This window comes from Podarcis vaucheri (genome assembly GCF_965113315.1).
Source record: "Podarcis vaucheri genome assembly, chromosome: 6".
Lineage (NCBI taxonomy): Eukaryota > Metazoa > Chordata > Lepidosauria > Squamata > Lacertidae > Podarcis > Podarcis vaucheri.
The window spans coordinates 37,145,484-37,289,662 of NC_138764.1; positions in this window are offsets into that span (position 1 = coordinate 37,145,484).

Consider the following 144,179-nt stretch of genomic DNA (forward strand, 5'->3'; position numbering starts at 1 on the left):
TGTCCTTCTTGAACTGTGGTGCCCAGAACTGGACACAGTACTCCAGGTGTGGTCTGACCAGAGCAGAATACAGTGGCACATACTTTGGCCTAGTTCAAGACTGAGTGTGAGCTGTGGCTTAGACTTAGCATATGTTCTACATTGCTGGAATGAGGTGAAAGAGCAAAGAAAAAGTGCTCAGCCAGGTGAGGAGATGATATGTGGCTATGCTTTCCCCCTGTCAGGGCACAGTGGGAGTGTCTCTCAGAGTTCTCTCTAGCAAACCTACAGGAAAACTCTTTGAGCTTCAGCTCCCATCCATCATGAGCCTATCTAGCAAACATGCATTGTTGGTTTGACTGCATTGTAAAAATCACACAGCAAGATTCGTGCCAAAACCTTGGAGAGCCTCTGCCAGTCGAAGCAGACAGTATTGAGCAAGAGGGACCATGACTCTGACTGACTGCAAGACATCTTCCTGTGTTCCTGTGCCATGGAAGCTTACAGACTTTCCATTTTGGTCTAATGGGAGGGCATTCCTATGCTCCCTGCTGCAGGCCTCGCAGCCAGCTGTGCAACAGCCCAGTGACAGGCAGATGTTTTTGCAGTGATGAAAGCAAACTCAGATGTTTTGCCAGGAACGATGCAAACTCCATGAAGTCACCTGGTTCATGCACAATTTACCACTGTAATAATGCTGCTTTGTTCACACCAGTTATTTTAAGTGATTTATATGTCATGTTTTATCTGACTAGCTTTGCCATTCCAACCAATGTGGAGAGTTTGCAGAAAACCACACAACCGACCCACTGCATGTAGCACTTGGCTCAGTAGTTGTCACAGCGAGGCTAGAAGCCTTGCACCTGACTTTCTGCCAGCAAAATATCCATGTAGATAAGGCTGCCACCCGCAGAGTAGAAATGGGAAGCTGCCTATTGTCTTACCCTCTTAACATCTATGATAGTGCTTTTAATATGTGGGACTTGTTTTTTTTTAGTTCTGTGTGCACCACCAACACCCTAGGTCCAGTCTATGTCTTTATCCCACCATACATTTTAGTCACCGGGGTGGATCTACTCTCCTGGTTTTTAATACTTAAAAAGAGTAAAGGAATGATTCTATCATATATGTTCTTGTTATGCATTATTAAAATGTGACACCAGCTACCCGAAACCAGGTAGATGGTATGGAAACAAAGCGAAAGAGAAACCAAAGAGGATTTTCCTGGTCCTGATGTTTTAGAACGCTGTTTCTAATATCATTCCAACAACGTTCAAAAAGTAGGTGTAGATCCAGCCCAGGTTAAAAGACTATGTACTAGTAAACTGACAAGAGCTGGGAGGCTCTGGCTGAGCTCTAAGCTCTTGAAAATTATAATAATCCTCATAATCAGCAAAATGAGCAGGAAGACCACAGCATGCAGCAAGCAAGGCTGTCTTATCAACTTTTTTTGGAGTAAGTGAAGCAATATACCATCTAATACATCTGTTAACCCCATGGCCGAAAATTACTTTTGTGTATGCCCCCTCTCCTCATTTAAATCTTACTTTATTTTATTTATTTGAAAATGTGTATTTAAATCTAGATTTTCAAGATAGCTTTACCAAAGAGAACCGTAAAGCAAATAGGCAACAGATCAAAAACATTAGAAATAAAAGCAATTATTGTAGTGACAGTAAAAAACAACAACTAAAAGCAGTAGATATAAAATCCTCACTTAAATCTGACCCCTCATAAAATGTGCTTTTTCTGAACCAACATAGCCTCACCATGTCTGCAAGTTCTGTGGGCACACACCCCCTTCCTTTGCTACATGGTCAAGCTCACATATTTTGTAGCCCTGCAAGTTTTCCCCCCAAGCCTTCTTTCTTTACAGATTCCTCTAAGAAGATACATCTCAGTGGTGTTTTGAATGGTGGAGGGGAACAGAAAGGGAGCTTTGAAACAAGTATGAATCTAGGCGACCACACATCCAAACTAAGCACATTCAAGTACTGTTGGAGTGGTTACAGTTAGTGGCTGCTGTCACTGACTGCTGACGGAGCAGGAGAGAAGAGCAACTCATGAACACTGAGGCTCAGTGTTAGAGAACATGCTTCGCTTGGGAAAATTCCTATGTTTGATCCCTGGTGTCAGGAACGTGGCCCCCCAGAGTTAGACTCAGAAATAGAACTAAATGAACGAGGGACTGACTCTGCAGATGAGAGTTGGCTGCAGATGAGAGTCAAGAAAGTGCAGTTCAACCCCCCTTCCCGGGGAAGACTCTGTTAGCTCGCAAGAAGAAGAAGAGTTGGAAGACAGCCAGAGCATTGCTAGGCAATCAGCAGATAAGCAGAGGTCTGAGTCTGTGTCGAGTAACAGTGGGGAGGGGACAGGCCATCCTCTCAATCCCTGTGCTAGGCGTCTGGATAAGATCAGATGGCAACGGAAGGGCAAGAGGGGAAAGACAGGAGTTTGGCGTCCTTCTTGCTGCGGGAGGGGCAAAAATTCAGACTGACCAACTATCGTCAATGCGAGCAGGTGAGAAGCTGTGCTCTGGATGTGCCTTTTTGTAAATAAACATACATAAAACTGCTGGTGAGTCATTACTGCTTGATTGCCTGCCAAAGATCATTACACCTGGGGTGTCAACCTAAAAGGCTCTCAAGTAACAGGGGGGAAGCATGTTCTGGAGACCTTAGGGAGCTAGATATCCATCTAGCTGGACCAATGATCTGCTGATGTACAGTGGTACCTCGGGTTAAGTACTTAATTCGTTCCGGAGGTCCGTTCTTAACCTGAAACTGTTCTTAACTTGAAGCAGCACTTTAGCTAATGGGGCCTCCCACTGCCGCTGCGCCGCCGGAGCACAATTTCTGTTCTCATCCTGAAGCAAAGTTCTTAACCTGAAGCACGATTTCTGGGTTAGCGGGGTTATTTCTGAAGCGTATGTAACCTGAAGCGTATGTAATCTGAGGTACCACTGTACTGCATCTCTACCAGGCCGGTAGTTTAGGTCTTTGGCTGCAGTTCATGTAAGAGTTTGTTACAGTCTATGTACATTTTCGAACAGAGTCAGCTGCAACCATGTGGATGAAGATGCATTCTGGCTGCCAGCTAGCACTTTGCTTCATTGTTCTAAGGAAATTGGCCCACCAATTTCCCGCCCCCATATCTCCCTCATTAACCACACAAAATTTTTAATATCCAGGTACCAGATATGACAACTGAGTTGTATTTCCCCAAAGCCACATTCCTTCCAGAGTCTTGCAAACTGAGCAGACATTGGGAACAAATACACTTGTTGTGGCTTCTTTGTCCCCCCTAACACAAACAGAACCTAAAACTTTGGGTAATAGGGAAGATGAACGCGCCGTTTCTCCTGGACCCTCATTTCTGCCAGGCAGCGCAAGCCTGAACTTTGTGCTTCTTTAGAGCTGTACAAAATGTTTCTAAATACTCCGTAGACGTTCAAGGTGGTAAATACTTTTGCAGGCTGTTGAACAGGCCATTTCCAGTGGCTGGCTCAGAGGTATCGGGACATGCATTTTTGATACGGAGGTAGGAAATGAGTCATAAAACAGGTAATGGAATCTTAAAACAACAGTCAGCAGTGCAATTGTGAAGAGCGCAGCATATAGACAACAGCCAGAGGGGCATTTTCTTTGGGGAGTGGGGAATTTCTGTTAAGTAGATACGGCGTCCTTTGCATTGCTTTGCTCGCACATTTCCTTTCACAAAGGGAGTGATTCTGTCTTTCAACGGGCTAACGGCGAGAGAAGAGTGCGAGTGCGAGAGTGTACAAATTCTCCCACACTTCACTGGTCTGGTGAATTTGTAATGTTAGGCAAGTCCTTGTGGAGAGATGCGTCGCTCTCTGGTATTTCCTGAGGAGGGTTACTGAAAAGTAATAACTGTCATCGCAAGCCGTCTCTTTTCACAGTAAATAATGCACCCTTCCCTTGCGCATTGCTGTACTTAATCACTCAGAAATACTTATGAGATTATAAACATCAGGCTGCCTCTGTGGTAGAAGATTGAGCACCTCTGGTCACGGAGGTACCAGATGAGCAGGAGTCCAGCATTGTTCTCACCTTTCCAGAGGGATGAAACTCTGAATGATTTCCTGCTGCTTCCTCTTTTGCCCCGAGCCTGGTGCATCTTATGGTTCCATGCATGAGACATAAAGAGGGTGTTGGAAGAATTTCTGTCTGGGTGGCAAATACACAGGCGAGGTTTTGAATCAGGGCCAAATCATGTTACGTTCGAGGGATGGTTGCCGTTGCAAAGCCACTCTCGCTAGTCTTCTTAAGATTCCCTTGGTTTCCCTTGAAATCACTTGGGTGTTTCTGCTCCAGCAGGAATCTCTGAATTTGCCAAGGATTTTTCTTTCTTTCTTTAGGTAGAATTTGTTGGCTAATTAGGGATGTGCAAACTGGGAACTTTCGCTAGTCTTTGCATTACAAGATGCACCTCTTTCAATTCCCTCTTCTACACAACTATTAAAGGTGCTGGAGCCCTATTTCCTATTGCATCTGGCCATACTAGTGGTAAACAGGTTGCCAACTTTTTGAACCAGGCCCTGATCTTGTGCCTTCAAGAATAGCATGGCTTGCAGACATTAGTAGGTACTTCCATTTAGTTAATTCAATTATTGCATTTATAGCCCACCTTCCCCACAAGGAGCTTAAGGTGGCATGCATGGTTATCCCCTTCCTCATTTAATCCCCACAACCAGTGGTTTTTCCCAGCCAGAGTGCAGTTCTGGCACCTCTCAGGTGGGCGCCATTGCGAGCCAGCACTCCCGCCACACCTGCTTCTTGCCTTAACGTACTTACGAGAAGCCCAAAACAAACATTTCAAGTCAAAATGGAAACTGGGCAGTGTGTGCAAGTCTATATTTCTTTTTAGATCCAAGACTCCACCTAGCTCCTTAGCCACTCTTAGTTGTGATTGGTTAAGCAAAGAGGCAGGGCCAATTTGTATTTCCTTTTCTTCAATCCATCTCCTGTGTAGTGGCAAGGGGCTTTACGCTTTCCAGCTAGGCCTCTACCGTTGCTTGTGTGTGTGTTTGCGTGAGGGCCCTTCTGAGCTGCCCTAGCCATTTGCCTGAAGAGAACAAGGAAGGCGGAGGCACATTTATTTGACATGCACCAGAATCAGGGGGCAACCCCTCAAACAAGCTAGGGAGAAAGCATGCCATAGCTTTTAGCACCTCCACAGGCGGTGAACACAGCTGTTGTCAAACCGACATCTGCTCAGGGCTGCTCCGAGTTGCCTGGAAACCTACTGCCACAACTCCATGGTGAATTCTGGCACCTATTTTTCTTGGGGGGTGCGTGGGGGGAAAGTAGTGCCCACAACGACTCTGTGAGGTAGGTTAGTCTGAGAGGCAGTGACTGGCCCAAGGCTACCCAGTGAGCTTCATGGCTGAGAGGGAATTTGAACCCTGCTCTCCCCAGTCCTAGTCTGACACTCTAGCCACTCCATGCTTTGAAATGCTTCACCTCTCGGTTCTGTCTACCTTGTGGTCCGCTGGCAGTCCTTGTGGAAGAAGATGGAGCTGTTTCGTCTCCCAATTCAGTAGCAAATTTAAAAGTATTGGGGTTGTGACCCAACAAAGCTTGATGACCACATAGTCAAAGCTCCCCATTTTACAATTCTCACTGCACTTGGCATACACTGAACATAGCTTAGCGGTTTGTTTGTTTTTTTAATTTTTAAACAGTCAGCATTAAAATAATAATAAAAACCCCCTCTGCCTGCCACTAATAAAGTTTTCCTTATTGTTAACTACTAGCAAACACAAATGTCTGGGGAATCTCCAGCTGGCTGAAGTGCTCTCATCATTAAGCGGCAAGAACATTTTTGATAGGTTTTCAACAGCTCCAGAGTTTCTGTCAACATCACTGTGTGCCTTTTAAAAAGTATCCCCCCCCCCTCTTTAATAGGTCCCAGAACCCAAGAATACATTCAGGTCAGTTGTTTAGAATCTGAATCCTTCCAAGTAATTAGCAGGTAGAATTACCTGGTAGCAGTCAGTACTCTTGCCTGCAATCCGTCTGTAGGATCTGCAGCTGGGGTAATTGCCATCTCAGGCGAGCCTGAAAAACATGTCTAATTTAAAGTGTCAATTGGGATTTTCTCTCTGTTTCTTCAATCCCTCTGCCAGGTTGCGAGTTTTCCTCTCACAAACCAGGCTCAAAAGGCAAGACAGATATATTGAACGTATGGGTTTCTGAGAAAATGAAAGATTTCTCTCCCTCTACTCAGCTGCCCCACCATCCTGGTGACTGAAAATGTGCAAAAGCAGTCAGAGTGGCGTCTTTCTCTGGTGCCCGTGTGAGCAGAAAGCAGAAGTGAAGTTCCACATACCCACATGCAAAGCAAAAGCAGATCAATGCCAAACGGTCCTCAATCTTCTTCACCAAACCTGCAAGGCATCACGTTTACTCATTCACAATTGTGTTTCTCAAAAGCCGAGCTTGGGAAAAGTATGCTACCATCAAGACGCTGGCTGCTCCCCCCCCCTTTGCTATTCTCAAGTCATGAATCAACAGATGTGCCCAAACAGAGCAAGGGTGTATGCTGACATTTGCAGGAGACCATGGAACAGATTTTTCTCCCCACTCTCCATCACTAGGGCCTATACCTTGGCAGGCTGGGTTATTAGTTCTGCAACTACTTTTTGGAACCAGCTCTGGGTCAGCGGTGTTGCGGGGTCTGCCTGCTTGCCTTCTTTGATCTGTGTCTGTGACTGTGAAAAATTGCATTCAAGAACAAGGCCCAGTTCTTTCTATCATAAAATCCATATGCAGGGGTAGTTTCCTTTTATTTTCTTTTTTAATGATAAGGAGTAATTCCTGGTGGACTCATATATCCGCTGCACAATTCATACACGTCCCCTTAGAGAGCCTGTGGACTGACTTCTAACAAGGCATATTATATGAGCGTAATGTTCAGGAATCACTTGGGCATCAAAATTCTTTGAGGGCTCTCGCCTGAGCTAGAAAGCTGAAATTTGGTATACATACACACACAGAGTCCAAAACAATCTGACCACCAGAAAATCTGGACACTTGTGGAGAACTCCCTCAAAGTATTATGTACCCCCAAATCATTAGATTTTCACTAGATGCTAGAGAGTTGGGACTTCATAATAATTTAGATCATGATAATGGTGCAGGGTGTTGACTAACTGAGATGGACTCAAGAAGTTCGGGAGAAAGGCTTGTAGTGACAGCCAAGAAAATACCCTCAACCCTACCATGCCTTTCAAGCTGATTTGAGTCTAGTGGGCAAGGCGCAGGCCTCCATTACGAGAAAGTCAAAATGGGATGGAATGTTGTGTCCGCCATTTTCTAAGGGTTCATCCAGACTTCCTGGAGAGCCAATGCCAGTCAGCATAGGGCATAGACAACATTGAGTTAGATGGGCCATTAACTGACCAATAAGGCAGCTTCCTATGTTTCTATGATCTCACAATCTGAAGGCTGAGCTTCAGGACAAAAGAAAAAACTGAGCTGAAGATACTGACTCTGTTGCATTTGTGCTAGCTCCTAGGGGCCAAGGCTGTTTTGCCCCCTTCCCCAATGCTTTTTATGAGGGGCCCCCTCAATATTCAGAGGGTGTTTGGCTCCACACCCTGGCTCCTTGTTATGTTACCCACACAACATCAGAATGCTGCGTTAAGTCCCCTCAATCAGATTGAGAAGATGGTACCTCTGATCTGTTGACATTCACGTTGGCCAACCCAACCTCTGCCAGTGATGGCTTGCAAGTGGATATGTAGTCGTGGTGACATGAGATATGCCTTCCTGCTAACCCTTGAACCTTGGAATTTTTGAGGTGGCTCATAGGATACATTTGTATAAGCTGTATAATGTCTAACTGGAATTGGGGAAAGAGGGTCATGGAATATTAGGCGACCTTCAGTTCAAACTTGGGTGATTAGTTGAATCCATCGAAAGCTTGGTTATATAGGTGTATTTTCTGAGCCATGAAATCTAAAATATGACTGTGGTGACATTGATATACCGCACACATAGAAAGCTAGCATACTATGGAGGAGTCCATCTAGAGCCCTGTAGTTTAGTTTTCTGCACCAAAGGCATGTTTTGTATGGAGAAACTGCCTGCCGTGTGACCCCCCCCCAATCCACTGTCTGAAGTGCAATAGCTCAGAAACAATTTTACTGCCTTGGTGAGAACTAGCTCTAAGAGGGACTAGAGACAAGTTGATGGAGAGCGTAAGAAAAAAGTGGAACATGTCATGTGTTAGCAATTCCTCTTAAACTTGAATCCTGCTTGCGGGTTTCCCACAGGCATTTGATGGGCCACTGGGCCAGCCATTGGCCCAATCCAACACACTGCTCTTATGGGTAACTTCCACTCCCCAAATCAACCCAATATTGGAGCAGAAGTTGGGAAAGAAAACCAGGAAAGAGAGTGTGGTAACATGTATGCAACGATACTGCAGAAGGTGAAAAGTTAGAAAGGACCAAGTGTCTTCCAGAGGCAGAATGGAGATAAGACTTCCTCTTCATCATCTTTCTGAGTTAGAGGTTCTAGGCCTCACTTGTCTTATACTAAAACAAACAATTAACTTCTGTTAATTGTTGACTGCAAGCCCAAGAACCCTCTCTAATTCAAGAGAGAGTGAATTCACTCATTGAGCCTCTTACAACTTATACTGTTCTGGGGAAAGGCATTCCTGGCACTTTGAACAGGAAAACCAATAGAAATAGGGCCCTAGTAAAGATAAAGGTAAGGTATAGGACCCCTGAATGGTTAAGTCCAGTCAAAGGCAACTATGGGGCTCATCTTGCTTCTCAGGCCAAGGGAGCAGGCGTTTGTCCACAGACAGCTTTCTGGGTCATGTGGCCAGCATGACCAAGCCGCTTCTGGTGCAACGGGACACGGTGATGGAAGCCAGAGTGCATGGAAACGTCATTTACCTTCCTGCCACAGCAATACCTATTTATCTACTTGCACTGGCGTGTTTTCGAACTGCTAGGTTGGCAGGAGCTGGGATAGAGCAATGGGAGCTCACCTTGTTGTGCGGATTTGAATTGCCGACCTTCTGATCGGCAAGCCCAAGAAGCTCAGTAGAGGGAAGAGGTTCACCCTAGAACGAGATGCAGAACCTGTGGCCTTCCAGATCATCAGCCCCTGCTGGCATGGCCAACGATCAGGGATAATGATCAGGGATAGGGGAGTTTTAACTCAACAGCATATGAAGCACAACAGGTTTCTGATGCCTGTTTTAGAGGGTGAGGATATACTGCAACATTTGGTTGTGGGTCCTGCTTGCACAACCTTTTCAGGAAGAGGTTGTCCTTTCTCTCCAAGATAGATGATCATTACAGAGCCGAGAATGTAATTTGAAAAACAAAACGACACTCTAAAAGGCTTCCTTGCGTTATGATACTGTAAGCAAACATTAAGTTCATCTTGAGTCTTGGCATTTTCTCATGTTCCCTGAAATCTGTATGACACAGTTACTATTCCAGACAAACCCCCCATTAACTCATTACATGTGATGTCTTAAAAAAACCCAACAACAACCACGCATGTGGAACTCACTTAAAGTGGTCCTTCTCTAAGGATAATCATCCTTCCTTTAAATAAAAACAGCCACCAAGCCAATCCTTTTCTTTGCTTTAAACAGCAGGTGGCAAATCCACAGGTAATCCCTACAACTAGTCATACAAAATAATATGATAAAGAATGGAAAATATGTTGCTGGCATATCAGCAATATAACTAAGCTTCATTGCATAACTTGAGCCATGATGGAGATTTTGACATAGTCAGTGGCAACCTGACAGATGTGTCATGGTGCCTAATCCCCTTAAGCTCGCAAAGCTCTTTGGAAATGGATGTTTAAAAATACTAGATTGGAAAATATGCTGTTCCTTTATTGGGCTCCCCGCCCGCCCCTTTCTACTCCACTGTTCCTGCCAATGTTTCTCCTTCTCCCACTCACCCACCCCAAGTTTGCTCTCGCCTACTGTTGAGATTGTTGCCAGATGTATACAAAGCAAATTTGTGCAGAGGTGGGTGCCAGTACCAGTGGTAATGGAAACTGAAAGAGTTTTCTGTGGCACAAGGAAACGAAATTGACATCTTCTATGACTGCTCTGGGAGAGTAATTAAAATTCCACCTGATTGTAAGGGATGTTTTTTTTTCTTGCGGTGGGCAGGGAGGAAGAGCCAAATTCAGATATCCTCAGCTGTACCTTTAAGGAAGATAGCACTTCTGGATCAAGTAAATCCCAGTGTAGAGTTGTGCCAGTTTGGGAGAGTCTGGAGGGAGGTTTTTCTGCAACTCCGTGTCACATCTTCTGAATCATGCATAACGCCTTCTTGGTGATTTGGACCCCATCCACCATCAGTAAAAGCAAGAAATGGGGCCAGTTTGCGTTCTGTTACAGACCAGTCTCCTGGATGACAGGATTATTTCCAATGAAAGTGTCATGGATTACTCCCTGCTGTGAGCTAATAGGGTGCTAATTAGCATATTTAATTTATTTACTTAACAGGCATAAAAACCATTCGGCGCAGGTCCCGCTTACAATGGTTTCCTGGGGAAGCCTCAAACTGCTCTAAGTGTTTACAGTGCTATGTTAAAACAGATACAGGCTCACATAAATACAGCCCAGAGACGGAAAACAAATTACCGCTGCTGTCTAATTGTATTGCACCTTGTCGATAGCTTAAAACATTAACTAACATTATTTCCGTCTGTCCGTGCGTTAGAGCGGTGTTTCCCAAACTCCAGCTCTTTTGGACTACATTTCCCATCGTTCCTGACCACTGGTCCTGCCAGCTAGGGATGATGGGAGTTGTAGTCCAAAAACAGCTGGAGACCCAAGTTTGGGAAACAGTGCATTAGAGTTAATGGTCTTAGTCTTTGGAAGCAGCAGCCATGCCACCTCAGGAACTGACACATTAAAATGCACATGGGGGGATTTAGACATGAGGGATCTCCTTGGTGAATGGTAGCTTCCTTAGAGTGGTATCTAGCTAAAAGATTCAGAAAGCCTTGAAGTGACGCTACCAGAGTGTTGTAATGTAACCCAGTAACCAGTTTGCAAAGCCTTCAGGTGAAGTTTAGCAAATCCTTTAATCAATTCTACTCCCTGACAACTATTATACTTTGCCTTGAGACTCCAGCTAGAGTTATACCTCTCAGCAAGCACCACTGCTACCAACAACACCGTAATATGGGCAGTATTCAACTACCGCAACCCTTTAGAGCAAGGATGGCTCAGTTGGTAGAACATGAGACTCTTAATTTCAGGGCTGTGGGTTTGAGCCCCATGTTGGGCAAAAGATTCCTGCATTGCAAGGGATTGGATGAGATGATCCTTGTGGTTCCTTCTATGATTCCATTTGCACAATGAGACTCCCCAGCTCCCATGTGTTGGGAGAACCCCTAGATTTAGGGGACATGGTGGGGGAGGAGAAGGGGAACATGTTCAGATGCCCAAGCAGAAAACCTTGTGGTGATGGAACAAGAAACCAAGTGTGGATTCCACCCTATGAGCCAAGGTGGCTTTTGAGGATGAGAGATGCTGCCCACTTCCCTCTAGTAGCCTTTTAGAAGACTGAGTTAGACTGTTGGCTCATTTGGTACGGAACTAGCCACTCTTAACTGGCACTGGCACTCCAAGATCCCGGGTAGAGAGTTGTCAGTGGTTCAGAACATACTTTGCACGCAAAAGGTTTCAGGTTCAGTTCCTGCCATCTCCAGCTATGGCTGGAAATCGCCCCTTTCTGAAAACCCAGAGAGCCTTTGCCAGTTAGTGTCACATGATACTGCTGAAGATGGATTAATAATTTGGCTTGATATAAGACCAAGGCACTAGGGCCTCAAACTAAGAGAAATCAGCTTTTCAAACAGCTTTACTCCCCCAAGTTTACACATGGTTACTGGCTTCACAATGTCTCCATATCCTGTCAATACATTCATCATTGCAATACACCGCCCTGCCCTTGTACTATTCACCTTTTTTTGCCACTGAGTAAAAATTAAGGCAGTTGTCATTTCTAAAAGATGGCTGTTTTCTTTTGTGTGTGTGCATGTGCGTGCAAACTTTAAATAACACCCCCCCTATTATTCTAGGGGAAAATGTTCTCCCTCTCTCTCTTCTCTCTCTCCGAACATTCTTGTAAATCAAAAGATTCAGGGTGTAATGCTGCCTGTATTTTACAGAAGAAGTTACAGTTATAGGGCAATATTGGTCCCTCTGCATATTCTGTGGGTGTGAAGCAGATTTAATGCAATCCGAGGATAACAATTTATAAACCAATTAAAGTAAATAGAGATCTGAGCATTGAGAGACACTGCACCTTATTTCAGCCTAATAAGACTTGCTCCCCAGGAGACACATTTTTTTTGGTGTGTTCTTTGTGTTAAAGTAATCACACATCTAAGAAAAGCTGCTTTTCCTCTAGAATAAACTCTATTTAATACTTGTGCTTTCCTTGGTTCACTGGGGAGAGAAAAAAAAATCCAGCCATTTGAAAGTCATATAAGCTTTTTTATTTTTTTCAGAAAGAAAGAAATGGAACAGATTTTGAGGATCTGTTACCCCGCAATAGAAAGAAATATATTTTGCTGATACTACCTAGGAGCTTTGCCTACTTCCCATGTATTGAAGTGAGCCAAACTTCATGTGCACTGCCTCTCTCTCCTTCCCTGCGCTCCTGGTGCCTCCTTCTCCTAGGGCCAAAGTGCATATTGCATACAACTGCATGTAGCCCAATGCTCCACTGTTTTTTAGTTTACAAATTCACTGCAAGAGGGGGCCATTGACAGAACACTGAAGCAGAGGGAGGAGAGCTTAATTCCCTCTCAATCTGCAGTTCCCCTGCAATGGCTGGCTTATGTCCCCCATAAGGGATGCAGGTGGTCTAAACCACCGAGCCTCTTGGGCTTGCCGATCAGAAGGTTGGCGGTTCAAATCCCCACGACGGGGTGAGCTCCTGTTGCTCTGTCCCAGCTTCTGCCAACCTAGCATTTCGAAAGCATACCAGTGCAAGTAGATAAATAGGTACCGCAGTGGCGGGAAGGTAAACGACGTTTCCGTGCACTCCGGCAATCATCACGGTGTTCCGTTGCACCCTCGGCCTGAAAGCGAGATGAGCGCCGCAACCCAAGAGACGCTTTTGACTGGACTTAACTGTCAAGGAGTCCTTTCCCTTTTCCCTTTTTTAATGTCCCCATAGGGTTTCAATCAAAGGCATGTTTCTTACAAGCATGGATTTGATGCACAGCCAAGGGCAAGGTAGTGGCTCGGGCCCCTCTGTCTAGGCCCATTCTTACTTTCTCCATCGCCTCCTTCCTCCGAAGCACCTTTTCATGCTAAAAAAAAAAAAAAAGAGGAACGGAAAAAGCCATTGTGCTACAATTACACCCATTTGCATGCAATGTGTAATTTGGCTTGATACCACCATACCTCCCCCCCAATGATTGCTTCAGCAATAGCACACATGGGTGCTCCTTGTATCGAAAACGACTTCTGCGCAGCTATTATGCCTGGGGCAGTGCCACATTACAGTGCTGCGGCTGCTTGGAATATATGGTGCATGGACGCTAATTCTTTTCAAAATAGTGGAAGAGGGAGATGATGTTTGTAGCACATCAAAACTGGTGACCTTAAGAAGGGGTGGTGGTGGAGAAGTTTGGTGAAAGGTGTCTGTGGTGCTCTGCCACTGAGTTATGGGTTTAGTGATCCAGACACTTAGTAGCCTCATGCCTAGACCACTGTAATGCACACTTTCTTTCTTTTTTAATTATATTTTATGAAGTTTCAACATTTCTAACATATGCAATCCAGTACACATTAAACCCCCCACTCTTATTTTTTTCGACTTCCCACCCCTTTTCCCATGCAGTTGTAGCTTCTCCCCTTCCACTGCAGCCTATCTTCTATCTGTTAAATCGTATCCGCAATACTACAATCTATTCTGTTCGTCATAACTCAAATACCGCTCGCGAGTTTGTCATACCATAATATTTCTTTTAAATAGTCTGAAAAATGCATCCGTTCTTCCATAAAACAGTTGCCATTAGATTGTCCCAATCTTGCTGTTAATTTTGCCAGTTCTGTATAGTCCATTGTCTTGCTTTTCCTTTCATCTTCGGTGGGAACGTCTTCCTTCCACATCCGCGCATAAAGAATCCTAGCAGTTGTTGTTACACACATAAAAAACTTTTTTTTTTTGGGGGGGACTTCTTTCCCTATAATCCCTAAGAGAAACACTTCAGGTTTTTTTATTATAAAAAACCAACATCTTTTTTATCTTGTCGTGCATCATTTCCCAAAATACCTTTGTTTTCTTACAAGTCCACCACACATGAAAAAACGATCCACCTGACACTTTCTTTGCCTACCTTTGAAGATGCTCTGGAAAACCAGCTAGTGCAGAACACAGCCACCAGTGTGCCCACAGGTGCATGTGTGCAGAGACCTAAGTGGGATCTGTCGCTGGATGCCAATACAGAACCATTCATGCCTTGGCTTAATGTGGTTTGTGAGCGCCTTGTGCCTCCATTTATTCCTCCTTGTCCATGCAGCATTCTCCTTTGACAATCCGAATAGGAGAGCCACATTGAGTGCATTGTAAATCTCTGGATTTTGGGACAGCAGTAGTTGGATGAGAATACCAGCAGTGCTTGCTTGTTTGAAAGGGGCGGTGGCTAGAGAATAAGATGCAGTGGCTGCTGCAGTGGCAGCCATGGGGAAATGGTGGCGCCCAGATCTGCCACCCCTTGTGGATCCTGCCACCTGAGGCAGTCACTTCACCTCGCCTCATGGGTGGGCCAGCTCTGGTCTTAGTGCTGCTGCTATATCTGTAGCGTGTGATGATATTTAATATTTAGAAAACTTTTGATTGCTGCGTTATTGCTTTCCTTTATAAGTTTTTAACCTGTGTTTTATTGTTGTGATACAGTAATCTTATTTTATTCATTGCATTGTAAACCACCCTGGGATCTATCTTATTTGGGGACGGATCTATTAAAAATGGTTAAATAAATAAATGAGAAGGGGGATAGAGGTGTGCAAGGTCATTCCTCAACTCAATTTCCATTCTCAGATCAAAATCTTATGATGTCTGAATTGGCTGCCATGCAATACCAGTCCAAGTTAAGATATAAGCCATTGGGAAGGAAGTCTTGGTCTAGACAAGCTCTCCAACCCTGTTCTGATTTGCTTCAGATCCTGCCAACCTACACGTCAGTTAATAAACAAGGCTATCCTGATTGCTATCCATAGATATCCAATTGTCAAGGGTGCGGCATATTGTATTGTTGCCTGTTGCAAACTTTCAAATATGCTATGGTTTTGCTTTTTAGTTTGGCTTCTTGTTGTATTGTCCATTTATATTGTGGTTTGTTTGTTTTTAAAATGTTTAACATTGTCAGTATTTTGTTGTAATTATCATTTCCATACTGCCCTGGGATTCAGAATGAAGTATAACGTAAAGTGTTGTCATAAATAAGCAAACAAATATCCTATTTTGCACCAATCAAAGTTCAGAAAGCACAGGAATGTAAAAAGCTGCCTCCTACCAAGTCATATCATTGGTCAATTTAGTTCATCACTGCATCCAATGATCTCTCCAGGGGTTCAGATGGGATTCTGTCCTCTCCTCTCAAATCAGAGCTGAGATCCACAACCATGAATCTCTGTCAACTGTTGATATCTATCAATCATTGATATGTTTGGGATTCTTATATACAGCTGTGAATATGTGACTTTCACTCTTGGAAATGAAAACCACTTATATTTACCATATCTGTATTTTTTTAATTTTTAAATGAACAACCCCCCCCCCTTTTTACCATTTGTGGAAGCCTCTGAGCTTGCTGAAGGAATCATCTCCCTCTGTTTGAAACAGAATATTCTACACTTTTCAGACCATTACACAATTAACATCTTGTAAGCCTTCTTGAAAGAAAAAAAAGTAAGTAAATCAACTTACACCCAAGAATTACTTCATTGAAAGAACTCCCCATTCAATTTCCGAAAGCTATTTTGATTCCATCAGGCATCAGAAATCATGCCCATGGTCCTTTGTAATTTTAGCATGTACCATATAAGAGAACTCATCATCAGTGAATGAACCAATCTTTCAGTAATCTTTGTCACAGCAGGTAAAACAGAAATCGGCCTGTAATTTGTAATCACCATGTCTTTGCTTGAGATTAATCCTCGGTCGCCCATGGAGAAAAAGAGATATCTTTTGACCCAGGAAAGGGCGATTCATCATTCAGCAGGGCAGTGGGGCTTTTGCTTCCCAATGCACGCTTTGTCTGACCATCCTCCCCTTTTTAGCGATGGATCAGTTTTTGTCTTCTTGCTACCTTTTTCTGCATCAAAAAGTGCAAGCCTACATACCCTAGGCCTTTTTTGCACGCATAATTTCCTTTCATTTGCCTGTGTTGCTTGACCTAAAAGGAAACAGAGAGGGAGAACTTTATATGGAGAAAATGCTTGAGTTTCCCTCCGATTCGTTTTTCAAACATCATATGCAGGAGAGGGAAAGCAGAGGCCTGGAGATACTTCAGACTGGCCTCAATTACATATAAATTGGACTTCTAATTATTATGCATCTATGCAAGGCAATCGTATTTGGTAACATGATTACTTTGTGCAAGCTAATAAATGAAGATTTGCAAAGCATGAAATGCAAAACATTCAGGGCAGGACTAAACACCGAAAGGAACTGCTATGTACTGAGTTTGGATCCTAGAACAATAGGCAGGTAGGATCCTAGAAGGCAGCAACCTGATTGGTCTGCAGGAGCCGCCCAATCCAGCTCCAGGAGGAAGTGAATCAGCAACATGATTGGCCTGCAGGAATAGTCCAATCAGGCTCCAGGAGGGGAGTTGGATCAGCCAATCACACGGGACCCATTGTGCAAATAAAGCCAGAGGTTTTAGGGGAAAGCACTCACTCACTGTTTACCATGAGCTGAAATAAAGAGCATGAAATCAACACTCAACTATGAGTGTATTTCAGGAACATAGGGAGAAAGGAGCCAGAAAGGATTCTCCTCTCTAGTTGCACGCCTTGACGCCCATTTGCGAATTGTCCCATGTCATGGTGCCACTATGTAGCATCTTTTCCCATCATTACCTGTTACTGGTAGGAGTGGGAGAGGCCATAGGGATGGACACATTTCAGTTTCTCATTTTTCCAGACCTGATTTCAGTTCTCCACATCAGTTTGCCTTCAAAAGAAAAGTCCCATTGAAAATTCACCAACATTTTAACACACATTTCTCCCAATAGACATGCTCCCATGCAATTTCCCTAATACAGTGGTACCTCGGTTTACAAACTTAATCCGTTCTGGAAGTCCATTCTTAAATCGAAGCGTTCTTAAACCAAGGTGTGCTTTCCCATAGCAGCGGGGGACTCAATTTTCAAATGGAACACACTCAACAGGAAGCAAAACATGCTCTGCTTCCAAGGCAAAGTTCACAAACCAAAACACCTACTTTCGGGTTTGCAGCATTCTTAATCCAAGTTGTTCATAAACTAAGCTGTTCTTAAACCAAGGTACCACTGTATACATGTTTTGCAACACAACTTTCCCTAAAATAAAATGTTTTGCATGTTATTTTTACAAATATATTAATTTTTAATGAAAATTTAATTAGTACATGCATTGTTGTACACTTTACTTGGCTGTAGAACTGCGTTGCAAAATTTTTGGAACATGCAAATTTTGAAGAATGGCTGTGCTTCTGTTCATGTATTATTTTGCAAAGTGTGAAATGGGTAACTCCACCTTTAAATGCAAACTGAATTCAGTTTCTCCCTGTCCCTATTATGGAGAAATGATATCCAAACATGGGCTAAGTTGTACAAGGTGCTACAGAGAGGGAGGATGGAATGGGATACAGCGGGTGCCATTTTGGGTGGCAGTCCTGTCCACACCGACATATTTCCAGTTACTGCCTGATGTCTGATGGCCATATGTTTACATCAAAGTAGAAAACACCATTACAGTGGTACCTCGGGTTAAGAACCTGTGGCCTGTTTTTTAGGAAATGCCTGTACATCAAATGCCTGAATTGGGCTTTTGTATGTTTGTGTGTGAAGCAAATGAGTTGCTTGGGGGTAGAACCACCTAACAGCCAGCACATCTGAGGAACAATCCCATGGTCCCTCAAATGCTCTTTAAACATGTTCCTGGGAAGCAGGGAGATTATAGGAACAGAGACGCAAAACATATATTCAAGGTTCAAAGTTAGTTGATATTCTACTATCCACAGAGGTGCAGCTGAATGGTCTGCTTTAGGTCTCCTCTCCAGACATTATTTTGATTGTGCAGCTATTTGCTCATGATGTAAAGGTAAAAGTAAAGGACCCCTAGACGGTTCAGTCCAGTCAAAAGTGACTATGGGGTTGTGGTGCACAGAAATACCGTTTTACCTTCCTGCCACAGTGGTACCTATTTATCTACTTGTGTAAGGTATTTCTTCTGAAAGCTCCTTAGAACAGAATCTCCAGATAGATAGATACGTAGATAGATAGATAGGAGTGATCATTTAATTGGAACAGCAGAATGACTCAAATCTGTGTATCTGAAGAAGTGTGCATGCACACGAAAACTTATACCCAGAACAAATTTATTTGGTCTCTAAGGTGTTACTGGACAATTTCTTAATTTCTTAAATTATTTTGACTACGTCTTGGCTACCTCCCTGAATCTCGAATCTGACTTGTTACTTCTAGGAACTATCAATAAAATTGTGAAATAGGCTTGGGGCAGGTGAGAGGGCAAGGATGATTGTTTTGGAACTGTTTCATTTTTCCCCATTCAGAATTTAATAAAAACATTTTTTTTAAAAAAAAAAACCCCAAATGGACAATATAGTTTGGAAAAGAATTTGGGGTGTTAGGGGAGAAGAACTGCCAGAGTTAATTTAATGATGCTTTAGTGACAATACTGAAATGTGATTTTGTTCCTATTGACAGCAGCATCCTGGCTGCAGCCTTGACTGTGTAGCTCCAGGTACTTCACATGACAGAAACCTTTCTGGCACTCCAAATCCTCATTCAGTCCCCCCCCCCCCCTGTTGTTTGCTCAAGAGCTAAATGCTTTCCATGGCCCTGTTAATGGGGATTGAAGTTCTTGTTCTTGTTCTACATTAATTCAATAAATGACCCTGACTTTCATGGTACTGCGAGCTGACATTACCATGATTTTGAAATGCAGCGATTTCTATTGCTTCAGGGTGTTGGGTTTTTTTAATATAAATCCCCCCTTCATAATAGTCTTTTCTTCATATACTGATAGACATAAAGATCTCTAAAACAAGACCCCTGTTGCCCCATACTCTGAATCAAAAACATCACCTCCTCACGTCTTCTGTGTAAATAGGTGAATTTAGGAGGTAGTCAGAGCCATGAGGAAAATAAGAGACTCAAACTTGAATATTTGGCTTGGGAAAGGAGAAGTTCAAACTGTATTAGAGCTGCGTGCTGATGAAAATCATTTGCACCGATAAATGCTTGACCATGGCTTACTAAATAGCCTTCCAGCTCCAGAGCTTCTCTAAGAAACGTGGCAAAATGCAGTTTCTGGATGATGTGCTTCCTTTCCTTGCTATTCACATGGAAGTTGTATCAGTATAGAAAAATAGCACAACAACCTATTTTAACTAAAAAATGAAACTGCGTCCTTTTAATAGATGCGAGAATGAAATCTGCTTCTCCCCCACCAACGTTAGTTTTCTCTCTTTTTAAACATAAAAGATAGTCAGCTCTGTGAGCAAATACTATCTGAGGGCACAGCAACACCATTTGCAACTAACATTCTGCAACAAACACATTCATTGTGTGGATTCTTAATACTCCCTCTGCATCCCACCCCAGAAAAGGGCTGCTTTGCAGTGCTATATTTCCCCCTCTTTTTAAAGATGCATAGGCAAAGTAGAAGCTAAGATGCAAAGATTGTACCGAAAAGGAAAGGAAGCAAATCTTGAAGAAGCATATCTCTTCGCTGGCACTGTTGCAGAAGCTCCCTTAAAATGTTCACCAGGATAGTCTCGATCGCTGAGTAAATGACATAGAGGATTCTGGTATGCTTTTGTATTTTTCAAATTTTCCATAAATCAAATTGTGCAAGATGATAATCCCACTCTCTAAGGAATGTACAATTAATGGCAGCTGACGATGCTCTTGATTGATGAGCGTTTAGCCTCATTGATGGGCATATATATATATATATATATATATATATATATATATATAGTATTTTTTTGCTCTATAACATGCACCCAACCATAACATGCACGTAGTTTTTAGAGGAGGAAAATCCATAGGCATGCCACCCGTAGGCATCCCCTCCATAACACGCACAGACATTTCCCCTTACTTTCTAGGAGGAAAAAAGTGAGTGTTATGGTGCAAAAAATACGGTATATATATATGAATTTTCCAACCTTCCTTGTCTGATTGAATGCTTAGCATTAGAACAAAATTCCGTAGCTCAGACTGAAAGGAATCCAAACTAGAGGCAGGCTGCTGAGGCACATAGCTGCAGTTGCTGCTTCTGCATTGCAAACTTGGGTTTTTGAAAAAGAAAGCGTCTCCCTCCAACATCCATCTCCATGCTAGAGTGATTTATTTTGTTTTTTGTTTCAGTTGTTCAGGTTACTTTGTACGCTTAATGATTTATAATGTTTGAAAACACAGTTTGACTATATGTGCGTGACTGTCTCAATGTTACTGGCAGTTATTTCTGCTTAAGCCCCATTGATTTCAATGAGATTTACTCACATAACAATGGGTAAGACTGGAGTCTTAGATGTTAAAAAGCAACTCATTAGGCACTATATGTGGATTTGAAATGCACATATGTATTTGTAGGGTGGGGAAGGATCCATTTTAATAGCGGTTCCGAGAGAGCCTGATTTATAATTGGAGAATTGATAGCTAAGCCTCTATTTAGATATTCTACTTCATTAATTTCCCAGGTTAATAAACATCTGTTTATATGAAGATATTTGAGGATACAGATATTTGGAGCCATTGGATTGCTTTTGACAACGGCACAAGGAATCTATTCAAAGCTGATTTCTCTCCTTTTTTTTGTTCATTGAGACCTGCAGAATCTAAGATAAAAATTGGCAGTTGTCCTGGGGGCACCTCAAGGCATGTCATTAAAACTGGAATTTGATCCTCTTTTTCATGGTTCACTCGGACAATCAAGCACAGGAAACCTGAAAACTCATCAGTTTTTTGTTTTTTTTTAAATAAAATAAAAATTGACATGCCCTTGACTTTGTCAGTTTGAATTCAGCATGCTAGGCTTGAAGATTTTAAAATCCCTTTAGATGTCACTGTGTCTTCAAGAATACAGGCATTAGGCCTTGTGTTGAGATGCAAGGAATCGGTTTCTTCTAAATATGTCTGCAAGATTTTATATCCTGCTTCTCTGCCTGCCTGCCTGCCACCTTTATAGGATAGGCAAGGAGGTAAAATACTTAAAAATTCAGACTGTCATTTTTGAAGGCATTTAGATAAGCTCATTGATAATTGTAATAAACATGAATCCGCAAAGTAATTCCAGCATAAAATTTGAAGTGATGGTTTATTTTATTGCAGCTTCATCTGTTTTAATGAAAACCAAATCTGGTTGTTTCAGATTTAATTCCAAATCTATCTGCGGTGTTTCAATCTTATGCTTATGTCCTGGGTGCTTAGCAGTTTCTACATATGCGGGGAAATTATATTATTATTAATAATACTCAATCTGATTTTTTTAAAGGCATCATCTACAACCCTCTTTCCACTCGCAAATGATATGATGACTAGGCAAACTGAACAAAAAAACCCCGTGTTTCTAAGTAACTGGCTGTGTGCAGACTGCCATTTTGAAATCAGCAGAGCTCTTTGAGTTCGGTAAGTAGATTTTACTCTTGAAAGATTGGCTGGCCTCTGGCAATCACAGCAGTGGGAGGATGGCTATGGATTCGGAACACATCTGTGTGGAAAGCTTATTGCAAATTTAAAACAGCATCTTCTATTGTTCTCCCAAAGTATAATAAAACTAAAAACGGCATTAGAGAATTTGCAGGGTGTATGGATCTCCTGAGCACAGTTTCAGTAACCCTGCTAGGAACTGTGCCTTGCCCTGGAACTGATCTTTGCCCTGATTTCTCCTTCCCCCTTGCTCCTTTTGGATGCTGTGGCATCCCACCCTTAACGGCAGGAAGGATAAAAATCCCTTGCAGTTACTGCTTTGGGCAGCCAGGGGATGTTGTGGGACTGTGCAAAGACACAGCTGTGCTCTGCTTTTCGTTTCACTGTTCTTCTCTCTTGAACCAAATAGAGGATTGGGGTAGTGGCGGTGGTAGAAGAAGGAGAGAGAGGTGGCAATGAGGGCAAAGAAAGCGGCAAATGGTACTGGAAAGGGGTCTGAGATATTTCAAAGATACCCTGATGCAGCAAGCCCTAGACTTGGTTTGCTCCATTGCTCTCTGAGCATCCCTCCAGATTGTAACGTAAAGGGTAAAGGGACCCCTGACCATTAGGTCCAGTCGTGTCCGACTCTGGGGTTGCGGCGCTCATCTCGCTCTATAGGCCAAGGGAGGTAGCGTACACCTTCCGGGTCATGTGGCCAGCATGACTAAGCCGCTTCTGGCAAACCAGAGCAGCATACAGAAACGCCATTTCTCTTCCCGCCGGAGCGGTACCTATTTATCTACTCGCACTTGGATGTGCTTTCGAACTGCTAGGTGGGCAGGAGCAGGGGCCGAGCAATGGGAGCTCACCCCGTCATGGGGATTCGAACCACCGACCTTCTGATCAGCAAGTCCTAGGCTCTATGGTTTAACCCACAGCGCCACCCGAGCCCCCCCTCCAGATTGTAGGACCATGTAAATTTGTCTCATTCCAAGGAGAAAAGGCACAGGACTAGTATTGCTTGCTCTGACTGGCAGAAGCTCTGAAACCAGTGGCCTTTCACATATCCCTGCTAATGGATCCTTTTTGCTGGAGATGCTGTGGATTGAATCTGAGACCTTGTACATGCATAAATGTGTCACCGACCGCCATCCTGCGCTTTTGAATGTGAATGACCCACAGGGATAATTATGATCAGAGCCAAGAGCACACTGGGGGCCTGCTGCTGTGCACACAGTTATTTGCTGTACAATTAAAAAGTGCACTGCTTAGACATTATCATGTGCGTGCTCACATCTGTTTTGTCCAGAAACCTGGAAATATGAAACTGTGACTGTCCAAGTTTTTGCAGTGCACATGCAGTGGGACAGACACATGTGCGCCTTTCATATACGGCAGCAGCACATTTTGGACAAAATGACTCTTGAGATTCCTTGTAACTCCACAGTTCTATGATAATGTCTGGGTCAGCTTTTTCTGCACTCTTTATTTATCTGATCTTTTATTTTTGTTCAGTCTCAGGGGTCTGCCTGGATGATATGTAGCTATCTAAAGGCATATATATACAGTGGTACCTCGGGTTAAGAGCTTAATTCGTTCTGGCAGTCCGTTCTTAACCTGAAACTGTTCTTCACCTGAGGTTCCACTTTAGCTAATGGGGCCTCCGCTGCCGCCATGCAATTCTGTTCTCATCATGAAGTAAAGTTCTTAACCCGAGGTACTATTTCTTAACCCGAGGTACATTAGTCACATTAAGAGTAGGCAGACATCTTTGTGATATTGTTTTCGACACCTGTTGGGGGAAAAAAATCTGTTTCAGCAAGCCTATCCCAGACACAATATTTGATTACATTTGTTTTACAGTATATGTTTTCTTGGTTTTATCTTTGTTTTTAGTGGTGGCTTCATGGTCTTAATCGGCTTTTGTATTTTAGTCATGTTTTATATGTAATTGGACTAGCACACTGGTTTCAGATTTTATTTCCACCTTATTATGAAATCTTTTATAAATTTTCTAGGTAATCTGATCCACTTGGGGTTGCTGGCTGTCCTGGATCTTAGGCAAGTCAAACAACTTTGGGCATTGTCCCCCCAAAAAAGCTGAACAACTTTTGGGGTGTCCTGGTTTTTACTTTTTGAATATGGTCCCTATGGAATTTTTATGGTCCAAAGGTCTCCTGAGTGTGTACCCAGGGGCTGCCAGTTTCAGCAGATTTTAGCTATCGTGAAAAAAAATATCAAACAAGAATTGGAAGTTGTGCAGACAAGATGCCAAAAACAATCATGGATGGGATGACTTCTGCTTGTGCAAGAGCACCTTCCTTTCCTCTCCTGGCCTTGTGCACTCACCACCCCACCAAATATGCTCCAGAGATTTGGAGATTTGAACCCCCTAAACCCAGGAGATGAGAGGGATGGGTACATACAATCACTGGTACATACAATCCAGTGTAGAATTTTTTTTAAAAAATGCCAAGTCCTTCTTCCCAGTTTCAGTTGTGTGCTCTTTCCTGTAGGGTAACCTGTTCAAAGCTAAACGATGTTCTTTGCACATCTTGCCATTGAGGCAGCTCTAACTGGACATCTAATGCGCACAGTTCTTGTCTATACATTTCATAATGGCTTCTGCCAAGCGCTGGAAGGTCAGAACGAAACATGTTTTTCCCTGATGGGCAAGGATAGCTCTCTTCTGTATACAGTAGCCTGTTTGGGTTATATGAGACGTACCTTTCTGTTTCTAATTTGAAGTCTTCAGTTCCCTATAAGGTCTCCTCCCCCAATCAACACATAATTAGAAACTTTGGGTTATTTCACCCATCTTCCATATCCTAGCCAAGTGTCACTTACCAGCTAGCACGTTTAAACTGCAGGCAATACTTGACCATATAGGTAAAAACTAATCCAATTATGTGCATTTTCATTTATTATTCCCCATCCTAAGGAATCTATCATGGACCTATTATATAGTCACATTATAGGAACTGCTATGGATTATCTCAAGGCAACTTTGAACTTTCTAGGTCATTTTGTGCCCACGTCTGTGTTGCACCAGGGTCTCAAGTCTTATCATTCCACTTTGATTACACTACTGGCCTCAGGTCTTTCTTTGTTTTAATCAACAGATCCTCTTCTTAAACCTCTTAATGGGAGGGTTGGAAAAGTCAGCACTTACCTGCAAACCACTACTTGGTTGCAGCACCTAATATTTAATTTTGAGGGTTGCGCTAGCAAAAAATAAACAAATGAAGGGTATGTACAAAGATGGCTGCGAATAATAAATATTGTGGTGCTTGTGTTAAGAGGGAATCTCTGATGGGGCACAAAGGCATGGATGTGCTTTGATATTCAGTGCCTCACAGATTGCATTTGATTGAGATGGATGATTGAGTTACTCTGGGTGACATTTGATGACAGGGAAAAGATTGCCATGCAGTGTGCTTAAAGAATGTGTGCAGCTCACTGATTTGTGAAGAATGACGCAGGAGGGTGAAGCTGAGGAGGAAGTGAGGCTAGGGGAGACCCACATAGTTCAGGAATGTAATCACAACATACAAAAGACATCAGTCTTCCTCCTTTCTTAGTGACAGTTTGGTTCGTTTAGTTAAGTTGTTTTAAAGAGACAGTAACCTGAATTCTCAAAGCTTGTGTACCCTAAGAATGGTATGGTGCTTTTGCCAATCATAATATTTAAAGATCAGTAAATCAATCAATCAATCAATCAATCAATCAATCAAAATCTGTTGATTTATAAAAGTCATTTATAAAAAAAGTTTATTTAGAAAAGTGTGTACACAGCCGTAGTCACTGAGCTTCTTCTGAAGAGTGGTCTGATCCTGGAATATTGATGATGATGATGATGATGATGATGATTTTAAATCTTTGTAACTATAAATAAAAAAATTGTCTAGTAGCACCTTAGAGACCAACTAAGTTTGTTCTGGGTATAAGCTTTTGTATGCATGCACACTTCTTTAGATATCTTCAGTTATCTGCAGAAGTGTGCATGCACAGGAAAGCTTATACCCAGAACAAACTTAGTTGGTCTCTAAGGTTCCACTTTGTAACTATAAGGCCTTAAGTTGTTGATCAGAGTTACCTAGAGAGAGTGGCATGAATTCAGAGTTTCCTCAAATGAGTGTTGAACTCACTGGGGCTTTGCATCATGTGATGTTCTGGAGGGCAGGAAAATCTGAATCTGATATGTATTGATTCCGTAGCCTCCTTGCTGGGAAACTAATTAGAGAAGCTTTAATACTGTGTGTGTGATTTGTATATTTGAATAAACTGGATATTTTATAAGCTTCATTCTGTCAACAGAATAATTTTCCTCCTGCCCCCATAATTTTACAGAGACAGTGGTTTAAGTTTTGCATCCTTTATCATCTCAGTGAACTATAAGAAGTGGTGCAAGGTAAATCCCAATGAAAGTAGCTAAATGAGATCAAACACAACCTTCACCCCAGAATTCAGCCTCCCTTGCATGATGTTCTTAATAAGAAGAGCTAGACATGTTTCCAACAAAAGAAAATGTGTTCTAGTTCTGGAATTCCACAATGGCTAAATTAGGCAGAAATCCTGCTCTGGCTGATGCTGACTTCAAGATCTTTGCGGTGTGGAACCGATGCACGAAAAAGACCGAAACTCAAATTCCAAGTCCAGGAGAAGTTACCCAGGCAATGACATTGGTTTATGGCAAAATCAGAAGCCCCCCGCTTCTCCTCTGCTTCTCACTGCAAATATTTTGGAATGCAAGTCTGGCTACCAACAGTCAAGTCGGAGCGACTGATGGGCCCATTAATGCATGTTAATGGCAGCTACAATGTAGCCTTGTTCAGATTTTTCATTTATTGTGGTGGAAGCTTTACTGCAATGCATCCTGCCAAATTGCACATATTAATCATTTCTTCCACCTTAGTTGTGGTCCATTTGCGATAAATGGAGGCTTGGAGGCATTTAATTAAGGATATATTTTGAGGGACATTTCATTAAGTTTATGTTCAAGTGTGTGAGTGTGTGATGTGCTCGGGAGGGCCTTCCCTGCAATACATTTTGTGTGCGTGAATTGTTGAGGCTTAAAAGGTGCTTAGTTTGTCTGCAGCTCCCCCCTTTTCCATCATAGGTAAGGCGGTTGTGGGAGAAGTGCCTTGGTAGCTGATCTACAGACCTGAATTTTCTAAATAAGCTTGCTCAACAGAAACCCATAGATTGATATTTTGCAAACTTCTAGTAACAGATGCTGTCGTTTTATGGCCTCGTTTCTATGTAACTCAGTTTTTTTTAAAAAAGTAAACAAATAACTTTAATCAGCAGTAGCCAACATGGTGGGTTCCCTCCAGATGTTGCCCGACCACAGCTCCCATCTTCCTTGACCATTGTCCATGCTTGCAGGGGTTGATGGGAGCTGGAGTTTGGCAACATCTGCATGGCACCCCGTTGGCAACCTCGGCTTTGAGTATTCTCAGCTCAGTAAATAATAAATTCAATTTACCATGGAAAAGTTTTGTCACTTAGCAATGCTCTCTTGGAATAGATATTTCTTAATTGGCATCAATGGAAAATTTCCTGGGAAGCATAACAAAATGGATCATTTAATAGATGCCCAATCTCTCCATCCATCCATCTATCTATCTATCAGCGCAGCGCATGATGTTTTGACTTTAATATGGTAATTATCTCAGGCTGGCTTCAGAGCAGGAAGCTGCCACCCACACAGCAGTGCTTAATTACTTTAGACTTCAGCTTGCCAAGTGAAAAATTGACTGTTCTCCCCCCTCTCCCCCCACCCCACCCCTGAAACGGTATGGAATGGAAATGATTTTCATTGTCATTTCAGTTGAAATGCAACATGACGTTATGGGGGCATCATGGGAAAGAAATGCAAAATCTACCCCCCCAAATGCTTAAGATAGGCTGAAAATGTCTGTTTCCCCCCTTCCAAAACCGATTAACGAAGGTCCAGATTTGCATTCTCTCCAACTTTGCAATGAACTGCTTCTTATAATGGGATGATCCCCCCCCCTCACCTTCCCCCGACGGAATAGATTTAACTTTGCACATCAAGATGCAGAAGTTCTGTAAAGTTGCCATAAGCCCATGCCACCCCCTCTGTGCTTCGAGGGCACATGACTGGCTAGGAGGAACGCTTGCTTAAAATGCAGCTTAAAAAGGATATCTGAGGGTGTAGCTAATTTGGTGAAAGTTGTAATGAATGAAAGCTCTGATTCTGGCAGCTTACAAAATTGAAGTGTTTATCTTTTGTCAATGGCAGGCTGCAAAAACAGTGGTATTTATTAAACAGGGTGAAATCTCTCTGTGTGCAAGCATCCTCCTGCATGCATATTTCTTCAGCATTTGGAAGTACAATGGTGCCTCGCAAGACGAAATTAATTCGTTCCGTAAGTTTTTTCTTCTTGCGAGTTTTTCGTCTTGCGAAGCATGGTTTCCCATAGGAATGCATTGAAAATCAATCAATGCATTCCTATGGAGACCGTCCGGGGACAGAGGGGAAGCGCTGCGCGCCTTCCCCTCTGTCCCCGGACCTGTTTAAAGCAAGGGGCGGCGGGGAGAAGATCGCTTCTCCCCGTTGCCGCCCCTTGGTTCAAAAGAGGTCCGGGGACAGCGGGGAAGACGCGCTGCGCTTCCCCGCTATCCCTGGAGCTTGCGGGGCAAGCTTCGTCTTGCGAAGCAAGCCCATAGGGAAATGTGTCTTGCGAAGCGGCTAAGAAAACGAAAAACTCCTTCGTCTAGCGAGTTTTTCATCTTCCGAGGCATTCGTCTTGCGGGGCACCACTGTACTGCTTTTATTACCGAAAGCCATGGAAATCAATACAAGATTTTTACGTACGTGTTTTTAAGTATGTGGTGCAAATTGATTTGACACTCCCAAATTGAAAGTAATCGGTCCAACTGAAAAGTTGTTTACAGAAATTCCACGCCTCTCACTGTCTTATAATTCTGCATCCAATGACATTGATAGGCATTTGGGGAGGGCTTATTAATCGTTTGTCCTTAAGCAAATCAATCTGCAGTTCAATCAATTTCTTAACATTCTGCATATTACCAAATCCTCATATAGGTGCCTTTTTGAGATACTGGAAAAGAATGATGATTTACATTGTGCCATGTGCTCATTGTCAATCCCACCCCGCCAATTTCCTATCACAGTAATAAAATAGACCCAAAACAGCATCAAAAATGTAAAACAAGTACACTCACAATCTGACTCGCTACATTATCTCCCCCCAGGCAAAATTGAGGAGGCATCCAGTGTTGGCCCAGGACACTTTGACACCTGAAGCAGAACCCAAATGATAACCTCCCCACTTCTTCTTTCCCTATTTTTTGTTTTGTTCTAGCTTCTTACATATGTTAACAGGATGCTTTTATCTGACCAAAGCAACCCAATTCATAAGCAGTTAGGGATGGAGGAGAAATTAGATTCTGTCTGCATTTAAAGGCAAACCTGCCTAATTTGAACTTTCTAAAACAGCCCACAAATGGAAGCACAGCCATCTTTTGAAATTCACACTCCTGCGTAACATTTAGGGCGGAAGGGCTTGCAGGTGGTGGGTGGGGCCAGCGGCAAAAGGGGGTGGAGCAATGGTACTATTACTAGGGGCAGAACCTTTAGTGAGGCAAGCTCAGCCCAGTGCAACGCTCTCCCAGCAGAAGTTGAACAAGAACCACTGTTCCCTTCCTTCAAATGCCTTTTGAAAACTGTTTTTTTGCTTGGACAATTCTCTTTTTTTAATCCACTCCGTATTTATTGATGTTTTGTTGATATTTCAAAGGCTGCTTTTGTGGTTTACCTTTGTTGATTGTTAATTAGACATTTGCAAGCCAATCAATCAATCAATCAATCAATCAATATCCATCCTACGGGGCATGGCTAGAGAGGGGTGGTGCTGTAGGGAGGATCCCAAGGGGTCAGATAGAGAGCATTGGAGGGCCACATTTGGCCCCTGGGTCTGAGGCTCCCCATCTCTGATCTTGTACACTTGTCCATTCAATTTTTATTACAATAGTCACGGTGCTTGGAACAGTGAATTGTCCAGCACAGGTACTATTGAGGACTAGTAACTTCCCACCACAGCTTTCTGTGAATAATAATAATAATAATAATAATAATAATAATAATAATAATATTTCAACCCCGCCCATCTGACTGGGTTTCCCCAGCCACTCTGGGTGGCTCCCAACAGAGGACTTAAAACAGAATAAAACTTCACACATCAAAAACTCCCCAAAACATGGCTACCTTCAGAATCATCGAATTGGAAGGGACCCTGGGGATCATCTAGTCCAACCCCCTGAAATGCAGGAATATCTAGCTGTCCCAGAGTGGATCTACACAGAGGGAAAAAACACACTAGAACAATGTAAAAAATGAAAGGGGGGGAAAGCTATGGAAAATTGCTCAGATTTTTTTTTTTTTGCTCTCCAGCACCCTCTGGTGTTGCATGTTTATAATGCATTCAGAACACTGTTCCTTGACTAATGTAGCTGAGTCTCCATACTAGGGATTGAACCTGGAACCTGCCCCACGCTCTAACCAACTGAACTATCCAGGTTTGCTTGACTTGGTGTGTAAAGTTCCAGGCAGAAACAATGGAAATGTGCCTTTTATCTGCTAGCGTAGCAATTACAACAGCTCTATTTAAAACCTGATCCTCTCAGTTGATGAAATTGGACTCATGTACACAACAGGATATCCTGACTTGGCAGGAGAACTTGGGCATTTGGGTCTGGCCTTCTCGGCAAAAGGCTTGTGGGAGAGGAGTGTACGCCCATCCTGATCGCACCCCATAATAAATCCATCTGCTGCCAACATTCCAATTAAAATGCTTCCGTTGCAATGAGAGGAATCAATATACCCCAGTCCTTCTTTTCCCTTGAAAAGGTTTCTTAATCTCTTACCCCCGCCACTCCATTTTAAAAAGCATCTAGAAAGATGTTTGAGAGAGAGACATATTCGACGCATTTCCTCCCCCGCCTTTCCACTTTCACACAAACTTTTCAAACCAGAGGAATGCGGAGAAGCCTTTTGGAATAAATCTAGTGACCCTGGGGAGTTTACAAATACTAGCATATTAATATACAGCTAAAATAATAATAAAAAACACCATGCTGCTAAAGATGTTTAGTATTATCAGCTCTCTGCAGGAGTTTATTAGAAACTCCTGCTTTCTTTTATTAAAATTTCAATTGGCTCAGTGAATGAGATCCTATGTTAGTGTCATAAAGTGAGAAGCCAGGAGAGGATATTGGCATTTAAACGCAGATTTCATTTCGAAAATATTTTGTCTCATGCTAGAATATTGCAGTGACAGTGCTAGGAGTGGCCTGAGCGCTTTCCAGATCTCTTGGTTTCATTGTTCGATTGTTTTTATCAGAGCGTATTGTTTCATCGTTTCACTGTAGCATTTTATGCCGTTACTTTTAAATGCATCCCAAGAGTTTGCAGAACAAAAGGAAAGCTCAATAGTTCAGTGCGACTCTTGGAGAAATGTCTTTGACACAGTTCAAGGCACAGAGGTGGGCTTTATGGGTAATTAGGGGAGAACTCCAAAAGTCTTGCGCTGTGAAGAACAATACTTAATTGCTTGGAAATGAATGTGAAACTATTAGCGTGCTCAAAGACACCTCCGCTGTGAACAAGTGCTGCCCCAGGCTCCTTTGGGAGAAAGGGGTGGGATATATATTTTTTATTTCTTTTAAAAAAGGGGGGAGTTTAGACTTATCACTAACTTTGCTGGCCTCCTCGGAATATGCTTGGTGGTATCCTAAGTGTCCTGTGAGCAGCCTGGTTTTAAGAGCAGCTTTGTGAGTTAACAGTAGCTGGTATTATTATTATTATTATTATTATTATTATTATTATTATTATTATTATTATTTAGTGCCCCATCCATTTTGACTGGGTTGTCCAAGCCACTATGGACGGCTTCCAACCCATATAAAAACATAAAAAATATAATACCAAGCATTGAAAACATGCCTTCAGATGTCTTCCAAAAGTTGTGTAGTTCTTTATCTCCTTGACATCTGATGGGAGGGTGTTTCACAGGGAGGGCGCCACAGCCGAGAAGGCCCTCTGCCTGGTTCCCTGTAACTTTACTTCTTGCAGTGAGGGAACCACCAGAAGGCCCTCAGAGCTGGGCCTCAGTGAACAATGTAGGTGGAGATGCTCCTTCAGGTATGGTATGGTATGGTAGGGCAGAGCAGCCTTCCCTTGCAATGAGAACAAATTAAACACTACCGTACAATTCCTTAACATCTAACAGCATTCAGTCAGGGTCTCTTACCTTGCCTCACTAGGCTCGTGCCTGCTGTGCTTGATGGGAGGAAAGGTGTGTTCTCTCCCACTGCTACCAGCCATCCCTATCCTACAGCTAGGTACTCATTCCAGGTTGTGGCACCATGGGCATGTGTTTAGATCACACAGCTGCAGGTTTCATACCTTTGCACACACAAACAAGCATGAAAAGTGTCATATTCTATAACTGGGCATGCTGGTAGCCTGCTCTTTTCTCAGTCTTCTGCGATCAGGGCCAATGGTTCCCCTTACCTAATACTTGTGCTGGGCTCCACAGTTGATATGAAATGGGTGGCTGGCAGTCCTTGTACTGATCTTCCTCTCAGTTCTTTACGTATATTTTGACTAGTGTGGAGCAGCTATGGATAAACCAGCTGGCATTGGTGGGATGGTCCGGCTACATCTTAAGAGCAACATTTACTTCTGTTTATATCTTTTCTTCTGCCATGCACTGAGGTCCAGCGTCAAGGGCCTTTGAGCGTTTCCCTCACTGTGAGAAGTGAGGTTACAGGGAACCAGGCAGAGGGCCTTCTCAGTAGTGGCGTCCGCCCTGTGGAACACCCTCCTGTCAGATGTCAAGGAAATAAATAACTATCTGATTTTTAGAAGACATCTGAAGGCAGCCCTGTTTAGGGAAGTTTTAAATGTTTGATGTTTTATCGTGTTTTTAAGGCAGTCAGAGTGGCTGGGGAAACCCAGCCAGATGGGCGGTGTATAAATAATAAATTATTATTATTATTATTATTATTATTATTATTATTATTATTATTATTATGCATAGGTCCCTCAGGCAGTCTCCTGTCCAGGCACTGTCCAGACCCAGGTGTGCTGAGCTTCCACCTTGTTACTGTGACTTCACAGTGTATCCCAGGACTATTTATACACCAAAACTGCCATCTAGGTGGTTAAAATACCATTGACTTTAGGGATGGAAAACTTGTCACCCTCCATATGTTGCTGAAACACAACTCCCATCAGCTCCAACCACCAGTGAGCTTCATGGCTGGGGAGGGATTCCAACCCAAATCCTGTGTCCAGCAGATGTTCTGCTTCCCCATGGTAGCTTTGCCAGCACTGTTGCAGAGACATTATATATCCGTGTTTCAGGTTACAATGCAGTCAGACTTGCTTAAGCTAGAGGAATCAGGGAAGGACTGTACAGCATCTACGTACTCTGCATACAGAATGGCTCAGTTTCTATGCTGATCATCTCCAGGTAACGCAGAAATGCCCCCAGTCTGGAGAGTATTGTTACTCAGTAGGAAATATGGAGTAGATTTAACGGTTTGACTTTGCACGTCGGCTTCCTATGTTCCTAAGTGAAACTCCATTTTCTGCATGCATTATTAGGCTGTAAAACTTCATGTCTGAAACCCCATTGGGGGGAGGTGAGGTAATTTAGACAGGGAAATCATGGGTGGAGACCCTCTGTGGCTTTGCCACCATCTCTAAGCGGCCTTTCAAACAATAGAATCATAGAGTTGGAGATCTTGCAGCCCAACCTCCTGCAATACAGGAATATGCAGTTGTCCCATGGAAAGATTGAACCTGCAACCTTGGCATTATCAGCACCCCTCTCTGACCAACTGAGCTATCATCATCATAATAATAATAATAATAATAATAATAATAACAATAACAATAACAATAATAATAATAATATTTATACCCCGCCCTCCCCGGCCAGAGCTGGGCTCAGGGCGGCTAACACGAGTAAAATTACAGCAAAAACATAATGGGGGGGGAAAACCCAATTTAAAATACAGGTTAAAATGCAATTTAAAATGCAGCCTCATTTTAATAGTAGCCCATAGATCAAAACCATAAGGGGAGGGAAACATAAGGGTCAGACTGAGTCCAAACCAAAGGCCAGGTGGAACAGCTCCGTCTTGCAGGCCCTGCGGAAAGATGTCAAGTCCCGCAGGGCCCTAGTCTCTTGTGAGACCAATCTAACCACCTTGTTACCTGGGACCTGCAAAATGTTGTCAATTGTGGACCTCAAGGTCCTCCGTGGGGCACACCAGGAGAGGCGGTACCATAGGTACTTGGGTCTTAGGCCACGTAGGGCTTTAAAGGTCAAAACCAGCACCTTAAACCTGACCCACCAGCCTACAATTACAACCATCTCCATTTGGCATAGATTTTGATCCTTATATCTGCAACACAAGCATGGCAGTGTGTGGTGTTTTTAAGGATTCAGAGAAAGTCCAGAAAGTTGAGGTTCCTGATAAAATTAAATGAAGCTTGAATATCTAGTAACTATTGCCTATGCTGCTAAGTCTAGGCGGGGAGGGACTGAAAAGGAAACAACCCAAAGAGGATGGTTGGATTTCGACTGTTTATCTCTCCTCTCACTTTGGTGGTCCCATTAAAGGGGCATCTGGGCTGGCTGGGCAATACTGCAGACTCTGAAATGGATGCGTGACTCTTTGAAATGCTGTGGCTGTGGTAATGAACCGAAGATTGCTTGGAACGCAATGCTCATCTGTTCTGTTGCTTTGCGATTACATAATCATTGCCGTGTTACTTGATAAAACCATGTGTGTGTGTGCTTTAAAAAAGGGACCTACCCAAAGATTGGCCCAGCTGCCGATCCTAGATGAAAAACTGTCTTGCATCTCTCACATCTGGACTCTTCACGACAGAGTGTAAAGCTTGCAGTTTTTTTTTGCAGCTGCAACTCTTTCATGGCAAGTTCTGAACATTTTACACATGGCTGCCTGCTTGGAAAATATTTTCCAGATTTACATGTTTACGGTATTGACACATGAGGCAGAAGGACCTTCGTTTTCGATTAGGACATGAAGTGCTCAGAAGTCTGCGCACTAACTTTATGAAAAGTGGAAGTGGGTCATTTCAAACTTTCAAACAAATCAAAGTCCTTTTTGATCTCTCCTCCAAAAAGTTTCTGTTACTGCCACATTTTATTTTTTTTTTTTAAAAAAGCATTTCTACGTAAATCTGGTCCCTGTTATTGTGTGAATTGCCATTATCTGTTTGGAAGCTAATGCAACCCATTGAAGCCATTTCATTCTAACGAATAAGTCCTTCAGGAAGAAATATGTTTATGCAGCCTGGGCACAGAACAAGCAATTCCATGGGGGGGGGGGGAACCATCTCCCTCAGTCATTTTGCTTGCGCGAGGAACTTATATATATATATATATATATATATATATATATATATATATATATATGCAGGTTTTGGTGTCTTCGGGTGTCTTCCCGTGTAAGAGTCGGGGTGTCTGTGCGACGTTTCGACGAGGTCTCACTCGTCATCTTCAGGCTGGTGCTTTCGGCTTCTTGTTACTGGAACAGAGCAGAGTCTGGTGTTTGAGTTCCTATAAATACTGTTGAGGGGTGTGGTGTATAGCCTCCAACGTTCTGGGCAGAGAGGAAGTTCCTAGATTAGTGTGCCTTTTCTTCTTTTGTTCCTTAATTACTTGAGGGATATCTTGGGTGATTTCATGAGTGATATTCTGAATACCACTGGGTGGGTCATTAAGTGTAGATTAGTTGCTAAAGCTTTCGTGTCTTGACCTCTTGAGCTTGTGAAGAGTTTTTCTGAGAAGATGGCTGTGCTGCATTTAGTTGTGCTCTGGCTTGGCTTCGTGTATAGGGGCGAGCTGTGGTTTTGTGCCTTGTGCCAGCCAGATCTGTGTAGGGATTGCAGGGGGGTGCAGCATCCGGAGGTGCCACTATAGTTTGGCTGCTGGATGGAGTCTGTAATATGTCTGTGGAGAGGGTCTGGGTTTGGGTCTGGTGTGGTTGATTGGTGACGGCGTTCTGTGTGCCTCTGGTTCTGGTGTCGGTTTTTGTGGGGAGGGCTAATTTCCAGATGTCTGGCAGGCGGGACGTGTCGTCACGCTTGTTCATGTTGTGAGGGTGTTTCTCTATCTCGATGGCTTCCATGATTATTCTCTTGTGGTGATGTTCCATGTTAAAGAGCAATTTGGAATCTGCAAAATTAATTTCGTGTCCTGTTTCTTTCATGTGTTGGAAAAGAGAGGAAGTTTTTTCTTCTTTTTTGACGGCATTCTTGTGTTCTGCGATACGTGCATTTATTCGTCTGTTTGTTTGTCCAATGTACGTGGCTGGGCAGACTTTGCAGGGTATTTCATAGACCCCTTGGTTTTCCAGCTGGATTTTGTCTTTTGGGTTTCTGAGGATATTGGCTATTTTTTGGTTGGTGCAGAAGGCTGTTTTGATATTGTGTTTATGGAGGATTTTGCTGATTTTGTCTGTAGTGCCCTTGATATAAGGAATGAGGGCCATGCCATTGTTTTCTTCTGTGTCTTGGTTTTTGGGGGGTGTTTCTTTTTGGATTAGCTTCGTAACCCTGTTTTTCTGGTATCCATTGGCGATTAACACCAGAAAAACAGGGTTACGAAGCTAATCCCAGAAAAACAGGGTTACGAAGCTAATCCAAAAAGAAACACCCCCAAAAAACCAAGACACAGAAGAAAACAATGGCATGGCCCTCCTTCCTTATATCAAGGGCACTACAGACAAAATCAGCAAAATCCTCCATAAACACAATATCAAAACAGCCTTCTGCACCAACCAAAAAATAGCCAATATCCTCAGAAACCCAAAAGACAAAATCCAGCTGGAAAACCAAGGGGTCTATGAAATACCCTGCAAAGCCTGCCCAGCCACGTACATTGGACAAACAAACAGACGAATAAATGCACGTATCGCAGAACACAAGAATGCCGTCAAAAAAGAAGAAAAAACTTCCTCTCTTTTCCAACACATGAAAGAAACAGGACACGAAATTAATTTTGCAGATTCCAAATTGCTCTTTAACATGGAACATCACCACAAGAGAATAATCATGGAAGCCATCGAGATAGAGAAACACCCTCACAACATGAACAAGCGTGACGACACGTCCCGCCTGCCAGACATCTGGAAATTAGCCCTCCCCACAAAAACCGACACCAGAACCAGAGGCACACAGAACGCCGTCACCAATCAACCACACCAGACCCAAACCCAGACCCTCTCCACAGACATATTACAGACTCCATCCAGTAGCCAAACTATAGTGGCACCTCCGGATGCTGCACCCCCCTGCAATCCCTACACAGATCTGGCTGGCACAAGGCACAAAACCACAGCTCGCCCCTATACACGAAGCCAAGCCAGAGCACAACTAAATGCAGCACAGCCATCTTCTCAGAAAAACTCTTCACAAGCTCAAGAGGTCAAGACACGAAAGCTTTAGCAACTAATCTACACTTAATGACCCACCCAGTGGTATTCAGAATATCACTCATGAAATCACCCAAGATATCCCTCAAGTAATTAAGGAACAAAAGAAGAAAAGGCACACTAATCTAGGAACTTCCTCTCTGCCCAGAACGTTGGAGGCTATACACCACACCCCTCAACAGTATTTATAGGAACTCAAACACCAGACTCTGCTCTGTTCCAGTAACAAGAAGCCGAAAGCACCAGCCTGAAGATGACGAGTGAGACCTCGTCGAAACGTCGCACAGACACCCCGACTCTTACACGGGAAGACACCCGAAGACACCAAAACCTGCATTCCTGTACCCGTGAAAATCTACGAAAGCATATACATATATATATATATATATATATATATATATATATATATATTGATCCTAATTTTTAAGCTGTTGCTCATTAACCTTACAAAGCCATGCCATATGCCCCTCCTCTTCTAGTTTTGGTGAGGAGACGAAAAGGAGGCCGCCCCCTGGCTGCACTGCAGTTTAAACAGTCTGTGGCCACGCCCCCACCAACACCAATTGGACAGCCAGGAGAGTGACATGGCCAGGAGCTCCCATGACACGGGTGGCAGCCCTCCACCCTCCTGCTGGGTAACTGGGAGGCCTGGATGCTGTGCCGCAACCCCACCCACCGGGGAAGGTGAGCAGATTTGCTAGAGAACACTGTGGTGACCACCAGTGTAGCACTGATGCTCTCATCCGATAGGCAGAAAACTTGGGAGAAAGAATCTAATGAACTCCCAAGGGCTGTTGTTTCTCGGTGCATTCGGATGTACATTTATCATGTAGGAACCAAGGCTAGCCCTAAAGGTAAAGGTACCCCTGCCCGTACGGGCCAGTCTTGCCAGAGGGTTGTGCGCTCATCTCACTCTATAGGCTGGGAGCCAGCGCTGTCCGCAGACACTTCCGGGTCATGTGGCCAGCGTGACAAGCTGCATCTGGCGAGCCAGCGCAGCACACGGAAACGCCGTTTACCTTCCCGCTGGTAAGCGGTCCCTATTTATCTACTTGCACCTGAGGGTGCTTTCGAACTGCTAGGTTGGCAGGCGCTGGGACCGAACGACGGGAGCACACCCTGCCGCGGGGATTCGAACCGCCGACCGTGCGATCGGCAAGTCCTAGGCGCTGAGGTTTTACCCACAGCGCCACCCGCGTCCAGAAGGCTAGCCCTACCATTCGGCAAATGAGGCAACTGCCTCAGGCGGCAGATGCTAGAGGGCAGCAATGGCCGTCCCCTGGCTGTACCCTTCTGCTGAAGGATGGAAAGCTGTACATGATGCACAGATTATCCTGTTTGTGAAGCCATGTGCTCTGAAAGTGACCTGCATTGTCACTCACAGTGGAGGAGGTTGTGGGTAAAGGTAAAAGTAAAGGACCCCTGAACAGTTAAGTCCAGTCAAAGGCAACTATGGGCTTGCGGCGCACATCTCACATTCAGGCCGAGGGAGCTGCCGTTTGTCCACAGACAGCTTTCCAGGTCATGTGGCCAGAATGACTAAACCGCTTCTGGTGCAACGGAACACCGTGACGGAAACCCGAGTGCACAGAAATGCCGTTTACCTTCCCGCTGTAGCAGTACTTATTTATCTACTTGCACTGGTGTGTTTTCAAACTGCTAAGTTGGCAGGAGCTGGGACCAAGCAACGGGAGCTCACCTGATTGGCAAGCCCAAGAGGCTCAGTGGTTTAGACCACAGCACCACCTGCATCCCTATGCAGCAGGTTCTACCTTATATGGAAGACATTTTGGCATATAAATGGTATATAATTTTTACTTTTATTTTTTAAAAAAACTTAATGGAATAAGTTTGCACTAACCCAGTGGTATTCAAACTGTGGCACTCATTCCACCTGACATACTGCAAAGTATCTCCTGTTGTATAGCACGGCACGAACAGCCTCTCTTCAGTTTAACAGTGCTTGAAAAGGCCTCTTCTCTCCTACGTAGCCCTGGAGTGAGCTTTATTATCCACCGAACAATCACACTGAAGAAGGTGGATTAAAGTCGCTTCTTGAGTCACAGTACCTTCAGTCTGACTAAATTAGCTTGGATCTAAGTATTTCATCTTCAGATGGTTATGAACCAGGCGGTATTGTTCGGAGGCATAATGAATATTCCCACCCACCCAGGAACAAGACGGAATCCATGAAATGAACATTAATCCAGTCTTTTCCTCTGCAGTTTAGCAAAACTTGAGGTTGGAGAGAGAAACAAATCATTTGGCTTTTCTTCAGTTTTCCACAATACCTAGTGAGTGCTTAGAAACAACATCGAAGGGGGTCCCGTACAGACACTTGAGGAAAATGAACGTATTTTGATTAGCTTTAAATTTTTAATTGCAAGCCACAATAAGGCAAGGATTAACTGAAGGAAACAAAGAAGATCCAATAAAGAAGCCTGTATAAAATATAAGTGAATCATCTCATGAAATGTAGTTCTGTCACTAGAAATAAAAAATCATAAAATATACAGTTCATATATTCTCTTACTAGGAAAGCCTCACCGTAGGCAGCCAGCTACTAAAAATTTATAAAGAAATAATCCCTGAAGGAAAGTGTGCATAACTGCTGCTGTTCTAAAGGGGGGTGGGGGAAGAGAAATCTGCTGTTAGCACAGGCTATGAAGTTCATAAAGCATGTAATAGCAATCCCTAAGACTAGAAAACCATACCGTAAATGTGTGTGTATTGGGATTGACAACCGGTAAGAGGTTTGTAGTTGATTTTAGCTAATAGACTAATTAAACACCTCACCGTTCCACAATATACATCGTTATCTAATGCAGCCAACCATTTATCTGGCCTCAGCACCGAGACAGTCATTTTCATTTGCACCATCAGGACCGCATGCAGTTTTGCATGCGGCACCTCTGATTCACAATCCAGTTTTGTTTCTGTTTCTACCCACAATTTGGAATCTTAAACACATGATCTAAGGAATTGAGCCTGTTGTTCTATCAGGCCACGATGGACGGGTTGCAACAATTTAACATTCAGATTTTTTTAATAACGTTAAGACGGATGACAGGCACAGGAATGAAAATGTACATCCCATGAGGATTTCACTAAAATGTTCAGATGCAGTTCGTTTTTCGTTAATTGAGAGAGAATGGTAGTGTGTGTGTGTGTGTGTGTGTGGTGTGTATCATACCCTCCAGTATTTTGAGAGGCGAATTCGGGGCATCCACCAACCATCCCTCATCTCTGTCATTCGCTCCCTCCCTGACACTGACCCCTTCCTTGTCCACCTATTCACCCCTCCTTTCCTCCCCTCTCTTACCTTTGTTGTCTCTCGCCTCCTGCTACGTCTCCAGATTCTGTGAGGCCTGGAGCAGCCTCTGGGAAAATCGGGGCATCCTGGATTGAGATCAGAAGCCGGGGCAGCTTCTGTAAATTTGGGATGTCCAAATTAAATTGGGACACTTGGGGGATCTGATATATGGAGGATAAAATTTCAGCACTGTGCTAGAAAAGACCACATGGATGACAACCAGATGAACCTTTCTGGGAAGACTTTTCCATTACAGTGGTACCTCGGGTTAAGAACTTAATTCGTTCTGGAGGTCCTTTCTTAACCTGAAACTGTTCTTAACCTGAGGTACCACTTTAGCTAATGGGACCTCCTGCTGCCGCGCGCCGCCGCGTGTTTTCTGTTCTCATCCTGAAGCAAAGTTCTTAACCCGAGGTACTATTTCTGGGTTAGTGGAGTCTGTAACCTGAAGCGTCTGTAACTCAAGGTACCACTGTCTTGTGGTGCTGCTAAAACCCCTCTCCCTAATGGTTATCCAGCCTCACTGGGTGTACCTTTCTCCAATTCATCTTCTGACGAGGATCTTAAGGTTCAGGAGCTCTTCTCAGGTTGGCAGAACCAAGAGAAGCTGGATGAAGGAGGATATGGATCAGATTGGGCTAGGCTAATTTTGGGCTTCAAAGGTTAAGACTAGCCTGGAAACTAACTGGAAGCCAGAGCAGCTAACAGACCTCATGGTCAAGTGGACCAGTCTTGGTTAAGGCCTACCCAGTCCAACATCCTGTTCTCACAGTTGCCAACTGGATGCCTATGGGAAGCTCACAAGCAAGTCCTGAGGGCAACTGCTTGTGATTTCTAGGAACTGGTACGTAGAGGTGCACTGTGTTCCACGGTGGAGGCCAAACATAACCAAGATGGTTAGTAGCCCCTGACAGCCATTCCCTCCATGAATTTGTCTAATTATCCTGAAAAGTCATTCAAGTTGCTGGCCATAACTACATCCTGCGGGATCAGATTTCAAATTCTGATGATGTCCTTTTTTGGTCTCTCCTGAATCTTCCAACATCTAGCTTCGTTGTGAGAGAGGGAGAAAAAATGTCTGTCTATCCAGTTTCTGTAAGGCACTAGACTGGCGTTTTTATCTGGTCTAGCTAAGTATTTAAAGACAAAGCGAATTTCTAAGGACTTGCGATTCATCACCTGCCTCAAACCAAAAATCCTTCATGTTATATAGCTGCAAATGGGAATGTGTGATATTTAAGGCAGCTGCTTGGCTGCCTCAAAGCCTTCATTTCCCCCTTTAGCAGGGTTTCCTTTACAGTTTTTGCACCGTGAAAGTTGAGGTTCATTTATAATTCTCTCCTCCTGTGACTAAAAGCTCTATTGTATTCGTACCTTGCTCCAGGTAATACTTGGAAACACCGCTGGCATTGCTATTACACGGTCTATGGGCTTGTTTATCTGTTAATTGATTCCCCTGAGGAGAGAAGCAAACACTTCTAACCTAATATGGGTTAATATGATCGGGACAACAAAGCTTTGAAACTTGTCAGCATTCCTTATAAAGACATTTTCCTCATTGTTAATAGTAATTAGTAAGCTTTTTTTTTTAAAAAAAAAAAACACAACCCAGATCCTTTTAGGATATTATCCATGTGCAAGCAAAATGGATCTACAAATGATTTCAGGGACAGCCAGTAAAACATCTGTCAATGTATGATCATAGTTCAGGGGTCTCAATCCTGTTAGTGCCTGGGGAAATCTAAGGAACCACAAAATACCCATTTCATAGATGAAAAACTGGCAATTTTTGGAACCCCTCTCCCCCAAACAGGCAAGATTACCAACACATGCCCCTGAACGGACAAAATATGGACAGAGCCAAGGGAGAAAAAAGCAGCAGGCAGACCTGGCAGCCACCCGAAGCAGCAACAAAAAGTTTAGCAAATTGTCCCCCACAACAAAGCAGAACCAAAAGCAGTCAAACACACACAAACACACGTAAACAATACAGAGGCATTCTGGGACTTTGGGCTCTCAAATTCCGGCGGCATCCTGGGCAACGCTAAAATTTGGCACCTCCCACCTCTCACTCATATCGTTGTTGTGGTGTCCCATTCAGCATAGTGCCCAGTGCGGCCAAATTGGTTGCACTGGGCACCACGCTGCAGGGGGACCACAAATCGATCACACTACCCTAAAACCATGTCTGGTACAGACTGGGCCCAGAGGAAGAGGGAAACTGAAGGGGCAGTGATGACAGAGGCAAACAGGAGGTGGACTCACTCAGGATGAGAACGTACCAAGGCAGAGGTGGGAAACCTCAGGCCGGGGGGCCAACTGCAGCTCTCTGGTCCTTGCCCCTCTTCTTAGGACATTCCTCTCCCCCAAGGCATGCCCCATACTGGCTCTGCTTCATGCCTCCCTCAAGCGCTTTTTCTGGCTGAAATGCATCCTTGAGCTAACTCCCCCACCTCTTTTTTTTGCCTGGCTGGAATGTAACCATCTATACCAAGGTAGAGACATCACCTTGCCTACAAAGGTCCATATAGTAAAAGCTATGGTTTTCCCAGTAGTGATGTATGGAAGTGAGAGCTGGACCATAAAGAAGGCTGGTCACTGAAGAATTGATGCTTTTGAATTATGGTGCTGGAGGAGACTCTTGAGAGTCCCGTGGACTGCAAGAACATCCAACCTATCCATTCTGAAGGAAATCAGCCCTGAGTGCTAACTGGAAGGACAGATCATGAAGCTGAGGCTCCAATACTTTGGCCACCTCATGAGAAGAGAAAAGACCCTGATGTTGGGAAAGATGGAGGGCACAAGGAGAAGGGGACGACAGAGGATGAGATGGTTGGATAGTGTTCTCGAAGCTACCAGCATGAGTTTGACCAAACTGCGGGAGGCAGTGGAAGACATAAGTGCCTGGCGTGCTCTGGTCCATGGGGTCACGAAGAGTCGGACACGACTAAATGACTAAACAACAACAACAAGAAGAAGAATCACATCCATTGCTTTGCCTGCTTTCACCTTTGGCCTCACGCATCATGGGCACAGAGCCCTCCCTTGCCAAAGATTCCTCGCAAAGGCCATTGGACTAAAATGCACCTTGCCACTGTCCTAAGGGCATTTTTATCTAATGATGCCTCAGAAACTGGAGCTGACGTTATAGCCTGGAAATCCAGTAAAGAGAAAGGTGAACTCTTGTTCTGTCTGGGCTCTACTCCTGCAGGAAGTGCAGAAAAATCTGGCCATGTCTTTTGCCTTGCAGAATATCTGCTTGATTGTTCAGCCAATATAGAAACGTTGTCTTCCCATTCCATGCAGGAAAACAACAACTCCAAAACTATTATGTGTGTGACTTTTAATGGAGATGGGGCTAAGCCTTTGAAATATTTATGCCATTAAAATTTAATCTCGCCAACTTCTGTGCCCTCTCGTGGTCGTTTGCAATTCTGCCCTAGGAGAGGAGCCATTTAGAAGCAGACCTAGCCAAGCACTTATGCATGTCCTTAATTCTATGCATATGTATAGATCCTTTGCTTAATGGGACGTCTCTCATGTGTAATAACCAAGTCGAGTTTCTGCAGGGTTATATACTGTGGAATTGCCGGGCTGTGAGGACCCACAGAAGAAGGAGAAAATATGTACGGCCCAATCCTTAGATGTGTCAGCGCCTATTGAATGATGAAGGTAAATGGGCTCCGGAACGTGCATTCCCAACAGTGAACTGAGAGAGAAATTTAATACACTGATCCTTCATTGATATTGCAATGGAATTACAGGTTTTGAGTCTGAAGTATGCTGTGATTATGAGCGCAGCTACTTTTCTCTCCCGGGCTGGTGTTCTGCATGGATGCGTCTGTGTTTTATGTACAAGTTGTTCCGCACATCTGCAAAGGAAGGCAGTTGGCTAAAGGCAGAGCCCCATTTGCGGAGCGGAGAAAATGTATGTATACTTCACAAATTAGAGTGAAGGAGGGATTCCTGTGGAGAGCAGTTTCTCTCAGAGTTAGGAGGGGGACTAAAGATTATGAATGTTCTTTTCTTCTCCTGATACATTTTCGCCAAGTGGGCAAATTACTTAAAACACCGTCCACTGAGTACAGTTTTATTTAAGCAAACCCCATTTATGCTATCATAGAGCATGTTACATGGAATTGTAGCTGTAGGCTGGAATCTGAGACGTATATACTGGGAAGTAGGCACCATTGGGCACAGTATGTCTTCTGAGTAGACATAGATAACATGGGCACTGAAAATCTCACCCTACGCCTATTTTCCTATTGTACAACTGGCATACAAATCAGTGGCACAGGGTTGGGGGATGCCACCAGGTTATGGTTAGGGGTGCGAATTTCAATACCCAGTGCTGCTTCAATACAACTGTGTGTTTCTGTTGCTTGGCTCCATTGAAAATGGCTTCTCCATGTGAACCCAGAAGTGACCCCTCCATACAATGGAATGAGTCTTCTTTTCTTATCTTTGCGGCTGTGATCTCCTGGGTGATGTGGACCCCGTTAGTCAGTTGAATGCACATGTGTACTCCATCTGTTCCCCTCCCTCCTTCCTTCCATGTGGCCCCGGGCACTGGCAACCCATTCTACGCCACTGGTACAAATTTCCTTCCAACATTTTAGTTTCAAAATAAAACTGTATTGGAAGGATGCAGTTTTAAGCCAAGAAATAGGATTGGGAAGGGCTGCTTGTCCTTTCTCCTGCAGCCACTTTCCACCCCAAATCACTTGCTTTTCAATCTGCAAAGGGAAAGATACATACCCATCTGCAGCAAGGCATAACAAATAACCTGGGGCTTAGACTTTGCATGGGGAATGTAGATCACCTATTTAAACCTAGGTGAGGGTCTCATTGCAATCACCCTGAAGATGAGCTGAGGGTGATGGGCAGATCCTTCAAGTACCAATAACATTGCATGGCTCAATCCTAACAGTTGGTCAAGATGTTGTTTGCCGAGATGAGTAAACAGGATGCTGCTGATGGGGGCATAGAAGTGAAACAGCACAGGGCAGGCAGTAATTCACCCTATAACACAGCAGTATTTTCTGCGCAATGGAAGGAAGCCCATCTGCTCACTGGAGCTGAGTTCCAGTGCCTGAGCTATTTGGAGTGTAGTGAGCCCAGAGAATGGCTGAGTGCCCACAGATGAGAACCAGGGCTGGGAAGGAATCATAGAGTTGGGGCAAATGATGTACTTTCTACCCGTGCAAACATGAGTGCCATGTTGTTTTGTTCCAGAACTGTGTGTGTTGCCCAAGGCCAGTTGCCATCTCAAAAACTGTTCCAATAAGCCTTTGGGATGGAAGGGAACACGTAATGTTGATCATTAAAATGCCATGACTTTGTAGCTTTGTACAATGCTGTAAATCTTCCTTTATGATGTACTTAATGCAAATAATATTACAAAATAATGTGCATTATACACATTTCTTGGGCTGTAAACTGCTTGTGACACCAAATTAGCCCATTCAATTATAGAAAGGCTTTCAAATGAGAAGCTAATTCTGGGAGCTGAGTTCTTCACCATCACTTTGAACTGCACTTTATGTGGCATGTGCTATAGGGTGATGTTAAATCCAGCCGTCCTGCAAGCTAGAAAGTCTCCTTGCGTTTTCAGTTTTCACACACGGAGCACATTCTCCACATTTACTGCTAGCATTTTCATGTTTAACTACCCTGCTTCCTGTGCATGTCTTCTCTTTCCTGGAGTGGAACCCACCACAGTAGACTTGTGGCAGGCTAATGCAAATCATGTGCACCACAGATAAAGGCAAGCAGACCGAGCATATGGTGGCCTTTCAACTATTGCGTGTTCTGCATTTGTGCTGCTGCTATTATTCATAAGGGTCTCGGAGGATGGCTCCTTGTTAACTGGGACAATACTGGCAGGCTGCTGGTTTAAATTGCTTTTAATTCAGCTGCCAAGTACCCCCAACGCGTGGGGGGAATAATGGGAAATGCTTTCTAAGGGGTGGTCCGAGAGCATCGACTCTCCTGAAATACAGAGCACAATTTGTCCTTGCTTTCAAGTGATAAATCAGACACCATCCTGTTGGGGGGTAAATTGGTATGGATTATAGAGCTATTGCCAGAAATCCTCTGCTTTCCTTTGTAAGGTTGTCCCTGAGGGAATGTGGACCTCAGGCCCATATATAAGAGGGACATATACATGCTTTAGTGAAATGCATAAGGGATTCAGTGCTCAGAAGGATGGGGTGGGGTGGAGAGAATGACAAATGAAATCCAGAGTCCTCCACACGCTGACTATCCCAATGCTAGCTAAATTGTGGTCCTCATGTGCACTTCTTAAAACAGTACCTAAGGGGACTGACACACACAAAAAAATCAAGGGGATTAAGCCTCTTCTGACCATCTTGTATTCAGAGGATTTTCCAAGGGCTTTTCACGATGCCCTTTTCGTATACACCACTGAAGTACAGAATGCTGCCTTCCTTTAATTTTGTTTATCCGATTGCCTAGAGATTAAATGGGAACATATTAGAACTGAGCAAAATCTCTTCACAGGTTTTCCCCTCACCCAGGCACGTTCAGTTGTGGTGCTGAAACATGACTCCCCCCTCCCTGGGGTAATTTAGAAACCATTTTGCAAAAAATTATAATGCTTGCTTATTCATTTACATTGCCCTTTATCAGTGCCTTCCCCCCCCCCGGGGGGTACGCAAGGGTACGCAGTAACCGCACCTCCTTTCTGTTGTTGTTAAAAAGTGTGGCACTTACTGTAACAACTTCATGGTGAGTACTGGCACTTATTTTTTTGGGGTGGGGTGGGGGTGGAAGCACTGTCCTTACCTGCCCTCAGCAATGTTGTCACGCAGGCAAATTTGGTTGGTTTTTTAGCTTGATGACTGTATTCTGCTCTGGTCAGACCTCACCTGGAGTACTGTGTCCAGTTCTGGGCACCACAGTTCAAGAAGGACACTGACAAACTGGAACGTGTACAGAGGAGGGCAACCAAAATGGTCAAAGGCCTGGAAACAATGCCTTATGAGGAACGGCTAAGGGAGCTGGGCATGTTTAGCCTGGAGAAGAGGAGGTTAAGGGGTGATATGATAGCCATGTTCAAATATATAAAAGGATGTCACATAGAGGAGGGAGAAAGGTTGTTTGCTGCTGCTCCAGAGAAGCGGACACGGAGCAATGGATCCAAACTACAAGAAAGAAGATTCCACCTAAACATTCGGAAGAACTTCCTGACAGTAAGAGCTGTCCGACAGTGGAATTTGCTGCCAAGGAGTGTGGTGGAGTCTCCTACTTTGGAGGTCTTTAAGCAGAGGCTTGACAACCATATGTCAGGAGTGCTCTGATGGTGTTTCCTGCTTGGCAGGGGGTTGGACTCGATGGCCCTTGTGGTCTATTCCAACTCTATGATTCTATGATTTCAGTTCATTGTGTGATCCCCAGTTGGATGGGATTACCCCTGAAGTTGCAAGTAGGAGACACAAGGGCACTGAACAGAATGTCTAAATCCACAAAAAGGGTTTTTCAGCAAAACAACTATATATATATATATATATATATATATATATATATATATATATATATTTGCTTTCGTAGATTTTCACGGGTACAGGAATGCAGGTTTTGGTGTCTTCGGGTGTCTTCCCGTGTAAGAGTCGGGGTGTCTGTGCGACGTTTCGACGAGGTCTCACTCGTCATCTTCAGGCTGGTGCTTTCGGCTTCTTGTTACTGGAACAGAGCAGAGTCTGGTGTTTGAGTTCCTATAAATACTGTTGAGGGGTGTGGTGTATAGCCTCCAACGTTCTGGGCAGAGAGGAAGTTCCTAGATTAGTGTGCCTTTTCTTCTTTTGTTCCTTAATTACTTGAGGGATATCTTGAGTGATTTCATGAGTGATATTCTGAATACCACTGGGTGGGTCATTAAGTGTAGATTAGTTGCTAAAGCTTTCGTGTCTTGACCTCTTGAGCTTGTGAAGAGTTTTTCTGAGAAGATGGCTGTGCTGCATTTAGTTGTGCTCTGGCTTGGCTTCGTGTATAGGGGCGAGCTGTGGTTTTGTGCCTTGTGCCAGCCAGATCTGTGTAGGGATTGCAGGGGGGTGCAGCATCCGGAGGTGCCACTATAGTTTGGCTACTGGATGGAGTCTGTAATATGTCTGTGGAGAGGGTCTGGGTTTGGGTCTGGTGTGGTTGATTGGTGACGGCGTTCTGTGTGCCTCTGGTTCTGGTGTCGGTTTTTGTGGGGAGGGCTAATTTCCAGATGTCTGGCAGGCGGGACGTGTCGTATATATATATATATGTATATGTATATATATGTATATGTATATATATGTATATATATATGTATATGTATATATATGTATATATATGTATATATATGTATGTATATATATGTATACATATGTATATATATGTATATGTATATATATATGTATATATATATGTATATATATACGTATATATATATGCAGGTTTTGGTGTCTTCGGGTGTCTTCCCGTGTAAGAGTCGGGGTGTCTGGGCGACGTTTCGACGAGGTCTCACTCGTCATCTTCAGGCTGGTGCTTTCGGCTTCTTGTTACTGGAACAGAGCAGAATCTGGTGTTTGAGTTCCTATAAATACTGTTGAGGGGTGTGGTGTATAGCCTCCAACGTTCTGGGCAGAGAGGAAGTTCCTAGATTAGTGTGCCTTTTCTTCTTTTGTTCCTTAATTACTTGAGGGATATCTTGAGTGATTTCATGAGTGATATTCTGAATACCACTGGGTGGGTCATTAAGTGTAGATTAGTTGCTAAAGCTTTCGTGTCTTGACCTCTTGAGCTTGTGAAGAGTTTTTCTGAGAAGATGGCTGTGCTGCATTTAGTTGTGCTCTGGCTTGGCTTCGTGTATAGGGGCGAGCTGTGATTTTGTGCCTTGTGCCAGCCAGATCTGTGTAGGGATTGCAGGGGGGTGCAGCATCCGGAGGTGCCACTATAGTTTGGCTACTGGATGGAGTCTGTAATATGTCTGTGGAGAGGGTCTGGGTTTGGGTCTGGTTTGGTCCCAGACCCTCTCCACAGACATATTACAGACTCCATCCAGTAGCCAAACTATAGTGGCACCTCCGGATGCTGCACCCCCCTGCAATCCCTACACAGATCTGGCTGGCACAAGGCACAAAATCACAGCTCGCCCCTATACACGAAGCCAAGCCAGAGCACAACTAAATGCAGCACAGCCATCTTCTCAGAAAAACTCTTCACAAGCTCAAGAGGTCAAGACACGAAAGCTTTAGCAACTAATCTACACTTAATGACCCACCCAGTGGTATTCAGAATATCACTCATGAAATCACTCAAGATATCCCTCAAATAATTAAGGAACAAAAGAAGAAAAGGCACACTAATCTAGGAACTTCCTCTCTGCCCAGAACGTTGGAGGCTATACACCACACCCCTCAACAGTATTTATAGGAACTCAAACACCAGATTCTGCTCTGTTCCAGTAACAAGAAGCCGAAAGCACCAGCCTGAAGATGACGAGTGAGACCTCGTCGAAACGTCGCCCAGACACCCCGACTCTTACACGGGAAGACACCCGAAGACACCAAAACCTGCATTCCTGTACCCGTGAAAATCTACGAAAGCATATATATATATATATATATATATATATATATATATATATATATTCCTTGTTTACCCTCTACACAAGTGCCATACAGAGGAAACCATATTAGTAAAAAATGATTGAATAATACAGAATTAATTAAATACTCTTAAGCTTTCCACTTTCTTAGCACTTACAACATTAAAAGTGACTCAAGTACTATTATATCAAGCAGATACATACAAGCATGAGGAGAACAAATTATAACTAAGGATAATTGAGTCAGGTGTGTGAAGGTGCGATGACATATGTAAGGAATGGATTATGCGGGGATTGGGAAAGGAGAGCAGGTAAGTGAAAGTGTGAAGAGCAGAGTGTCAGGCAATATTAATTACAAAGAGAGAGGGGGGAAGCATTTCTGTACGACTGAATCATGTCGCAGGTATTTCTCTAATCCAAAAAAAGCCAGTCCTTATGTAAAAACGATATTGGATAGAATATGAAATCCCTTAAAGGTACATGGGAAACCATAAGCAATTAAAATATTATCTATCTGTTGAGTAGGTTCAAGCATCAGCTTGCCAGAAGCCGGCTGCTTTCAGATGTCAACTGCCCTGTTTCAATTATACTTTTCTTCTCTGTGCGCGTGTTTGTGATGGAAAGGTTAAGGAATTTAATAGGGGGAAGTCAAATCCTACTTGTTTTAATAAGTTTCTGCAGGACATCCCCACCAACTGGTTAAGAATGATATTCTTTTGTTTTACAAGGCTGCAATTCTAAGCACTCCTGCGATGGAGTGAATCCCATTGAACTCAATGGACCTGACTCCTGACTTCATATGCTTAGTATTGCATCCTATTGCATACTGCAAGGGCTCCCCCCCCCAGTCCAAAATCACCGGAACTCAGTTTCAGCACCTCTCCGGTGGGACAGTATAAGAGAACAAGGGAGGCATTCTTGGTGAATTCTGACAGCTCTTTTTCTAGTAAAACAGCACTGAGTACTGCTTAGGTGAAAACTGGATTACAAGCATGTAGAGTGGATTGAAAAGAGAAGGGATTATTTGATAATTATTTGAGGCTTATTTGATGATTGATTGGTGGTTGATTAGAGACTGAATACAGAACTGTGAAATCATTGAAATTAATGAGCAACAAGCTACACACACACGCACGCAAGCGCGTGCGCACACACACATAATTTTTATTAATTTTTCTATTTTACATATTAAAATACTCATTTAAACATCCTTAAAATATCAACAACTTCCCTTCTTCTCTTTCCATGGTTCATTTTGCATAAATCCCTGCATATTTTACATAAACTAAACCATTTAGTATTCCATTATTACATCCATCAAAACTTATTTACACTGTTGAATTTATCTTAATGCTGCCAATGTTTTCAAGTGTACACAATTTCCCCCATATATTCAATAAACATTTCCCAATCTTCTCTAAATGTATGTTCTTCTTGTTCTCTTGTTCTGTATGTTAAGTCCGCAAGCTTGTATATTCCATCAGCTTAAGATGCCATTCTTCTTTAGTTGGGACCTCGCTCGCTTTCCATTTTTGGGCTAACAAAACACGGGCCGCATACATAAATAACCTTTTTAGACATCTGGGAATTTCCATGAGATGGCAACACACACACACACACTTTTAAAGGGAAGGTGTGATGTTTTAGTCCCTATCCAAAATAAGCTAGGCTAAAGTTACATTGCATGGTTTGTTTATTGATACTTTGCTATTTTGTCAAACATTTGTGTCTGTGATCAAGTTTGGAAATGTCATGTTCAAATCATAAATAAATAAATCAAAAAGGTAGAGGTGCCATATTAAGGGTATTGCTTTGGACTCAGACTTGTTGCTCTGTGAATTTGAAGGCTCCTTCATTTTGCAGAAGGTTCCCTCTTTTCCCTGCAGTCTCCAAAAATCACTTCTGCCTCTGAGAGAGTTCCATAAACAGAACTCTGCTCATAGCATCCAACTCAGCAGATTTTTACACTATTGTGACACTGCAATATCATATAAGAATTTTGGAAAAATATTTTAAAAACATATATTTTTAAAAGTCAGTGATATTTTTCTAGAGAAAGAGGTACTCACCAAGTTCTCTTATAATGGTAATGGTGCCCACCTGGGAGGTTCTGGAGCTGAGTTCCAGTGAGTTCTGGCTGGAAAAAAAAGTCCTGTTTAAAGTTGTTACTGAAATAACAGGATGTTTTCTAAAGTACATATCACAGAAAGTAGTGTTAAATGCTCTTGAGGAAATAGTATAAAAAGGAGTCTTGGGATAGGACACTAGCTGATAATTTATTTGCTGGAGCAAGATACTTCTCGAAAAAGCATGATAACTATCAGTGGAGGGAAGAAGACAGGGAAGATGACAATATACAAGTTCATGGCTATTAGTAAAACACAGCAGTGCAATGATATCGCTATCTCTCATTTTGTCTGGGGAAAATTTAAGCTGAATCGGAACAGGAATACACAGATATTACCCGTGTGGCAAAGCTGAGTGGTTTTAAATACAAGGAGCCATTTCATCATATATTATTTGATTTGCAGGTTTTTGAATGCATCCTTATAAATGTTAATTGTTAATGTCTTTCATTAGGCATGTTTATTGGAAAGGAAAAACGATGTTAAAGAAATAGGCATTTATCTAAAGACACACACTCAACAAAACATTAAGTGGTATCCAACTAAATCGTAATCAGAGCAGATGCATTAGATTCATGGACTTCGTTGATTCTGAATGGGTCGAATCATTCTCAGACTGAAATTGACAAGAATAAAAGGTGCTGCAGAGTGAAACTGATGGAAAGGCAGGCAGACAGGGAACGCGTAAATGCCAGGTAACTACTGCGTAAGCTACACCACATGAGTTAACAGTACTGCAGTCAGTTCATATCTGGAAGACGCGCTACAATTGTTGTGGAACATTTTTAAATAATGATAAATCAGTACTTGGGGGGGGGGAATAGCGTGACAATGGGGAAAACATGGGGATGCGACAAGATGGGGTTGATATCTGGATTATGAGATATAAATTAGAGAGCGAAGGGTGTTGATTCCGGACAAAAAGTCTAGTGTGGAGGAACCTCCCTTTTATCCTTATAACAACTCTATGTGGTCATACCCCACAAATGTCCCAGAAAAAAGGGACATCCCATTTTTCTTGCTCGAGAGCACGGTGACCATTTTATGTGTCATGATCTTGTGCAATTTCGCACTGCGATTTCACCCCCCCCAAAAGGGGGGGGGTGATTTTGTGCAATGCCCCCAAATGCACATTTTGGGGTGCTGTGCCAGCATAGCCCTGAAAAAGTGTGTCTTTTGGGCTCCATAATCTTGTGTGGGTCACAGGAGCATGGGGATCCCAGTTTGGGGACTCAAGATGTTGGAGGGTGTTTGTGGTTATCGTAATACCCAGTTTATGGATAGGAGCTGTAGGGCTGCTATCTGACTCCTTAATGCTGGGAGAGTTGAAGCTGGTTGTAAGAAATGAGTCTGTGATGCCTTATTCACACTGACAGATCACCACCTGATGCTGTAGCTGTCAAGCTGTGAAAACAATTGTTGACTTGCCCAATAATACTTCTTGATCCCATAATGGAAATGTGTGTTGAACCCAGTTTTTCAAAGTCCAGCGGCTTTTCACTGTTTGAAATTCTAGTTCACATTTCAGCATGTATCTAGACATCCAGGACCTAGTGCAGGAACCCTGTGGAATAAGCAAAATGCACTGAGCCTTAATTATATATAATGCTTTTCCTCTTATTTTACATTTTGTTGAGCGTGGAGAAAATGATATTTAATAGCCCTGAGTCCATTACTAGACCCAAGAAGCAATTCATTAAAATATATATCTGATTTGTGCAGGTCACAATTATGTTGCAGCTCATTATAAATATGTTATGTTGCTTAATATTAAATAGCACATCAGCACCACAATAATAATACATTGAGTCACAAATGGGAAGAAAAGGTCACAACCATTTGCCTTTCTGCCTGAAAACTTGACCCATAGGTCTTAAGCATGCAAAAAGTGATCTGATTCTTCCCCACTCCATGCCACATAATCAAGTGCAACAAAAATAATTAAATGCTTCCATGGGAAGCAATGAAAGCTGTCCTCACTCACATCTAATAATCTGTTGTGTTCTCATTGCAATCTCTTGATTAAATAAATTGTGTGGTAATCAAAGCACTGGCCTTTTATGTCCCGTGAGTTTCCTTGATCCAGCAGAAGTATAACAGGAAGGCTTAATCATAGCAGTGTTAAATTTGGGCTGTATTACATATGTCAATGAGGATTCGCCAATAATGCATTTGTAATATGAACTTTACCTGCTCATAGTACTCGTGTTATTGTGGAACCCTTCAGCCTTTACAACCTGGTGTTAATGAACTCAAGTTTTTTTGGAGGGGGGGAATCTGCATGGATGGTGAACTCAGGGTTGTTGTTGTTTGCAGCGGTAACTCAGTTCTGGCACATCTCAGGTGGTTGCTATTGCCATTCTAAGAGAACAAGGGAGGTGTCCATGAAACAGCACTGTGATCAACCCAGAAATTGTGTGTCAAGGTCCCCAAGACACCCCCCCCAATAACACACACACCACACAGAATTTTTGTTTAAGTTTTTTGGCATAATTTTGGCCACAACTTTATTAACATACATGGATGTGAGTGGTTGCTTAGGCATTGGTTAGGACTATCTGTCCCCCCCCCCACCTGGGGACAGAACTGACTTCCGGATTCCAGTGAAAATCAGTGAAGGGGAAACAATATTGGGGAGAAACTGGAGCTGCGCCACAGGGCCTCACCTTCTCCCCGCATGCTCCCAGGAGCTTACGCGGCCCAAACCCGATGCCAGGGGATTTGGACGAAAGCATGGCAAGCCCCTGAATTCCTTTAACAGAATTCCCTTGGAGCAGCAGCATTGGAGGGGCAGACACAGCCAATCCTTACCCCTCCTCCAACCAATTTTTAACCAATGCCTAACTAAAACCTTACAAGTTGTGATGATTTGCTACGCAGTAGGCAAAAAACCAAATGGCACCAGCCAATCAGCCAAATGGACAAAATTCCTACCGGGCCCCTGCCCCAATGGCAGACGACCCCATGACAGGGATAGCAAGGTCAACGCACAAGACCTAAAATAAGGGAGAGCGGGCGGGTGATCCAGTGCACGCAGCGAAAGAGAAAGCTGAACGCTGTGTGCACTGCTTAAAAAACCTCTGTTCCCTCCCACAAATTAGCAACATCAAAATTACCCCAGACACTCAAACTACCAATCCCTGCCAGAGACCAACCATCCCAACCCGCCTGGCAGCAGAGGGGTGGCTTGGCTGGCCCCCACCACAACACATGCTCTCTTTTAATGAGAACGCGCTTTATGGAATGGAATGGAAGAAAACTTTGGCCAAGAGACTCTGGCTCAATGACAGAAATAAGCACAAATGGCTGTCCTGAGGGTACAAATGTTTCTTTTCTCTGGAGGATGTGAGAAGCAGAAATGCGGAAAGGGGCTTGGTCGAGCTAAGACAATGCACCAATGTACAAAATTCGTTACTCCACACACGGCAATAGCTAGGTGATCTGTCAGAACCATCCAGATTGCGCCTCCTAGCCATGAACAATATAGCTCTTCTTTCCGCCTCTCCTCCAACCTCCCCCCATTCAATTAACCCTCTATTCAAAACCTTTTCTTATGAGGCAATATTCAATATTTTTATTTATAGACATATTTATGGACATATTTTGGAGGACGTGGGTGGCACTGTGGGTTAAACCACAGAGCCTAGGACTTGCCAATCAGAAGGTCAGCGGTTCAAATCCCCGCGATGGGGTGAGCTCCCGTTGCTCGGTCCCTGCTCCTGCCAACCTAGCAGTTCAAAAGTGCGTCAAAGTGCAAGTAGATAAATAGGTACGGCTCTGGCGGGAAGGTAAATGGCCTTTCCGTGCTCTGGTTCGCCAGAAGCGGCTTAGTCATGCTGGCCACATGACCCGGAAGTTGTACGCCAGCTCCCTCGGCCAATAAAACGAGATGAGCGCCGCAACCCCACAGTCGGCCACGACTGGACCTAATGGTGAGGGGTCCCTTTACCTTTACCTTATGGACACATTTTAAGCTGGGTTTGCACCGCCCCCCTTCGCCCCTGGTGGGAGCCCACCTCACCATTCCCTAGCTACGGCCCTGACTCCACGTGGCTAGCAGTGCTTGTGAGTCTCCCTTGGGATCAGGTCAGCTCCTAAAAAAATAGAAAACTGTCACTACAGGAGTTTGTTCCATGACCAATACACAACTGAGAGAAAAAACACAAATCAGAATTCAGAAAATTTGAGGTGTCATGGAGGATCAAAAAGAAGTATCCTACACCTCATTGTCCTCTTTCCCTTAGCTTCAAGTTTTTTGAATATTTTTTTTATTGCTTTGGAGCCCAGTTTGCTGTTTGGTCTTCTCCTTTTGAGAAGAAGCAGTTTCTTCCTTTTAACCCTTCTCTCCTACTGCATTCAGCTCTCAGCTGATCCTTGAACACAACCAAAACAGTTTCCTTTGAATCCCTGCCTACATATTCTTTCTTTCCTCTTAATATTTAGGATAAGGTCCTTTGTAGCTGAAACATAATAAAGATTTTGGTTTGGACTAGTGGAAGTTTTAGGGGCCAAATAATAGAGTTGATTAATAAACATATCATTAGCTTTGCATGTCATAATTCTTTGTAACAGTTAAGTTGCATATTGTTTCTCTGAGTAAAGTTTGTACATTAAGCTGTACTTGTTTACCTGAAGGAGCGTCTCCATCCCCATCGTTCTGCCCAGACCCTGAGGTCCAGCGCCAAGGGCCTTCTGGTGGTTCCCTCACTGCAAGAAGTGAAGTTACAGGGAACCAGGCAGAGGGCCTTCTCAGTAGTGGCACCCGCCCTGTGGAACGCCCTCCCCCTAGATGTCAAAGGAAAAAACAACTACCAGACTTTTAGGAGACAACTGAAGGATTATTGTATTTTAATATTTTGTTGGAAGCAGCGCAGAGTGGCCAGGGAAACCCAGCCAGATGGGTGGGGTATGTATAAATAAATAAATAAATAAATAAATAAATAAATAAATAGCTGCAATATTCATATTCCAATATATTTTCCATATAGTCATTGTTGGCACACTTTTCCCTTGCCCATTCAAGTCATCCAAGTCATTCAAGTGTAATGTGCTGTTGATTTCTCTTTCAGATCATTATGTTCATGTCTTTTATAAGTTGCAATGTGTTCACTGGCCTTCTGCTGTTGTCTTTAAAAGAAATCCTTTCTAATCGACTTTGGTCTCTTGAGTTCTGTCTAGTCAACACCCCCTCTCTCTCTTTGTGGCAATTTGAGAACATCATTTTCTACCTGCTTGCAATTAATTCTGAGGCATCTTGAGTTGATTTCCTGCTTTTTTATCAGACAAGGCATCTCTTCTCTAATTAACAGAAGAATTGTCACCTGCCAATCTGATCCAATTCCCACTATGTTAGGTTCGGAACATAAAAATACAGTCTTTTTACTGAGCCTCCACAAAACATCCCAGCTATCTGGCACAAGTCTAATTCATTCATCATGTCTTGATTTGTGGTTGTGGATTCAGGAAGAAAGAAAAACATTCCTAGAAGTCATTTCAGGTAGACACTTCAGTATGTAGTGGACCAGATTAAAACTGAGCGTATGACATCTTTCACAAATTAATTTATTTCAGTTGCAAAATGCATGAAAATTCATGAAGCTTCTTTCTGTAAGACAGAGTTACAGGCATTCCATGTTTGCTTCCAATTAATAAAGCTTAGCTTCACTGTAGTGGAACTCGAAACAGGCATCACTGCCTTCCAAACTTATTTTGTTTCCAAATATTTTTTTGAGCTCATGCAACTGTGTTGTAGTGATGTTATAATATTTTGGAGCTGGCGTTGTATGCATAAGACACACGCACACACCCTGACACTTTATGCACGACATTTGCTGTAGGATTGTCAACGACAGCTGCTCAAAACTGAGTAGCAAAAGGAAAGGAAAAGAAAACAGAACTTTAGATGAACTTATTCCTAAGTACTCCACAGCTTATGAACTTATTCCTAAATACTCTACAGACATACTGTGCTTTAAGAGCTGTGGAGTGGGGAGTGTAACATGGACCAGTTTAGATAAACTACTAAAATATATTATACCTGTAAACAACTTTTGGAGAACCTTCTTTTCTTCTGTGTCCCAGTCCCACCATTACATCAACCCTGGAATATTCCTGCTACCCATACAAAAGAAAACACACACACATAAGGTTTTCAACATTTCATATAATAAAAACCAAACTAATCTTTAAAAAATGATGATAAAGAACAATACAGAAAAAGAAGAAAACATAAAAGGTGGGAAGAGAAGGGGGAGGAGAAAATCTATTATGTGATCACGCAAGGGAACTCTGGGGCAATAGAATATAAAACTTCAATTGTTTCTATTTTTCAGTGTCTTTTTTTAGAATAAGGGATACCATTTTGCCTCCTGGTAATTGCCCAAGGTATGAGAGAAAGAAGAGAGAAATAAGAATAAGAATAAGAATAAGAATAAGAATAAGAATAAGAATAAGAATAATAGCAGCAGCTGCTTGGCAGAGGAGCTTCTGTGAAAGCATTCCACTCTATTTTTAAAAAATAAAAAAACAATTTTTCTCTTTGTACCTCATATGCCTTTCAACAATGTTCAAGAAGAATCTTTCCTAAATAACAAATGAAACAAATGGGTAGCACCACAACTGTTTGCAGTTCCAACGTATTTTGAGGACACAATTCAATAGTCTTAGGCTACAATTGTAAGCACACTAAGGAATAGCAGAGGCACCTAAGGCCCCTTTGCGCTGAGCTGGAGGGCTGGATTGGGTGGAAGTGTTCATCAGCCAAATCCTGTAGGCCTCTGTTAGTGAGACTGGAGAAGCCATGCTGATTCTCCTTTACTGAGGCTTGTTCTTCTTCACGCCTGAGAATTCTGTCTTTCATCATGCTGTCCACCTCGTTGCCCCAAAGAGATGATAACCACTCTGTAGATAGTTGACTTTCAGCACATTTCAAAGGGCTTTAAAGCCCTAAACAGCATCGGTCCTCTATACCTGAAGGAGTGTCTCCAGCCCCATCATTCAGCTCCAAGGGCCTTCTGGCAGTTCCCTCACTGCGAGAAGTGAGGTTGCAGGGAACCAGGTAGAGGGCCTTCTTGGTAGGGGCCTTCTTGGTAGTGGTGCCCACCCTACCAGACTTTTAGAAGACATCTGAAGGCAGCCCTGTTTAGGGAAGCTTTTAATGTTTAATGCTGTATTGTGTTTTTAATATTCAGTTGGGAGCCGCCCAGAGTTGCTGGACAAACCCAGCCAGATGTGTGGGGTATAATTTTATTATTATTATTAGTAGTAGTAATTTCTGTGACCCCTTTTCAAAAAGTGATGTTCCATGGGCTACTTTCTAGAATGGAGCTCACTGTGCCCCTTGGCTGTTTCTTGGACAAGATTCTTGACAATTAGGACTGTGATATTGCAATTAGGACTGTTCTGTACAGGAGACCCCACAACTGATCACATGCTGAGGGAGCAAAACGAAAAAGAAAATCCTGGCCACTTGCTAAGCAGCCAAGCTCTTTGTACACTGTGCATGGCCGCTGAAGTTCACTGTTGTGCATGTGGATCTCTCAGCCAAGACCACAGTATGTAAATCCATTGTTGTGATTGTTTAGCTCTCTGCTCTAAAAGTAGAATAAGCAAACAAATAAATTTGTGATGCAATTCAACTTATTCCACTCCTGTCCCCCACCCCCAGCCCCATATAAACTTTCCTCAAGAGTGTGATTCGTTTTTTTCAAAACTGGCGAATGATGTGTTGGAAATAATCCTGTTCTTAATTGTAATTATGAGATTTTTGTCATTTCTCTCATTAATCATAATGACAGCATTTCCCCTCAAGGCCAAGGTCGAAAGTTCCCTGCTGTTATTTTATCCAGAAATGTACTCTCTGGTTTGCTGTGGTATGCCATGAATATTTATGCTCTACAGGTAATAGAGTAAATATTAGCACTATGAATTATTAAGAATAAAGGAAAAATTGCTGAAATTGTTTTTTGGGGGAGCGTAGGGTTGTTCTGTAGCTTTGTATATTTGTGAGGTGTTGGATATGAATTAAAGGCAGGAGAAAAGACTCACTGTAATTACTGCTGCAGAATTTTAGTTTGCATTAATGGAAATTTTAGTCAAACAATATGAATGTTTTAGGGTATTTTTGAGCATAGTGAATTGTAAAGCAGATCAAAGTAGTTATTTAATAATGCATTTTGCAAGTGGGACAGTGCTGTCTCCTAGGAATGCTTCCATTAAGGAATGTGACTGAGACGATCGCGGAGGCAGAGTCGGATCCTGCACTTGGACAAAGTCATTTCATTCCCTTTGTTTCCCCCCACCTCTATTCTATTGAGCTTAGCCCCCTAATACAGAGGACCAGGTGAAAGGACCCTTTTGAGCTATGTACCATTCATCGCTCATAACTGTGGATCGGGTTGCCATATATTAGCCACTGAAAGGCTTCTGTTTCTTTCAGATCTCTGCAGAATGCAGCTGACAGATGCTCAGGTACAGCTTAGCCAATCACAATGGTGACGGGGGAAACCATATCTGAGCTGCTCTTGAAAAGTCAGAGGTTCTGTTTCAGGTGGCAACTCCAGCTATAACTATTAAGGATATTTTTTTGGTATCCAAAGAACACTGTCATTCTTTATTTTCTGTAGTTGGGTTCTTGCATGAGCCTGCCCTTGAAAACAGTCCAGAAACTACAGCTAGTGCAGAATGCGGCTGCCACATTATGAACTGGGGCAGGGGAGAGGGGATCATGCAGCCTCTTCCTAAAATCCCTGAACTACCTGTCTGTGTGCTACAAGGCTGGAGTCGAGGTGCTGATAGTGCTTTAAGGTAAAGGGGTAAAGGGGACCCCTGACCATTAGGTCCAGTCGTGGCCGACTCTGGGGTTGCGGCGCTCATCTCGCTTTATCGGCCAAGGGAGCCGGCGTACAGCTTCCGGGTCATGTGGCCAGCATGACTAAGATGCTTCTGGCGAACCAGAGCAGCGCACAGAAACGCCGTTTACCTTTCTGCTGGAGAGGTACCTATTTATCTACTTGCACTTTGACGTGCTTTCAAACTCCTAGGTTGGCAGGAGCAGGGACAGAACAACTGGAGCTCACCCCGTCATGGAGATTCAAACCGCTGACCTTCTGATCGGCAAGTCCTAGGCTCTGTGGTTTAACACACAGTGCCACCCGCGTCCCACATAGTGCTTTCCAAAGCCCTAAATGGTTCAGGCCCAACTATTTGTAAACCCTCCAAGCAGGAGTGAACGAAGGCTAACTAACACCCGGGGCAGGGCAAACCATAGGCTGCGCACGCGTTGCACCACTATGTACGATGCATGCGTGACATTGCTATGTAGGGTGCATGTGCGGCGGCGCTACGTACAGCGCATGCGTACAACATTGCACATGTGTTGTACGTAGTGGTTTGTTACCAGCGCCACCTGAGTGCCATACGGACGGTGGCGGGATCCTCTGCTCATGGCAAACTAACAAAACTCTAGCCAGGGTTTGAGTGGGTGACTCATAGTAAAAGAAAGGACCCCTTATATAAATAATAGAAGCATTATTTTATAAAGGTGCTGGCTGTCCTAGACTCTCTCTGCAAGCAGCAAAAAGTATAGAGAATGCTGAAACAACCAACTAACCTATTGGCTTTTGTGCATATAGGAATGCAAGTAGGGTGGAGAGGCTGATGTCCTATAAACGACAGCTTCTGCACTATACAGAGCAGTACAGAAAGTGTTTATCTGTGATTTGAATTCTGCTTAGCAAGGCTCACTGGTCTTTATTGAAAAATACAGGCTTATGCCTTCATTTGTCTGCTGGGGCTGTACAAGTCTCACCTTTGCTCTGTTGCAATGAGCCTGCATGATTGCTTGAGAATGGAGTGCCGGTTCTTCTGCTGAGTGCTCTGGTCTTGTTCTGATCTGAAGCACTTACTTATAATTGGTGCCAGGGAGTGACAATCAGCCCGGGAAAATGTTCTGGAAAAGTTGGATTTTCTCTCTGAAAAATTTCTGTGAACTCAGGGCTTGAAATGAAAATACAGGCAAAGGAACTGGCAGGAAGGCAGAAATCAATGCAGACTTCAGTTGCTAGCCCCATCACCTGACTTGGGGTGTGTTCCCTCTAGATCAGACAAAGTAAGTTAATTACCCTATCCACATTTATTTGCACATTGAATACAGGGTGAACATGCATAGGACCAGGCTGCAATGGCTCTTTGTAAATTTAAAGGCACTTTAATCTTTTTTGATATATTTAAAGAACTTTGCGGAAGATGGACTAGAGCACCCTTCCCCTACTTGGTGGCTTCCAGACATTTTGAACTACAAGTCCCATCAGCCTCAGCTAGCATGATGACATGCTGGGATGTTGGGAAGAGTAATCCAACAGCCATTGCTATTTCTGCAGACGGGTCCTCTTCTCCAGTGTTCTAGAGCTGCCCAATCAGCATGAATGGCAAGCTTTTTGGCCACAGAGAAGAAGTCTTCTCGCCCTTTGTGCTGACTGGAGCCAATCAGAGTGAAAGGAAGTGAGTCAGCCGCTGAGGATTGGCTCTGAGGGACATTCTGGAGAAGGCATGCGGGAAGAATACTGAGAAACAGTTCTGTATGCTCCAAAGCCAAGTATCTGGGAACAATGAAAACATTAGGTGCTTCAGTTTCAAGAGAATAGTGTTATAAGGTCTGTTACGAACAATGAAACAAAAAACTTAAGGCACTCCTAAAGAAAATATTGGAGCACGCCAAATCATTTTCGCATGTAAAAGGTAAAGGTAAAGGTACCCCTGACCATTAGGGTACCTCATCACAGACGACTCTGGGGTTGTGCGCTCATCTCACTCTACAGGCCGAGAGAGCCAGCGTTTGTCTGCGGACAGCTTCCGAGTCATGTGGCCAGCATAACAAAGCTGCTTCTGGCAAACCAGAGCAGCGCACGGAAACACCATTTACCTTCCCACCAGAGCAGTACCTATTTATCTACTTGCACATTGATGTGCTTACGAACTGCTAGGTGGGCAGGAGCAGAGACCGAGCAACGGGAGCTCACTCCATGCGGGGATTTGAACCGCCGACCTTCCGATCGGCAAGCCCTAGGCTCTGTGGTTTAGACCACAGCGCCACCTGTGTCCCTTTACATGTACATGTACATGCGCAGAAATTAGTCGATCCAGTGAAAGACAACACATGGAGATCTCCACTGACTGTTGCAGTGCATATGCTTCTAAGATTTTTGGATAAATTTAGAAGGCTGTATAATCTTAGAATTGGGTGTGGCTGTGAAAGGGCATGGCTGTAACTATCACAAAGGACCTGGGACTTCTGAATTTGCCACAACACTACTGGAATCAGGCATTTAAGATTCCTCCCAAGGACATTTTCGGAGCACCAGCTCTGTGCAGGACAAGAAGGATGGGGGGAACCGGTGGCTTGGATCCTGGAGGGTAGCTGTTTGCAGAAGAGCTGGCCTCCCTAATACAAATGTTTCCTTCCAGCATTTTAAATGAAAGTGCTCAAAATTGTTTTGAAGCACTACCATTTAAAGGACTTGCATAGCCAGTGCGACTGCACAGCAGGAGGCTGAAATATGTGGTGCTTATTGCAAAGTGCTGCCAGTGTGGGGATCTTGAGGCGCTCTCTCCTTTGAATATGCTGAAACTGGCTGAAAGACACTAAGCCCACCCCATAACAGAGATATATATAGGTGGTAGCATTTCTATTTGGGCCATTTTGCTGTTGGAAATTATTTTGAAGCTCATTTCCTAGCTTTAGCTGATACGTTGTTTTAGGGCTGCCTGTGAAATTTATGCATGGGTTTTGTTTTATGAAGGAGAATGCAATTTAAAAACGACACCTACACAGAGAGGGAATAAATCAAAATGGTCCCTTGCAAAGGCAGATAAAGGAGAGTCAAACTCCCCACCATCACCACTAAGTACTCTTTACAGCCTTGAGAACATTATTGGGCATCTTCACATAGAAGGCTTCAACTGCCTTTCACCCACCTGTGCTGCAGCTACAAAAACCAACATGGATAAGAATGTACACAGAGTTCTGTTTATGTGTTCTAAACTTGAACGAGTTTCACTTTGAGATGGGTCATGACTCAGGACAGAGCATGTGTTTGGCATGCAGACACTCAGGTTCAACCCCTGGTATCTCCCTGTACAGCTGGGAGATTTTTTGGGGAGAGTGGCTGCCGCTGGGTTTCGGTGATTCTAAGCTAGAATCACCCTGATCTAACCTGGATCCCTGATCTAACGCAGCTTATTTTTATGTCTTTAGGTTGCTAGGGGAGGGGTAGTATCTCTGGTGGGAGACATGTTGTGCTCCTTCTGGGGTACTTTGTCCACCTTTGGTCCTCACCCTGCACTCAATTCTCACTTGTGGCTTCTAGAAGTTGTCAGCGTGTGACAGAATCTACACCCCAATGGTCAAGAAGACATTTCTGCACATGCAGAATATAGGGCTCATCCAGCTGGAAAATGAAAATTCTGATCCTAAACCTCTGCGGCCTTGTGGGATATATTTGGGTGAAGAAAAGGCTAGGGAGTAAACCCTACACCATTCCAGAGTGCAGTCCCTAAGATGGTTGGATGGTGCCTTGTATTTCTCCTTCTGGCAACTCCTGCATCCAGAAGCAAAACATTTTGCTTTGATTTCTTTTGGACCACATCATCAAGACTGAGGGGGTGGGGACTTGTTGTCTGGGCAGCCCGGGACCTCCATATATTGTGCCCTGGAGAGGTCACTTCAGTGGTACTAATGCAGTTGTTTGACTTCACTCCTGGAGGCACACTCCATTATCTCTTGAGACTGGCGGATGCCAATGACAATGTCCCATGATACTCCTTTCAATGCCTGTTCTTCATACACTTGCTGGGGGAATGAAGTTGTCTGAGTAATTTGCTGCTGGTCAGGCTATCAGATAAGACACCTCTTAGAACTCTCTGAACACTGAAAAACTTGTTTAAGGGAATTTTAAATAGTTTGCAGGCCCTAGACTTAACTGCAGGTCCCAAGAGGTCCCTGTGCCAGCTCCTTCCTACTCCCTTCCAGCTTGATATGTGTGGCCAGGAGATTCCTGAAAAGAGCTATGGCACCCCCTTGTGCTGGACACCCCTCACATGGACTGAGGGTGGGTCCTCACATAGATGGTCTCAGTTCTTTGCTAAGAACCCTTCCATCCATCTCCCCTGTGTGCATCTCTCACCCACAACTTCCTTTTGTCCTACCCACAGTCTCCACTCCAATTCCTTAACATCCCCACTATTCCTCACCCTTCAGATCTTTATCTACTGGTAAGCCGGTTTCCTCCTAACACCTTTCAGGAAAGAGCTGGAAAGCCTTTTCTACTTTAGCCAGAGAAGTTGTCCTGGTACAATTATCACCAGCTGTCACTATCAGATAAAGATTCTGCAGGATCCTTCTGTGGACTAATATGGCTGTTCTTCCTCTGTCTCAGATATTTCTCCTCGTATTCCTATGTTCAATATCACCCAGTTCAGAGGTTGTCGTATGACCACATCTGAATCAGCCGTAGTATCTCCTTCAGCTTTCCGTCATTGTCTGGAGAGACCTCCTTCTCAAAGGAGCTGATAACTGTTAGGGGTTACACCCCCCCCCCAAGCTCAGCTTAGATTTATATACAGCATGTTCATGACATCTGGATTCAGAGTGATGGAACAGAGAGAAGGGAAGAGCCTGCACGGTCCCATTTCCCCTGTCATCTCCCTGACCTTTGTGTCTGACTGTTAGTCTTTCAGCATTCTTTTCTCTGTCCAAGGAATACATCCCAGCATTTCTGCTTTAGCAATGGCAAGCGCTACTGTTGCTGACTTTCTTTCTGGATATTTTGTCAGGTGCTGGGGAACGGATATTATTTGCAGGAGCTAGCCAGGCAGGGAGTCCTGATTTACAAAAGGAAATGAAAAGCATGCATGTTCAGAGCATTTCTATGTTAGAGGACCGCTTCCGGACATATTATGCTACCGTGCTTGTAAAGTGGAAGCATCTTAACTTTGTACACTTAACTTTGATATGTGGGGTTTTGGATGTATAAAGAATGCATTTCTATCCCTGTGATCTTTACGTTTGCTTAGCTTTTTTAAAATTATTATTATTAAAAATAATAATCCTCTACAAGAAAAAGGGGGAATAAACTGTCAGAGTTTCCATCCAGTCACTCAAGACTATTCTTTCCAGTTCAGCTGCAATCCTGTTCACAGTTTCCTGGGTGTAAATGGCTTATGCACAGTGAGACTTATTTCAGAGCACACACACATACAGGATTGTGCTTTAAGTTTCTTATTTCTTGTCAATCAAGGGGTAGGTAGATAAATGGAAAATTTTTGATACCAACTTGAGTGTGAGGGGAATTTCTCCCTAGGGCCCATTAAAAACCACATTTCATTGCAATATCCACCTACATTTCATGAAGAGAAAAAATGGCATTATTTGTTTATTATAAACTAAAAATAGGCACATGCTGAAGGTACTTTTCAGCTCAAATCAGTGGGGTTTAGATTGTATGCACACTTACCAAAGAGTAAATCCTGCTGAGCTCAGTATGACTTACTTCTGGGTAAACAAGCAAAAATTCTGTTGTTTGTGCTTAACTTTGGCTGGATTGCCTCAAGTCTTCTGGCATCTGGTTTGGAAGTTTGGTCTTACGCTTGCCCCTTCTCTCACTAGGTTAGGTCCCCTCAAGAAACTACTTGATATATACCCTGACAAAGAGCCTGCAAAATTCATTTGGGAGGGATTTTCGGATCCCAGTATCCGTATGCCCAAATCCAAATGATCCCCTGAACCAAAAATATGTTAGGAAGCTTCCTGAAGTGGCCAGGGAGAAGATTGGAAAGGAAGTCACCACCGGGCAAGTGGCAGGCCCATTTGACTTGTCCCTCATAGTGGCCATACCACTCCTCCAATGGAGACCGCTTGGGGGATGCCCCCCAAGGTCATAGGACACCCCCCTGCCTTCTGGCTTCACCCTTAGAAACACCCCCAGTGGACGGACGGGAGTGATATGCGCAATCACTTACTTCAATGCCTATTGCCAAACCTTTCACAACCAACGAAGTTGTCGCCTTATTTGATCCCAGAACCCAATATGCTGTGAGTTGTCTAGGCATTTGCACCTTAGGGAATAGGGTACAGATGGGGTCTCAATGTAAGTTTACCTTAGTACAGTGGTACCTCGGGATGAGAATGGCATCCGTACCGGAGCCCTGTTCACATCCCAAAGCGAACGTAACCCGTGTCTGCACGTCTGCGCATGCGCATGATGTTATTTTGTCGGTCTGTGCATGCGTGCACGACAAAACCCGGAAGTAATGCGCTCTGTTACTTCTGGGTCGCCTCGAAGCGCAACCCGAATTTGCCTAACCTGAAGCATATTCATCCCGAGGTATGACTGTATATGCATTTCTTTTCACCTTACTTGGCTGGAGAACTGTACAGCAAAATTTGGGGAAGTGCACATTTCAAAGATTGGCTATATTTGGGTTCACATACTGCTTTAGAAAATGTGAATTATGTGGGTTCAACGGCACTGAATTTCTCCTCCATTTCCAATGGTCACACAGCAAAATCAGCTTCTCTCTCTCTCTCTCTCTCTCTCTCTCTCTCTCTCTCTCTCTCACCAAGGTAACCTGCCTTAACAGCCTGATTCTTTGGATCAGCCTGAACTCCCATGTTGCAAAGTGAGATTATCTATTCTGTTTACAATACACTGTTAACTTCCAGAAGCCTTGGGACAGGAAGGTTATCTTCTAAATTCTAATTATAAATGGTGTGCAAAAAAATGTGTGTGTGTGTGTGTGTGTGTGTATACACACACACACACACATATACATATATATATATATATACATATATATGTAGGTTTTGGTGTCTTCGGGTGTCTTCCCGTGTAAGAGTCGGGGTGTCTGGGCGACGTTTCGACGAGGTCTCACTCGTCATCTTCAGGCTGGTGCTTTCGGCTTCTTGTTACTGGAACAAGAAGCCGAAAGCACCAGCCTGAAGATGACGAGTGAGACCTCGTCGAAACGTCGCCCAGACACCCCGACTCTTACACGGGAAGACACCCGAAGACACGAAAACCTACATTCCTGTACCCGTGAAAATCTACGAAAGCATACATACATACATATATATATATATATATATATATATATATATATATATATATATATGCAGGTTTTGGTGTCTTCGGGTGTCTTCCCGTGTAAGAGTCGGGGTGTCTGTGCGACGTTTCGACGAGGTCTCACTCGTCATCTTCAGGCTGGTGCTTTCGGCTTCTTGTTACTGGAACAGAGCAGAATCTGGTGTTTGAGTTCTTATAAATACTGTTGAGGGGTGTGGTGTATAGCCTCCAACGTTCTGGGCAGAGAGGAAGTTCCTAGATTAGTGTGCCTCTTCTTCTTTTGTTCCTTAATTACTTGAGGGATATCTTGAGTGATTTCATGAGTGATATTCTGAATACCACTGGGTGGGTCATTAAGTGTAGATTAGTTGCTAAAGCTTTTGTGTCTTGACCTCTTGAGCTTGTGAAGAGTTTTTCTGAGAAGATGGCTGTGCTGCATTTAGTTGTGCTCTACACTTAATGACCCACCCAGTGGTATTCAGAATATCACTCATGAAATCACTCAAGATATCCCTCAAGTAATTAAGGAACAAAAGAAGAAGAGGCACACTAATCTAGGAACTTCCTCTCTGCCCAGAACGTTGGAGGCTATACACCACACCCCTCAACAGTATTTATAAGAACTCAAACACCAGATTCTGCTCTGTTCCAGTAACAAGAAGCCGAAAGCACCAGCCTGAAGATGACGAGTGAGACCTCGTCGAAACGTCGCACAGACACCCCGACTCTTACACGGGAAGACACCTGAAGACACCAAAACCTGCATTCCTGTACCCGTGAAAATCTACGAAAGCATATATATATATATATATATATATATATATATATATATATATATATATATATATATATATATAAACTTCCTCTCTTTTCCAACACATGAAAGAAACAGGACACGAAATTAATTTTGCAGATTCCAAATTGCTCTTTAACATGGAACATCACCACAAGAGAATAATCATGGAAGCCATCGAGATAGAGAAACACCCTCACAACATGAACAAGCGTGACGACACGTCCCGCCTGCCAGACATCTGGAAATTAGCCCTCCCCACAAAAACCGACACCAGAACCAGAGGCACACAGAACGCCGTCACCAATCAACCACACCAGACCCAAACCCAGACCCTCTCCACAGACATATTACAGACTCCATCCAGTAGCCAAACTATAGTGGCACCTCCGGATGCTGCACCCCCCTGCAATCCCTACACAGATCTGGCTGGCACAAGGCACAAAACCATAGCTCGCCCCTATACACGAAGCCAAGCCAGAGCACAACTAAATGCAGCACAGCCATCTTCTCAGAAAAACTCTTCACAAGCTCAAGAGGTCAAGACACGAAAGCTTTAGCAACTAATCTACACTTAATGACCCACCCAGTGATATTCAGAATATCACTCATGAAATCACCCAAGATATCCCTCAAGTAATTAAGGAACAAAAGAAGAAAAGGCACACTAATCTAGGAACTTCCTCTCTGCCCAGAACGTTGGAGGCTATACACCACACCCCTCAACAGTATTTATAGGAACTCAAACACCAGACTCTGCTCTGTTCCAGTAACAAGAAGCCGAAAGCACCAGCCTGAAGATGACGAGTGAGACCTCGTCGAAACGTCGCACAGACACCCCGACTCTTACACGGGAAGACACCCGAAGACACCAAAACCTGCATATATATATATATATATATATATATATATATATATATATATATATAGAGCAATGCAATGCAATGCAATGCATAATTAACTTATGGCATTAATTGCCTCAGGATGCATTGATGGGGTTGATATAAAGGATTAGAGACATTAATGGAGGGTGAGTATATTGCTATGCAGGCTAAAAGCAATTCCCTAAAATGCCTCCTAAAATCCATGCCAGATCACAACGTTCAGCTTTAGCTGGAAGTCAGTTCCAAGTTGTTTGTGGACCAATTGCTCTCCTGAAGCTGGCTACATTCAGCTTTGGGCTTGGCGGTTCAAATTGCTGAGCTCCTGAGTGAAGTATGAAACACATGTATAGGAGGATCTAATAAACCACAATGATATCACATCTCAATGATTAGCAAACTATCTTTTTTATCTGTGCATTTCTTGTCATTGGGTGTTTGATAACGTGAACCTGGCAGCCTGGTATTACAAATGGACTCATCCTAACTCTTTGTTAAAATGGCATGGTGTCAGTTTCTGTACGTTTACAGTTCCCTAGAGTGAGGAAGCAGAAGAAAATGTTGTGAAAGCATAGCATCCGTAGGAAACCAAGGAGCTTTTTCCGAATCAACTTTCTTTATTATATGACATTCTCTATTAACCATCAAGATGATAGCTCTTCTGTGGCCATTAGAGCTTTACCTAGATACAGCAGATGGTATTGTAGGGTTGGGTAATTCTGTCCATTTTGGTTTCTTTCAGTATCTCATTTTTCCAATCTTCAATTTAGTTCTCCACTTCATTTCTGATATTTTTTTTTAAGTCCTCATGAAAATCCATACTCCTAATAATAGTTTGTATGCCAAACTATTTCCCCTAACATTGTAGGCAAATATAATGCAGATACAGTAAAATGTTTTAAAATGTTTTTAATGTTTCGCAAATACATGCATTTCACTTTACCCAATTACCGTATTTTTCGCCCCATAGGACGCACTTTCCCCCCTCCAAAAATGAAGGGGAAATGTGTGTGCGTCTTATGGGGCGAATGCAGGCTTTCGCTGAAGCCTGGAGATTGAGAGGGGTCAGTGCGCACCGACCCCTCTCGCTCTCCAGGCTTCGCGCAGCTCTCCGCAAGGCGCAGGAGCCTGGCGCTGGGCTCCCGTGGCTTGCGGAGAGTTGCCTGTTATGGGGGCTGGGGTCAGGGGAAGCTCGGGCTTCCCCTGTGCCTGGGGGAAAAATAAATTTTCCCCTTTATCCCCCCCCCAAAAAAACTAGGTGCGCCTTATTGGACGGTGCGTCCTATAGGGTGAAAAATACGGTATCTGCAAATTTTTTTTGTAACATTACTTTGCTGGTGGAGGGACGCAGGTGGTGCTGTGGGTTAAACCACTGAGCCTAGGACTTGCCGAACAGAAGGTCGGTGGTTCGAATCCCCGTGATGGGGTGAGCTCCCATTGCTCGGTCCCTGCTCCTGCCAACCTAGCAGTTCAAAAGCATGTCAAAGTGCAAGTAGATAAATAGGTGGGAAGGTAAACGGCGTTTCTGTGTACTGATCTGGTTCGCCAGAAGCGGCGTAGTCATGCTGGCCACATGACCTGGAAGCTGTACGCTGGCCCCCTCGGCCAATAAACCAGATGAGCGCCGCAACCCCAGAGTCGGTCACGACTGGACCTAATGGTCAGGGGTCCCTTTACCCGTTACCTTACTTTGCTGGAGAATTGCATTGCAAAATTCAGAGAAGTGCAAATTTCAAAAAAATAAAATAAAAGGTTGTGCTTGGATTCACATCTTATCTTTGAGTCACATTTGAAAGCATGAATTAGGTAGGATCACCTTTAAATGAGGACTGATTGAATTTCTCCACCATCCCTAATGGTAACAGGTATTTTAAGCAATTTAGTTAAACAGGCACCTGCTACCATAAACGGTTCTGCTGCTATCCTGCACTTAGGTCACAATGAAGCATGGGATTGTGATGTCAACAATGATATTTTCTGTTTGTACATTCTAGGAACAATATCAGCTGGGTGAAAAGGTCACTGCTTTAGGAGTTCATATTTTATTATTTCACAATGAATTTTGAGGCGTCTTTGAACTCTCTCTGTGGGTATATATAATCTTTTCATAATATGTCTGTAAATCACCTTGAGAAATATATGTATGTGAAAGACAACAAACAAACAAACAATTTGTTTGAGGACAACCAACTTACCACTACAAATAAAGGGCAATATAACAAGAATTGGGTTCAGAATTTGTCTATCCTCCACGGGCCATTTTGACACATGAGTAAGCATGCTCACCAGATGAGCACCTGAAGCCATATCACACCAGGTAGCTCAAAATTCAAACCAGGAGAGCAGACAGAGGCTTCTAACCTAATCCGTGATCCCACGGGGCCAAGATCAGAGATCTGCTGCCTTCTCTTTTGACAGTTTACTGTCAAAGAGCAGGCAGAGGCTTATCGCGAACCTTAGTGGCTAAGCACCCAATTGCTAAGTTCAGATATAAATGAACCTCTGATCTTAGTACTGTGACACTTGGTGCTAAGGTTGGAGATAAGAGGTCCCTTATCTCTGATCTTAGCACTTACTGTTTAGATCAGAAAGGACAGATCTCTGTGCCTGATGTCATAAGACTCTGGGTGACTGACAGGCCTCACGAACCAAATTCAGATGCTAGGCAGGCCTAATTAGACTCACAGCCTGGAGGTCCCCATGTTTGCTTTCTCCTTCTCTGTTTGGAAGGGGGTTGTTTGTTCTCTAACCACTTTAGCTATCTGTCTTTTGATGAAATTGCTATAAAACTATTCTACTTCATTCTGCATGCCTCTGTCTCTGCCTGTGTTTATCTGTGTTGGCATATAGCTGACAGATTTTTGAAACAACAAACCATTTTCCAGTGGCAAGAATTACTGTAGAGCTTTGATGAAAGTGGTGAACCTATCTGGGTTGAAAGTCAAGTTTCTAAAACACCATTGAAAACAATATATATATATATATCTCCTCTTTTCTCTCTCAGATTTCCATAGCTTCAAATTGTTTTATTCTATTCTACCAGTAAGTCATATCTTTGCATCGTCTTTGATATCCAAGTACATTAGCAAATTGGGGAGAAATGATGCAATACGATTTGCATTTGTTTCATGCACTTTCTTTATGAATGACATTGAAACCCTGGCTGTCATTGACTCTAGAAGTTTGTGAAATATATAGTGATTTTGCATGCCATAGCTCGGCTGAATGATAGCACTATTAAAATGGGAAATTGATGTTGATTGTTGGAGGGATGTGATTGCATAGCTCCCTGTGCCTTCTCTAGGTATCCTTCTATTTTCATATCAGCTGCCCAATGGGTACTATATGATGATGATAATGTCACTTAAAAAAAGCAATATGTCACAAAGTCAGTCATTCTGGAAATAATATTTCAGCGTTGCAAAGGTATTGCCGTGGTGGGAAGGAATAAAATATGTGTCTCCTGGCATTGAGTAGACAACAATGTCTAAAAATATATTAACTTCCTCCAGCAGTATAAGTAAAAGTAGGTTGAATCGCCTCCCCACCTCATTTCCACCCACACCCCCCCCCCCAGAAAGGCAAAGACAAAAAAGTGCAGCTGTAAGTGTGACTTCTCTGGGGTGCATCCATGAAACACATTTAATTAGTGCTGTGCTGAAAATTTCTTCTGAGCCTGCCTCCCCGCTACCATTTCCCACCAATTGATGAAAAATTAAATTGTATTTGAAAATTATAGGGGGAGGGGACATTGGTGAAATATCCGTGGGTGGGATGTAGGGATTTTGTTGCGCTTGCTTGCTTACCTTTTGAAGTTGCCAGGGGAGTTTGTGGGTGTCTATAGATCATCTTTCAGGTGATTTTCTGTATTGTATGGCTTCCCCAGGAGCCCGTGCGTCTTAAAAACCACATGACATCCTTAGCTGGGCCTTCCTGTAAGCATGGGAAGACAGGAAGGCTGCCTAACCTGTGGCTGGCAGCTGCTTATGTTCGAAAAAGTGAAGTAATTTCCGTGCTATTTTTCTAGAAGTAGAAAATTCCATGAGTGCCTCCCTTGTTCTCTTATATTGGCAATGGCGCCCACTTGAGTTCTAGCAAGTTTCAGCTGGGGAAAAAACAGAGTACAGAGTACAGAGAACGTTGGTGACTTATGGAAGTCAGTGTGATGGATCAGCAGAGTTTGAGGAGCCCTAGCAGAATCTGCAGATACTTCCTGCTCCCAGCAGAACAGCTTCTGCCAGACTTCTTGGTTAAGGGGAAAACTCCTCTCCCATACAGTTCAAAGTAACAAAGTGTTTATTGTCTCCCGACGCAAGACAAAGCTGAGCACGGCTATCTGCTATACACAGTACTTCTGGTCTTTGATGTAAAGATTAATACATACAAAGAGATCCGCCTTACACTGTTCACCATACTAGCTAATGCTACTGTGTAAAACCCACAACCTCTTGCCCTGACTCTCACAGATGCAGAGTCAAACCCTGACAGCAAACAGGACAGGACGCAGACATAAGGGAAGCAATGCCCTAGAGACTATTATACCCATCTCTACATGCAGGTGTATTTCCTGAAGCAATGAGAGGGTGCCAGCCACACCCTCGACCTCGCCGGTGTTGCTATGGTAACCTGCTGGCACCTGGCACCCCATTCTCAGAACATCCCAGTGTGGGGGATGTGCTCCTCAAGACATGAGACCAAGCACTGTGCAATTTAACCCATTGTTCACATTACAGCAACAGTGAATACTTCTACATACTTTGTATCTGACAGTGGCTGGAGTGGTAGATTGGTGGCACTCCGTTGACCTCCCGTCAGCTGTGTCACTGCTGTTTACCAAGAGGTGGGTGGGGAAGGGAGACGGGGCGGCAAGATTGCTAGTAACTCATTCCTCCCACTCTTCCTCAGCAATGACCTGATTCAGGGGTTGTATTCAGTGAACGTGTCCCATTACTACTTCAGCACTTTAAACTGGGCTTAGAAGTAAATAGGCAGCCAGTGGAGATCTCTCAAAACAGGTGTAGTGTGAACTTTATCAGGTTTTTTCTCACCATATATTCAAATACTGAGAAAAAGCCAATCAAATGTGGCTCACTCTTCTCAAAGTTCCAGTTGCCCACATCGTCCATCCCATTTCCACTGGGTTATCTCAGTCCCTGTCACATTCTTGTTTCCCTTCCACTATTGCCCGATTGAAGATGTAGATTTCAAGCTAAGCTGAGATACATTCCTACTACCGATGTAATCTATCACCTTTATTTCTGGTGTATAGCAGAAATATTCAAATTGAGTGGTAAGGACGCCTGGGGAGCAAAGCAATCAAACAACAAGTTAGTTTTGGCCTACATTTAGGATGGAACGTTACCAGCACATTTTGTTCCTGAGCTAAAGTTCTAACAGAAAGATATAACTGAACATCAAAATGTAGCTTCAGTTTATTTAACAGCAAGCATTGCTTTCGTTGCTAAAAAGTTAAATAGCCTTCGCTGCTTGTTTGAATTACAATATTGTAAAATACTGTTATTTTATCTATACTAGAAAATATCTTTTTGAGTTATCTGCAAATAATCCAACAATCCGATTTATTTTCATAAATGCCTCTGCTAATAACATTCCTTCTTAGTAAAATGAATTAAACATGAAATGCAGGAGCTGAATTATCTGACCTGATACATTTAAAACCAACACACAAAATTATTGTGATGCATTCAATCTCATATTGTTAAGAAGATGAAATACAAAAGTTGAAAGAATTGAGCCACAGAAATTTAAAATATCCCCCTCCCCCAAAAAAAACCATTACACACAAATAGTTCAGTGTATAAGAGCCCAATCCTATACTTGAGACCACCAGCTGAGGAGCCATAGGGTATAGTGGAAGCTCTTCGACACTATTAAAATATCCAGTATGCCACCAGCACAAAATGGATGCCAGTGGGACAGCCCAAATGGGGAGTCCTGTATAGCTTTAAAGGGAAAACATACGTCACATCCTAAACTTCCCCAGATCACAGCTATTCTTCTGTCGACAATGCAAGTTTACACCAGTTGTAGACCAGGTGCAAAAAGATTTCCCGCAGTTAATCCACTGTTGTCGAGTTCTTTTTTTCAAAGCCATCCTGCTCCACCTACATCAGCACCCAATTATAGCACACCACTGTATGTGAAGCCCAAACAGAGAGCTCATATCTAGCCTAGGAAGACTTTCTGTCTGTATCTCTCTGGCCCATCTTGTGCACACTTAGAGCCCACAACGGCAAACTGTGGAGAAACATCACTGTGCATACAAAGAGACCGCTTGGGTTGGAAGCGATGTCCCTGATTTCCATGGGTTCCCTGCCCTGGCCCCCAAAAGGTCAGCCGAACATTTGAGACAAGAGAGAGGGGGCAACGGATCACTCCAGGACCCCCCCTACACTAATCAATCACATAATTCTGACTTTAATAAAGGCATATCCACATAGGTTTATATACATGTCTAAGGCTGCGTGCACACCATACATTTAAAGCACATGACTAACCCACCAAATAATCATGGGAGCTGTAGTTTGCTATGGGTGCTGGGATTTCTAGTTCTGTGAGGGGCTAAACTGCCGCTCTCCAGATTCCTTGAGAGAGATTGTGTTTTAAATGTTTGGTTGTTGTTGTTTAGTCATTTAGTCGTGTCCAACTCTTCGTGACCCCATGGACCAGAGCACGCCAGGCACTCCTGTCTTCCACTGGTCAAACTCATGCTGGTAGCTTCGAGAACACTGTCCAACCATCTCGTCCTCTGCTGTCCCCTTCTCCTTGTGCCCTCAATCTTTCCCAACATCAGGGTCTTTTCCAGGGAGTCTTCTCTTCTCATGAGGTGGCCAAAGTATTGGAGCCTCAGCTTCAGGATCTGTCCTTCCAGTGAGCACTCAGGGCTGATTTCCTTCAGAATGGAGAGGTTTGATCTTCTTGCAGTCCATGGGACTCTCAAGAGTCTCCTCCAGCACCATAATACTGCAAATGTTTTGGGACTAGAAGAGGAGCCACCTTATTCTCTGTTCTTCAGAAGATGGTATGGGATCTAGAAGTGCATTTTGCAAAAAACAAATACAAAAAAACCACACCAAACCCTAACCCCATCTTGGATTGCCATTCTCTTTGATGAAGTTGCTGTCACCTAGCACTAAGTGTTTAGTGCTCACAGAACATACATAGGCACCTAAGACAGTATGAAGTCATTTCACTGGCAAATGTAGCAGTAGTACTCCTGTGTGCTTGTAATCCTTCTGCTCCTGCACTAAGGATCACACCCCAATGCTCCAATTACACATTGCTGAAGGCAATGTGTATTATGCGGTCATTCATTTACTCTTTGGAAGTCTGTACTGGCTTCCAAAGAGGCTTTTCTAGTAAACTAACTTAAGACAGCTTTTCTTTTTTAAACCGACCAATTAAAAAAACCAAAATAATAAAAAACCCTAAAAGCTTAATACCTAAACTCCTAATGGATCCAGAATTTAAGTGCTACAAAGTCACATACTTTCCCCCATACATATATTGAGCCTTGTGTGGTGACTTTGTTCCACTCCCCTGCTAATACTAATTCCCATTTATTGAAAAATCCTGGATTAAAATACTCAGGGAAAACCATTGAAAAACCAGCGCAAGAACTATAAGAACAAGAGAGCAACCTGTTTGCAAATGAATCCCTTTCAGGCTCAGTGTTCTGCATTGCATATTGGTAGAAAAGTGACGCGTATTGTTACCTTATGCATAAATCACATCTTTCTCCCATTCTGTATTCACCAGGATGTGTGTATGTGTCTTAAGGACAATGAATGGTCCTGTCTCTCTTGCAAGTGCATTCCATCCTGTTTTCATGTAGCATTTGAAAGGAAAAATCCCAAAATAGTCACATGGTTTCAGTGGAATTAGACAGATAGATATAGTATTTACAAGGCGCTTCCCCCCTTCCGTTTTTTATAGTTTCAGCTGCTTGGAGCAGCTAGAAAGTGCGACACATGGTGAAAATCATATCTAAAATATCCTGGAAGCATTGATATGTAACAATGTGTTGTCCCTTCTTGGATAATCTTATGGCAGAAAATATGGCTGCCACCACAGATACAAGGAATCGGCTATCTCCCACCCTGCCGCCCGGTGCTGTTATGCAGGATACATAGGTGCCAACTTCCTGGGGCCCTGAGCACCCACAATATTCCCCATGAAGGGGCCAGGCACCCTTCATGGGGAATATTGTGCCAGTTTTTGTGTGCCAGGGCCATGCACGCTGCATAGCACCCATGGTCCTAGGCACCCACGGTTGCGGGGCCAAGTTGGCACTCCTGGCAGGATAGGGCGGCACATCATTACATGCTTTTCAGTGAGCACAGCAGGAAGTGCCAAGGTTTCTAGTTGCTCCAAGCAGCTTGAAACTGGAAAGAGAAAGGGCAGCCCTTTGGCCACTTTGCAGAAATGTATGTAAGTAGCTGTAACCTCCAAACATCTTCTATGATAATATGGTCCAACATGCACCAAAACAGTCGCTTGAAACTTTGGGCCGAATGAAATCATTGGTCACCTTGAGTGTGTGTGTGTTGTGTGGCTTCACCCTGTAGAATTTTGACATCCAGCTTTTTCACCTTTTAGTCTTTGACTGTGCGATCAGCAACATAAAGTTCTTTCTTACTTCTTTCAGTCTCCAGGTCAGGTTTATTTTTTTTTAAGAGCACACAGAAAATACAAAGACCGTGACCCTGAAAACTTCCCCTGCCCCCTCGGTTGCCAAAAAAGTAAGAGAACAAAGCTTTGTTTGTCAGTCAATCTTTCTGAGCACAAAATCTCATGTGGCAGCTGCTGCCTGGATCTATCGAGTTGCCCAAGGTTGCAAATAGTTGTGATAGGCCATGATAGACTGGGAAGCTCTGATCCCTCTTTGAACTGAATGGGGAGGACTGTACTTTCCACGCCAACCCATCTTCCAGCCTCTTTGAATGGGGGACTGCAGCTACCTGGGGAATTGTGTCTATAGCCTTTCAAGTCCCAAGCTTAGCCTGCTGTTGGTTGCTTTCCAGAGGAGAAAAATGTCAATTATGAAAAGAGTGGCCCATGAAACTACTTCTGATTGATGATGGTTGCTGTGCTTAGCACTACGGTTAATGGTATTATGAGCATTTATTTAGCTCCACTGAAAGAAAGCCTTTTCAGAGATTGATTGTGTGACAGTCAGTGGGGCTGTGTTGTTGTCTTTGAGGCCTCACGGCTTCCTTGTCTTGTCCTCAAGTGGATAGGACAGCACACTGAGAGCCAGTGTGGTGTAGTGGTTAAGAGCGGTAGTCTTGTAATCTGGGGAACCGGGTTCGCGTCTCCGCTCCTCCACATGCAGCTGCTGGGTGACCTTGGGCCAGTCACACTTCTTTGAAGTCTCTCAGCCCCACTCACCTCACAGAGTGTTTGTTGTGGGGGAGGAAGGGAAAGGAGAATGTTAGCCGCTTTGAGACTCCTGAAGGGGAGTGAAAGGCGGGATATCAAATCCAAATCCAAATCCACAACATTACACACCCTGCTTCTAGGGTATTAATGGCTACTAGTCATGATGGCTACACTCTGCCTCCGTGCTTCTATAATATCACTTACTGAAAACCACCGGAGGTGCTTAGGTTCTACTTGAGAGTTTCCACCAAGCATCTGGGCGGCCACTGTGAAAACAGGATGTTGGATTAGATGGGCTACTGGACTGAGCTAGTAGGCTCATCTTATGTTCCTATGCTGGTATAGGGTGAGGCAGGTTCCATGGAACTTAGAATCCCAACTGTGTTGAGTTCCAGCTTTGGTGGAGGTTTACACACACAGCCTTTCTCCCTATGCACATCCATGTGGGCATTGGGACCTGCACGGTAGCATTGCGCCCCCTTCCCCACTGCTACCCCTTTAAACACAAGGATCCTCTCCATGTGATTTAACCCCTGGAAGGTACTGAAGTCTCCAATGCTCACAAAATCAAGCTTTTGCTTGCCTGGGGAACTTACAAAATGGAAGAGCGAGGACACCGCTTGATCAATGCACACTTGACCTGATGGAATTTGCGGCCATGCCATGTGGCAGCCCATGACTGTAAAAGGAGATCAGACAGAATGATGGAGGAGAAGACTATCAAAGTCTGCTCGTCATGATGGCTGTATGCTACTTCTAGGTTCAGAGACAGATTGTTATCCTCTCCATGGCTTGACCAAAGCAGGCTGGTGAGCCAAATGGGGAGGCCTAGTGGGCTCAGACTGGAGGTTCTCCACTCCTTCCGTGTGCCTAGGAATCCTAGTTGCAAAGGGCAAACAACAGAAAGAGGACTGTTGCCCTCATACCCTCCTTCTGGGTTTCATGGAGGTATCTGGTAGGTCAATGTGGTACCCTGGGGAGCTGAACTAAATGGAGCATTGTTCTAATCCAACAGGTCTCTCCTCATGCTCTTATGAACAGACAGAGTGGTAAACAAAAATAGTCCAGAGAGAATCTGAGTCTATGCTTATGATTTCAAGACAGGCATTGCAATTGCTATTTTTTTTAAATGAATACTTTGATGGATGAGGTAGTTGTTTGACTAATGAGGCAAAGCACACTGTTCAAAAACAGGCAGCATTTTCAGCCCCATAGGGAGGCTGAACTGGGCTCTTATATGGTCACCATTCCTTAGTGGTCATTAGGGTCACACGTCAATCGTGTCTGTAAGAAAAAAAGTTGGGCAGGAAGCTGCTCCTCTGATCAGTTAAGGGGGATGACTGTTTAAAGTGAACCACTCATCTTATTCCCAGTTTAAATTAGTGCATTAAAGTAAACTTTTTTCCCACACAGGTGTCCTGGCAGCCTGCATCATGTTAAAGGGTGCTTAATCTGTACTGCAGCCTTGCATGGATTTGCTCTACACTATATAGTTCATTTGGTGAAGGGGCTGCTCGGCCCTGTGGTAGAGCACACATTGTATGCATAGAAAAACCCAGGTACTATATCTGGGGTATCCACTAAAAAAGAAGAAGAAGAGGATCAGGTGATGGGAAAGAGCTTTTTCTCTCTGAAAGCCTGGAGGGCTGCTGTCTATCAGGCATTATCCGCACATTTAAAGCAGTGCCATATCACTTTGAACAGTCAGCACCCTTAATGAACTACAGTTCCCAGGTTTCTTGTGGGGGAAACCATGCTTGTTTAAAGTGGCACAATGCTGCTTTAAATATATAGCATGGGGCCTCAGAGTAGACTGTAAGTGGGCTAGATGAAAAGATAGGCAGCTTTTTGTGTGTTCTACCATTTGCATTTGAATTCCTTGTCCATGGTGATTGACACAGGGCAACTACTGTAGTAAAGCTGGCACAGAGAAGTTATTTTCATGTACCCAACATCCTATTTAAACATGGCCTTAAACAAGTTCCAAGAAGTCAATTTTTTAAAATGACACTCCACCTAGAATAGCAGATTCTGTGGTTGGAACCGTTTACTCAGTCAATCTGTGGATATTTCCGAGACATCTATTATTGCAGCATTTATTCCTCCTGTGGATGTATCTTTTAATTTTAGAAATATTTGAAAAGAATTGATTAAATCTAAAACCATACTGATGGGGGAAAGAAGTTAATAGAAACATTAATACATACAACTCTAATAGGATTTGAACTCACAACCTCTCAGATGTGAATTAGACACTTACCCAATAGTGTCTGCAATCTTTCATTAGTGTCCTTGGGAATTTACAGGTGTTAAATTAGGCTCCACTATTGTTCATCAAATGCAATAAAAACATAATGAGAAATACAAGGAAATAAATTAATTCTGGGGGAAAAAATCTAATAAAAGGGCAGCGAAGTTCAAACAAAGCCTGTTCCCTAGTCTCTGCCGAGATATATGAAATGTCAGTAATATTAGTTTTAATACTGCGTGTTATGCTTTGCTGAATGAAATATTTTTATTAGATGAAGATTCTTTTACTTAGTAATTTTTTTCTGTTGCAAAGAGATCACAGTCACACATATTCAACACACACAGTTACAGAGACACAATAGTTCTCTAGGGCATTTAAACTATACCATATCATCATCATTATTATTTTTAAAATCAGAATATAATGTATTTTTTTAAAAAAAGAAAACACCATTAGATATAACAAAGAAAGAACAAAGTATGTTTACAATAAAATTAAAGGGGAAGTAAAAACTCAGCTACTGTAAGGCTGGACAGCATTATCCATTGTAAATTCCTACTCTCTGCATATTTGCAACAGCAAATGCAAACTGGGTTCCACCCAGAGAGTTCTACATGCACTCACATCATTCCATCCATTATCAAGTTCAAAGACTCATTCCAACCAGGCAAAAACACTCAAGAGTGCAGAGTAGGGTTGGGTAGTGTGGCCCGTGAAGAGCCAGATAGAGAGCATTGAGGGCCACATTCAGCCATGAAGCTTCTCATCACCAGATAATACCTTGCAAACTGTCCCTATGAATATACTTTTCTCCTTTTTTCCTCATTTGCGGATTGTGGAGGAAACACATTTGAATATGGATAAAGTTAGCTAAACCTACTCCGGACATACTGTTGCCCTTACTCTTCTTCCCATCTCTTCAAAATGCTTTTGTGCAATTGATGTTGAAACTCTCTCATCAGTTACATAGTCAGTAGATGCTAAATGAACTCATCCTCTGGCAATTCTCTATGTGAAGAAGAAGAAGAAGAAGAAGAAGAAGAAGAAGAAGAAGAAGAAGAAGAGGAGGAGGAGGAGGAGGAGGAGGAGTTTGGATTTGATATCCCGCTTTATCACTATCCGAAGTCTCAAAGCGGCTAACATTCTCCTTTCCCTTCCTCCCCCACAACAAACACTCTGTGAGGTGGGTGGGGCTGAGAGACTTCAGAGAAGTGTGACTGGCCCAAGGTTACCCAGCAGCTGCATGTGGAGGAGCGGAGACGTGAACCCGGTTCCCCAGATTACGAGTCTACCATTCTTAACCACTACACCACACTGGCTCTCAAAGAACACACTTTCTTTTAAAAAATAAAAATAAATTACACATATTGCTTGTAACATACCCTGAATAAAAACAATGTTCAAAGAAACAAAACTGAGAGGCTTTTTCTGCCCTGCTTCTGGTCTGTACCTTGTAATAGAAGTGATGAAAGCGACTGAAGGTGACCCTGCGACCAGCGCTGGTAGAATTATTTAAATTTTGCACCCACAGAGTAAATCCTCCAGAGGCCTAGCCCTACTCTGCCATCAGCTTTGGCCCATCCAAGTCTACTCCCTTGACCTGACTTAGTTGCAGCCTTGGGGATTAGGTCATCCTGGTTTTTTGTTTTGCTTCTTTCGGTGTTGTTGTTTAAAAAAGAAATCCTAGCAATCTTTCTAAAAAATATGCTGCCTGTGGAGCTGTGGCCTTTCAAAGTGACCTATAATATTTAACAACTCTAAGGCCAAATCCTCTCTGCTACATCAGTGCAACCTCATTGACACGAGCCCTGCCAGTAGCTGTTGCAAGGAGTAATTCATACACCACCTCATCTGCAGTGGATCATATTTTGTTGAACTCTAATTGATCTCGGCTTTTCTTTCATGTATTCTACCAGGCTAATATATTCAATGCATATGGAATCAACTGTCTCACTGCTTCCGAGAGAAGAGTTCACCTCTTTTCTTTTGAACCCTAGCTATTATCCCGGCTGAAAATCGCGGAGTTTTCATTCCCATCACACTTTTGTGTCTTCTTTTGTTTGTCATAAAGTCATTTTTAAATTTTTTTTTGAAACTGTTCATTTGCTCTTCGTTGTTGAAACAGTTTGTCCTTCACTTGCTTTTTCTTTTCTTTCTTTCTTTTTTTGAAGAAAGAAAGAAAAAAAGCAAATATTTTCCTTTTGTTTCTTCATTTTACCTCATGGTCTCCATCTTGGATTTCCACCTATACACGTCTAGCAGGAATGTTTATTTGGTGGTCTTTATTTATTTCACTCCTTAATTGCCTTATACAAAAGTCTCAAGGCGACTGGTGAGAAGAGAAATTATGCAAGTCAAGAGCGAAACATCTACAACAACATATGCAATTTTAAAACACAGCAGCAGGAACCAACCACAAGTGATCCTGCGGATAATGTCAACACACGATTAATCAAACCCCCACATCTTCCCAAGCACATAAACACAATCACATTAAAATACCCTGCTAAATTTGCTTCCAGCTGAAAGAGGTACATCTTCACTTGTTACCTAAAAGAAAACAGTGACGTAGTTCAATGTGGGGGTGAATGTTACACAGATGTGGAGCTGTCACCTAAAAGGCCCTTCCATAGCCCCTGGTGCTACGCACTTCACCAGCTGGGGTTTATCCTCTGATCTTAAAGTATGTGCAGATTGGTATGTGAGAAGGCATTTTCTTGGATATTTGGGTCCCAGGTCATTCAATACCTTGAACTGGGCCTGGAGAGCAAGTGGCAACAGTGAAGTTGTTTTAAGATGGGAGTTATATGTGCGTGGCCTGTCACTACATGTTGGAAACATGCCCGGGAAGGCCACCAACTTCCCAAGTCATCAGGGTGTCTCTCCAGTGGTCCTCCCTGGCTGTAAATCTCCCTCAGTCCAGAGAGACCGGTGATAAGCGACCCCTCTCTCCTGAGAGGAGCACGGTCATCTTCTGGCATATCATAGCAGAAGATGGACTCAATCAGTAGCTCTAAAACTACTTTATTTACCGTCTATAGATACAAAGACTCCATCAGCATGTCTGTGCTCTTTGAGTACCAGTACAGAACAGCAACACTTTCAGAAGTGAAACCAACTTCCAACAGTACTCAGACTTCCTGTCTCACGCTCTCTCAGACACTCACATGATGTACACAAAACATAGTAGAACAGTACCACTCGCTGGAAGGGATGCGGGTGGCACTGTGGGTTAAACCACGGAGCCTAGGACTTGCCGATCAGAAGGTCGATGGTTGCTCAGTCCCTGCTCCTGCCAACCTAGCAGTTCAAAAGCACTTCAAAGTGCAAGTAGATAAATGGGTACCACTCCAGAGGGAAGGTAAACGGTGTTTCTGTGTGCTGCTCTGGTTCGCCAGAAGCGGCTTAGTCATGCTGGCCACATGACCCGGAAGCTGTACGCCGGCTCCCTCAGTCAATAAAGCGAGGTGAGCGCCACAACCCCAGAGTTGGTTACGACTGGACCTACTGGTCAGGGGTCCCTTTACCTTACCACTCGCTGGAGCAGGTCAGATAGAAAAAAATCCTAACACTACTATCAGTGCTCTGGCTGTCACTTTGCAATAGTTGCAATTTCCTGACTGTCTTAAGGAGCAGCGCCATGTAAATCATTCTATAGCAATCCAGCTTGGACATTAGCCAAGCTATCCCTATCCAGGGAAGGTTGTATTTAGCATACTAGTCAAAGCTGGGCAGAGGCACTCCTGGCCACCTGGGTATCCTGCGTCAACAATGGCACGAGGAGCAGCCCCAAATTATGTACCTGCTCCTTTCAAGGGGAGCACAGCCATATCAAGATCAGAGTATTTCCCCAACTCCCAGTCATGGGAGCTGCTTGTCCACAACACCTCTGGACTGAGCTTCAGTTTATATGTACCAAATACTGTACGAAGCAAGGCACGGGAGCTTTTTCATCATCGCAAGTACTCAGATCACAGGCGGATCTGAGCAGCAGCTTCGTAATCCATGTACTTGTAGCAAGAAAAGTGTTCGCCCCACATTCCACATATTGCAATGCATCAAACTGATCACCATAAAAGATGCTTATGTTCAAAAGCGCCCAGCCCCCTGTGGCTGAGAAGAATGGTCCTTAATCCAGATGTTGTGGTGCTGGAAAGAAAAGGAGCTTAAATAGAAAAGAAAAGGAAGGAACACAAGTTTCCTTTCAATGCAAAAAGTTAATAAAATAGTTTGACACATAAAGCTTTTTGATGGATGGCTACCTGTAGTGAGGCAGTCCTTTATTCTGTCAAATATACCTCTCCTTTGCAAAGGCCAAGAAATTAAAGAATAGTTTTTCCTCCCCTCTCCCTCTTCTAGGCTACCCAGGGTAATTATGTATTATTAATAATGCAGCACCACAAATGATATTAAATGAACTACATTTGTTAATGTAGATCTTATCTAACTGCTTTTTTCTATCAGTGGACTGTTGCTCAACGGGGGGTACTAATTAGCTGTAATATGTAGAAAGATGAGACAGGAATTCAATCAGATAAATGGCATCTATTTGCAAAAATCCAGGAAGGAGGGCAGGGTGGGGGGGAGCATTCAGGACACTGAGAATTTTCTACTACTACTACTACTACTCTCTCTCTCTCTCACACACACACCCCTCCCACCCACCCACCATAGATTTTTAAGAGTTGGAGGGGGTTTGCAGGGGTCTCTAATGTAATTCACTGCTCAGTGTAGGAAACCCAGAGCTGGCATATCCTCTGCTTGGTTTGCTTTGCCCCCATCCCTCCATTCTTTCTGAAGAAGAAGAAGAAAAGGAACATTTGTAAAAAAATAAATTAATGCTTTTGATTGCTCTCAGGAAATTTTAACCTGTTTAGCAGTCCACGGAAATTTTTCCATGTTCACGGTTCTTGTTAAGATTCCTTGCCAAAAACCAAGAAGATGTCACATTGTTTCCTTTTAATCTAATGAAACAAAAAGCTTTAAAATGTACGTACAGTATCCTTCTCTTCCTGCCTTGCAATTTTAAATTGATTTGTTGTTGCATTTGCTTTAAAACAAAAAGAAAAAAAACCAACACAAGCCAAAAAGAAGCAGGATGTTACCTCTGTGGGTATTGTCAAAGGTATTATTTTAGTTGGGGGTAGAATAGATTGGATACAATTGAACAGACCCCTCATTAGCAATACTTGGCTATTTATTTCACCTGCACAATGTAGCCACTTGCCAATATAACCCTATATCAGTAGCAGTTACACTTCCACTTTGCCAGAACCTTCCTGTCTCTCTCCCACCTTCCCCCCCCAAAAAAAAATCACCATTACATTTAAAGGCACTTTGCACCTTGTAGTAAAACTGTGATGTATGAGTAATGCTTATAGAGGGAAGAAGAAGAAGAAGAGTTTGGATTTGATATCCCGCCTTTCACTCCCTTTAAGGAGTCTCAAAGCGGCTAACATTCTCCTTTCCCTTCCTCCCCCACAACAAACACTCTGTGAGGTGAGTGGGGGCAATGGCGAGAGCTCTAGAAGTTTGGTTTTCAAGTGATGCATGATGGAGTCTTTGTCAGTGGATTTCTAGACTGCTGACTATGGGCGCTGGGTACAATATATCACACTTTCATATCCTCATTTTATTTGTATGCCTTCTTTCCATAGTCAAAACTATGCTCAAGGTGGCTTACAACATGGCAAGCTTTACATAATTACAAACATAACAGAAGTCATAAACAATAAATAAAACACATCAAAAAGTACACAGCCAAAGGGAAACAATTCCCCCATAAATCATAAGATCTAAAACTAAAGATACAACAATAATATCAGTAACAGCAACAAGCTCTCTCAACCCCCCATAAACAATGCTCCAGCCCAAGAATCTGTTCAACAGCTTCAGCTTTTGTAGCTGGAGTCAGTCCGCACTCCACTCTCCCAGGCCAGATGGGAAAGGGCCAGCCAGGCAGGGTGCAGGTCTTCCAGGGCTCACAGCCAAGATGGTCTCATTGAAAACAACACAGATAAAAATGGAAAACAACTTAAAAGCAGCTGCAGTCCTTGTGAAGCCTGTCAAGCTCCGCCCCAAGCCAGGTGGAAGGAGACAAGAGCAGGGCTCTTCAGGCCCTCAGCAGGCCATCACAAGAGGATAAAAATAAGTGGGCAGAAGTGAATTAATTAAGGGTTTCCAGTGGCATAGCATGGGTTGTCAGCACCCAGGGCAAGGCAAGTAATTTGTGCCCCCTAACCCATGGATTTGCGCCCCCTAACCTGTGGATTTGCGTCCCCTAACCCTAACCCCCAGATGTTGCGCCCAGTGCGGCCGGCCCCCCTGCACCCCCCATGCTACGCCACTGAGGGTTTCAACCTCCCACGCGACACAACACAACCGTTGTTTAGTCTCTTAAGTCAAACGTTTCAAAACATTTAACATAAAATGGATCCAGTTATTGCAATAACGTGAGCACAGACTTCAGCAGTTTAGTAAAATGCGCCACGGATATACATTATTTTGGAAAATAAGCTGCAAAGTAAAACAAAAAAACCAAAAAAACCCCTACCAAACCTCATCGTAAAAGTTTGGTAGATATGCAGGAGAAATATTTACATTTATATGCAGCCATATCATGCAATTAAAGTCAACAGATAAACACATCGGCATGTTGAAATAGATGTACAAACGTATCTAGACATATTGCACCGAAACCCTGATATTTCATCCAAATGCAATACTGTATTTCCCAATACTGTATTCCCCGTAGGAGTTTTGCTCAAGGCTATGCTTAGGTATACTCAAAAAACCCTGATAGCTAGTCACTAGGGAAAACATGTTCTTTTACAGATAATTGCTACTGGCAGATAGAGGCCCCGAGAATTTGATGTGCAATAATGTGACCTGACTATGTATTAAACTTGTTTTGAAGGACATGTGTAAAGTAATTTTATATGCATCTCACACACCTTAGTTTTTGGGATTTCACTGTGTTAGCACATTTTTAACAACTTCTCTATATTTAATATCACTGTTAGGGTTTGTCCTAATAGTTCTCAGTCACAAAAGATCTCAGATATATGTTTTTTTTCTTCAGAAAGAATGTGTGTGTGTGTGTGTGTGTGTGTGTGTGTGAGAGAGAGAGAGAGAGAGAGAGAGAGAGGAAATGGAAAGAAAGCAAACCCAGGTGACTTGTGAGGAATATGTAAACAAAGCAAAATTATATTATTGATAATGGAACTGGAAATAAAAATGAGAGAACAGCATTTACTCCCAGGGATTTATGAGGTTAACCATTCCAGTGCAGTGTGCTGCATTTAATCGGAATGCTATCTAGTAGCTGCACATTATGCCTTTGAATTCTATGCTAATCACCACTTTGTTAAATTTTAGGTATGTTTCAGAGATGACTGTTCTACATTTAATGAACTGCATATTTTATAAAAATTAGGATGGATGTAGCTTTTGTTTTTTATTGTAAAGTGGATAATAAGCTAAAAATGCAATTACAGGGTATGGTGAACAAGTATCACAACTGCTAATTACCAGAAATATATAAATTTCTCAGGACTCATTTTATTGCCTCAGTCTTTGCATGGAAACCTAAAATCTAATGTCACTGAATCCCCAGGATATAATTCAAGAGTTTCCACAAATGGAAAGGAGCCTGGAGACTTGTTGAGAGATGTCCTCCATAGCGCAACAAAGCCATCCCCAAATAAGAAAGTTTAGGACTACAATACTGTTAGGTATTGCACAGAAATTAATATAGTGTGTGTGTGTGTGTGTGTGTGTGTGTGTGTGTTCATGACTCAGCAAAGACTCATGAATGGAAAGATTCTGTAAGAGTACGTATTACTATCTGAGGCCAGGATCCAAAAGTCCCTTTCCTGTAGGACTGGAAAGCAATTCCCTAGGGGCGGAATTGCTCATCTCCCACAGGCTGCATTTGTCTCTGCCATAAATACTCTTAAGGGCCATAAACCCCTCTGGCTCGGTTTTTCTCAAGGTACAGGTGACCCTAGAAAGTGCCCCAGAGAACCCCATATGTGCATATAGAAATTCTGTGTGTGACTCTTTGGAATAATGTAGAGATCCATTTGAATAATGTAGGCACCATCCAGGCAAGAGTCTAAAAGGAAACTCCAGCGCCCACACATTGCCTTTATACTTGGGAGCTATCAAAATCATTACGGTCCTTTCGCCACAGAAATCTGGTACACACATAGTCCCAGACAGCTTGATAATGAGAAAACAACTGGACCATAATGCTTCCAGATGACTAGAGCTGCATCAGCTCTATGAGGGAATTGAAGGGCTGTAGGGTTCTCCCCTTCTCACATTTCAACAAGGCTTAGAGGAGAATTATATCAAATTATAATGGGGTGGCCATGGCAACCAGGCCGCATGAAAAGGGATGAGGCTAAGGGACGAAACTGCGCTTTAAGGCCTTAATTAAAGTGACACTAGGAATCTCACGTGCGTCTTTTACAACTGTTGACTTTTAATGTCGGGAATGAGCCAGCTCCAAGCAAAGATTTGCAGCCAACTGCAGAAAGCAGCCAGGAACAGAGAAGCTTAGATTTTACTCAGGCAGGAGAGAGATGGCAGCCACAGACTTCGGCTCTTCATGACCTTGAACAGCAAGCTGATAAGGCAGTAGCTGAGAGAAGGCTGGAACACAGCCAAAGCTCTCAAAAAGCACAAACAGACTCAGAGACAGCCTCTCAGAACAGGAAGAGGCTGGAGCTGACCCACTAAGTCTGAAGAGTCGGTGAATGGGAGGGCTGCTAGATTAAGGTTACCAGACGTCCCTGTTTCCTGGGGACAGTTCCCGGATTTACAAATCAGTCCCCATACAAAATCAATTGAAGTTGAAAAGTGTCCCCAGATTCATTGAAAAAAATCTGGTAACCTTATGCTAGGTAGGAAGCAAAACAAGAGACACAAGGGTCGTAAATTCAATATCTTCTGTCAACACCGGAAGGAGTCTTCAGAAGGGTCATCTTGAGTGATGATGCTGGAAGCTTTGTTTTTGCCATAAACCCTACTTTTTAATTACCTACACTTACTGTGTTATCAAGCTGGGAACCTGGACTCCTGACATTCAATTCCAGTAAGCCCTTTCCACCAGCTTTTAAAATGTTCTCCGTCGTGTTTTCTTCATCCTTCCAGGGGTGATTTTATGTACTAAAGACCAAATGTTCTTCAACTGGTGGGTCAGAATCCACTACTAAGTTGCAGTTGGACCTGAAGTGTGTTGCCACCATTCAAATATGTGGTAAGAAAAAATAGGGTGGGTTCCCAGATGGTTGTTGTGCTGAAGGTAGGTCAGGTCTTTAAAAAAGTTTGGAGATTATTGCTCCTGGCCCCATTTCCAGCTATGGGCCTGTGCCATTGATGTAATGCACCCCACTTTAATGCCATTTCTTGCAATGGGTATGTTAAAAATGAAGATGGAGCTGTTACTATCTTTCAAATCATCTTTCCTACTTTTCAAGGTGCTCAACATCCAAGGCTCAGTTTACATGCCTTCTGGCCAAAATGTAAGAGAGCCCTAGCGCAATCACTCAAAGAAGCCCGGGAACACCTAAGCATTGTCAAACTGTTCACATACAGCTTCGCAGCTGTGCTGTGATTCTGTTTTTGCTGAGCACATCCTGAAAGCCAGCTCCATTCATTGTTAGAAAGAATATGACAGCTGCTGCCTACACTGAGGTTTTGCAATTTTTTCTTTCTTTAAAAAAACCTGATTATACTATTGTATTTCTATATTGTTGCTTGTAACCCACCCTGGGGCCTTATGGCGAAAGGTTGGTAAGAAATCCAATAAATAAATACCACTCTATGTAGGATAAACAAGCTTTGCTGTAAATATTCCCAGTACGCCACAGAAATATACAGAGTAAATGTTCCAAATACAATACAGAAATATAAAGAAAGTGTACTGAATTTTTCACAAAACTGAAAGATTGGACATACCAAAACAATTTAATTTTGACCCCAAATTATTATCCAGTGCTATTTTTCTAGAAAAAGAGGTGCTGGAACTCACCTCCCATGCTCTCTTAAAATAGCAATGGTGTCCACCTGAGAGATGCCGGAACTGATTTCCAGCGAGTTTTGGCTGAAAAAAAATCCCTGGTGATACCCTGTTTCATCCTGTCCCTGATGGGCAAATATAAGCTGAAGAAATCCAAGGGAGCATGTCCACAATGTCGCCAAAAACATGGACTGTGGATACTGAACACAAGCAGGGCTAGTCCCAAGGCATTTCTCAAGCCCAAGTAGCTCCATAGACTGATTCAAGAGTCACACTCCCTGCAACTTTGCAGCGGATGTTGGGATGAAACTCTTAGGTCATACTGAGCTTCACTGAAACTCTTAACACAGTATATAGCTCCCCAAAGCTACTACATAGCTTGTTTGTGTGACTGATCAAGCCCCTCAATATGAGTAAATTCAACATTTGAAATCCATCCCACCCTTAAGGAAGCTTTGGCTTTATACTATGTGGGTTTGTTCTATATAATTACATATGTTATCTTAAGACTTGTGAACCTGAAGGCTGATTCCGGTCTGAGGAGATGTTGTTTTGCAGCACAGATAATGTTTTACTCGATTTCTGCTGAGCAGCTCTTCAAAAACTTTGTGCCGGGGCAAAGGAAGAGGGGAGGATTGTCCATTCGATGTTAATGATGCAGAGTTGAGGATGGCATCACACTGCAGGATGAAGAATACACAGAGCTTGAGAATCCCTAGGAAAAGTCTTGAAGTGCATCTTTAGAACAAGCGCTCTTCACAACATTCTAGGAATGCAAAATTCCCCAGGAAAAAAATAGCCATTATTCATCTGCCTCTGGTACTTTTAAGTATATCCAATTGAGAAATATCCACTGTGCACCATCAAAGCTGAGCTTAAAAAAAAAAGGCTAAGTAAAATAAAAAAAGAGATCAGGATAGTTTAAGGCCAACAGAAACCCCGAAGCCCTGTTATGATGATATTCTGCAAAAAATGAATTGTTATTGAGGTAGCAAAACTGGATCTTCGGCAACTACTTTTGTGCAAGATGAATTTTTCGGTTTTCACAATTCCATCTCCCCATTGGCAAACTGCAAAGTTAGCCTTCATGTTTTTGAAATCACATCAGGATTTACAACTGTTTTAGCCAGGTTCTTCAATTCCCAATGCTGAATGATAGCAAGAGAATGGCTATTGCTTCTCTTATTTTTCATTTTGCAAAGGTTTAGTGGCTCAGGCTCCCCCCCCTCGCCCCCAAAGGAAAAGAAAAACATGGCACATTTTACCCCCTAACAAAGCAATAAATACATATATGCCGGTATGCAAACCTTTGAAGGAAGACGGTCCTAGGAAGCCAGTGAAGGGCTAAACACAGCTTAAATAAAACAAGTCACTTTTTTTTTTTGTTTACATATGGTGGTGATAACAGCAGGTTACCTGACAAGCCATGTCAAGTAAGACAGAGAGGTGGCACCAGACCATTAGCAAATAAAGGATTAAGGAAGCGCTAGCAGGTTAGGGCCTCAAGCTCAGCAACGATGAGATTCTGCTAAAGCAGCTTCAAGCCTGAGGCAGGGTGATAAAAGCTGACTATTGCAAAAAGAAAACCAGACCTGTCACCACCATCGCTCAGCTATGCATGTTTGGAGCAGGGAAATTACAAAAGGCTGGGCCAGGTCTCTATTACAAGGCAGGCTGGCAATTCTCAACCATTTGCTCACAAATTTTTGCAAATCCTATGGCAATGTGACTCACGTATTTGCCTGACTGAAACATGTATGTCCCCTAACAAGTGTGTGCCACGGTGGAACTCTTCTGGATCCAATGCATCAAAACAGGGCATGCATGTTTTTATTTATTTCAGCTGTGATGGGGTTGCTACTCCAATCTGACAGCTTAAAGTGGTAAAAGTTCTTAGTAAGGCTGCTTGAATTGCCAGTTAAAAAGTAAAAGCTGCATACACCGGACCCTCCAAGTGTCCCTCTTTTTCAGGGACAGTCCTGGATTTACAGAAGCCATCCCGGTTTCTGATTTGATCCTGAAATGTCCCGCTTTTCCTTAGGACATCCCTATTTTCATCAGAGAAATGTTGGAGAGTATGAAGTTAGGCAACTCCCGAGCCAAGGAGATAAGTAATTGTACAATTTTGGTGTGTATACCACCAAAGGTTGCATTTCAGCCTGATGAAAAAGAGTCTTTTTTAAACACCTGTTTGGTGTGTTTAATAGGTTGAATCCATGTATGGTTTCTCAGAAGTAAGCACTAATTGAGTTCACTGGAGCTTGCTGCAAAAGTAACAACACCTAAGGTTGTAGTCTTAGAATCAAAGCATGCAGTTGGGAATCAGTTGGAAGTTTTATTAATAGAATGCCACAGATTTCTTTATTATTATTTTTAGAAAATACAATTTTGGGGGGCTTGTGTAAGTGTTAACAGACTCTGACAATCCATGTAAATTTTGTCTGTGGCATAATATGGATCTTTTCTCTAGGCCTTAGGAGCAAAGTCACAACTGCATGTGATAGCATAATTGGATCAGGTCATTTGTCATGGAGGTTGTTGGAAGGAGAAACAAATAACCATTCTGAGGGCCATAAATGCAGGACTGTACATGACAAAAAATTATGTCTATCATAAATTCTGATTTAAAACGGATTAAACCTAGTTTAGGTTTTCCAAACCTTTGGGTAGATAATTTCAGTGAGACCTCTTAGAAGAACATTGCACCTGAGAAGTAAACTTATCCAATTAACATTCATGCCCAATGCCCAATTAGATAGAAAAATAGATAGATAGCTATGCCAAATTCTTTGTATATTTGTGTGTACATATGTAAGCTAATGGGAAAATAGTTTCAAAAACTGAAAGGGAAAAGGTCCTATCTAAAGGTCTTGAATAAATTTCAGGTTAAAAGTCTGTGTGTGTGTGTGTGTGTGTGTGTGAATATGTAGCCTGAGTTACACTAACTTAAATCAGGAAATATATTTACTGAGATTTCATATAATTATGTTGCAGTATCATGCTGGGACTAGACTTCATAGCTAGCTAGTAAAAAGGTGTAGATATCATGTCCAGACATAATTTGTAGATCCCAGGAGGGGCTTATCTACAACTCTGCCAGAACCTACTGCTAAACTTTGGTAAAAAAAAAAAAAAAAAACCCACCCTCCAATCATGACTCCTCCTCTTCCTTGTCTATCAAGCTGTAACTTTTTCTTTTTTTGCTCTCGTCAGCTGAATCCACCTACATCTCATTTTCTTTATTTTCCTCCTTCCAAGTTAGTCTCCTATACAGTGCATTAGAGGAACACTATCGTGCAAGCAAATCCAGTAGCTTTCAGAATTGCACTTTTTATTAAGTGCTGGTGTTTTTGTTTTGTTTATTAAACTGCTCGTACGGAATTATTCAAAAAGCAGACTGTAGGGCTGTAGAACTAGATAATTTAACCTGGGAGTAAGTTTCATTGCATTCTGTGGGACTGACTTCTGAGCAGAAATGCAAAGGATTGCTCTGAAAAGGTTGCAGCTTTAAGGACTAAATAATGAAATATTCCACTGGAAAGTGTACCTTTTCTTTTTTTAAAAAAATGAAGAACATTTTCACATGTATCGATGTCTCGGAAGCAGATGTCTCCTTGACGTGTGCATTCAATCTGTTGGTGGTGACCTTGCCGGGTGAAGCAGTTGTTTGAAAATGAGTTTTTTTGCCTCCTAGTCTGTGGAAAATAATGCTGTAACGAAGATTTAATATAAGCCATAGCTTCCCATAGAAGCTTATTTCAGCAAACTAAACTATTAATTAAAATAACAAATGTCAGCTATTTCTCAAGCTGACAGTTAACACAACACAGCTTTTGCTTAGCATGATGTGCAGGATGTATGGGAATCGCTCCTCCATTCTGTCCTCCTAGCTACGTATGGTCCATTTATTAGACTTCAATACAGTGATAAATTAACAAAAAAATGCTGCAGTTTTACTAGTAGCGTGGGAGCTTGGGGAAAACCCATCTGGCGGGCGAAGAGTGTCTGGCAAATACAGCAGGAAACACTTGCGGCAAAAGTGAATGTGTGGCATTTCACGAACGGTTTCAGCGTTGCAGGGGGAAGGATGGGAGAAATCAGCACAGACGTTTGTGTTGACGCAGGGTGTTTGCGCCCTCAACTGATGCTAGGTTTCTGATGCTGAATAAGAGGGTTCACCAAAATAAAGCCCGGGCCTGAAGCGGTTTCTGATCAGAGAAGGTGGTACAGTTTGGGGTCTCTGGCCTGAGTGCAGGTAATTCTTCCTCTGGTTACTGCCACAGGGACACAAAGGCTTGCATCCAATGTAGCACTAAGTAACAAAGGAGATTCCAACTAAACATGATGGAGAACTTTCTGATGGTAAGAGTAGAAGAGACTCCCTAGGGAGGTGGTGGACTATCCTTCCTTGGAGGTTTTTAAGCAGAGGTTGGATGGCCACCTGTCAAGGATGCTTTAGCTGAAATTCTTGCACTGCAGAGAGTTGGAGTAGATGACTCCTGGGGTGCTTCCAACTCCATGATTCTATAGCACACCCCACAAAAAAAAATATTTTCCAGAGAGTTAGAGGAAACCACAGAACAGATTGGGGCACGTGAGGGGAGAAGAGGGAGAGAAAGTCCTGTTGTGCAAGCAGAAATATTTCTTGTAACTTGAAGCCATTGTTTTAAGTCCTAACCTCCAGATCAGGAGGAAACAAGCTTGCTCCATCTTCAGTGTGACAGCCCTATGTTGGATACAAGCCAGAAAGTAGGAAATCAGTGATTCACATGGGGGGGTCAAGTCTCTTGGGACCTGATTCATCACTGTCTGACTCCTATAAAATATAATCCTATAAAGTATAATCCTTTAAGGTACACCTGATAGAGGGTGTGCGATACTCTGTTTCAGTCTTTCATTCTTTCCATAACCATTTGCATTGCTATGAAGAAAGATATTTAGACATCAATTTATAAGTAACATCCAGGATAGGATGGATTATGAATTGCCTCTAGATTAGGGATGCCATATGTCTGAAATTTCCTTGGTAAACAGCGTCTGAGTGGAAATCGCTGAAATGTCTGGGGAAATCCAGGTGCATTGCAGCCCATGTTGGAAGTGTAGATTTTGGTAAATTTCATTTAAAATAGCTCATAATTTTGGCCAAAAAAAGTTCAACAATTTCTGTGTCCAGATTTTCATTTTTTGAAATATGGCAAGCCTACTCTGGATCCATTGACTACTTTCTATTGTTTTGTGAAAGCTTTGGTCCTTCCAGAAAATACAGAAATTGCAAGGATGTCTCAGAAGTAATCAGTGGGGGGGGGAGTAGGGCTGCCTTCTAGTACTGATGGGCTGTTGAGGGTTTTGGACATGATATAAGTTGACCAATGTTCTTGGAAGGGTGGATATTAGTTCATTGAAAAACGAAGCCCCCTTTCTGATGTTTTGGGGTAATAAGGGATCATTCCTGCACAGTCTTCCAACATTTCTTCAATGAAAATAGGAACCAGGTGCGCCATCTATGCAAAGCTGTGGGGTCAGAGCCCCACCCCCAATTTTCCACAGCTGGACAGGCCCTGTCAGGCCCTCCCACAGCTGCAACTAAGCCCCATTGGGCTACCTAGAAGGTGTGACGGCCCCAGATCTCCTCCTATCGTGCGACATCATGCAGTGCACCTCCCCCTGTGGGATGCAACCCAGCGCACCTGATAGGAACACCCTATTCTATACCGTCCAACATTTCTCTGACGAAAATAGAGATGTCCTAAAGCTGGATATTCCAGGATCAAATCTGAAACCAGGATGGCTTCTGTAAATCTGGGACTGTCCCTGGAAAATAGGGACACTTGGAGGGTCTGTCCCTGTCTGGCCTCAGACAGAGGTTTTCCTCAGTCTTCCTAGATGAGACTAAAGTTGAGGACACTAGCAATTCTGTCTTCCTCGTCACCATCACCAGATGGAGGCTAAACTATACACCATGTGCAATTGTTCTGATTTTGAAACATCCCCGGGTACCGCCTTTTGTGTTAAGAGCTGCAAAGTAAGCAATTGATAGCCAGCATGGAGGTTCACAAAGGCCTCTGAAGGGGCAAAAGAAGGCAGGCATTTTAAAAGCTTTACTCCAGCCTGTGGGAAGCCTATAAATCAATATCAATATAATTATATATATATATTTTTTTCAGGAAGAAAGAACTAACATTTCCAGCAAAGTACAATTTAATATACATTTGTTTCATCAGTGGGGTTGTCTCCTTTCCCCGCTTTTTATTATTATTGTGGTTACGAGGAAGCATTCTGCTTCAATGGGAAGGCAACTGAAAAGATTTCTCTCTGCTCTGACTGAGGAGGCATGCTTCTGTAGCTGTATATGGAACTGAGATTCAATGTTTTTTTTTTATAAAAGAAACTCAGGGCTTGAAAACTACTGGTATATCTGAAGTTAGGATTTCTGACTCTTCAGTTGCTACCTCAAAAGGCCTTTCCCCCCACCTAAATTAAGATGCTGAAATGGACAAAACTAAGCAGAAGTTCAGTTCCATTCTGACCCTGAAAATGAATTCCTAGGATTAGAATGTGCTTAGAGGAACCCTGCTCTTTAATTCTGTCCATCTTTTGCCCCTGACTCTGCTTAGTAGATCTTGGGGTTATAGTAAAACAGCAATCAAGTAGATATGAAAAGGATGAGATCTGATCACCCCTTGGACATTGTTTTAAAAGTCTTTTTTAACAATAACAACAATAATTTTTTGAAACAGAAAAATGGCTAGGCTAGCTTTCTTTTTTATACAGGTGTCAATAGGCCCCAAGTAAAATGAAATTCTTAGTCATACTGTACATTATTTACTCCAGTGGCGTAGCGTGGGGGGTGCCAGGGGTGCCGGCCGCACCGGGCGCAACATTTTGGGGGGGCGCGCTCGCTGCCTCCGGAGTCGCCGAAGAGCCTCGGGCGCAGGCTGTAGCGGAGCCGCATGTCTCGCGGAACCGACGAGCTGTGCGCGCGTCCGGGCTGAAGGTGCCCGGCAGGCAGCGGCTCTCAGCGCTTGCAGCGGAGGACGCGCCAGGCAGCCCCTCCTCACAGCCCCGCCTCCGCCGGTGCTGCTGCAGCTGCTGGCCCATTGCATTTTCCTCGCCTCTCTGCCCCCCTCCTCCTCTGGGCAAGCGGCGTCGTTTGGGCGGCAGCGGGGGGCGCAAATTACTTGCCTTGCCCCGGGTTAGGGGGCGCAAATTACTTGCGTTGCCCCGGGTGCTGACAACTCACGCTACGCCGCTGATTTACTCCAACATTCCTTCGAGGAACTTGAGGTGGCCTGCTTGGTTTCTCTTTTCCCCAATTTTATTCTTACAACAATCCTGTAAGGTAGGGCAGGTTAGCGATCCTGGTCTGCTCAAGGATACCCAGTGAACTTCATGGCCAACCAGGTATTTGTACTTGGGTGTCCCCAGTATAAGTGCAACACATTAAAACTCTCAGCTGCCATACAATAAATTATAAAGAGATCCTAGGTTTCTGTAATTGTGTGCATGTGCTAGTACACACACACACACACACACACACACACACACACACACTTACAACAACAGCCAATTTCTATTTTTAATAGATGACACCTCTTCCCCCATTACACAAAGATAAACCACTTCTGCACGAACCAGCCCTTTTGACGTATAATTACTTGTCTTGAAATGACATCCTGCTCGCCTATGAATACTTGAAAAATGTTAATCCCATAATTGACTCCATTTACTGGATTTTCTCAGATGATATTTCACATCTTCTATACATGGCACACAGACAGCAGCACAATGCATGGATCCGTGCCTGGGCTTGCCTTTTTGCCAACTTCGAGCTCTATAACAACGGCAATTCTATGCAAAAATATGCCGTTTCGGGGGAAAAGAAAAGGAAAGGAAAGGATAGGAAAGAAAAGAAAAGGAGAACATTACTTATTTAGGGCCCGCAGACAAATGTATTTGCAGCTTCACTTACCACAGGATAGTACTTGTAGACAGTCTGTCTGAAAAGAAGCCGTGCACCTTTAGACTGTGATGGTATAACGTCAGGAGGGTTTTGCTCATATTCCTGTAAATGTTGGGTAGTACAGCTATTAATGGTCTTAATTAGAAGAGGCACCAATGGGCTGTGTTTAGTGTGAGGCAACTGCCTTGAGAAAGCTGCCTCTGATTGCCCAAAAGCAATTTAGAAGCAAAGTGATGCTCTAGCAGAGCAGTAGGAGTCAAAATAGTATCCTTTTTAATAAAATAAATAAGGAAACCAGAAAACACAATCAAATTGCTCTTCCGAAAGCTTGGCAGTACTGTAGGTTCACTCAGAATGAGGAAGTCTGGTAATAGCTCAGACAGCAATTCTGCCCTCAGACCAAGTTCACTGGGGCTTTGTCATATTTTTTCTAGGAAACCCACCCCATATATATATATATATATATATATATATATATATATATATCTTGTAACTATATGCATATTAGAAATTGCCCCACTTTCTGAAGGACTTACACCTCACACTCCCATGGCAGCTTGCAATTTTTTTTTTAGAAAAAGTTAAACATTTCCTACTCACTTGCATTTTAGAGGGATACTTTAGCGTATAGGTGTCAACTTTTCCCTTTTCTTGCGAGGAATCCTATTCAGAATAAGGGAATTTCCCTTTTAAAAATGGAAACATTGACAGCTATGCTTTAGCGTATTTTAGAGGGATATTTAATGTAGGCAAACCCAACATATGATTTTTTTTTGTTATTGTTAAAAAACCCCACACACTATACTTAAAAACCAGAATTGGGACTTCAACAAAATCGATGAATAAACAGTGTTGTTGTGTGTAGAGGGAATGTGATTAAATCAGGGTTTCCCAAAGTTGGATCGGTTGTAGGACTACAACTCCCATTATCCCTAGCTAGCAGTGGTCAGGGGTGATGGGGGTTGTAGTCCAGAAACCTGGAGGCCCAAGTTCGGGAAACCCTGTGATACATGATACTGGCCACATTCACCCCATACATTTGAAGAAATAGGATACCACTAGAATACCACAGTTCCGGTGAATTCTGGGAGCTGTGCATTGGGAAAGATGGAGGGCACAAGGAGAAGGGGACGACAAAGGACAAGATGGTTGGACAGTGTTCTCGAAGCTACCAGCATGAGTTTGACCAAACTGCAGGAGGCAGTGGAAAACAGGAGTGCCTGGCGTGCTCTGGTCCATGGAGTCATGAAGAGTCGGACACGACTAAATGACTAAACAACAACAACATTCACGCTCACAGAGCTACAATTCCCTGAGTTCCCTGGGAGAAGAGATTGATTGTTAAACCACTCTGGAAATTGTAGTTCTGTGATGGGAAAAGGGGTGTGAATGTGGCAGTTGAAGCTTTGCAGGAATCTTGTAGAAATGCAGAGCTGGTACAAGACATTTTGCTGCCTGAGGCAAAGGACAAAATGGAGCTTTATCCCATGCTGCGTACTAAAGTCAACCAGGCCGGCAATTAAATCTAACTTTGACACCGTCAATGTGGTAGCATCCTCCACTATCCCTGAGGCCAGGAGGCTAGTTTAGCAGGCTCAGGGAAAGCCACGTGGCACACACAATACTGCCTGCTCCCCAATACTGCCTGAGGCAGCTGTTGAGATGATAAACTTGAACGCTATGCATGTTCCCCTGAGTCCTTGAGGAGAAGGGCTGGAGGAAACAAAGTGTGAAGGAAGAAGAGGTGCTCAGAAACAGGAGGTGGGGCTGGGCTGGCTAGGGTGAAATGTGTGTACTTTGTAGTTGTACTACCACTTTGCAACTATAATGCACTATTCCAGCTCTACTATTAGGCAGTTGGAGTATAGAACCATATGCATTGTGCTTGCCCAGTGCCCCCTAAGCTAGCATGCTCAACTCAGCACTGTTGCTGAACAAAGACACAAGCTGGATGGGGAGGGTTAGCATCTTCTCTTTCTCTTCAGGCTGCAATGTGTCTACTTAGGGTGAGGATGGGAGAGAAATGGGGCTCAATTCACATTTAAAGCGGAATCTACCTTCTGGAACAATGAGAGAACACAGCCATCCTCTGAAATTTGCGGTGCAAATTTCAAACGCCAAAGAATGTTTTAAAATGGATATATTAAGGGAAAGTGCAGAAAAACGAATCTTTTAATGAAAATGATATACAAGAGTGCATTATAACATAATAAGTTCATTACAGAAATGTCAACCTGCAATCCCAACAAAACAACCCAGCAAACTCTACAGAAGGAGAACGCAGTGTGCCTATCGACGTGTCAGAGTTTCTCATCAAGCTTTTAACTTTTCAATTTGAGACATTTAATTATTAGAATAAACTTGCAAAACAACAACAAAACCAACAAAAACAACAGATTTTTCATGAGTGCCCCCCCCCCCAAGAACATGTGCAAATTGCTGCAGAAATGTGGACAACCAAATTTAGGATTGGGAAAAAATGAGAAATGAAGGGAACCGAAATCGATGAGTGATTCCATCCACTGCTTTGGGACAGCCTAATGAGAGGGTTACCTTAAATCTTGCTTTAACACAGGGTTTTTTGGTGTGTGTTTTTTTTAAGCTTAACTTACCCGAAGAGAGACTTTCTTGAAACATAGGTCATTTAAAGTAAAAATAAAATGAAATAATGAAATGAAAGGAGAACACCATAGCATATATTGGTGTCAAAGGCAACGACCAGCTGGCTTCCTGGATTCAGGGACTTATCAGGTGGCAGATGGTTGTTTTAGCTGTCCTTTGGGTCTTGTGCCAGGTACAACTGACTGACTGGAGAATTGGTCTGAATTCCACATTTTTTAAAAACTGGAGTGTCGAAGCATGCAGTTGAAAAAGTGTTCAGCTTTCTTTGGTCTCTCAAACCTACATCCTGTGTGGATGGGGGTCCCATTTGTTCTTTCAAAAAGTTTTTTAAAATAAAAATTACACACACACACACACACACACACACACACAGGTCACAGCTGCATCATGCATTTCAAGCACTCTTACACCACTTAGCCATGGTTTAATGGCATGGTTTAACAATCAGTCCCTCTTCCCAGGGAACTTTGAGAATTGTAGCTCTGTGAGGGCAATGGGAGCCTTCTGACCACTCTCATCACCATTAACAAACTATGGTTTCCAGGGTTCTTTGGGGGCAGATCGGGCTCTTTAATGTGTTATGATACTGTTTTAAATGTACCATGTGGATGTGGTCACAAAAAATATGGAGGAATTGTATAGTCCACATAAATATTATCTGTTTCCCCTCTTAACCTTGTTACAAAGTCTTTGAATTTTCTGGAGACTCTTCGAATCTCCTCCATGTGTTGATGTTTCGGATACTTGATGGCAAAGGCAGTATTCTGTTGACATACCGAGAGTGACTTTTGGTTATGTAGCTGCATAGAGCAGTGTGCAGGCTTCTGTGCTGGGAATGGGGCGGCGGGGGGGGGGGAGAGAAACAAAACAATTTCATGACTTGACTTCATCTCTTCTTCATTTCTATGCAGAAAACATATTCATCCGAGGTAGCAAAATAGCTGCAAAGGTTCCAAGTGCTGAACTTGGTGTGCCTGAGCAAAATAATAACAAAGCAGTTTCCTAGGCAGATTTGAAAGGCACCTAGCTTTATTCTTTATTTTTGAAAAAAGCAACAACCCACAAGCCAAGGAGCACAGAGAAGCAGATTGTAAATGGTGGGGTGGATGGTGGGTTGGGGGGCGTGGAAATTCCTGAATGAGCCTCTAAAAATAAACATAGTATCATAGAATCATAATGATTTGATAACCAGGATCTGGTTAATGAAATGACCCTTAAAACCCCTTTGATATAAGTTGAAGGTTCAAAGCTTGAGCAAGTAAAATGGTGTGTGTGTGTGACTGCAGTAGAACTGCGGAGAATTTTCGTTGTTGACAGTGATAACATAATATAAAATCTAAACTTGGTTTGGACTTCATGCCAGTTTCTGTTGTGTCTTCCTTCAGGGGGGCAGACACTTGCTATTTACATTTAAGGGATGAGTAACAGAGAATGACTACCACAAAATTCCCTAAGTACTCCATCACAGTGATGTGCTGAAATGTGTCCTCCAATTTCTTGAAAGTTTATTTCCTCCCTCTGTGAGTGTTGTGGCCTGGCTGGAATGTGCCTTTGAACACTGATACTTAGCCACTTGTTTGCTGGGATAAGGAATAGAGAATAGTGTGTGAATGTGTGGAGTTATCTGACCACCAAGCCATCTGAAGGAAGCCCTGTATTGGGAAGTTTTTTTTAATGTTTAATGTATTATTATGTTTTTCTGTATGTTGGAGGCTGCCCAGAATGGCTGGGGCAATCCAGTCAGATGGGTGGGGCATGAATATTATTATTATTATTATTATTATTATTATTAAATAGAAAGTCCCTCTTTTCATCAGGAATGCTGGAGGGTATGGCTTCCTCACCCCTGCCTTAGCTTATGGTTCAAAATAAAGCATTGCATAGCTCAATTTTTAAAAAATATCAAATCAACCCAAAGATCTGTCACGCTCTGTCATAGGTTCTGAAATCCATAAATCTGTAACAACAACAACAACAAAATCAGCGTTCATCAGAAGGCCAAGCCAGGGGTGAAATGCTGCACTGCGTGAGGCTGATGTAGGAAAGCAGAGTGAAAAATCCTGGAAGTTATTCCTGTTGCCTTTGCGAATGCACTCTTGCTGAAATGGCACTGAGAATGGTGGCAGTGTTCATGCTGTATTTATTTACTCACAGCAAGTACTGCTTGCTCCGTGTGAAGTCCTGCTTAAGTTGATTGGGCTACTTAACCGAAAGGACGACAGAAGCCAGCACATAGTGATTACTGCTTGTCGCCACTTACGGCTTATCAATGGTGAGCCCAAAAGAGTTCTCCTCGAGTTGTCATTTACACCCGCCTTCCCAGCACCTTGCCATGGCACTTGACAGCACTTTGCTGACTTTTCTGGCTGCAACTCTTATCTTCCCCTTTGCTTTGCATTATGTTTTAGGGGTGATAAACACAGTAGCCTCTCCAACTCAGAAGGGGGAGTCCATTTCGCCACTTTAGACAGCAGCCTTTGAAATCATTAGCTAAAAGTGTTTTCCTTTCATCACCAGGATACAGAGGCACTTTCTGTCAAACTTTTCTGCAAGCCAGGTGAGCCCATGAGGGGGGGCAGAAGTATCTGTGGGGCTGTGGGCACTCATGGCTGTGTGACATTTCCTCCCTCCCCCCAGTCTCTTTAAACTGGCAGGTCCTGCCATTGGTCTCTGCCTATTAGTAATTACAATAGTACTAACAAAAGTGACTCTTTCAGGTCTCTTCATTTGTCTTTGTCAAATGTTGTCTTCGTTTGTATTCCTCTCAGGATTCTGCCCCACTGAATGTCTTTAAGCACCCCCCACTGTTAGTTGTGTTCTTGCTTATTAATGGCAACAGTCACGCATGCTGATGTCAACAAAAGGAGACACCATTTTGAATTTTAGTCCTTTAGAATATTATGTGGTTTCCAGGGAGGGAGTCTCGGACAGAGTGGGCAAATGCAGGGCGGACTGTGGTTGTTAAGTGAAAATTTTGGAATTTAGGGCCTTAGGGAACAACGGCTTTGGCTGCGCTCCAAGACACCCTACTGTGAACTCAAGTCCTGACAAGGAGCCCCATCCATTAAACTCTGGGCATATAAATGCTGTTTCTCAGTTAAAAGCTTCTTCTTCTTCTTTATTCGACTGTAATATTCTTGTATATATGCAGCTTAAAGAGGCATAGTGTTGTACTGTCAGAACTGCAAAATTTCAGAGAGAAATACCTGAAGCCTCTGTACTCCAGGCACTTGCTCAAAACGTACACAGTAACACAGCTACCCTGCAACTCTACCCTCTACTACAGCGTTTACCAAACAGCTGTTTTTTGACTACAACTCCCATCATCCCTAGCTAGCATGACCAGTGGTAAGGGATGTGGATTTCTTTAAGGGAAAAATTCATAATAATAATAATAATAATAATAATAATAATAATAATAATAATAATAATTTATTATTTATACCCCGCCCATCTAGCTGGGCCTCCCCAGCCACTCTGGGTGGCTTCCAAAAAAATATTAAAACACTGTAATACATGAAACATTAAAAGCTTCCCTAAACAGATGTCTTCTAAAAGTCTGGTAGTTGTTGTTCTCTTTGACATCTGGTGGGAGGGCGTTCCACAGGGAGGGCGCCACTACCGAGAAGGCCCTCTGCCTGGTTCCCTGTAACTTGGCTGCATCTGCATGCTTTAAACACCTGCATGCTTTCAACAGATCTAAATTGGGAACTAGTAATGAGAAGTTGGTCTGTTGGCTTATCGGGTTCTTTCTTTCTTTTAAACCATTCTTAGCTGCTTGCTAGGACTTACAGGAGTAGCCATCTTTTCCACCCATTCAGGATGGAGTGGCATGTCGTATGACACTTCCTTTTCCAGATTCCTTTTATTAGAAAGTTTTCAACTGGCTTGGTAAGCACCAGGGTTTCTAGCAACTAGAAATATTTCATTGAAATGACTCACAGGCAAGATTGGGCAAGTTTGTTCCAAATTTTGGACCAAACCAGAAACCTCCCCTATCAACACTCCTATATTCCTATGCATAACAATGTAGTTCAGTTTGCAGAAGCTGCTTCCAGTGCCTGAAATTGGCAAATCCACCAAAGCCTTGCTAGAAGAGCAGCATTCATTCCAGTTACATTTACAGCACAGCACAGAACGTGGCTGATTCAGAGATTGAAGCAGTGCATGAGAGATACACTTGAGAGAAATTCAGGAAGGACGGGAAGTGGGTTTTTAAAGCATATTTATCCCGCTGACTTTGTAATTACCAGCAAGCTATCCTCCAGTGAGTAAAATAATAAAGAAAACATTCCAGGTATTACAGAGAAATAGTGTTTATTCTTTATTTAGCTTGTTGGCAATGAGAATATCTCAGAATAAGACATTATTATTATTATGTATTAAATTTATTGTCCAGACTTCACCAGCAGGTCCCCAGGGCGGGCTACAACAGTTTGGAATCAGGCAATATCTTCTTGAAGCTGCATGCATTTGAACAGTCTTTGGAAAGTTCATTTTAAAAAGGAATTTACACTCATTCAAGTTCACCCTGTCCAAAAAGGAACGAGTTCCAGTTAAAGTTCTTCCTTTCCCAAAATGAACCTGTTCAGTTCAAGTTCATTCAAATCCACACAACATTGGCAATTTGTTTTAAACATTCAGAATGTTACAGGCTGCTGTGCTGAAGTCTAGAGCTCAAAAGTAAATTGGGGGCCAGACAGACAGAATCTCACCATGCAAAGCTTTCTGCTAGCAAAGGCTTACCCTGTTTAATTTCTACCAGCCACATGGCTATTAATAGCACAAGGCATCATTCACTTTGTTACTGAACCTGTACTTCTTGCTGCAAGCTGCTCCTGTCGGAAGACAATGAATGAATCTCTTCAGCAAGGAGAATACAAGTGCCTTAGCAATGGCAGTTAAGTGATTAAGAAACCTTGGCCACAACAGCAGCTATTTATCCGTGTAATAAGTCTTAGAACACTGCCTCCACATTTTGCTTTCTAACTTCCTTTACAGATGTCATTACAGATTACATTTTAAAAAGAAAGAAAGAAAGAAGGAAAGCTGAGCAGTCAGGCTTCTCACCTGGGGTGGGGAGAGGGAATGAATGTGAACTAGAAATCATAAAAAGGTCTATTCTAAAATGAACTTAATCCACATTTAGTGCACCCCACATTTATAGAAGCTACTTTCGTGTATAGTTCAGAGATTTTTGAACCTGTTAATTGAACTTTGTTCAACTGGACTAGTTCATTCCAAGAGCTACATTTGAATTATAGCCTATAATAAAGGCTTTAAATTCAGGTTTGCCATTTAGTTGGAACAAAAATTGGTTGCTATTTTTCTCCTTCTACTTGCCAAAGACTCATCTGGCCTCTATCCTGCTCCAAGGATCGTGCCTCCTAGCTTGGTAGGTACTGATTTTGATTCTAATATATGAGGCAGTCATTTGTTTCATAACAAGGTCTTCATTCGAAATATCTTTGGTCAGAGATAATTTCTTCATTTTGAACTCTGTAAGTCCTTATGAGTGGCAGGACTCTCATGAGATCTCAGCCATTTGCTACCACTAATGATGACTCAACCCCCTCCCCCTTTTAATGACCAACTTAATCTAGCTAATAATCTAGAAATTCACACTGTGGCAGAAATAAATGGTGCCTACTTGCCGCTTGATCATCTAGCAATAGGGGAAGTATGGGAATAATTTAATTCCAATTTTTATCTGCTGAGAAATGTAAGACGGCAGTACACGGCGGGGGGGGGGGGAGAGATTCTACCAGACTGGATAAGCAGTGGCGAAAAGCCCAAGAATTTCTCACACAGCAGATGCAGCAAATTCATCATGAAGATTGCAGATGATGAACAACATCATAAACATTGTCAACTTACTGGATCAATAGACCGTAGAAATGAAGTTGCCCTTCAGATATTGATTAGCTAGTGAGACATAACCAAATGGCAAAAAATACCCAAAATGAGCCCAAGCATTGGAATCTTAACTCAGAATGTCCTTATTGTAAGTAGATAATAGAAACTATTTTAGGAGAGTTTGTGATCATTTTACTGGAACAAATGGATAATCAGTAGCAATATATTGCAAGAGACAATGCAGTTATTAGGCTCCATATTTATACAAAAATGATCGGAATTAAATCTTCAGGAAAACACAACAATATTTGCTGCAGTTTTACATACAGCCTGCAGAAACTTGAGAAGTAACCAGACAGTAAATTTAAAATAAAGTTAAGATAAACATCCCTGCAAGCAAATAGGAAATTAAGGGAAGGTACTGCCAATTCACAACAGAGAACTTTCTAGAAATTTCCTACTTGCATGCTGTGGTTGCTTATTCATCTTTCTGGTAACAGAGGGACAAACTGTTACATAAGAGATTTATTCTGTATGCTGTCTTTATGAACATGTGTGGAATGGAATCTGAAAAGGAAGACAGGGAATCAGAGGATCAAAAGGATGTGGGTGAGAGGAGTCAATAGAGAAGAAAAAAGAAATTGAATTTGTGTGTGTGTGTGTGTGTGTGTGTTCGTTCATTCTAAGCATAAAGCAAGGTTATAGGTAAGGAGAGATTAAATTCAGATCCAAGGTAGTCTAAGACTGCTCAATATGCTATATGTATGGTACTGTATTGACCTACATGGGAATCGGCAAATGAGCTGGTTGTTAATTATGTTAAATGCTGCCAAGGATTCTTTGTAGATTCAATTTTTTGGGCAAATGGCTGGTTGGGGATTACTGGTGTTATGATTGGTGGGAATGCATGAGAGTGAGATTTGTAAGTGAGAGAATGCTAATTATGATTTTATTGTTAAATCTTTAAAAAATAGTTTATGTCTTATAATTATTATTTTATTTTATTTATTACTTTGGTAGCAAATCATTTGGGGCTTTCTTTGGGAGGTGATATACAAATATAATAAGCCTAAGTTAAACCTAAACCTGAGGATGCGTTTGGGAGATGTTACTATGGAGGAAAGTGTGTCGAAATCTACACTATTTCGTTTAGATGCTATTGATGCTTTAATCTGATGAGTTTTTATTGTATTTGATTTTTACTTGTATTAAAAAAAATGTTTAGAAGCTCATGCTCATGAGAAAAGATGCAATAGAAAATTTGGCTACTAAAGGTCCTAGATAAATACGCTGTCCATAACTTGGTGAACATTTAGGCCTGTTGCGTATTGCAGATAATGCGAAGGGTTGAGCCACCAGGAATTAAAGAAGAAAGGATGCGGGAACCTGTGGCACTCCAGATGTTATTGGATTCCAACCCAGCAGCCTCAACCAGCATGGCCAATGATTGGGGCGATGGACGTTGGGAGCCCAGCACTATCTGTAGGGAAGGGAAGAGATGATGCTTATTATAATCCAACAATATCCAGATGGACGCTGGGTTCCGCCACTGAGCTAAAGTAAACAATGATAGATTTAAACCATGAGGGGGGACATGATGTTGCAAGTACGCAATGTGTAGCCTTGTAGAATAGATGGACACTTCCATCTCACCAAGAAACAGACTGTAGGATGGACTATGAGGAGCAATATGGTAACAGCAGAAGAATTTACTGTCGGCAGCAGTCTTTCCTCCTTTAACCTTAACTTCTATATTATATTATTCAGTGAGTCTGGAAATAGATGTTTATTGGTCACACACACAATAAGTATTTAAGCATCTAATGAGATGTTTCTTAGAGGGTAACTATAATGGCTCCTTTGAGAGAAGGCGTAAAAGGGCATTCTGTAATGCTGACATCATGCTCATTCATAAAAAGGGTTCATAGGATGTGCCCTTTTCCCTCTCTACCCTATCACACCATCTCTTTTTATTAATATCATCTGTGCAGTTGTAGCAAAGGTCTTGCCCCTGAAGACAGAAAAAGAACACCAAGTACAAATCTACCCATAGTGAATAAGATTTAGGAGGCACTGCGGTCCCTTTATTTTAACATCTGGAGGCTACTGGATTTGAAGTTAAATATTTGTTGTTTCTAAGAAGTGGTCTTTGTGTTTACTGTGCATGCCAAAAAAATTACCTTTGATGTGGTGAAGCCAGCCTTGCAATGCTGGGCTTTAAAGATAACTTCCCAAGGAAGATTTCTGTGCATCCCAACGCACAGGTGAGCTTTTGTTCCTTCCAAACCTCTCTGCTATCGTTATTACCAGAAACAGGCAACAAAGAGCCACGTCTGTTTAAGAAAATTGTATCAGGAAATCAGGGCCTTTGCTTTCCTTTGCTACATACTTACAGTGATAGAAGGGCAACTTTGGCAATCTGTACACAATTCCGTGTAATTTTAGGTACCAAATTCAGCAAGACTCCTTTCGCACAATTAGCAATTGCGACAATGAGCTTTAAAAGGTAAAGAGCTGGTGTGGGCAGCCTGAACGCAGATCAGGTTTGGCAAAGCATTTGATGCCTCTGGCTAGTTTCCATGCTGTGCTTCAACGAAACCTAAGCATGTGCAACTGAAACTGTCAAGAATGGTGCATCTGCATGCATCTGCTTCCTTCCCTCTCCTCTTGTTCCCCCTAAACCTAAGAGCAGCTGGCAGGGAGAGACATAGCTTCCCACTAGCTGCATTGCTGTTCTAAGCAGGAGCGTGAAGGCGAGGGGCGAAGCAGCAGGAAGGTTGGTGTAGTGCAAGCACAGTGGTGGGAGCAGTAGATTGGCTTCCCCACCATGCTGGCACCATGCCAACTTCCCAACCATCTCACCCTCCCTGTAAGCACAGTGATACAGCTGGCGGGAGGCCAGGTATGCTGACCATGTTGCCTATATGTAAAATGTTAGATTATAAACTCTGGAGAGCCAGTGTGGTGTAGTGGTTAAGAGCGGTGGACTCGTAATCTGGTGAACCGGGTTCGCATCTCCGCTCCTCCACATGCAGCTGCTGGGTGACCTTGGGCTAGTCACACTTCTCTGAAGTCTCTCAGCCCCACTCACCTCACAGAGTGTTTGTTGTGGGGGAGGAAGGGAAAGGAGAATGTTAGCCGCTTTGAGGCTCCTTCGGGTAGTGAAAAAGCGGGATATCAAAACCAAACTCCTCCTCCTCCTCTTATGCGCTGTAAAGCACTAGGCATGCTGGTGGTACCATATGAATAAATAGTAAACTTTAGATAGCCTCGGGAAGAGGAACATCAGGGTAGAGACTGTCTGGGGAGGTAGCTTAACCCTTTCCAACTGTGCTGTGGTTCTGATGAAGATCCCAAAGCTGCTCTTAGTTTCTCTCTAGTACCAAATAAAATATTGTATGGGATTTTTGTCAACATCACAACATGGGGTAGTTAAAAAAACAAACGAACACCCTTACACCCATACCATGGACCTGATCTTGAACGTGCCACCTGTAGATTAAGAGGAGGAAGTGGGGGAAGAATAGTTCTACATCAAATTACCATCTGATATATCTGTGTCAGAGAGACCACTGCTCCAGCAAGAACCCTGCAGAGCAGACTGCTGACAATACATTCTTTGCCTTGTTTCCACTGCCACTGCTTGAACTTAGCTGCCCACTTAAGCCAGAATTGAGTGTGCTTCACCCATCTTCTGAAAAAACAAACAAACCCCATCCCACCATCCCAACTATGTATAAGGGTCTGGTGACTTCTGTTTCGGTGTATCTGAAGAAGGGTGCATGCACACAAAGGCTTATACCCAGAACTTAGTTGGTCTCTAAGGTGCTACTGGACAATTTTTTATTTATTTCGACTGCTGCCCCCAGTGTTACTCCTGAAAAGAGGAAAGTGCCAGCCAAGCTCCCAGTCTTCTGCTGATCCAACTCTCAGCCTGCTCTCCCCTCTTTACTTCTAATAACTTAAATCCTGGAATGTGTAGGCAGCATGGAGGGTGGCAGGGGGTGCTGGCAGAGGAACTCAGCCACTTAGTGTTATAAAAATATAGTCCAGACCGAGAAGCCAGTTAAGGAAAGTTTATTCAAGCAAACTATAAAAAGGGAGAAGCTGGAGGAAAACAGAGCGTATATGCAAACAGTTTACAGGCTAAACCTGCACAAACAATCCAGCATTGGTGCATCGCTTTGGTTTGTTATTGGCTGCCGCTAGTGGTTAAGGAGGAGAGAGCTGAACCACAATCCTAGTGGTTTAGTCACTGCACTGCTCTGAGCTAAAAGGAATAGGGAGGAGCAGAATGGGTGTGTGTTGCTCTCTAGGAGCCAACTCCATTACATAGTCCCATAGTTTGGCTCACTGTGATGAGCGGACCAGACCAATGTCAATAGTCCAACTTCGCAGCCACTTTCCCCCCTGCATCCAAATTAATAAATGTGAAATTGAGGCTGGAATACAAAACCGAAAGGACGACTGTTTTACTCCACTTATATCAATCATCTAACTTTGCGTTAAGTCTGGGACTTAAATATAATATCTGGAATAATGTAACTATAGATGCTGACCATCACTAAAACGACAGGCTGAACTTAGTTTGGGGGTTTTTTGGGGGGGTTATTTTTGCCATTTGTGGCTTTTACTACTCTGCAGTTCAAAATCCATCCAAGTTTTTTTGGTTTTTTATTTTTATTTAATTATTTTAATTTACTGAGGGCTTTTCTTTTCAGGAACTAGATATTGCGTGAGGAAACAAGGCTGGCAGCCCAATTTTCTTCCTATTATCCTTGATATAGTGATTGCTCTGCATAGCATGCTTGTCTCCATTAGTCGCACTGCTAACAGTGATGAAACTCAGATTGACGTATGGATAAAACCACTGTGAGCTAGCCAGAAAAACTCAATGGAGTGCTTGATTGGTGCTGACATTCGCTCTTACTTCATCTGCATAGAATGTACTGGTAAAATTCACCTTCTATTGATTAAGTTGCAGAGAGAGAAAAGGTGTTGTTGTTTCCTTGGTCAAGGGGAACATAATCTTCACTGAGCGAGTTTATCCATTTGCTCTCTCATTTCACTCAGTGAACTAATGCAGTTCTAAGATATAAGGCACAGACAAGCTTTTCCAGGGAATGGAAATATATGCAGACATATATTTGTAGTACAAATACGCCCAGTTAATGCGATCTGTCTCTGTAAGGAACAAGTACCATTCCTTTTTCCAACATCGTCTTATTTGTTAGAACAAGGATGGTACTACAGAAGGAGCTGTGGCTCTTGCAATATTTCCAAACAACTCTGTGTAACAACTGTCAGTATAGCATATCAGACTTAGACAGGGCAAACTCCCTTCTCTTGGTTTGATTTACGTTCAGGTGCTTTAAAGACTCTTGAGATCAGGACCCCTGCAGAGTCTTTGAAGCTCATGTGTTTTTCCCCCTCCTTCCAGTAGAAAGCGAAGCCCTGACTTCTAATGGCGGCTCTGCAAATATCTCATCAATATTTAAAGTGTCAAGTGTATTTCTGTTAGAGGTACCAATTGCAGATCAAAGATGATACCAGTGAGGTGTTGCATTCCCTTCAAGGGTCTTCACAGTTGAGCTTTTCCTTTTATTGGGATAGAACTTCTTTTAACACAAGCTGCTTTTTGCTTGAGCCGCGAATGTGTTGTTTGACAACTGTGGGGAGCTCAGTGTTTCCTTAGTACACAGCCAGGGAAGAAGCCGAAGAACTTGTTCAGACCGGTTCATGATTGTTTGAAGAAGGAGAGTATCGGGGAAAGGATTCTCCCTGTTGCATTTGTAATCTGCCCCTCAAAGTCGATCAGATCAATGTTGGGTCTGTCATTCTTCAGGTCTGCAAGATGCCAGGGAGAAATAGAACCAGGAGCTAAACCACACATTGTAGTAATGGGCCTGCAACTGAAAATGCCTGTGCCTTTACTTTGTGTTATAGCATCATTGTGTTCCATGGATTTCTTCCCCCACTGCATAGCCCTGGTTGCTGTTGACAGGAGGTGAGGAACGTGGATTGCCAAGAAATGAAGAAAGGTCTACTAGATTGGGGTAGCTAACACAGCATCCTGCAGATGTTGTTGGAGTACAACTCCCCCCATCCCTGATTGGCTATGCTGGCTGGGGCTGATGGGATTTGTAATCCAAGACTATCAGGAAAGCATCACAGTGACTATCACTGTACTAGATGCTGTAGAAGAGGAGAAGGAAACATATGGTGGCTATGGCTGGAAAAGCAATCTACTTCAGAAGGCATGGTGCAAGGGGTGTGGGGTGGAGATAGAGATAGATGAAGGCAGGAATTGGCATCTGAATGGAGTAGCAAGACTTTTTAAAGTGTTTATCCAAGCTGGGAAGGTGTTGGTGTGCAACATTTGGAACTCTTTCAAGTGGCAAAGCATCTGTAGTGACTACCTTTGGGTGGGAGATATGTCTTTACCCCAATGTCTGCTTTGGTCAGAAAAAGTTGATATCTCCCAGGTTCATATCTATTTCCCCATTGGACCATTTTTCGGAAGTGTTTGTGCAGTTTTTGAGGCAATTCCAAAGAGGCATACTTTTAAGCCAATTCATAAAGAACCCTATGAAGCTCATAAACTTAATCATAATTGCAGATTTACCCTGAATTTGTGGTCCAATTGGTAAATCTTATTTTTTTCCCATTGCACTATACCTTTTAAAGTTAAAGTCATCATTTTTCTTTGCAAAAAGGAGAAAAAAATCAAAAATACTGCCAAGTGTAATCTGTGTGCGTTTTAGAGACTATGCTCCAAGGAACTGCAACTTGGACAACAGGATTTTGAACTGTGCATTTCAATATATTATACCGCCAGCTAATAGGAGTAAGCAATATATTTTTACAAATACTGGAGTGATGGAAGAACTTATTTTAGATGGAAAATTTCTTTGGATGCCATACAGTGTGTCGGAGTTCAACAAAATGAATCTATGCTGACTTAACATATCAGTTAAGGAGCCTGTATGTCTGTGTCTTGCAGTTCAGAGATTCTTAATATGATCCTGACAGAAATGCAGGAGTTTTACCACTAGAGAGAATTATTTCGTGTTTCTTTGAAATAACATTTACTTCTGCTATTGATCCTGTATGTGGCTCCAAACTGCTCAGCATCCAGTCGCTCACAAAGCAGTCTTGAAACCAAAGGATGAACTTTGGCAATATTTTTTTATTCATGTTTTATAAAGATGGATAAAAACCTTGCTTTGACATTATAAGGAATGATGAAAGGACCAGGTATAAGAATTATTGACAGGAGCAAGAGGCAGTGCTTGTTTTTGAACATAACATCCTCATTTTATGATGAAATTCAGTTCAGCCACAACTCGTACATTTCAAACACCACTGCATTTTCTTCCAGGTTAAACCAGGGGTCCAGGGTGCAACAGTGTAATATAAAGAAGTGTTTCCCAACTGGGGGCCATATGGCCCCCTGGGGGGCCAGGATATTCCAAGGTGAAACTTACGTAAATGGGGGGGGGGGTACAGTACGGGGCCACAGAAGGATGTAAGAAGAAAAGGGAAACAAATCATTTTTAAAAACATAATCCTGATTGGCTGGCTATCTATTTGGGTAAGGGAGTGACTCACCAGGGGGTAGCTAGCGCTTCTTTCTGCCACATGCATTTTATTGGAGCAGTCATGGTTTCTTTCCAGCAGGAAAGGGCGATTGCTGAGGCTCCCGTTTTGACCACTGCTTGTAGCTGCTGCCAGTGCTGGGGCAGGTGGCAGCCTGGGCCTGACTTCGCAAGGTGCGGGGTGCAATCCACCCCAGTGCCTAGCAGATCGGGGCCTTTGGATTATGCTGAGGGGTGCAGGGCCTGTTGGCAGCGTCAGCCTGGCTCTGCAAGGCGTGGGGCAAAATCCACCCCAGCACCTAGCCAAGCAGGGCGCTGCTGACTTGCATCTAGTAAAAACTAAGTGTCTACTCAGAAGAAAGCTGCACTGAGTTCAGTGGGCCTTGCTCCCAGGAAAAGGTGTGTCAAACTGCTTTTTCTTCTGTCAGCCTCCGCCCTCCCCAGGATTTCTGAAAGACCTGGAATGGGTTTACAATATTTTCATTGGCTGGAGGATGTTTAGTGCAATTTCCCACATTTTGTGTTGCGCTTGGAGTATGTGGTCCATTTGGTGTCTGGAGGTTATCTGTAGCTTAGACCCAAGTGGTGAAGTTTGTGCTGTCTAATCTTCCCTCATGAACAGAATGCCGGAAAACAAGACATTAAATACCTTCACCAAGCAAATACAAAAGGATGAACAATCACTTAGTTGGGGGAATGAGGACAGAAGGGATGTCACTACAACCACCAAACTTTTTTTTTTAAACTCCAAATGCATCATATCAATTTGGATGGAAAAAGCACAATCACTGTTAAGGAAGAAACAGTAAGGTACAACCAGTGGTTTGGACTGTCTGTTACAATTTTACACACACACCAGAACAAACAACAGCTATAATGCTATGAACAGTATGTTTGGGGTCTACAGGTATGGTACAAAGTTAGCCATCTCCTAAAGTCTTTTGAGGAGCTAGGACTTACCACATGAAAAAAAGCTTGTGGTGGGGCCAGACAGAGGGCATTATGCATTTATTCTGTGTGGTGTGGCTCACAGGATCTAACCTATAATGCACTGGAAGAATCTGGGGACTCAGATAGCAAAGCCCAGTCTCTGATAGTGCCTCCCATAGAGTAGCCAGGAATGGTACTGCAGCTCATTAGTTCCACTACAACCATGTGACCCAAGAGACCAATAGTGTCCTAGCTGGCTGTATATAGGGCCTCCTCCGAGCTGTGGTCCTGAACAACTTGTCTACAGAGTAATGACACAGACGCATTGCTGGCAAATAGCAGCAGAGATGGGGCTCTGTTGCTCTCCTGGCTTCCCACTGCACACTACACCATGCCCCACTCCCTGCCCCTTATGGTAGGCAGCAGCAGCAACCTGCTATGTTGGAAAGCTGGAAAAGCAATGGTGCCCCACTCACCCTGTGTGCCTGATCTTCCCTGATGCCTGACCTCCAACACCATAACTTTGACCTCATTCTTGCCTTTGGTTCCAATCTGCCCAACCTAGCAGCCACCTCCAGCCCTTAGTCCTTGCTTGGTGGATCCAGTGCCTGACCTCCAACCCAATGTGTGGCTACATTTTCTCCCTCTGGCCCACGTGGTACTTCCTTATGTTGCCAGAATAAGACGGCAGCTGTAGCCAGCCACAACGTTAGGTCCAAGACCTGACACCATCCATTACCGAGTGTTCCAAGCTGGTGGGCAAATATAGCACACTTCCAGCTGAAGTTTATTCTGAGACTGATCATCACATTTTTTCAATTTGGCGAGTAGTCAAGCACTGTAGTCCTCTTGTTCAGCTTGCATTATATTCATTGTCTGGGAAAGTAGCAGACAACATCTCTTTGGCATGTGTGTACCTCCCCCCCCCAAAGGCCTGTAGATGAGATGATGAGCATTGTGATGCAGCTAAAGCCATAAAGTCACAGAAGAATGAACAACCAACCCCTTGAAATGTATTATTCTTTCATGTTGTTTGCATTTGCTTTTGTTGGCTTTTCATACTTAAATGCCTAAGTGGCTGTTCTGGCCACATTGAATGAAGCTCTCTTGGCTTCTTTGAAGAATTTTTACAGTGTCATGAAGAGAGACAGACATGTTCCTTAACACACACACACACATACACACGAACAGTGAGCTGAAGAATCAGGATCTTTTCTCCTCTCTCAGGATTATTTGTTTCCTTTTACATCTGACATTCAAAACGAAGTTTAAGAACTTATATAAAATAGACCATTTACAGTGGATGCTCGGGTTGCGAACGTGATCCGTGTGGGAGGCATCTGTGCACACGAGGGTTGCGATTCGGCGCTTCTGTGCATGCACAAACACGATTTAGTACTTTTGCGCATGTGCGAGCGCCGAAACCCCGAAGTAACCCATTCCAGCGCATCCGTAACCCGAAAAAACGCAGCCTGAAGCATCTGTAACCCGAGGTATGACTGTATACCATCATAATAGTCTTGATAATCAATTGGATTTCTTACTTCTCCAAATTTTGTGACTAGAGCAGAGCTGATATTTTTGGCCCAGCTGTTTCAGAGATTCACATAGCTGGGTGATAGGGAGGAAAATAGACTGTTCCCCAAATACAGGGAGGTGATGAGAGAAATGGATGCAAACACGATGGTAAGATTTGAGTCACCTCACTGTATATAAAGGCAGGTCTGGTGGCACCAGATGTTTTTTTTTGGGGGGGGCAGTCCATTGATATTACGCCAGTGACATAATATCCCCAAACCTTTTCTCTGCTACCACCACAATGACTGTCGAAGGAAAGGTCTTAGCTCAGCATTAGGACATCTGCTTTGCATGCTCAGATTGGTCTGAGGTCCAATCCCCAGCATCTCCAGGTAGGAACTAGAATTTTAAAATAATCAAATAACTTTGGATTCCCGCCCCCCCATGGTTTCCCCAGTTTCCCCATTAATGCTGCTTATTATAGTTATTCTATACCTTATCTTCTCCACACTATTTTCAGACATTTTTTTTTTACTGCTGTTCTTACTCTAAAGCTACTCACGTTTTAACATATGTTATGTACTGAGTTGAATAGGATCCAAACTGCAGCAGTCTGATTGGTCCTAGAACAATAGGATTCAGAATGCAGCAGTCTGATTGGTCCAAGAACAATGCAGCAGTATGATTGGTTGGCAGGAACCACCCAATCATGCTCCAGATATAAGTGAATCCACAACCTGATTGGCTTACAGTAGAATTCCAGAATTAACCAATCATGTGCAGCCCATTGTGTAAATAATGTATATAAAGCAGATACTTTGAGGGGACTTCCATTCATTCCTCCTCACCACTATGAGCTGAATAAAGAGCATGAAATCACTTTGCGACTCTGAGTATATTTCACCATACTTCCAATAATTTTTTAAAAATAATCAACAAACATTTTCCAATCCTCCTTAAACTCTGCCTCATTTTGGTCTCGTCTCCATTTTTACAAGTTAAACTTGCCAATTCAGCATATTTCATCAGTTTCAGCTGCCACTCCTCTTTTGTTGGTACAATCTCATCCCTCCATTTTGTGCGTGTACAATATTCTTGCTACAGTTGTTGCATATAAAAATAAATTCCTCTGTTTTTGGGGTACATCTGTTCCACTTATACCTAAAGGAGAGGCTTTCGGTCTTTTTGGGAGTGTTGCCTTAAATATTTTCTTTATCTTGTTATAAATCATCTCTCCAAATCCCTTGGCCACTCTACCATGTCCACCACATATGGCAGACAGGGCCAGATTTAGGCCCTAAGCTACTGAAGGTCATGGTGCCCTTTATATGTCCAGGTGTCATTTGTCAACAACATATTGTCATTGTTCTTCGTGTTGAATATATGCTATATGGTAATTAATGGACCCAATAGGTATCTAAAGTCATTTTATTTGTTTTTTATCTTATATTTTGGAAATGTACATCCAGGTTTTTTCCCTTTAATTTTTTTGGGGGGCCCTCAAGAGAGTGGGGCCCTAAACTATAGCTTGTTTAGCTTATACGTAAATCCGGCACTGATGGTAGAATGTACCCTCTGTTTCCTTACATGATGGACCAATGTTCTGACTATGAGGCAGCTTCCTTTGCTGGTTGCTTAAAAAGGAAAACATAATATTGCAAAGGCCTATCTAAACAATTGCTTTCAAAGGTCTCAGCAAGACGGCAAGGACAATTCCTTGCATGTAATTAGGGGCACATTTATTCCTTACAGCATGCATAATACCCTACCCCTTTGTATGCTGTCCTCATGCAACTGCTCTATATAATGCTTTGCATACATGATACTATAATAATTCCCCTGATTTTTAGAGATAACACGCCAGATAGATTATCTTCCTGACAGTTTGCAGATATTTCCAACAAAATCCTTGTGGACTTTGCATTCTGATGCAAAGCTTCCTGTATATCTCCATGGGTTTCAATCTGAATAGCAGAAACACCACACTAGCCAAGACCTGGTTGGTTCATTGTATTAATTATCTTGTGGTATAAATTACCACCAGGCCCTGTCATTTTAGGGGCCATATAAATTTAAACTTTGGAAAGTAAAACTTCTTGGGCCAGAGAGACATCTCACAGCGTCTTCAAAGTATCTGCTGCCCATCATACATTTGCAAAATTTCTTTTGCACACCACCTATATGCATTTTTCCACCTTATGTAACTTTTGTATAGCAACAGACTCAAAATATAGCAGCATTAACCTTGAGGTGTTTCCTCCCTATTTAAGTAATAAAAACCCATTAGCTCCCTATTCCTTTTGTTCTTTCCTATACAGATCAGATATCCTTAAGTAGAGCGTTTTGTGAACACCAAGGTCACTGCCTTTCATTTATTTAGCTTACACAAGGTTGAATACTGTTGCACAGAAGTACAGTTATTATTATTATTTTACGAAAGAAAATCTATTGAATTTTCGAGAGCTCCCTCCTTCCCGTTTTCCCGACCTATTATGCACTTACCACCGCATTCTTAGAAGTTTATAGAAGCATGTCAGGCAAGATCCACCTTGATTGGTAAGGCAGGTCTTTTTTTCTGTAAGATTAGAACTTGGTTTTTAAAAACTGGCTCTTGGAATTATCTCTTGGCAAGATGATGGGATGGGAAAGGATGGGAGCACAGCCTCCAGTTGCAAGCCATTCATTATTCTATTTCCATGTTCAAGATACTGCAGTAAAAGTGCATTACCTTAATAATCAATAACTCAGTGGGAGGCCTTAATGGGTAGAACTCACTTGGAATTGAACTCCAACTGAAGAGGCAGAAGACCACAGAAGGCCTGCAGGCTATAATTAGAGTGCCATAAAACCAGAAGGTAAAGGGTGGCAGAATGCATTAGGAGTAAAAATGCGAACTTGCAAGTAATAATTCCAAAATCTTTCATGTTGACGCGAGTGTCACTTAAACATGAGCAAGTAAATGTTACATTAAAGAACACATTTACATTTAGACTCCCTAAAGCTTGAAGACTGAACAGAGGTTGGTTGGGCAAAGAGAAAGCAAGCGCATGCAATCTGCCCATTGGTCTCTTCCCTCCTCCTCCTCCTCCTCCTCCTCCTCCTCCTCTTCTTCTTCCTTCTCCCCCTTTGCTCCATCCGTCCATTTCCCCACCTTAATGTTTCCCTCCTTCCCATCTCCCCACCATCTGCCTTTAAAGAAACATATCACAGAATTTAAGCTACAGGAAGCTAATATAAAAATCCTCTCATGCAAAGAAACAGTGCATCTGTCTTTACATTGTTTCTGTTCATGGCTGGCTAGTTTTACATTTTCTGATCAGCGACCGGCACTGTGACCAGTAAACCAGTTTCTTCTGAGCTTCGGTGGACTGTCTGGAGGTCCTGCATTATTGATTTTCTGCTCATACGTTCTGGTTACTCTGTCAATCACTAGCTTGAAATACAAGATGGCAGTCAATAAGTCCAAAAAAGAGAAGAAAATGGGGGAGGGGGGACAGCTACCACGCTGTGGGTAAAATGAACAGAAAGCAATAACTTCCTTCCGAGGAAGGAGAGGCAGCAAATCTGATATACCATCTCAGAAAGCAATGGGCATAAAAAACAAATATATGAATTTTAACTTGACTGCACTAGGTGAAGGCAGGGACCATGCCCAATGATATAATAATGCCTACCTGGAATTCTGCCTGCATCCATGGAGAAATAAACAACCCAGAGACTTAACTGTTAGAGGTAAAGTTACACTTTGTAGGGATGGACAGGCACTCGCCTGCTTGGCCCCCAAATCATTTGGGCTGCTTCAAGTCAAATAATCAGCACCTCAATAAGTTGTCTGAGTGTTTGACTTGAATGCTTGAATTGCCTATTTCCCCCTCCCGCCAATCTCCCACCCTCCCTATCCTCCACTTTCTAAGGGGAAAAAAATGCTTATCTTTGTGAAGTGAGACTATGGAGACAGAGGCAGGGGGTAAGAGCAGGTGCTTCAAGGCAGGACACAAACCTTGGGACTCCTCTCCTGAGGTAAATTGTGTGCATTTGCTGCCAGTTCATGATCAGAGTACATCATTTGCAGCTGAGGAGGTCAAGCTCCAAAGACCATTTCAGGAGGAGCAAGACAGGACCAAAGGATAATGAAATGATACAGGAGAATGCCAGAGATTTGGAAGCCCTTGTTGTTCAAGCAAAGCTTAACTGGAACAGTATTCTTACTTGTCCCATACCCTCCAACATTTCTCCAATAAAAATAGGGATGTCACATTCCAAAATGATAATTTTACTATTTATACTCTTGTTGAGTTGCACATGCTAATTTTAGGCACAGTTGTATTACACATCTGTGTACCTACCAATACCCCTGTGAGAATATAAACTACTATTATTCTTTAGCACTGAAGAGTTCCTAAAGGACATCATAGCTTTCTCTCATTAAACTGTGAAGGTTCAGGCTAGACCCAAGGCTGGGAATTAGATACCATCTAGAGTAAAGCTAGGTACCAGGGAAGTCATCCTGATAGCTCAGCAGGTGGCACTCTTCCTCCCCAAGTCACTAATCCTTTGGCTACTACAGTAATCCATACAATGAACACAGCCTATCCGTTTGATATTTGTTAATGAGAATCTCCACTTGAGGTGCTTAAGGGCACTCCTTCAACAAACTCCCAGTCCGTTTACAAAATTGTGAAAAGCAGCAGGGAAGCCTCACTAGGAAGGACCTGAACTATCTGTTAGCACAGATGGAGAAAAGTTTTCCTGAGGGCAGAAACGGCAATTGTTAATGCATAGGAAACGTTGTACAACTACGATCACGTTGACTGGGTAAATGTACATTCAGAACTGCAACCACGAGAGGAAAATCTCTAGATAGGATAACTGACTGTGTCTTAATCATGATTAGAGAGAAGGCAGTGTAGGAATTAATGCCGGGTGATGCCCAGAATTTGATGTATGAGAGAATCATAGAATCACAGAGGTGGAGAGTCATCTAGTTCAACTCCCTGCAATGTATGTGTTGGGAACAGTGACTTCAGTACCCATTAGGAATAGCGACTCTGATATGATGATGTTCAAGCTGCTCAGAAAGACCATCATGCTTGCATTTAATTTCAAAAGAGAAATGAAATTAGTTACATTATTTAGATCCTTCTCAATCTGGTTTTAGGCCTGTTTTGGGACTGAAACAGCCTTGTTCAGTTGGATGGCTGATCTGCACTGCAAACTAGACAATGGGAGTGCATCCTTCCCAGTTCTGCTGGACATCTAAGTAGTGGTTTTCTATACCACCAAGCATGGTATCCTTTGGGGGCATATGGCTTCTTTCAGGTCTGGATACAGCATTACATGGTAACTCCAGTCCTATCTGGTTGGGTGTTCTCAGAAGGTAGTACTGGGGGGCAGTGGTTCAACAACTTAGCCACTGACCTTTAGGAGACTCTCAGAATTCCATCTTGTTCCTTATGCTATTTAAACATCTACATGAAATGGTTGGGAGAGGTCATCCGGGGTTGGGGGATTAGATCATCAATATAGCACCCAGCTCTATTTCTTCCTTTCAACTGGAGCTAAGAAGGCTGTGGAGATTCTGAACCAATGTCTAGGCATAGTAATCAACTGGATGTGCACTAACAAGATGGAGGCCTAATCAAAAGAAGATGTAATCATTTGTGGAGAGACATTATTTGTCTGTAGATGTTCTGACCCAGGATTCAAAGCACAGCCTATTTTAGAGACAGTTGCATTTCTTCTGAAGGACCAGGCTTGCAGCTGAGGGGTGTGTGTGTAGAGATATTCCTGGACAAAGCTCTGCTCCTGGAAGGCCAGGTGGTTTCTGTGACTAGGAGTGTTTTTGCCCAGCTTCCTTGAGAAAGAAGTTCAATGTGCCTTACCAAGGGTGCCCAAACTTTTTTCAAAGAGGGCCATATTTGATGAAGTGAACATGTGTGAAGGCCGACCAAAGATGTTGACCTTTTTTTTTAGGGTTGAAGTTGGATTAAACCGATCAGCGGGCCGGATTAGGCCCCCAAAATGGATTTTGGACATGCCTGCCTTAGACACATCAGGATTAGATTACAGGAAAGCACTGAATATGTGTCTGCCCTTGGAAAGTGAACTATTGCTTTCTGAACCTAATAGGTTTTGTTATTACACTGCCTCTTGATATGGTAATAAGCATCTGTGTTCAAAACCTTTCTGAAGTCTCACTTGTATTGTTCTGCCTTGAGACTTGTATGCATCTAGCTTGTATGTATCTGATGTAGGTACATCTGCAATCTCAGTTGTTTCATCAATCATTGTTCCAGACTTTTACTATTCTGCAGCTGTCTTCTGTGCCTCCTGTAGACAGCTGCATCACCATCTATGTTCTTGAGGTCCTATGTTTCTCAGCTAGTTTGACAAGTTTCCACCTTCTCTTTGATGGATGGTATCCGCCTGCTGGTTTTTGTTTGTTTGCTTGCTTGCTTTTACATTTAAAGGTTTGACATCTGGCATGTTATGAATGCACCAAGTCTTCAGTTTGACTACACATACCTAGTCAATAAATGGCCTCCTGAGCCCTGCTATTCATTGCATAACTCAGGTCCTAGATGACTCTATTGTATGCAATTTTTTCCCTTAGGTCTTGAAGCAGTATGATTTTTCTATTTTAAGAAACAAATCCCTTCCAGCATGTAGACTTGGTTCAGTAAGTGTATCTACTCTTCCACCAGGCCTTTCCTGCAAAATAGCTTTCTTTTTTAGATAGAAAAACTATATGATTTGCAAATGTGTGTCCAGTTAAAAGCAAAGATTGAGTTGTGGAGTTCAGCCCAGCGGCACAATCAAAATGACCATAGCAGAGAGCAGTGATCCTGCCAGGAGCAATCCCACATCACTCCTTGAATAAAGAAGTAGCTACTGGGAAACTACAGTAAGTTTAGCAATCTGAAGGAAGACAGGAACAAACACTGAACTGGCTTTTAGTTATGCAACAAATTTTAGATACCCATGTGGGAGACTTTGGAATTTTAAAGCAGAAAATCATGGTTGGTAGTATAGGTAGACACAATCTGTACTAGGTACAGGGAATCATTCGTCCTCCAGATGTTCTTGAACTACAACTCCCAACAGCTCTGGCCATGGCTCATTCTTGCTGGGACTGATGGGAGTTATAGTTCAGCAACAAAGGGAGAGCCAAAGGTTCCCCACCACTACATTAACAGCAGACCATATGGTAAAAGTCTTCTTGGACTGTACCACTTCAGATTAAAGGTGGGTGCTTCACATGATTGAATATCCCCCAATGAAAATTCCCTGCTCATAGGTAACTACATATCATGGTGAATGGTTGTAGCCTAGACATTTCCCCTATATATGACTTTCCCCTGTTTACAATTTATTTAAATAAAATGAAATGGGAGCATGCAAAGAAACCCCTAAAGTTTTCAGGGGTACAGTTGAAGAAGTGACAATATTACCACCTGACAACTTCCTTGTTTAGACCAGCCACTTTGCAAGAAGACTTTCCTAAAGTTATAAAGCCATAATTTAAATAAAACAAATAATGCACATCAACATGAATTTTTGTGCTATGAATGCACACATGTCACCATATGGAAATACATTGGGAACTGATAGAAGAAGCCGACTGTTTTCATACATAGCATGAAAACCACCTTCAGACTTCTGCTGCCCAATTTTATTTGTTTATTTGCATGTTTAGTCACATTGTTAACATGTGAGAGAAAGTGGAAGAACACCATTTTGAAATATGGTACATTCTGGTCAATTAAGGTTTCTATTTTGTTTCTCCTAATATCAAATGCAGGAAATGTACACTCCAAAACCACCTTCAGTCTCTCGGCCAGATTGCATCAGGAGAGCAATTGGAAGAAGAAATGGGGAAAGGAGCAATTCCAATCTAACCAAGCTATAGAAATTGTATGTATGCCACGGGTATAATTACAGTGTTGTTCCATTATTACCTTTGTGATGGGCCTCTGCATGGATAAAGTGCATCAAATCAGATCAATAGTAAGAATAATCTAAAGCAAACTTTGTAGTTCCACTCTGCATCTTCCTAGTTGCTTCTTTGCGAAGCACAGTTTGCATTGTTCTGCTGTTATATACATCATTGAGCCTTGATTTCCTACAGTAAAGCTTAGCATCTGTTTTGTCATTTGATGAATAGCTCTGATCTGTTGTTTTAATTGCTTCCTAGTAAGACACTAATGACCTTTTTTTGTTCCACTAAACACCATTTTTGCTTAGTTGTAAATTAACCATAACCAAACAGTTGATGTGCTAATACCTTTAACATCCTTTGCTGCAGGTTGGTGAATCAGAGCCTGGGGGAGGTGTTGTCACAGCAAACTGAAAGAACTAGAATTTCACATTAAGGAGATATGCAGGTTCCTCAGTAGTTATTTCTGATTTATATGAAGAATACAGTTGGAGATACAGAGAAATTTCACCTCCACCTGGCTAAGAAAGAAAATAAGCATAAGTGTGGACACATAAGCAGGAGTATCGATCCCACCATTGTGCATTCAGTCCTAATGGCTTTGGGCAGGCTGGGTCATCCTCTTATATACCTGCTGGGATTGACAACGCATCTGGCCCTCACCTGAATCTCATAGCTCTCCTGTAGCTGCCTCTGATTAGTTATCATTTAACTCTTGGGGGAAATAATTAGCATCACATGCTATGTGCATGGAAGTTGCCAAACCAATTAACCAACTAGAAGGATTACTGTTAATAGCACCAGTTTTCCTATAACTTGATATTGGTGGATAGTTTTGATGAACTGCAAAAGCATTTTTAGTTTGCTTTGTGTTGTCACCCTTTTCTTGTATATGTTGATAATATAATTTTGGTTAGTAAAGGTAAAGGGACCCCTGACCATTAGGTCCAGTCGTGACCGACTCTGTGGTTGCGGCGCTCATCTCGCTTTATTGGCAGAGGGAGCCGGCGTACAGCTTCCGGGTCATGTGGCCAACATGACTAAGCCGCTTCTGGTGAACCAGAGCAGTGCACAGAAACGCCATTTACCTTTCTGCTGGAGTGGTACCTATTTATCTACTTGCACTTTGATGTGCTTTCGAACTTCTAGGTTGGCAGGAGCAGGGACTGAGCAACGGGAGCTCATCCCTCCACGGGGATTCAAACTGCCGACCTTCTGATCAGCAAGTCCTAGGCTCTGTGGTTTAACCCACAGTGCCACCCGCGTCCCTATAATTTTGGTTACTGAGGACAAATAAGATTGTACAAAAACAAGATTGGGTGCAGGCCTGGCCAGCACATAGGCGTCCTGTGACAAAGGTGATCTGTGTGCTTGCTTGCTTGGTTAACAGCTGTTGGGAACTTCAAGGTCCCTGCTCTCCCTTCTTATGGTCTTTGTATTGGATCTGGAGACTCCAATAGGGAGCATTCCACACCAAGAAGGAGGGCAAGTGGGCACCCTATCAAATGACAGGGCAGGAGTTACATGGAGCAGGATCTTTTCACTGGTGGTGCCCATTGTATGCCTCACTCTTCCCAGACCTGCTCTCTTTTGGCCTGTAATTTTGAGCTTTATAAATTACGAAGACTTTAGAAGAACTGGTTGATAAGTTTTATCGGTTGCTGGAGTATGAGCGGATTTTATTCGCTGCTATTCTGTGCTTTTGCTGCACCAGGGTTTACACCAGCATAATAGAGTTGGCCAAGATGCCAGAAGGGATCCAATTTATGAGCTTTCTCCATCATCTGCACAGTAGGGGGTGTTCAGTCAACAGTGCAAAGGCTAAGCTGAAGCATTCCCTGCTGGTTACCTGCTTTCAGCAATTGGGGTCGCTGCTGTTTGGTAGTACTCAATTGGTTAGCTGTCAGATTCTAGAGCTCCCTATTGGTGGCTCTTAGGTAATTCATAAAACACAGTCCTTTCATAAAACACTGTTCATTCATAAAGCAGTAACATAAATCTCCATTGCTACATATTGGGTGTATATTTCAGCGGTTAAACGTACAGGTTTATGGCCATGCTGTAGTGTAGTGCTAATGCGACTGTGAATAAAGGTGGCTGGGCTCATTGTCTCGGGGTTTGGGGGGGAGGGAAGAGGAGACAAAACTGATTTCCAATAAGTGCCCCCCTTTATTTCCATAACAAGTCCTTGAGTCTGTACTCTGAATGGTGACACCAGGGATCTAGAAGGTGCAGGGCTTGTCTGTCCAACCCCTGCACAGTCTTATCAGGGCTGACCTTAAAGCAATTGGAGCAATTGGGCCAAATTGGGCCCCATGGTCTGCTCCTAAAGGGGCCTCTGCACCAGGGCAATCTAGATGGATTTTATTTATATCTATAAGATTTTGCAGACTTTGTTTGTGAACTGGGGCCCTACCCAAAAATTTTTTTTAAAAAAAAAATCAAGTTGCGCCCCACTGCTTCACATTGGGCCCCACTGGCTAGCCCTGAGTCTAATAGTTGCTGGACCTGAGTTGCCCTGCCCTCACATGAAGTCTTGGGTTTACAGTTTTGGGAGATGGGAGACTGTGACACTGGGGAGCGGGCAGACTGGTGAACCCCCCTAGATTTAGAGGCACAAGTTGTACTGCCCTCACATGAAGTATTGGGTTTGCAATTTTGGGCGGGGGAGACTGCGGCACTGGGGAGAGGGCAGGCTGGTGAGGCCCCCTAGTCTTAGAGGCCCGAGCTGCCCTGCCCTTGCATGAAGTCTTGGGTTTGCAATTTTGGGAGGGGGAGACTGCCCACTGGGGAGTGGGAGGCGTGGTGAGGCCCCCTAGCTTTAGAGGCCCTAGGCTTCAGCCTTAGCCTATACATAAATCTGGCACTGATGGTGATGCTCTGAGTGGTCTGAACCATTAGTAAATTGGAATGGGAGCACAGTTTGCATCCTGTCTTCCAATCCTCTTTATCCAATTCTGCATAATTTTCCCTATGTAGACCAGTGCAATTTATAGCCTCATCCAATGAGCTGCTAAATCAAAGGTGGGTTTCTGGTGTGTGTGTTTGTATGTTTGCTAAAATGTTGTTTTTCTTCTTAAAACGTTATTTCTTGACTACAGAAATATGTATTCAAGCCTTCAGTTGCTGCAGGGATGCTGGCAGGAGAATAAACAACCCCCTGCTGTATTCCCACATTACAGACCGCAGTGGAAACAAACATTAAGCAAACATGCAAAAGCCTCACAAACCACAAAGATACCATGATCCCTTAAAATTTGAGAGAGAGAACAGCCTGGATGTTGTTAAAGTCACCTGTCTTGAGAGGGATTATTCTCCCAGTGTGGTGTAGTGGTTAAGAGCAGTGGACTCGTAATCTGGCGAACCGGGTTCGTGTCTCCGCTCCTCCACATGCAGCTGCTGGGTGACCTTGGGCCAGTCACACTTCTTTGAAGTCTCTCAGTCCCACTCACCCCACAGAGTGTTTGTTGTGGGGGAGGAAGGGAAAGGAGAATGTGAGCCGCTTTGAGACTCCTTAAAGGGAGTGAAAGGCGGGATATCAAATCCAAACTCTTCTTCTTCTTCTTCTTTTCCTGCCCCCCACTATTCTCCTCAAGCACCCTTGTCCCTAAGGTACTGGATTCCCTGAACAAGTCTGTAGAGAACCTTCCATGGAGAAGTTTATTAAATTGCTAACTCAAAATGTAGCTCATGGAGGGAAAAGAGGGATTAACAATGTGTCCTGAAAATGAAAATGTGAGTGAGGCTGAAATCTCTCCCTCTCCTCTCCTTTCGAAATAAAGTTCTATAGGTATTGATAAAATTACTGTTATGGACTGCCCTGCAACACTTTCCATAGATTTCAATAACACTCAGATTACCTGTAGCCCCACCAAGGGCAGGATACATTGGGTACACATGTACTGAGCCCCAAGTCAGCAGGGGCACCAGACCCTTAGCTCATTTTTTTTTAAGCAAATCAATCAGAAATCTGCAAAGAAAGTTAGAAGGCAAACTGTGGAGGCAATGTTGTAAGAATTTTTAGACAGGTACAGTTAAGGATGCTGAATCACTGAATCACCATTGCTCACCATTCTCACCTGGGACTTAGGAAGGGGAAGCACTCAGAACAGCGGCAGTGGGGGGGGGAGGGGAGGGAGATTGCTGTTGCTGCTATTAGCCTGGTGCTGAACAGAAGAGGATAGTCTGCTTGTGTACTAAGGTAGGTTTGCTTAAGCACTTTTCTCTTTGTCCACATTATTTCAATTACTGTATAAAACACAATTAGCTAGCTTTGGTACGTTTTACTTGGAGGTAACGCCATTGAAATGATGCTTCCTTCCTGCTGAGAGAATATGATGGCAGAACAGTGCCACTCCTCTGCCCCCAATTTTCCATGTCCTCCATACAGCCTCTACTGCCTATATAAATATAAGATACAAAATGAATCTGCAAATACAAGCATAACACCATCAAACACCTTATTTATGGCTTCAAGTTAACATTCCTATAGGCCAGGCACGGCCAACCTTGGCCCTCCAGCTGTTTGGGACTACAATTCTCATCATCCCTGACCACTGGTCCTGTTAGCTAGGGATGATGGGAGTTGTAGTCCCGAAACAGCTAGAGGGCCAAGTTTGGCCATGCGTGCTATAGGCTGTTCCTTTTTGGTTTATCAATATTGGCAGGCAATGTTTCTCTTTGTGTGTTTTGCTGAGAGTTTTGAAATTCCTCATGCTTAGAGTATTTGTGGTTTGCTGCATTTTTGTAGCTAACTTTTCTTCCCAAGAGCTCAAGGCTGGTATACATTGTCTACTCTTTCCCCCTTTTTATCTTCTCGATAGCTATGTGAGGTAGCCTAGGCTGAGATTTGGTAGTTCAGGAACTGGACATAATTTGAGCACTTTTTTCTTCCTCTTATCTTTTCTGGATTGGCAAAGTTTAGAAAGGGATTGTGGTTTGAGAAACACTGGCGTAAGATATTGGTCCAAAAGATGAACGAGTGTCAAGTAAGCAAGCTAGCAATGTAACAAATGGTTTGGGAAAATCGTCTGTCATGTGCATAGTTAGGAGGTCTGGCTTTGCCTTTCTCTCCCTCAGCCCATTGCAGCTTGTTTTTAACCATGTAATGTGAAAAGTCTCTTTTATCTTCTCCCTCACCCCGCTATTCTACATTAAATGATTCTGTTGAAAATAAAGTTACTATTATCTTGGAAGGTAGAAGAAGGGAAAATAGGACTGTCTTTGATCATATACTCTCCCATTGTCAAAAGGATTACGGGAATAAAGACCAAATAATAATAAAAAAGAGCCTAACAAATATTCCCTTTGGGGAGTTTTGCTTTTCATTTGCTCATGTCAGCTCCTGCAATAAATTTATGCAGCTATTTTGTAAATAAATGAGGATAAAGTAAAAGCGCTCATAAACCCTTCTATTGGGTTACAAGAGCTTTCCTTTTGTCTTACAGACACATGACTGTGAAGGATTACAAGGCACACTGAAATGCCCCTTTTTTCAAATTCTGAGGAATGATCACAGGCCTCAAGGTCATTGATGCTTTGACTTCTGAGAGGCTGTGTTTTGTTATTTATTTAATGCTAATGGATGCAGTTCCTTTTATTGCTGGATTAAAAATCCTTTGCTCATCTTCCTTTCATACCGGAGGAACATTTCTTTTCTCTTTATTCTAAATGTGTGTGGCGTTATCAGAGGAGGGAAGTTCATCCGTAGCCAAGCTGAAACTCTTGCAGTGCGAAATATGTACCGGTAACTCAGGCTGCGATCCCATTCCTACTTAGCAGGGACTAAGTCGCATGGAAAACGACAGACTTGTTTCTGAATGGGACTGCATGGTTTGTAGCACAAAGGGTGGTACAGATAATCTTCCATAGTTCAGCCTGGATAGCTCAGTTGGTAGAGCATGGTGCTATAATGCCAAGCTTGCAAGTTGGATCCCCATACGGGACACCTGCATATCCAATTGGACTAGATGATCCTCAGGATAGCATCTAACTCTATGATTCTATCTGGGCTGGTGCAACCTCAAGAGAATTAGACTCTTAAGGGCCTGGGTCCAGCATTAATTTTACTGAAGAAAGTCAAACTAGGCTCAGCAGACATGTATCTTAGGTATGTATGTATGTATGTATGTATGTATGTATGTATGTGCTTTTTCCAGCCATTGTTGTGTTTAAACCATGAAAAGGAGTTGGGCTTTGCTGTGCTAGTATTCCTTGCATTTCCCCTCAGCTCCCTCTCAGCCCCTCCTCTGATAAATTGCAGACTCAGGGGAATTCTGTATGAGAGTTGTTTGTGGAATGTGAATGAAGAAAGTGAGGTTTTGTAACAGGGTAAGCAATGGGGATGAGTTTGGGAAGGGGTGATGGCTAGGCTGAACATCTGTCAAACTGATTTTTCTCGTATGGGTTTAATTACACTACAGATATTACATTAAAAGAACAAAGGAATGGCAGAAACCACCCCAAATCTGTTTTGTTTTGCCTATGTCAGATGAAATAAATTAGTCTGCAACCGTATACAGACTTACTTGGGAGTAAGCCCCATTGAGCCCAGTGAGACTTTCTTCAAAGTAGATATGTATAAGATTGCCCTGTTATTCTCCAAATACTGAACTGTATATATTGAGAGGGAGAGAATGATTTTAAACCCTGTTGGAATGAGTGTTTTTCTTACAAAATTTTTTTTTTGGACCAAGAATGCAGAATGGAGTTATAATTATAAACTTCTGAAAACCCCAGTCTGCAGAATGAGGTTGCCAAGAGTGCTTGAACAATAGAGTATTACCCTGAAATAATGTAATGGAAGCAGCAAGATCCACTTCTGGCTCAAAGGGAAGGAGGGGGAAAACTTTACATTTTGCTACAGAGCTCAGTATATTAACAAAACTGTCATTACCCATAGTGGGGGGAAAAGTCTTGAAGCTTTGCAGACCTTTTGGATTGCAGAATGGAATATAGTTTCAAAAAAGAAAAGAAAGAAAAGGATTTACTATGTCTGGATGCAAAACTAATCAACTCAGTATGACTATTTCATATGGTTAAACCCATTACAAGTTTGCTTGACTTCTTTCATCTCTGTTGAGGATATAGGATATCATTAATGTTACCAGCTGCATTGTTTTCTTCGAATACCAACAGCCGGGGGGGGGGGGAGGAATCCCATTGGCTGCCTTGTTTTCCACTTACATAGCTATCATACTGCCAAGGCAAATGGGAAACAGGCCCTTGCAATAACAGCGCTGTCCCAAATGCCCTGTTAATTTTTAGTAAACCAAAATAAAATGTGTTGTTATTTATTAAGATTATGTGACCCGTACGGAATCCAGATGATTTTTTCAGCAAAGCATCGGGCTCTTTAACATACAACCCTCCCCTCATTTCTTTGTATAGAGCCCAGAAAATGAGCAGTCATTTATGTTTGGTGCAATCCATGCGCCATGGGATTCAGCTACACCAGCTATAACTCTTGGTACTTACATAAAACTTTAACGGTTCCCCGAATACATGAAAAACACCACTCGGTTGCACAACGTTCTTGGTGTGACTGGGTGATAGCTGTCTTAAGGCTGCTAAACCTAGCTGGGGGGCAGATCCATGGGGATCTTATTACATCAGCCTTTGTCATGGCAGCACTGCAGAAGGTCTTGTTGTCCGGTAAGAGCAGTTTTGTTTAGGGGAAGGAGGATTCAGCTTGTTCCACTCCTTTAATGTTCTGTGGGCTCACTCTTTCTCATGTTCCAGGCCTTCTGAATCCCACTTCATCTTGGATAATTTTTTTAAGTAATTCCATAACTGGAGCATGTGTGGTTTGTTGCAGATGTTGTTTCCTTCTCATAGGAAGCTGCCTTGTGCTGATTGGCCCAGCTAACTCGGCCATGGGGAGCCTCTGGTCAGTGGCAGAACTTGGGGTCTCAAATTTCAGTGGCATCCTGTGTGATGGCAACCTCTTGCCTTCCACTCTGCACCATAGTTGTGGTGCCCCTACAGGGCCCCTAAGGAGCCCAATGCGACCGAACCTGTCATGCTTCCATAAATCCACCTCTGCTCTTGCCACCTTAGTCCAGCTTTGGGGTTCAGTTTCTGCAAACCATGCCCACCTGTCAATCAGCTAACATCTCTTTTGACATCAATTCTTCAATTCTGCATTGGCTGTAGGTACCTGTTTCCAGCAGGGAACAGGCATCTATAGCCAAAGCAGCAGGACTTAACCTTTGCTCGAGCATTGGGTGAGCAGGGCTTAAATCCTGCTCAGTTTGCCCCCCCTCTCTCTGTGTGTGTGTGTGTGGCCAAAGAAGGCAGACTCCTTTTCTCCAACATTTACTTGGGAAAGGGAGAAATTTAATTTTGACAGGTTTCTCTCCCCCCCCCCACCTCAGCCCCGGCTAGGAAAGAAACGTGCTTTTCACCAACATTGGTTGGGTGAGAGAATTATATTTCATGCAGTGATGCCTGTAAAAAGCAGGCATATTGGGAAGGTAGGGGGGAAAGCGATTTGCAGGCCCTGTGCTTGATGCTTCTCAAAGGGCAAAGCAATGTCCCTTGTGCTGTGCAAGGGATTTGACCAGTTGTCCACTGTGGCAAAACACCATTGCTGCAGAGCTCCTGCCTGCTGGGGTATGAAACCCTGGGTTAAAACAGGCCTGTGCTTTGATTTAGGATGTGGGAGCTACATACACTTTTAGGGAAGGGGTTGGCTGCCAGCAGCCTCCAGGCTGAATCCAGGCTTTGTAAGTTGCAGGCTTCGCGAAAGCGGTTCAAATTTATACGTACTCAGCTGTTTCTAACCGGAGCCTGTTCTTTAACGTATGAATGTGGCATACTCCATATGCAGATATAATAATAAGATAATTAGCAGGTAGTAATAATAACGGGTGCATATGAGAAGAGCATAGCATGGACAAACCAGAAGGGCTGTCAGTTTTAATGAGCGCCAATATTAGTAGGATTTATATCATGCTAAGAAAGAGAAACGACACCCAGCGGAGCTCTCACAGCAAATTAGTGGTTGTGGCAGCAGACCTCCTTCCCAGATTGGTTTCACTGGAAAGCTGAGAGAGCAAGAAATTGTTCCTGGTGGTAGCCCGGGGAGCTATAGCAACTGGACTCTACATTTTTCTCCCTCTCTTAGCTGTGTGGTGACCCTATTTTGCAGAAATGCTGGACGGGGCAACCATTTTAGCAACTGGTAACTCAGCACAAGGGACGTGGGTGGTGCTGTGGATTAAACCACTGAGCCTAGGACTTGCTGATCAGAAGGTCGGCAGTTCAAATCCCCGCGATGGAGTGAGCTCCCGTTGCTCAGTCCCTGCTCCTGCCAACCTAGCAGTTCAAAAGCATGTCAAAGTGCAGGTAGATGAATAGGTACCGCTCTGGCGGGAAGGTAAATGGCGTTTCCGTGTGCTACTCTAGTTCGCCAGAAGCGGCTTAGTCATGCTGGCCACATGACTGTACGCCGGCTCCCTCGGCCGATAAAGCAAGATGAGCACCGCAACCCCAGAGTTGGTCACGACTGGACCTAATGGTCAGGGGCCCCTTTACCTTTACCTTTTAACTCAGCACAGGCAAATTGCAACTGCCTAGTAAGGACCTCATCTGTATTATCCTAGCAAAGTTCTAGAGAATTTACTTAATCAACAGGGCCAACTCTGCCATTGGGCAAAGTAAGCTGGCCACTTTAGGCAACCTATTTTGAGCGTCCTTCTCTCAGCGGCAGAGGGGGCATGAGGCAATGGGGAGAAAGGCTTCCTCTTCTTCATTCCCCCTCTTGTTTGCAAGTGGGATATTAGGATGGGGTGAGTTGCGAGGGGATGAGAGAGTTTGGGACAACTATGGAAGAGGGGAGGGGAATGTTTGTGCGGGGGTGGAAGTTTGCCCCGGACTCGGACTGTGGTTGTGCCAGGCTGCAATCATTGCTCGCCATCATACTAAGACAAGCAGTCCTTGTGTCTCGTTTCATGGGGTGAATGTGGGCAAGAGCTTGCGAAAGGAAGGAGCCTAATTGGTATTGTTAAATGGAGCCAAGGCACAGAGCTTTGAATGTCAGCCATGTGACGGTTGGAATGGCTGCTCTAAAGGCTTGGCAGCTCCTGCTACTGGACAGAAGTTTCTTAGCTTGATTGCCAACTTTATGAATTCTGCAGAGAGGTTTAGAGTGCATGAGCCAACCTTGAAGCATTACAATGAGTCTGCCTGCATTCACGTCACCCTGATACAGGGGGAAAAAACTGTCTGTAACTTTCATTTCTCTGTTTGCATTAGCCTTGAATTATTGCGCTGCTTACATAATTAATTGAATCATCTGGGGGCAAGTTTGTTCTAAAGTGTTTCTTTTTAAAAAATAAAATAAAAATAAAGCAGTAATACACTTAATACTGCAAAGTTTTTGCAAGTATCTTTGTGCTCAAACTCATCTTTGTACGATGCTGTTGTTGAAGTCATTTGTAGCAAGTTGCTTCCTTTGAAAGTGGCGCTCTGTGCCTACATTTCACATTGTGCCTGTATTTATTTGTTTCCCCCAATAACTGAATTCAGCTTACACTTTGGAGGGGAGATCTGCTATGTATATGATAACTATTTTCCATCAGTTTCATACTAAGTAATGAGCACCCCCCCACCATTACTATACCCCCCCACCATTACTATAATTATTCTGCAAGAAGCAGTTGCAGTTCTGGTCATTTCTCTCCCCAGTCTAAGCAATGTACACAGACCCTTTTCAAAGAAGTAATAGTTGAAGTAATCAAATTTTCTCTCTGAAGAGAACAGTCAATCTAGCCTTCGCACCCGTCTAAACAGCTAATCTCCACGAAGTTATGGTAGCTGAATACAGCTGAAGAGGTCTACGTGCAACACTTTTGTACACATGTGGTACTTCATCCAACTTAGAGATGTGCGTACATAGGGCGCCAGCTCGATCAGGGTAATTGGAGCTACAAACTAATTGACTACAAAATACCAATATTTCTATACAGCCTTGGGTGGTTTTCTTAGGAAAACTGCACAAAATCTCTGAACGATACTGATGAGGACAAATGTGTTTTTTGAAAGTTTCCTCTGATATATTGGCTTCAGAAATCTGGCATGAACTTCTTATGGAGCAGGAGTGAAGAGTGAGCCTGTTTCATCCCACAGGATGACTGCAAGTGTTAAATGGGGCAGCCCAACCAGATGGGTGGGGTGTAAAGAAAACCATTATTATTATTATTATTATTATTATTATTATTACCCATTGGTTAGGGGACCTAATTAGCTTGCAATCAAAAGTATATGATATCAAAGCACTTTGAGAAGCAGAGGCACAACTTCAGACAATCCTTTAGAATTACTTAATTTATGAAGCAGACAACTGAAAAATTGAATTGATATACTACCTTCATCTGAGGATCACAAGGCCTCTCTAGGCTGGTTGATTTTTTTTTATTTTTTTTGCGAGTGCATTGTGCATTGAAGCAAAAATAGTGCATTGACCAACTTTATTCATTGTTCTGCAATGTTTCCTCAATGTTATGGCATTAATGCAGTTTTAGTGCATCAAAAGGTGTAAGAACTGGTAGCCCATCGCACGCTGCCAGACTCCATCTCCCATAAACCCCTGACAATATGGTCAGGGATTAAGAATGATGGGAACTGCAGTCCACGGATTTCAATGTTTGTTTTGAGGGGGAAAATACACATAAAAGTATACATTGATATACCATTAAAGCCCATATTTGGAGACAGGGGTGCCGACTTGCCTCCCACATTGAGAGTGCTCAGTCATGTGATGCTGCCCAGCAGTGGGGGAGGGACACGTGGAGGGCAATTTTCACGCTTGCTTGATCCAGCTCCGGCCTGGCTCTTGGGCTACCGGGCAGAGGCTGGGGTGCTTGGCGGGGGCAGGGGGTGGCAGCCCCCTCAATATTGGGGGGTACAGCCCACTGCCCCCCAATATTGGGGGGACTGAAGCCCCTTCTGCCCCCTATACTTGGCGTCCCTGTCTGGAGACATCTTTCACGTTTGCAGGTTAATCTGAAAATGCCATATAACAGAATTTTGGGTAAACGTGTGGAAGTGATACTGTTTAGAAATTCGCTCCCACCATGAGCATTTGGGGAAGCATTGTAAGACAGCCCTGTCTGAATTGGCCTTTTAGGGCAATATTCTCCCCGGATATTCTTCCCGAATATTCTTCCTGAATATTCGTGATGGGATGGGTTTTTAACAGAAATAAGGCCCCATACATTTCCAACATTTTCCAGATGAAAATAGGGACATCCCATTCTCTATGAGGAAGCTTCCCCCACATTTGATCTCCTGCACACATAGATGTCATATACACATTGAAACTAGTCACTTTGAGCCAATTTCTTAGGAATTGCCTATTGCTAGCCATAGGGAATGGTTGAAACCTCTGTCTCAGATGGCCAGTCATCCGATCCAAAACACCTTTGGTTTTTCATGAAATTTCTTGGAAACATCCCCTCAGAAAGAACCCCCAAATTAGTTCAAAAATTTTTAAGGCACAATTTTGGTTCTGCCAAAAGTGCCCATAGCTTTGCCTTTGGTAGTTTAGTAAACTTGCTTTGCTTTGCACTTTTGGAATATTGGTTACCATTGGAAACACAATAGAAGCACCATCCAAACGCCTGTGAGCATTTCCGCTATAATTCCCTTTGGCATAGTCAAGAGTTTTATAACTTAGTTGTAAAACATCACCCCGAGCTAAAATTTGGTAAACCGTGTATTAAGATGGAAAGTTGATTTTATATCCAAAACATGAAAATAATCCATTAAGTACGTTTGCGAGTTCTTTGAGTGAGTTCAAAGTGCACTTTTTTTCCTTTTGAATCTTTATTATACTCGAGTCTCTGCAGGCTTTAATTATTGAAACAGTTTTTGCAAATGTTTAACCTATATTGATGGATAATGAGGTTCTGTAATGCTAAAGAAAGTGCTAGATGAGCTGGAATTATTGTAATCATTTAATAAAAGGTGAGTTGAATTGCTGTATTTTACTTTTCAAATATGAAACTGTGGACTGGGTTTTTAGACTGTGTTTTCCTGAAATAAAACCAGGAGAGCTTTTATTTTGGTGACCATAGTTGCTGCTGCTCTGTGGAGTTCACATCTCAAAAACATAGTATGGAGTCCACCCCTCTCAGTATCGAAAATTCTCTCACCATTCACTGGCACTGTAGACATAATGGCTGCAGTGAGTATCTTAGATTAATAGCGCATGGAGTTTGACAAAGGATAATAATGGCTTAGGGTTGAAGAAGCCATTATGGTTTATTAGATTATTGATTTGTGAATCTAAAAAAATTGCTTGCCAGGGAATATTTTGCTATACAATTTTAATGACTCATTGTAGGAGCTGTTGGGTCGGATTCTGAATATCACCATACTAAATAAAAATAGTAGGAGCTAGTCCACCAGGAGAACATGATATGCACCTTATTATCCCCCCCTAAATTCTTATTGCATATATTCTGCTCAAATTAAGATACCGTTTGTCTACATCTTGGCTTTGTCATTTGCTGAAAGCCTAGAACAACATTGTTCATCTTTCCCCACCAGGGCTGGTCCTACCAGGTGTCAAGCTGGGCCTTTTGGCTCAAGTGGTAGATTGAGAGGGGCCTTGGAACAAACACACCCTTCCCACTGCACTACACTACCAGAGCTCCCATGGGCTCACAAGGCTAGAACAAGGGCACTCCACCAGCCACCTCCATGAGCCCATGCCACACCAAACCACTAGTGGTGCTCTGTGGCCTGGCAGGACCTCTCCAGACTGGTGTTTTATTGCAGGTATATTCTGTAACAGGTCCTTAATGCAATAATAGTGCATTGGTGGTAGATTTATTCTGCTTTAAAAGTTGTTCTGTAATGCTTCCCCGGCAGTACCACATTACCGCTGTCTGTTGGGGCTATAATGCAATGTAAGGAAATAAATTATGGGATTTCAGGGATATGCACTGATTGGAAATGATACGGCATGACTTCCCCAAAACTTGTGTAGCCTCCTGGATCAGGCGGGTTGCCCATCAAATCTAGGACCCTGTTCACAAAGTATCCAAGCTTTTAAACTAATAAACAGGAAGCTAATAAACAGGATCTGAGTGCAACCGTACTCTCCCTTCCTGCAGTTTTCAGAGATGGTAGGGTTGCCATTGTTGGGATATTCTGTTCCACCTTAAGAACAGACGTGTGGATTGTTGCATGTCACATGCCTGTTTACACTCCAGCACAGCTTGCTGGGAACTTCCGTTTGTGTATAGCTTTTGCTTTAGCCGTCTTGCTTTGGACATGAAGGAGATCAGACATGTTTCCTTTTGTCCTGATGTACTCTGAATAAACTGCTTGTAAATATGCTCACACGGCCTCTCCTGCCACTTCTGTTGCATAGTGCTTACTCCGCTGAGTAGCATGCCCTAGCTTCTGAAGCTGGGGTCTCAGATTCATGCTGCACTAAGGACCGGAGTTCGTCTGGCACACCGGCCAATGGGGTGGAGCCAACTGGGGGCCTGACAATTGCCCCCGTTTCCTTGGCTGCATGCCAACAGCCATATCCTGAAGAGCCAAAAAGAGGACAGCCCAAGCTGCTGCCAGCCCGAGCTGGGGAAGGAGGTGCGTGGCCATGGGTGTGCCTATTTCCCCAGCTTGGGCAGGCAGTGGCCGCCCAAGCCCAAGCCAAGCCCAAGCTGCCCGAGCCTGAGCTGCTGTCAGCCTGATCGGAGGCAGGACCCCAGCTCCTATTAGATCTTCGCTGCGACAGCTTCGCTTTGCTGCAGCGCTTCCACCTCCAGAGCACAGTGCCTTCCCAAGCATTTGTGAGCCCCCCCCAAGCCCCCCAATAAAATAATATAAACTCCAAAAACCCAGATTTCCTTTTGAATGTAAATATCTGCCCCCGAAAAGGACATGTCTGGGTTTTCCTGGACGTATGGCAACCCTGTGTCCACAGACTGAGGTCACGCTGCATAGGGAGAAGCCTTAAGAGACACCTCTCTCCGGTCTATCCTAACAAATATATTGCTGAAGTCTTGGGGGAATTTAGGGGCTTGTGTTCAGTTGAGCATGTAGCTGCATGCGAGATGGGTGGGTGTGGCAGCTCAGGCATCAAAATGGTTTAGTTGCTTCTCTGCCTGTATGCTCCCCTCCCCCTCCCTCTCTCCTCTACCGTTTTAATACTCAAATTCCTTATCTCTCTCCTTTTGTTGCACATCTTTTCTCTTCTCTTGATCTTTAAAGAAATAACTGCCTTCTTACACGTTTCACAGCATGCAAAACATCAACAGCAGTTATTGCCGATTTTCCCTCTACCAAACTTTTTGAAACCATTTTGCCTGTCTGTTCATGTTTATAGAATTTGTCTCCCTTCCCCTCCTCTTCTTTTAAAATATACATTTAAAAGGGGGGGGGCACACCTCATCTTATGTGGTACTTACTACATGAACAAATGGGCTTGTATTCTAAATACAGAAAATGGTTCATTACTTTAACACTAGGTTCAAGACTGGTTAGAGAGATCTTCAGGTGACCATAACGATATATTCTGCACCGTTCGGTATTACTAAAATAGTATGAAATGCCACCAAACACTGGCAACAACAATCCATTTTGAGTATTTTTTAATGCATCTATTGTTGTGTTGCTGCCTTTTCTGTCTCCAGGGTATTCCATCATTTACTGCCAGCATTATTATATTAACAACATACAATGCTGATGTGATATTCTTTTCTCCCAAATGTGTGAATTAAAACCTGCTCAAAAATATTTTTCATTTATTCCACATAGGTCCCTTCCTTCCTTCCTTTCCCCTGTTACATTGTCATTCCATTCTTTCTCTTATTTATTGTCTTCTTTCTGATGTACTTCATTAGATCTGAAACTCTTTTAAAAAAGCACCTGTCTCTTCTCAGATGAGAAATGCCTCTTTTATATTCTTCCAACAGAGTCGGACAGTGAGGAGTATCCAAATGCTCTTTAGGGAACATGGAAGTTCAAATGTTTATGCCTATGACCTTTCTTCATTACTTGATAATTCAGGACTTGAATCATATGCAGCTAAATCTGTGGGCGACATACACGGAAAAGAATTGTGACTGAGTTGACACGAGATAATAAGAAAGTTCTGTTTATTGTATTTGATCAGTGGTGATTCACTGACAAAATAGTGAGTCACTATTTTTTCTTCTTCAGCCATCAAGTGCTGAACATGCCTCTTGATGGCTCATAGACTAGTTTAGAGCAGAAGTCTTTATTTTTAAAAAGTATTTCTTAAAGATTTGGGGAAACTGTTCCTGTAACATATACATTTAATAGGTAATAATCCAACATAAGCCAAACTCAGAGTAGACACATTGAGATCTATGGATGTACATGCATTGATTTCGGCGGGCCAACTCCAGTGAGTATAACTTAGCGCAGCCATTCTCAACCTGTGGGTCCCCAGATGTTGTTTAAGTACAACTCCCATCACCCCTAGCTAGCAAGGCCAGAGCTCAGGGATGATGGGAGTTGTAGTCCAACAACATCTGGGGATCCACAGGTTGAGAACAGCTGACTTAGCGGGATATCACTCAATATAAAGACCAATAAATATGCATGACAATATATGCAGCAAAAGAGGCAATTTTTAAAATGAAAGAGCAGAGTAAGGGGAAAATCCAAATACAATGTCATCTACAATGTCTGGGCAAATAGGAAGGAACCTATACAAGTGTCTGGTTAACTGCTTGAGAAAATAAACATCATAAAAATGAATGTGCTCCCCAAAACTTTATTTACATTTCTGAATTGGTTCAGACCCAGAAACCTAACTGTCTAGAATAGATACAGCTCAATGCATCTGTTTGTTTCTTAATTTGCTCCTATGGGTAACCACTTGATTGCAAAATCAGTCCCCGCCCCCCTAAAATGATTTTCTTAGAAACTGCTTGCTGTATTTCTGAACCCTTAAGTAAAAACCATTCATTTTTGGGGAAAAGAAACAGACTTGGTTATTACCTAGATCGAAAGTGGTGGTGGCAGAATGGGAAAAGATAATGTGTGAAATAAACATCTGTTTGGAAACCTGGAACTGTTATAAGGAAGTTTTATCAGCCCAAAACCTCCCTGTTAGCTTTGTTACAGACGATGAAAGATTTAACTCAGAGGGAAGATTGGGAAATTTCCAACTGTGGAATGAAAATAAGCTAGAATGCTTTCAGGATTGGAAGCGTATACAAACCTTTGAGAACGTGAAAGAAAAATTATAGAAAGTGCCATCTATTTATCAATAGCAACAAATTAGATCCTTTGTGAATCAAATGATAAATAATCAAGAGATTTGGGAAGAGAAGGCAGAGTCTGAGATGTTGTTACAGGGAAAAACCCCCAGAACAGAAGATTTCATAAATCTACGGAACTATTGCAGGGGAGGGAGGAACACAGTAAAACAGTGTATAATTATAAGATAAAATGGAACAAAAGTATGCAATATGAGATACAAAGGGAAGGGTGGGATTTCTTATTCAAGAAGGGTTCAAACTTTTTGGCAGCAGTTTAATACAAGGAGAACTGCATAAAAATGACAGTACTGGACCCCACTGAAGAATAAAAAGATAAATAAAATAGGAAACGAAAAATGTTGGATATGCCATGAGAACAAAGGGTTGTAAGAGGGCTAAAGCATACTGGCAAATGGTAATAACAATGATTAAAGGAACGTCCCAGGTTCAGATAAATGCAGAGTCTTGATTATGCCTTCCAAAGTAATTGGAATATCAAAATGCATCAAACAAAGGTATTGTATCTCTTAACTACTGTATAGCAAGGATACTGTTCACTAAACTTTGGAAGCAGAGTTGG